The sequence below is a fragment of the Arachis stenosperma genome, chromosome 5, assembly GCF_014773155.1.
Source record: "Arachis stenosperma cultivar V10309 chromosome 5, arast.V10309.gnm1.PFL2, whole genome shotgun sequence".
In the NCBI taxonomy this organism is placed as follows: Eukaryota; Viridiplantae; Streptophyta; class Magnoliopsida; order Fabales; family Fabaceae; genus Arachis; species Arachis stenosperma.
This window is the reverse complement of record NC_080381.1, coordinates 116488329-116632507: the sequence shown is the minus strand read 5'-3', so window position 1 is coordinate 116632507 and position 144179 is coordinate 116488329. Positions and strand designations below refer to the sequence as shown.

Genomic DNA, 144179 nt, shown 5'->3' with positions numbered 1-144179 from the left:
GCCGCTGCATCGGTGCCCGGATGTAGTGTTAAATGAGCAAGGGTTCTCACGTTTTCGTGAACGGACGAGGGTCAATAAGCTAGTTCACAAAGTAAAAGATAAAGGTCAGAGCGACAGAAGATTGAGATTTGGGACATGGAACATAGGCACTCTAACAGGAAAATCCATAGAGGTGGTGGATACCATGACAAGGAGGAAGATTAACATTATGTGTCTACAAGAAGCAAAATGGGTTGGTGCGAAAGCTAGGGAGTTGGACACTTCTGGTTTCAAACTTTGGTATGCAGGAAAGGTGAAGAATAGGAAGGAGGTTAGGATAATTGTGGATAAGCAGTGGAAGAAGGATGTAGTGGATGTCAAGAGGGTGGGAGATCAGATCATCTTTATCAAACTTGTGATGGAGGGAGGTGCTTTCCATGTGTTTAGCTCCTATGCACCGCAAGTGGGTTCAGACAAACAACACAAGATAAGGTTTTGGGATGATCTAACGAGTTTGGTTCAAGACATACCTTTGGGAGATAAGATTTTCTTAGGAAGAGATTTAAATGGCCATGTTTTGGAGAGAAGTGACTGGATATGGGAGTATTCACGGAGACCATGGTTTCAGGGTGATCAATACCGAGGGTAAAACTATTTTGGACTTTTCCTCAACCTTTGATCTTCTCATTGCAAATACATGTTTTAAAAAGAGAGACAAACATCTTATAACCTATAAGAGTGGCATGACAAGCTCTCAAATTGACTTATTCTTGTTGAGGAGAGTCGACCGAAAATTTTGCATTAATTGTAAAATTATCCCGGGAGAGAGTTTGACAACACAACATAGAGTGAACGTCATGGATTTTTGCGTTGAGCGAAAGTTGAGGAAAAGACATCATATGAAGAACCCAAGGACGAGGTAGTGGCGGATGAAAGGTGAGAAATAAAGAAGCTTCCTAAGACGGGTAGGAAAAGAGGCAAAGTGGGATGGGAATAGAAGCGCAGAAGAGATGTGGAGGGAGATGGCAGAAGTTATTAAAAGAACAGCAAAAGAAAGCTTTGGTGAATCTAAAAGCATAGGACCAAGAGACAAGGAGTCCTGGTGGTGGAATGCGAGTGTACAAGATAAGATAAAGATAAAAAGGGAGTGCTTTAAAGAGTGGTTTTTATGCCGCAACGCAGATAACTAGAAAAAATATAAGGCGGCTTAGAAAGACACAAAAGTGGCTATAAGTAAAGCAAGAACAAGAGTATATGAGGGTCTCTATCAGTCTTTGTGCACGAAAGAAGGAGAAAAAAGGTATATATAGAATTGCAAAGAGCCGTGAAAGAAGAACGAGAGATTTGGATCAGGTTAAGTACATAAAGGATAAGGATGGAGAAGTGTTGGCTCAAGAGGAGAAGATTAATGAAAGGTGGAAGAGCTACTTTTACGAGTTATTTAATGAGAGACAGAAGACTCTTCCGAGCCTTGGTCAGTTATGCACAAGGGAAGAAGATTAAAACTTTGACTACTATCGAAGGATCCGAGACTTCGAGGTAAAAGAGGCTCTAAAGTAGATGAAAAATAGAAGGGTAGTAGGGCCTGATAATATCCCGATTGAGGTTTGGAAGGGTCTTGGAGAAAAAGGCATCAACTGGTTAACCAAGCTTTTTAATGAGATTTTAAGGTCAAAGAAGATGCCTAATGAGTGGAGAAAGAGCACCTTGGTACTTATCTACAAGAATAAGGGGGATATACCGAGTTGTTTCTGAAAACCGAACCGGATCGGCCAGTTCAACTGGATTAACCAGGAACCGGTCACCTAGCTGGTCTGGGTAAGGTTAAAAACTGCTTGACAAAAAACCGATAAAAAATGGGTCAAACCGGTGGTTAACCGGTGAACCGGTAGAAGCGTCCGATTTTTTTTGCGGATTTTTTAAAGATCCGGTTTTGTCATTTGTTTCAGAAATGGCGTCGTTTAACGCCTGAAACAAAAAAAAAGGAAAAAAAATGACATAAAGCCCACTATCCCCATTCCTAATTCCCAAATCCAACCTAAACGCATAACCCTCTCCCTTCTGAAATCATTTTTCTTTCTCTCCCAGCCGTCTCCCAGCCTTGCTCTCCTCCTACCGAGCCGCTGCATTCCCCCTTTCCACCGTCGTCCCCTTTCCTTCGCCTGCGCAAGCATGTCCATTTTGCTTTTCTCGCTCATCTCGTTGCCGTCACAATCGTCACCTTCCAGCCACTTTATAGACGTCGTCGTGGCTGCTACCCTCCCGTTGACTCCTCCCTGTCAGAAGCCTTGCAATTGCCGACGTCGTCGCTGTTACACACAGCATCCCTCCCTCTTTTTTTCTCTCTCAAATTCAAAATCCCCTTCCGAAGAACTCTAACCCTACCTAGCCCGTGATCGAGACATAAACTTCAACGCCTTTAATTTCAAAATTTTTGTTTTGCAAGCAAGCAAGAAGATGGCAGATGCCAAACCCGCAAAATATTTTAAGGTCGTGCTAAAAAAATGTCAGAAGGCACAACGTCTTGCAGCTGAGAGAGAAACAGCGTATACTTTTTTGTTCCACAAGCAGGTGACTTATCAACTTTGTAGAAGTGAAAATGGCAAAATCTGATCCTTATTTGCTTTATGTGTATGACTTATGTAGAATTTAAGTGATTATGTACAGTGACAGAAGAACAAGTTAATCTTGAAATAATACAACTTAATTTGTTTGCACTTGTTCTTTGGTTATCAATTGTGTCCTGAATGTATTGTTGTTAATTCTTATGACCTATGTGTATGTGATTTTGATGTGGGCTTCTCTCACTTTCTTGTTTGTCACTGATTAGTCACAATTAATTAGTTTATAATTTTTTTTCAAGTACTCTCAAGTACTCTTCTTTTCTTTATTTCCTGAAACTCTAGAAACTTGTTTTTGCATAATTAGTTTGCTGGGTTTGGATTTTGAGTATTTGTTTTGAGAATTGTTGCTCATTATCTCAGTAAGAACTTGTTAGAAGTTAATTAAAAAATTTTATTTTAAATTTTATTTAAAAATAATTAAATTTTTAGAGATTTTATTGAATATTTAATTAAATTGGTTCAACCTCATTAAACCGTTGAACCGATTCAATGACCGATTCGATTTTCAGAACCTTACCGAAAACTATAGAGGGATCAAGCTTATGAGTCATATCATGAAGTTATGGGAAAGGATGATAGAACGGAGGTTGAGAAAAAAGACACAAGTAACAGATAACCAATTTGGATTTATGCCAAGCAGATCTACCACTGAAGCTATATACCTATTAAGAAGGATGATGGAGAGGTATCATAGTAATAAAAGGGATCTACATATGTTGTTTATTGATTTGGAAAAAACGTATGATAGAGTACCAAGGGAGGTCTTATGGAAGGTTTTAGAAAAGAGGAGAGTAAGGATCGCATATATTCGTGCAATCAAAGACATGTATGATGGGGCCACAACTAGTGTGAAGACTCAAGGTGGTGTGACAGAAGAATTTTCTATTAGTATAGGATTACACCAGGGATCATCCTTAAGTCCATACCTTTTCACATTAGTCTTTGAAGTACTCATAGAGCACATCCAAGAGCCTGTGCCATGGTGCATGCTTTTTGCCGATAATATCGTCCTTATGCTCGTCAAGGGAAGACCTAAATAAGAAATTGGAGTTATGGAGAGAAGCTCTAGAAGTGTATGGTCTATGCATAAGTCGTAGCAAGACGGAATATATGGAATGTAAGTTCAGTCTGAGAAGGGAAAACCCTAATATAGAGGTGAAGATTGGAGAAAACATCCTGCGAAAAGTTAAAAGTTTTAAGTATCTTGGGTGCATCATACAGGATAATGGAGAGATTGAACATGATGTAAATAATAGGATCCAAGCAGGTTGGTCAAAATGGCGGAGTGCATCTGGTTTTATATGCAACAAAAAAGTGCCTTTAAAACTTAAAGGTAAATTCTATCGCACCGCTATAAGACCAGCTATGCTTTATGGTACGGAGTGTTGGGCGGCTAAATGGGAGCACGAACATAAGCTGAGTGTGGCAGAGATGAAGATGTTGAGATGGATGAGTGATCATACGTGATTAGATAAAATAAGGAACGAAGATATAAGGGAGAGAGTTGGAGTAGCACCCATTGTGGAAAAGATTGTTGAATTGCGTCTCAAGTGATTTAGACATGTGAGAAGAAGACCGATAGAACATCCAGTCAGGAGTATTAGAATTTGGTTGAATTAGTCCCACATTGCTTAGGATAGCAAATGGAGTGGGTGGCCTAGGCTATAAATATGAAGCTAAGTTCTCCATATTTTTGCACCAGTCGGAAACAGTTAAAGCTTGTATCTGACTTTTCTTTTCCTCTATACCTTTTGATAGAGAGTGTTGTGAGGTGTAGTTAAATATTTGCTTTGAGAGTGTGGGTGTACTGGGGTGCCGGTGTTAGAGAGAAAGAAGTCTATGTGTTGTAATAATTTTCACATAGTGATATTCTCTGGTTGTCATTTGGCAACGGCCATGGTTTTTTCTCCAGTAATTGGAGTTTCCACGTTAAATTCTTGTGTTGTGATTGTGTCTATTTTATTTCTCTGTGAAAGGTATTTTCTCAAGGGGGAATGGTGTATTATTCCCAACAAGTGGTATCAGAGCTTCGGTTCGGTGGGATTTATTCTTAGTATGCTCTGTGGTTGTAGCCTAGTCTGACCTTCCACATTAGAAAAGAATTATGTTCTATTGCTTGAGGTTGATCTTTGGTTGCTGTTGTTGTTGCTGGAAGGCAGTGTGACACTGTGAGAGTGCAGTTTGGAAAGGTTCTGGCTAAGGAAAGACCTAGTATTTAAGTGTGTCTATTGTGACCCACCTCTCTTTTCTGGGGACCCTTCCTAGTGCACGGTCTACAGTTGAGTTATACTATTCCAGTATACGGTTGCAACAATATCAGGATATTCAAGTGTTGTGAAGCTTGAAATAGAAAAATTTGATGGAAGAATCAATTTTGGCTTGTGGCAAATACAAGTCAAGGATGTGTTGATACAATCAGGTTTGCACAAGGCGTTGAAGGAGAAGATCTCTGGTATGAAGGATGAAGAATGGGAGGAACTAGATTTGAGAGCTGCAAGTGCTATTCGCCTGTGTTTGGCTAAGAATGTTCTTGCAAATGTGCAAGGAATGAAAACAGCCAAGGAACTTTGGGATAAACTCGAAGGGTTGTATCAGGCAAAGGGCATCTCAAATCGGTTGTTATTGAAGAAGCAGTTCCATAATCTACGCATGGATCACAATGTGAAAATCTCCGACCATCTTAGTGCTATCAATGGTATTGTCTCTGAATTAGAGGCAATTGGAGTGAAAATTAATGATGAAGATAAGGCACTGAGGCTCATATTGTCTCTCCCTTCTTCCTATGAGTATATCAAACCTGTTTTAATGTATGGGAAGGAAACTCTGAATTTTGAAGAAGTTGCCAATAAGCTCATTGCTGAAGAAAGAAGAATGAAAAATGAGGGTAGCACTTCATCAGATTTGGCGCTTATAGCTAGAGGTGACAATTATGGAAAAGAAAATCGTGGAAGGAGGGTAACATGCTGGAAATGTGGAAAGCCTGGGCATGTAAAGAGAAATTGTCCAGGTAATGCAGTTTCAGAAAAAGGCTCTCAATCTGATACTTGCAATATTGCTCTCTCTATGAGAGAAGATGATGTTCTCTAGAAGACAAGAAGTATCCTCATGGTATTACCGCACTGCCATGGATAAGGATAAGTTGTGGCAATCGGGTCCACAATTGCACACGGGCATTGGTTGGCGTTGAGATGCAAGGTGTGTGGCGGAGTTATGTCGATGGCTGAAGAACTTCCAGGAAAAGCCAATTTGGAAATTGCACCATGAACTTTCAGCAAGGTTTCGATCTGTACCAAGGCGAAATGTTTGGAGTGGTCTAATTCCAAGTGAGTATACTTTCATGGTGGAGTATGATAGTTCTCTGAACTATGATTGTCGGTATAGACAATGGCAGCAAAGAATTGTCGGTGTTGACTATGGAAGCTGAAGATATATGACTATTTCAATCAAGGTGGAGATTGTTAGAATTTGGTTGAATTAGTCCCACATTGCTTAGGATAGCAAATGGAGTGGGTGGCCTAGGCTATAAATACGAGGCTAAGTTCTCCATATTTTTTGCACCAGTCGGAAACACTTAAAGCTTGTATCTGACTTTTCTTTTCCTCTATACCTTTTGATTAGAGAGTGTTGTGAGGTGTAGTTAAATATTTCCTCTATACCAGTAATTGGAGTTTCCACGTTAAATTCTTGTGTTGTGATTGTGCTATTTTATTTCTCTGTGAAATGTATTTTCTCAAGGGAAATGGTGTATTATTCCCAACAAGGAGGATGGATGAGATGGAAGATGGATAAGGGGCGAAAGGATGAGGAAGACCTAAGAAGACCATCCATAAGGTGGTCAAACGAGATCTACATATAAACGGTCTCTACGTAGACATGATATATGATAGAACATAATGACATTGTTTGATTCATGTAGCCGACTCCACTTAGTGGGACAAGATTTTGTTGTTGTTGTAAATACTTTTGTATGATATCTCTTCTCATATGCAGTATTATAATTTTTATCCGAATCTAATATAGAATTTGTGAATATTATTTGATTTTGTAATTCTATCAATCTAATTCACATGTAACTAGGACTGGATATTAGATTTTAATTTTTTAGATATATTTGTGTATCTGATTTGCAAAATTCACATGTCCGAATAAATAATAAAAACATATATATATATATATATATATATTAAAAATTTGGTCAATATTTTAGGCTAAGAATTTCCATACTTTTACTTTAATGTGGGAATAATATTAACAAATATATAAATATTTATAAATAAAATTCTGTTTTTTATTTTAAAAAGTTAATAATTAAAAGTTTGTCTTTCTATTTTTATTTTTTTACATATTTTTTTCAATTACAATTTAAAAAAGATGAGACATTTGTTTTTGTTAAAATTTTTGCTATATATTTTCGTCCCATTCTCGCAGCTATTACTGTTGCCGTGCATTGTTACTACTCCTTCTATCCACAGCAGAGTTTGAAAAAAAAATTGAAAAGGCCACGTATTTAACATAAAAATTATATAATAATATTTATATTAAAATAAAATTTATAAATATAATTATTTTTAAATTAATTATTCATAAGATAATAAATAAATAATTTTATAAATAAAAATATAAAATAGTTTATATTAGTATTCTTTAAATTTTGAGTGACTTAAAATTTATAATACTTATTGAATATTATTTTTAGTCAAAAGACATTCAATTAAATAATCAACAAATATTAAAATAATACTAAATTAAACAAATAAAAAAGTTATCTATTTCATAAAGATGATATAAAAAAATATAATTGTTTAAATTTAGAAACTTAGATTAAAAGATTAAAATTTTTTAGGTTGCAATTTGTGAATTCTTTTATCAAGTTATAAAAATATAATAATATTAATATTTATTGAATATTTTAATATTTTTGTATAATATAAAAATTAAATTAAATAAATAGTAAAATATAAAATAACATTAAATTAAATAAATAAAAATATATAATTTTTTTAATAATATTTTTGTGTGTTTTAATTTTGGTTTGAACAAAGACATTTCAGTCCAAATTACTAAAGTTTAGAAGTAAAAATCACAACAAATATAAGAGATAAAGTTTAAATTGAAATACTTTAGACTAAGTTACAATTTTTCTTTTATAAAAATACTACTAATAGTTTTATAAAAAATTTGGAAGACTATGTGCTTTCATTGTCTCCTATAAACTCCGTCATTGCAACATTATACTTTGTGGGCTTTGTGGACTCTCTGTGTTGTTATATTTTATCATGTCCTTATGTACTTAAATTTTATTTTACTTTATTTTATTTCTTTTTATTTTATTTATGAAAAATTTTGTGAAAACAAAAAGAGTACTTTGGATGTTTGCCCATCCTAAAAATTTAAAATAAGCATGGTTGGATATAAAATGAACATAATAATAATGTATTTATTGAATGTGCTATGTTTATATAAATTATTAAATTTTATTAGATGAAAATCAAAAGATAATATAAAAGAAGAATATTGATAAACTTTAATAAATACAGAATATTCTAATACATAAATAAATGTTTTAAATGATAAATACTTTAATACACAAAACTTTCAATGGTAACAAAATTTTTTATTCTTAAATAATTAAATATAAAATATATAAATACAAAATATATGAGTATTTTTTATTTATTAAGATTAATTATTATACAAAAATTTTTTATAATATTAAAAAATTATATTAAAATAATATTTTTAACTGTAACATAAAAATATAAAATAATTAAAAATTTATTTTATATTATTTGATAAATAATTAGATTATTATATTCAAAATTTATTAACTAACTAATGTTGTTAAAGATATTATTATATAATATAATTTTTCATCAAAATAATTAAAAATATAATTTATTTAAAATATTATATATAATACATAAAAATATTAATTTTTATTTTTTTTCATTTTTTTTAAAAATAAAATAAATAATATAATTATAAATACATGTCTATCATATCATATATTTACTTGTATAAATAAGATTTAAATTAATCAAATTTAGATAATTAAAAATATAAAATATATAAATACAAAAAATATAAATATTTTTTATTCATTAAAATTAATTATTAACTTGAAGACAGTGCATTTTGCGCTGACCCTTTCCACAGTCCTCTTTGTTGGTAGATATAGTCTACATCAAATAATATATTACATTAAAATTTAAAAATATATATTTTACTGTTAGATTTAACAAAATATATTTTTAATAAATTTTATATAAATATGTTTTAAGAAAGATATTTATACACCAATTATATATATATATATATATATATATATATATATATATATGTATGTATGAAAAATATTATATATATAAAATTATAAATGTTAAATTTAAAAATAATTTTAAATTATTATCTACTTAATATTACCACTAAATAAATATAAATAAAAAAGATTAGAAAAGAGAATTATGAGATGGTATATATATTAGAAAGTTTAAAGAATAAAAGAATATATATCAATCCTATATCAGTCACTATTATATACACATATAATACATATACATAGTTGATATATATTATTCATTCAATTTTTTTAAAAAAATAAACAATTAATATTTTCACGTATTATATATAATATTTTAATTAAACTATATTTTGACAAATATTTGATAAAAAATTATGTTATATAATAATATTTTTAATAAAAGTAGTTAGTTAATAAGTATTGAATATAATAATCTAATTATTTATCAAGTAATATAAAATAAAATATAATAATTTTATATTTTTATATTGTAATTTAAAATATTATTTTAATATAATTTTTAATATTATAAAAAAATGGACAATTTACCTAAATGAAATGAACGAATAAAATGTTTACACAAATACAACAATTGAGAATCGTTTACCTTCATGTGCTGTTACTGTTTTATATAATTCGTGAAAATCTACCACATTTTAGTAAAATACATATAAACCGTGGTAATATATAACGTTTTATGAAGAGAGTTTTATGAATATAAACTTTGGTAACTTACCACGGAGGAAAAAAAACTCTATATATACACGTGAAAATTTATGCCATATTTTTACAATATTTTTTTTGTTTCAATCAATAAGCATTTAGAAAATCATCTTTAAATGCTAAGTTATGTAATTCAAAGATCATTGCATTTATATTTTTAAAAATTTAAAAAAAATAAGAAATTTTGTATTATTATAATTAGTTGAACGGAAAAATACTAATAATCACATCATAATTTTAATTAATAAAATAAAATAATTTATTGATTTATATTAAATTATTAATTTTAGTTACACTTAAAAGTGAATAATATTTTAAAAATAATTAAAAAATTTTAAAAATCTTATGTGAATCAACATGTACATAAAATATTATAAAAAGATAAGTATAAACATCAGGATAGTCAATAAGTAATTACCAAAAATAAAAAAGAGTAAAAAATAATGGTAAATTCTAAGAGTTGAAATATTAAAAAAATGAGGAAGAAAAAGTTAGATATATATCAATTAAATAATATTATAAATAAAAACTTTAATTTATTATTTTATAATATCATTTTTAAAAAAAAATGCATGTATGCATATAATGAATTCTCTATTTATGTTTGTTAAAAGTTGAGACCGAATGCAAGTCAGAGTACAGTATAATATATCACAGAGCACGTAGTGAATACTAATCCATATAAGTTAAGACAATTTTTTTTCCTTGTCTTCATCTCTTCTAAAGTATACTTTTTTCCTTAAAAATCGCTTTATTCTTATGTAAAGCATATGAATGCAAAAAAATATATACTCCATTTATTCTTAATCTTTCTTTGACTGTGACTTAATTCAGTATAAATAAACATCTTTCATACTACCACAAATTGTTAAAAAAGTTATAACCACTTTTCTTATAGTTATCATAAAAATGGAAGAATTTTTGGCATGATTAATTATGAGTCATTTTTTTGTTGCAATTTTTTAGAGAAAAAATAAAAATAATACATAATTAATTTAATAAATGAAAAAGATAGAAAGAGATAAAAAAATTAATAAAAGTAGACAAATAGCTAAGAGAAGAGAATGGAATAAGAAAGAAGACGAAGTGATTGGAAGTTATGCGTGAAATAAAAAAGTAACCGCAATATAAATGAAAAAAAGTTAATTGATAATTTACTTTTTTTTATTTTTTTTTCAAAATAAAAGGATATATCAGTTACTCTTTATTAATAGGGTTAAGATGGGAATGTAGAAATTGGACAACAAATTTCCCTATTTCCTTTATATTTTGTTATAGATATATAGGCTCTCATAAACCGTGATATGTTACCACGGTTTATGCACAAAATTCTCTCTTCCTAAACCGTGAAAACTTACAGTGAATTACGTTCACAATCTTCAATTCATAATCGGTGGTTTGTTCCCACGGTTTACGTTTACAAGGCATTAAGAACAAACCGTTATATTTTACCATGGTATATATATAAGTTATAAAACGTAGTATGTTACCACGATTATATAAAGATGTTTCAGGACATGTAAGTAACCAATTTTCAATTGTTGCAATTGAATTTTTCTTCCATTTATTTTATATAGGTAAATTGTCCTAAAAAAAATATTGCATGATAATTAATTTTAATAAATAAAAATATTTATATTTTTTGTATTTATAAGTTTTATATTTTTAATTATCTAAGTTTTATTAGTTTAGGTTTTACTAATATAAGTAAATATATAATGTGATAGGTATGTGATACGTCCCCACATACTTTGGCCACCCAATAAGCTCGGAACAAAATCAGATAAGATTGGGCCCACATATTCGAAAATAAGAAACGTGCTTAAACAAAGCTCATCACCAAAACAGAATACGATAACCAACCCACAAACTCAGACTTATCCACAGAAACGGGTAAAACAACGTCTATAAAGCCGAACTAGTATTCTCGGCTAAAGGATTAGATTCTATTCTCAGTCTTCATATTTACTTAATACACTTACTAGAGATTATTACTGACTTGAGTGTCGGAGTATCTTTTGCAGGTATTTTCGCTGCGGTGTTCGGTCCTGGCCGACTTATAGCTCTTCCTCTCTACTGGCAGCTTGCTCGGAATTGCTAAAGCTCGGTCGTCTCAGTACTCGGACGAATCACTTGGCGCCCATCATGGGGCCAGAATATTTCTAACCCCACTATCCTCTTTGTTTAGTTTTTTACTCTGTTTTGCAGGATTTTCGATCCTCGAACATGGCTGACAATGAGAACCCTCAACCCACACAAGCTGAGCTCTTAGCTCAAATCACGGAACTTCAGGCAGAAGTGCGGAGGATAGCCGAGTTATCTGCACACAACAACGGAAAACATGAGGGAGAAAGCTCCAAAAGCTCGGCCCAGGGTAACATAGATCCCATGAACATCACCCCGCCAAAGGAAAAGTTCACTCTCGACAATCCTTTCTCCGAGAAAATCACAAAATTCCAAATGCCAAAAAACTTTACGTTGCCCTCAGCACTTGAGCCATACAAGGGGTTCGGCGACCCCCAAGCTCATGTCAAGAAGTTTTAATCCATGATATTTTTTAACAGTGCTAACAATGAGCCCGTGCTCTGCCGGGCTTTTCCCACATACCTTGATGGTGCTGTATCACTCTGGTTTTCTAAGTTATCTGCAGGTTCAATTTCTTCCTTTGAGGACCTAACGAGGTCGTTCATCGATTATTTTGTTGCGTCAAGGATATATGTGCATGGATCAGATTATCTAGGCACCATCAAGCAGGGTCAACATGAAAGCCTAAAGGATTATATGACTTGGTTCGCTGAAGTAACCATGGAAATCCAAGACTTAGACCCGGCGGTCCACCTGCATGCCCTCAAAGCCAGCCTCAGACCCGACAAATTATGAGAAACAATTGCAATAATGAAACCAAAAACGCTGGAAGAATTCCGAGAAAGGGCTGCAGAATAGATGAAAATCGAAGAGCTCCGCGAAGCCCAGAAAACAGACAAACAACCCCACAAAAGGGATGAGGACAAAATGTTCAGACCGTTGAACAATAAAGAACTGAAGAAGCCCTTCAAGCTCACACCAAAATTCAATACTTACACCAGGTTCAACACCAAAAGAGAGAACATCATCAAAGAGATTCTAAACGCCAAAATCGTGAAGCCACCAGCTCGGGCGGGGAGCTACCAAGATCAAAGGTTCGTAGATAGAAACAAGCATTGCGCTTTCCACCAGAAGTTTGGTCACACCACGGACGATTGCATCGTCGCAAAAGACCTGCTTGAAAGATTAGCACGCCAAGGGCTCCTAGACAAATACATCCAAGGTCGAAAATCCATATGAGTCAACTCAGACAGAGACGAACACAAACAAACAGCAACAGATAGGGACAAAAGAGAACAAACAACTCCCAATCTGCCAAGAGGAATCATGATGCGTGAGCATCTTTCCTATCTTTTCCTAGTGAATTTGCATTCAATTTGTTGAGTTTAATCAAGAATTAATTATCTTTTAGCCACCATAGATGTTACTTTGAGTTGTGCACAATTCTTTTTAATTTAGGTAGCATTTGGATGGATTTGATGGAGTCCCCGCAGAAAAAGAGAAGAAGGCGAATGATGCTGTCAACCCTGACATCTTTGCACTCAAACCTGAATAACTCGAGCTATAGAGGTCCAATGGACGTGATTCTAGTGGCGTTGAAAAGCTAACTTCCAAAGATTTCCAACGATATATAATAATCTATACTTCTTCTCCATCAACACTGCCAAGGCTGCGCCTAACTTGAGATTTCTCAAGTTAGGTGCCAAGCATAACAACAACACGCAACGTAGCACTCCATTCTTCAAGTTAGGCGCAGCTTTCTTCAAGTAAGGCGCAACACACACAAGACAAAGTGCCCACTCCATGCTAGCCACTCCAAGTTAGGCGCCAACACCTATGAATCACATGGTCCCCACGCTCTACTTGATGGCATGTGAAGATCTTTATTTATTCTGATTTAAACTTTAATTCAATTAAAAATAGGAAAAGATATTATTTAGTTTTAGAAAATAGATTTTAAAATAATTAGGATTAGATATAAAAGGAAAAAGAAACTTCTCTTCTATACGACCTCATTTTGTAAATTACAGTTTACCTGAATCCTTATTTTCTCTCTGAACCATGAGCAACTAAACCTCCACTGTTAAGGTTAGGAGCTCTGTCTATTGTATGGATTGATTATGTTCCTTGTTTTTTTCTATTTAAATTCATGTATTGATTCATATAATTCAAGAATTGTTTTCGTTCTTTATTTTATGAAATTGGGTGGAACGGAAGTATGACCCTCTTTCTAATGGAGTTCTTGTATAACTTGGAAAAGCTCTTACTTGAACAACAGCTTGAAAACATATTCTCCTAAATTTCTAATTATCTGGATTTAATGGGATACATGACATATATTCCCCTTATATCTAGGTAATTAGAATTTTTGTGGCATAATAACTAGAATTAAACTTCACCCTCTAATTGGAATTAATTAACCAAGGAATTGGCGGTTGATGAATTTTAGAGGAGAGTAAAAAGGTCTAAGGAATTAGGGTTTAGTCACATATAATTTGCCATGAATTAAATCTTACATGATTAAAATAGTTAGTAAGAAAAATCAATCAGGAAAATAGATAACTCTGAAGCCTTAATTGTTTCTCCATATATTATTCCCAACTTATTTATTGCCTGCCTTCTGATATTCTGAGTTTACTGTTTAATGCTTTTTGAACTCTCAAACACCATTTTCTGTTTGTCTAACTAAGTAAATCACTTAACCATTGTTGCTTAGTCCATCAATTCTCGTGGGATCGACCCTCATTCACTTGAGGTACTACTTGGTACGACTCTATGCACTTGCCAGTTAGTTTGTGGTTGTAAATACCGCACCAAATCATCAGCCACATATCAAGAGGCTACACAGGTGGAGGAGAAACAAACTCACTCGGCCAGAAAACAAAGCTACAGGGCAATGCTGGCAATCGAGGGAACACTTCATCTGAAGAAAGAGGAGGACCCAAACGTCATGATATCCTTCAACCAATCAGCCTTCAAGTCGGCAAGCCCTAACCTCGACGACCCAGTAGTAATCTCCATCCAGGTTGGAGAGCTGTTGGTAAGAAAAACACTACTGGACCCAGGTAGTAGCACTGATGTTTTATTTTATTCTACCTTCAAAAAGATAAAGTTATCAGAAAAAATAATACAACCTTCCTCTGGAGAGCTGATTGGGTTCTCCGGAGAAAGGGTCCCCATCATGGGACACATATGGCTAAAGACAACGATGAGAGAGGTCCCTATGTTAAAATCCATTGATATCTAATATTTAACAGTAGACTGTTATAGTCCTTACAATATTATAATCGGAAGACCCGCCTTGAATACATTCAGGGCGGTAGTATCCACCTTGCACTTGTGTGTCAAGTTTCCGGTGCAGGGAAACAGGATAGCAACAGTATACGCTGATAATCAAGAAGCTCGGCAATGATACAACGCCAGTCTAAAGAAAAACCAGGCAAACCGAACAGCTCGGCCATAAATTCAAGCAATACACAGCAATGCCGAGGTTCTAACGTCAGCCGAGCTCGACCCAAGAGAGGATCTCAGCGAGCGACCTCAGCCAATGGATAACCTCCACCGAGTAACACTAACAGCAGACTAAAAGCAGTATACACACATCGGAGAAGCACTAGAGGGGGAAGAACGAACAAAACTCATAGAAATACTGCGTCAGAACGCCGACCTATTTGCATGGACACCAGACGACATGCCTGGAATAAGTCCATAAGTTATCTGTCACAAGTTAGCAATTGACAAGGCAATCCGACCTGTGGCGTAAAGGAAAAAAAACCTCGGAGAAGAGAAAAAACAAGCGGCACTAGAAGAAACCAAGCAACTCCTCAATGCAGGTTTCATTAAAGAGATCCGCTTCACCACATGGCTATCAAATGTGATAATGGTAAGGAAAAGCTCAGGTAAATGGTGCATGTGCGTCGACTTTACAAATCTAAACAAAGCATGTCCTAAAGATGCTTACCCATTACCTTGCATTGATAAATTAGTTGATAATGCTTCCAGTTTAAAAAGCTTAAGTTTCATGGATGCATACTCTGGTTACAACCAGATTCTAATGCACCCAGAAGACCAAAGCAAAATAGCTTTTATAACAAAGCATGAAAATTTTTGTTACAAAATAATGCCTTTTGGCTTGAAGAATGCAGGGGCGATGTATCAAAGACTAATGGACAAGGTATTCCGACAGCAAATAGGTCAGAATATAGAAATTTATGTAGATGATATGGTAGCAAAAACGCCTGCACAAGGATCACATTGCGACGACCTGGCAGAAGTTTTCAGCCAAATCCGGGCATACAACATGAGGCTCAACCCGGACAAATGTGCCTTTAAAGTTCAAGGGGGAAAGTTCCTTGGCTTCATGCTAACCTCACGAGGGATAGAGGCCAACCTAGAAAAATGTAATACAATACTAAACATGAAAAGCCCAAAGACATTAAAAGAGGTCCAACAACTAGCAGGGAGAGTAGCTGCCCTGTCACGCTTCCTACCTGCAGTGGCAAACCGATCTTATCACTTCTTCCAAACATTCTCTAAAGGTAAAAAATTCACATGGACAGAGGCCAGGAATGCAAAAGTTCTTTTATGGAGCTCAAAGAGCTCTTAACATCACCACCAATACTCCAGAGACCAGAAATAGGTAAACCATTGTATTTATATTTATCAGTATCTAACCATGCTGTAAGCTCGGTCCTAGTGATTGAAACAGGAAAAAAGCAAAACCCATTGTACTTCATTAGTAGGGTATTACAACCAATAGAAACAAGGTACCCAAAAATAGAACAGCTGGCGTTGGCATTAATTACCACAGCAAGGAGATTACGACACTACTTCTAGAGTCACACAATAATAGTACGAACAGACCAACCCCTAAGGTAGATATTAACCAAACCCGAGCTGGCCTGACGATTAATCAAATGGTCCATCAAACTCTCCGAGTTTGACATTCAGTACGAATCAAGGAAAACTCCAAAATCACAAGTACTTGCCGACTTTGTATCAGAGATGACCAATGAAACACAACATACAGAAGCCAATTGGAGTATGCAAGTGGATGAAGCATCAAACAGAAAAGGCAGCGGAGCAAGGATACTACTAAAGGAAGGAGAGAAGGTGATAGCCGAGCAATCACTACAGTTCCGCTTCAACGCAAGTAACAACCAAGCGGAATATGAGGCTCTGCTAGTAGGATTGAAACTCGCCCAACAACTAAGGATACCCCGAATAACAGTTTACTGTGACTCTTCACTAGTAGTGATCAAATCAAGGGCAAGTACCAGGTAAAAGATCCTTTGTTAGAGAAATATTGGCTCATAACAAAGGATCTTATCTCAAAATTCTGCAAATTTGATATTATCCATGTAAATCGAGAACAAAACACCAGAGCCGATGTGTTATCCGAATTAGCCACAACAAGGCAAGCGAAAAACACACCGGTGCTGTCTCAACTAACACTCCATAAGCCAAGCTTTGAGCGGGACACAATCTTAAGCATCATGCAGGTACAAGATTGGAGAACACCTTTTCTCGATTACATCAACACAGGTGCCGTATCAAACGAGGAGCCAAACTTGCCTCTCTTCCGAAGAAGAGCAAGCTTCTACACAGTAGTAGGAAATACCCTGTACAGATGAGGACACTCCCAACCAATCCCAAATGCATCAGCAAGGATGAAGCCGAAGAAGTTATGGTAGAAACAAACGAAGGGGTTTGTGAAAACCACATCGGCGGACGAGCGCTGGCCGCCAAAATATTACGAATAGGGTACTACTGGCCGACGATAAAAAGGGATTGTATTTCAAAAGTCAAGGCATATGACAATTGTCAAAAGCACGCCACCGTTTCAGAGATCCTAGCCGAAAAGCTCCACACCATAAAGGTAAGCTGGCCTTTCGATAGGTGGGGTGGGGATTGGACATCCTCAGACCTTTTTCGAAAGCGCCAAGGCAGGTAAAGTTCCTTCTAGTATCAATAGACTATTTCTCCAAGTGGATAAAAGCACAACCACTAGCACACATAACGACATATAAGGTGAGATCTTTCCTATGAAAAAATATTATATGTAGATATGGCATACCAAGAGAGATAATCTCGGATAACGGGAGACAATTTACAGATCATAAACTCGCTTCTTTCCTAACAAATTTCAAAATTGTGCATCATTTTAGCTCGGTTGAACACCCACAGACCAACAAACAAGTTAAATAAGCTAATAGAGTTATCTTGCAGGAATTAAAGAAAAAGCTCGGCGAGGCAAAAGGCGAGTGGGCCGAGCTCATTCCAGAAATCTTGTGGAGTTACAATATTACGATACAATCCGCCACAGGAGAAACTCCCTTCAAACTAGTGTATGGAGCAGAAGCACTAATCCCAATAGAGATCGGCATACCAACGTTAAGATCTGAGCTATACAATCCACAAAGCAATGTGCAAGCTAGGACGGCCGAACTAGACCTCGTAGAGGAAGAAAGAGATATCTCAGCCATAAGGCAACGAGAAACGAAGAGAATACACAGAAGTACAATCAGTCCGTCTTTCAGGCTCTATAGGAACGAACTGCTCTGATACCATAATGTAACACCCTACCACATTAAGCTTTACGCTTAAGTCGTAAAACAGAGGTGGTGTGGTATTACGACCTCTAAAATAAAATGAGTACACATAATAGCAGAAGAATTATAATATGCTAGGAGCCTTAAAGAATAGAGGAAATAAAAATCGCGAATATAAAAGCGCAACGCTCAAGGAACGAGTTAAACTGCGTGCTAAGAAAATCATAACTATTAAACACAAGATAACAGAAGTGGGAATAGAGTGCCAAAAATACATAATATCAAGCTCCTAACTCAGCCTGCGAAGTCAAGACTGGCCGGAGAATATTTACACATATATACATACATATCCAAAACCCAAAAGTACATATACACAATCCTGCCTCTCCATAAACCTCTAAGAGGATCAAAAAGAATAAGTCATGCGGAGAGAAAGCTAAGTACATATATATACATCATAGCATAACAAAATATTCCAGTAACCACTCCGCCTCAAGAGTCCAGACGCCTAACGAGATGCCTCTCGACCTGCATCTGAAAAATAACAACATAGTATGGAATGAGAACCGGAGGTTCTCAGTATGGTAAAGGTGCCACACACATAATATATAAGGTCCTGGGAATGCCAGAGGCAATCCTAGAACACCGACACTCAGATTATAGAGCTTAAAGTATTAAACAGAAGCCATAAAAGGTGGTTTACTAAGGATATTTAAACCTAACTTAACTTAACCTTAAATCTAAATCCCATTATGCCATTCCTCCTTACCTCCAACTCCATCATGCATTTTCACAGACAAGTAAACAAACAAAGGCAAGCACAAGAAGGTTACAAGTACTGCAGATAACAAATATACATTTAACATGACAAGTACATTTAGGCACACCCAGTTAATACACAAGCAAGTAATTCAAGTAATATGCATATGATGCATGCCTGTCCTATGGCTGATGAGGCTCATCTGTCGGTTATCCAGCCAACTCGACAAGTCTGAATTGTACTTAGACTATCCCCCGACGTGCATCCCCAAGAGTCTATGCATAGTTTTTTCTCAAATAATCAATAATACTCAATGGGGGTAACATTCTCGGGAATTTATATAGTGCCCGGTCACACACTTACGTCGTAGGGTCAACAGAGTATCGAGTTTTCAACCTGGTACACGCGGTGGCAAGCGACGGCACTTAATCCAGGGAATCTCGTATCTCAGATTATTCAAATTCATAAGCCATATAAATAATTCAATTATAATTCATCAACTTTAACATCATTCTCAATCGCATTTCATTCATCATCATACATCAATCATATTCAATCCTTATCCTTCATTATCACACCTCCCATTCCGTCCATCAATAGTTCCAATTCAAAACATAACTCATTCTTTTCTAAATAAATCAAACTTAAAACATGCTCATTTTCTTAATAACTCTAAATCAAACCATATAACCTTTGAATCTAAATCTTTTTAAATAATCATATAAACAAAATCTCTAATTTTTATAAAATTTCGGCAGCATCTCCTCTAAAACTCGGACTTTGCCACCCTTTTCGGGTCCAAACCTGTTTTCTTTTCAACTCAACATACCCTTCCTCATTATCATAACAATCTCCACAAAAAATCTACCTCAGATCAACAATTAAACTCATACAATATTCAAATCCAACAACCAAAATTCAACTAAGAGTCATAGTTCACAAATCCTAGGCTTTTAACACACAATACCTCAAATCAATAATTTGCCGAATCATTAATTAATCAACAAGCACCAAACCAACCATGTTCATCAACAATAACGTTCAACTATAATTCTCTCCAAATTAACATAACAACATTCACCATCCAAAATTAATAACTAATTATCCAATAAACTTCAACCAATTATATTCATCGACAAATTACTAAACATTAAACATACACCTGCATTCCAACTTATCCTATGGTCATCTAGCCTAAGTTTTCACAGAACATTATATATTAAATGCAAGAAACCTAAACCATACCTTGGCCGATTTCCACGTAACGACCAAAGCAAATTATTTAAAATCAAGGCAGCCCCTCAAAACTCAACTAATCCGCTTCCTCCAAGTTCCAGTATTCACAATTTCAAGCTCCAATTATTTATTCACAACCTAATACACATTTATAACACACATATATCCAATTTAATACTCAAAGCTCAAATTAAATAAAATTAAAATAGAATTATCATATCCTCACCTTACCCAAGCTTCACATAAGCAAGAGTGAACGTTTTCCTCAAGCTAATTGGATCCTAAAACATCAAAAATTAAAGAAATTCAATACCTCCACTCAAATTCCAAAAAATTGGGGAAGAAGAGGCTGAGAATTAAAAAACAAGTTATCTATGAAATTTTTCCGGTAGAAACGTAGAGCTCGATGCGGTGGTCGCGTGGCCACAAACGGTGCGGCGATCGGAGCTCGGACGGAGGAGATACGGCGTTCGGAGTTCACCGTAAGGGTTACGGGATTCCTTTCTCTCCTTTCCCCTGCAACTTCAACGTTGCTGAAATGGGGAAGATGAGGACGTGGGTCCTTTTTAAAAGCTGGTCCGGTTGGGCCCACGGTCCGGTTTGGGCCCAGTTTAACTGGTTCGGCCCGTTCGGCCTAATTTTGGACCGTTTTCTTTAAAATTGGTGTCAAAATTCTCATTTCGATGAGCTCTATTCTAATTTGATATAACATTCGCATTTCTAATCCTCCTTATTAAAAATTAATTTATTGACTAATTATCTACTAATTAATCGGGGTTTACACAAGACAGCAACAAAACAATAACAACTAATTTACCTAGGTAATTCAGAACAGCTTGCCTATCAGTATCCCATTTTAACAACTCAGATACAGACAATAATCCTTTCGGACCCAACATTTCAAACAAAAACTCCATCACAATCTGATCATCGATAGACCTATCATCGACATCCAAGACTTGCATCGGATTGGGACACCATGACAACGGAAATTTTTCCACAAGATACTCGTTTAAGTAAAAAGAAAACTCTTCAGGCACACTTCTAACCTTAACAAACATGGTATTGAAATCCTTAAAAGAAGACTTGTAAAGACCAAAGATGGCATGACGAGGATAACTACTCAGGTTAACCCAAAGACCTTGACAAACTCCTTTAGCTTGAAAACGTGAAAAGAACAACTGAAGAGATGGAGGCTGTTCAAGGAATTCCATCAGCATCTCAAAAGCTTCACAAACCCCCACGAATTTGGGTGAAGCTGACTAGGAGCACAATTCAACCAGTAAAGAACACCACACTCAAAATCAGTGAAGGGGAGCCTAACACCTAACTCAGTGAACAAGCAACTGTACATGTAAAAAAAGGACCAATCATCACAACGATGGAAAACACGGTCACCATCCTCGCAAGGGAGTATTTCTATCCTAATACCACTACCACTTCTAACCCAAACATTGGAACCCAGTAACTTAATAGCTTCTCTATCACTAAACTGCGAAACAAAACCCCTAACCCTATCATCAACTGTAATGTCCTGAATTTTTTTAAAACCTTTTATATTTGATTTTTTTATTACCATCCAACTCTCAAATTTTATCAAAATTCCTATACTACCCTTATTTCTTTGACCAAACCCAAACCCTAATTAACACCCAATTATCCCTTTGAATTTATGACTATACTTACAAGTTATTAACAAAGGATTTGAATTGATTTTAATAATGGATTTATTAGAATTAAATATTATTTTTGTGAAATTTGAATTTTTAATCTGCACATAAGACTATATACATGTTTGATGAAGTTTTGTATTATTTTAGAATATTCGATTTTATTGAATATGTGTTTTTGAAACATTAAAGTATTGTGAATACTCACTCATATACTATGAATCTGTAAAGTATATTTGACATTTCATATGATTGAAAAGGTGACATCTTATAAGGAGTAATTGAAATCGGACCGGCTCCAGGTACCAACTCAATTGCAAATTCAACCTCTCGGTTAGGTGAGAATTCATTAATATCATCCGGAAACACATCTGGAAATTCACATACAACCGGAATCTGCTCTAAACTCTGATCATCACCTGATACTCCCGCAGTTAATAACATAATACCCTGACATTCAGTTCCAGAATAGTTTACTTTCATAGAATTCAAATAGTAACTATTCACCACAACCGGTGCTTCTGACCCTTCCGGCATAAACTGTACTGACTTTTCAGAACAATCAAGCAAAACATGGTTCTTAAATAACCAATCTCCCGACTATCACAGCGTCACCTGCCTGCAGGATACATCGTGTCCCCTGTCACCCATACTAAACTTCACCTTGCAACTGATAAGTTCCAAATTCAACCCATTACTCCTCAGGAACCTGCTGTGCCTGTAACGCCCTTTCCAGAGCCTGAGTCCAATTATATGCATCAGTGGGATTGAGGTTCTCCTAAAGGTCGGAGGGTGAACTTTTAGAAATGTAGCAAGTGTCATAGGACCGTCCTCATCATTATTGTTCCCGTGATTACCCTGGTTTATCTTATTACCCAGTGCCTCGGCTGTCACCTGCATAGCTGCAGCCATATTTTCCAGGGCAGCCATAAAGTCTACTGGATCATTCCCTACTAGGCTAGGAGTAACGATGCCTATCCTACCTCTATCTCACCCGCGACCGCGTCTGCGAGTCGACATCTCGTCCTTATACACACCAAACAAGTGATATTAAGTTGATCAGTCTCAATATCGCAGGTCTAATGGTTTAAGTTCCAAATGCATGCTCACAGACGTTTATGCCATATATATCAGTCAGATATCCTAATAGCACATAAACACATATACAGAGAATACACAGAAGTACAATCAGTCCGTCTTTCAGGCTCTATAGGAACGAACTGCTCTGATACCATAATGTAACACCCTACCACATTAAGCTTTACGCTTAAGTCGTAAAACAGAGGTGGTGTGGTATTACGACCTCTAAAATAAAATGAGTACACATAATAGTAGAAGAATTATAATATGCTAGGAGCCTTGAAGAATAGAGGAAATAAAAATCGCGAATATAAAAGCGCAACGCTCAAGGAACGAGTTAACCTGCGTGCTAAGAAAATCATAACTATTAAACACAAGATAACAGAAGTGGGAATAGAGTGCCAAAGATACATAATATCAAGCTCCTAACTCAGCCTGCGAAGTCAAGACTGGCCGGAGAATATTTACACATATATACATACATATCCAAAACCCAAAAGTACATATACACAATCCTGCCTCTCCATAAACCTCTAAGAGGATCAAAAAGAATAAGTCATGCGGAGAGAAAGCTAAGTACATATATATACATCATAGCATAACAAAATATCCCAGTAACCACTCCGCCTCAAGAGTCCAGACGCCTAACGAGATGCCTCTCGACCTGCATCTGAAAAATAACAACATAGTATGGAATGAGAACCGGAGGTTCTCAGTATGGTAAAGGTGCCACACACATAATATATAAGGTCCTGGGAATGCTAGAGGCAATCCTAGAACACCGACACTCAGATTATAGAGCTTAAAGTATTAAACAGAAGCCGTAAAAGGTGGTTTACTAAGGATATTTAAACCTAACTTAACTTAACCTTAAATCTAAATCCCATTATGCCATTCCTCCTTACCTCCAACTCCATCATGCATTTTCACAGACAAGTAAACAAACAAAGGCAAGCACAAGAAGGTTACAAGTACTGCAGATAACAAATATACATTTAACATGACAAGTACATTTAGGCACACCCAGTTAATACACAAGCAAGTAATTCAAGTAATATGCATATGATGCATGCCTGTCCTATGGCTGATGAGGCTCATCTGTCGGTTATCCAGCCAACTCGACAAGTCTGAATTGTACTTAGACTATCCCCCGACGTGCATCCCCAAGAGTCTATGCATAGTTTTTTCTCAAATAATCAATAATACTCAATGGGGGTAACATTCTCGGGAATTTATATAGTGCCCGGTCACACACTTACGTCGTAGGGTCAACAGAGTATCGAGTTTTCAACCTGGTACACATGGTGGCAAGCCACGGCACTTAATCCAGGGAATCTCGTATCTCAGATTATTCAAATTCATAAGCCATATAAATAATTCAATTATAATTCATCAACTTTAACATCATTCTCAATCGCATTTCATTCATCATCATACATCAATCATATTCAATCCTTATCCTTCATTATCACACCTCCCATTCCGTCCATCAATAGTTCCAATTCAAAACATAACTCATTCTTTTCTAAATAAATCAAACTTAAAACATGCTCATTTTCTTAATAACTCTAAATCAAACCATATAACCTTTGAATCTAAATCTTTTTAAATAATCATATAAACAAAATCTCTAATTTTTATAAAATTTCGGCAGCATCTCCTCTAAAACTCGGACTTTGCCACCCTTTTCGGGTCCAAACCTGTTTTCTTTTCAATTCAACATACCCTTCCTCATTATCATAACAATCTCCACAAAAAATCTACCTCAGATCAACAATTAAACTCATACAATATTCAAATCCAACAACCAAAATTCAACTAAGAGTCATAGTTCACAAATCCTAGGCTTTTAACACACAATACCTCAAATCAATAATTCGCCGAATCATTAATTAATCAACAAGCACCAAACCAACCATGTTTATCAACAATAACGTTCAACTATAATTCTCTCCAAATTAACATAACAACATTCACCATCCAAAATTAATAACTAATTATCCAATAAACTTCAACCAATTATATTCATTGACAAATTACTAAACATTAAACATACACCTGCATTCCAACTTATCCTATGGTCATCTAGCCTAAGTTTTCACAGAACATTATATATTAAATGCAAGAAACCTAAACCATACCTTGGCCGATTTCCACGTAACGACCAAAGCAAATTATTTAAAATCAAGGCAGCCCCTCAAAACTCAACTAATCTGCTTCCTCCAAGTTCCAGTATTCACAATTTCAAGCTCCAATTATTTATTCACAACCTAATACACATTTATAACTCACATATATCCAATTTAATACTCAAAGCTCAAATTCAATGAAATTAAAATAGAATTATCATATCCTCACCTTACCCAAGTTTCACATAAGCAAGAGTGAACGTTTTTCTCAAGCTAATTGGATCCTAAAACATCAAAAATTAAAGAAATTCAATACCTCCACTCAAATTCCCAAAAATTGGGGAAGAAGAGGCTGAGAATTAAAAAACAAGTTACCTATGAAATTTTTCTGGTAGAAACGTAGAGCTCGATGCGGTGGTCGCGTGGCCACAAACGGTGCGGCGATCGGAGCTCGGACGGAGGAGATACGGCGTTCGGAGTTCACCATAAGGGTTACGGGATTCCTTTCTCTCCTTTCCCCTGCAACTTCAACGTTGCTGAAATGGGGAAGATGAGGACGTGGGTCCTTTTTAAAAGCTGGTCCGGTTGGGCCCACGGTCCGGTTTGGGCCCGGTTTAACCGATTCGGTCCGTTCGGTCCAATTTTGGACCGTTTTCTTTAAAATTGGTGTCAAAATTCTCGTTTCGATGAGCTTTATCCTAATTTGATATAATATTCGCATTTCTAATCCTCCTTATTAAAAATTAATTTATTGACTAATTATCTACTAATTAATCGGGGTTTACATTCTACCCACCTAATAAAGAATTTTGCCCTCAAAATTCAAATCTAGTTACCTGAAAAGAGATGTGGATAGTCCTTTCGCATATCTGATTCGAGTTCCCAGGTATGTTCCTCGATACCAGCTCGACTCCAAGCTACTTTTACCAATGATACTTCCCTTCCTCGTAATCGTTTAACACTGGTGTAATCAATCCTCACCGGAATTACTGGGAGTGTTAGATCTTCTCTCACTTGGATTGGTTCTGGTTCTAGAACATGACTTGCATCAGGGGTATACTTCCTAAGCTGTGACACATGAAATACGTCGTGCAAATTCTAAAGATACGGTGGTAAGGCAATTTTATAAGCCACTGGCTCAATTCTCTTCAGGATCTCAAATGGTCCAATATAATGGGAATTCAGTTTCTTGGTCTTAATGGTTCTTCCCACTCCAGTGGTTAGTGTAACTTTCAAAAAGACAAGTTCTCCTTCTTCGAATTCCAAAAGCTTTCGCCTCTGATCAGCATAGCTCTTTTGACGGCTTTGGGCTATAAGCATTCGATTATGAATCTTCTTTATTTGCTCAGTCGTTTCAGCTATCATCTCAGGCCCTAATAAACTCCTTTCTCCAGTTTCATACCAACACAACGAAGATTGACATTTTCTGCCATACAGAGCCTCATATGGAGCCATTCCGATGCTCGCATGATAGCTATTATTATAAGTAAATTCAATTAATGGCATATACCGATCCCAGCTCGCAGGTTGGTCCAAAACACAAGCCCTTAGCATATCCTCCAAGGTCTGAATAGTTCTTTCTGACTGACCATCTGTCTGAGGGTGATACGCAGTACTCAAGCTTAGTTAAGTCTCAAATGCACGCTAAAAAGCTCCCCAGAACCTTGATGTGAAACGAAGATGTCTGCCAGATATAATGGTAGAAGGCACACCATGTAACCTGACAATCTCTTTAATGTACATTCGAACCAATTCTTCCATTGTGCAACTTATTCGAATGGGAAGGAAGTGAGTTGTTTTTGTCAGTCGATCCACAACTACCCAAATAGCATCACAACCAGATCGGGTTCTAGGCAACCCTATCACAAAATCCATTGCAACACTCTCCCATTTCCATTGTGAAATCTTTAAAGGCTGAAGGGTCCCTGATGGTCTCTGATGCTCAATCTTAACCTTCTGACACGTTAAACATTTAGATACATGTAATGCCACATCATTCTTCATCCCTGGCCACCAGAACATCGCTTTCAGATCCTGATACATTTTGGTACTCCCTGGATGAATTGAGAACCCACTCTTATAAGCTTCCTTCAAGATACTTTGTCGTAGGTCTCCAACATTAGGCACAATAATCCGGTTCTTGAACCTTCATAAACCATCCTGACCTTCTGACACTCTCTACTGTTTTCCCTATTCAACTGCTGGTTATACCTTACGTAACGCTTCACTATCTCGATGAGCCTTCAAAAGTTCTAATTTAAAATCACTTGAAATCTGCAACTGACTCAAACACAGGATTCTAGATTCTTCTCTAATTCCCAAATTCAAACCTTGAAATGCCTTTAGTAATTCTTCTTCCCATAGCATCATCCAAGTTGCATATAAAGACTTTCGACTCAAAGCGTCTGCCACAACGTTCGCTTTTCCTGGATGATAATTCAATTCAAAATCATAATCTTTCAAAAGCTCCATCCATCTCCTCTGACGCATATCAACTCCTTCTGCTCAAAAAGATACTTCAAACTCTTATGGTCTGAGAAAACATGAAACTTAACACCATAGAGATAGTGCCTCCAAATCTTTAAAGCAAACAAAACAGCAGCAAGTTCCAAATCGTGTGTCGGATAGTTCACTTCATGCGGCCTTAACTGCCGTGAGGCGTATGCCACAACATTCTGGTGCTGCATCAGAACGCACCCTAAACCCTTCAGTGATGCATCACAGTACACTTCAAACGGTTCACTTGATTCAGGCAATACCAATACGGGTGCAGTAGTCAATCTGTGCTTCAATTCTTGAAAACTCTCTTCACATTCTGGAGACCAAACAAAAGGCGTATCTTTCCAAATCAACTTAGTTAAAGGTAAGGCGAGCTGTGAAAATCCCTTAATGAATCTACGATAATACCCTGCCAAACCTAAGAAACTTTTGATCTCTGTCACTGAAGTTGGTCGCTCCCAATTCATCACTGCTTCCACCTTAGCAGGATCCATAGCTATTTCCTGCTTACTCACCACGTGACAGGGAGACTTTACCTCACTCTTCCAAAATTCACATTTAGATAACTTAGCGTATAACTTTCTGTTTCTCAAAATTTGTAGCACAGTTCGCAAGTGATCAGCATGCTCCTCTTCAGTCTTAGAATAAACAAAAATGTCATCAATGAAGACAATAACAAACTTGTCCAGATACGGTCGGAAAATTCTGTTCATATAATCCATAAATACTGTGGGGGCATTAGTTAACCCGAAAGACATTACTGTATACTCATAATGACCATAACGGGTTCTGAAAGCAGTTTTCGGAATATCCTCATCTCGAACCCTTATCTGATGATATCCGGATCGCAGATCAATCTTAGAAAACACACCAGCACCCTGTAACTGATCCATTAGATCATCAATTCTAGGCAACGGATATTTATTCTTCACAGTGATTTTATTCAACTTCCGATAGTCGACACACAACCGCATACTCACATCTTTCTTCTTTACTAGTAACACTGGTGCTCCCCACGGAGAAACACTTGGTCGGATGAAATGCTTACCTAACAGATCTTCCAGCTGAGCCTTTAGTTCAGCCATTTCTAAAGGTGACATCCTATAAGGAGTAATTGAAATCGGACCGGCTCCAGGTACCAACTCAATTGCAAATTCAACCTCTCAGTTAGGTGAGAATTCATTAATATCATCCGAAAACACATCTGGAAATTCACATACAACCGGAATCTGCTCTAAACTCTGATCATCACCTGATACTCCCGCAGTTAATAACATAATACCCTGACATTCAGTTCCAGAATAGTTTACTTTCATAGAATTCAAATAGTAACTATTCACCACAACCGGTGCTTCTGACCCTTCCGGCATAAACTGTACTGACTTTTCAGAACAATCAAGCAAAACATGGTTCTTAAATAACCAATCTCCCGACTATCACAGCGTCACCTGCCTGCAGGATACATCGTGTCCCCTGTCACCCATACTAAACTTCACCTTGCAACTGATAAGTTCCAAATTCAACCCATTACTCCTCAGGAACCTGCTGTGCCTGTAACGCCCTTTCCAGAGCCTGAGTCCAATTATATGCATCAGTGGGATTGAGGTTCTCCTGAAGGTCGGAGGGTGAACTTTTAGAAATGTAGCAAGTGTCATAGGACCGTCCTCATCATTATTGTTCCCGTGATTACCCTGGTTTATCTTATTACCCAGTGCCTCGGCTGTCACCTGCATAGCTGCAGCCATATTTTCCAGGGCAGCCATAAAGTCTACTGGATCATTCCCTACTAGGCTAGGAGTAACAATGCCTATCCTACCTCTATCTCGCCCACGACCGCGTCTGCGAGTCGACATCTCGTCCTTATACACACCAAACAAGTGATATTAAGTTGATCAGTCTCAATATCGTAGGTCTAATGGTTTAAGTTCCAAATGCATGCTCACAGACGTTTATGCCATATATATCAGTCAGATATCCTAATAGCACATAAACACATATACAGAGAATACACAGAAGTACAATCAGTCCGTCTTTCAGGCTCTATAGGAACGAACTGCTCTGATACCATAATGTAACACCCTACCACATTAAGCTTTACGCTTAAGTCGTAAAACAGAGGTGGTGTGGTATTACGACCTCTAAAATAAAATGAGTACACATAATAGCAGAAGAATTATAATATGCTAGGAGCCTTGAAGAATAGAGGAAATAAAAATCGCGAATATAAAAGCGCAACGCTCAAGGAACGAGTTAACCTGCGTGCTAAGAAAATCATAACTATTAAACACAAGATAACAGAAGTGGGAATAGAGTGCCAAAGATACATAATATCAAGCTCCTAACTCAGCCTGCGAAGTCAAGACTGGCCGGAGAATATTTACACATATATACATACATATCCAAAACCCAAAAGTACATATACACAATCCTGCCTCTCCATAAACCTCTAAGAGGATCAAAAAGAATAAGTCATGCGGAGAGAAAGCTAAGTACATATATACATCATAGCATAACAAAATATCCCAGTAACCACTCCGCCTCAAGAGTCCAGACGCCTAACGAGATGCCTCTCGACCTGCATCTGAAAAATAACAACATAGTATGGAATGAGAACCGGAGGTTCTCAGTATGGTAAAGGTGCCACACACATAATATATAAGGTCCTGGGAATGCTAGAGGCAATCCTAGAACACCGACACTCAGATTATAGAGCTTAAAGTATTAAACAGAAGCCGTAAAAGGTGGTTTACTAAGGATATTTAAACCTAACTTAACTTAACCTTAAATCTAAATCCCATTATGCCATTCCTCCTTACCTCCAACTCCATCATGCATTTTCACAGACAAGTAAACAAACAAAGGCAAGCACAAGAAGGTTACAAGTACTGCAGATAACAAATATACATTTAACATGACAAGTACATTTAGGCACACCCAGTTAATACACAAGCAAGTAATTCAAGTAATATGCATATGATGCATGCCTGTCCTATGGCTGATGAGGCTCATCTGTCGGTTATCCAGCCAACTCGACAAGTCTGAATTGTACTTAGACTATCCCCCGACGTGCATCCCCAAGAGTCTATGCATAGTTTTTTCTCAAATAATCAATAATACTCAATGGGGGTAACATTCTCGGGAATTTATATAGTGCCCGGTCACACACTTACGTCGTAGGGTCAACAGAGTATCGAGTTTTCAACCTGGTACACATGGTGGCAAGCCACGGCACTTAATCCAGGGAATCTCGTATCTCAGATTATTCAAATTCATAAGCCATATAAATAATTCAATTATAATTCATCAACTTTAACATCATTCTCAATCGCATTTCATTCATCATCATACATCAATCATATTCAATCCTTATCCTTCATTATCACACCTCCCATTCCGTCCATCAATAGTTCCAATTCAAAACATAACTCATTCTTTTCTAAATAAATCAAACTTAAAACATGCTCATTTTCTTAATAACTCTAAATCAAACCATATAACCTTTGAATCTAAATCTTTTTAAATAATCATATAAACAAAATCTCTAATTTTTATAAAATTTCGGCAGCATCTCCTCTAAAACTCGGACTTTGCCACCCTTTTCGGGTCCAAACCTGTTTTCTTTTCAATTCAACATACCCTTCCTCATTATCATAACAATCTCCACAAAAAATCTACCTCAGATCAACAATTAAACTCATACAATATTCAAATCCAACAACCAAAATTCAACTAAGAGTCATAGTTCACAAATCCTAGGCTTTTAACACACAATACCTCAAATCAATAATTCGCCGAATCATTAATTAATCAACAAGCACCAAACCAACCATGTTCATCAACAATAACGTTCAACTATAATTCTCTCCAAATTAACATAACAACATTCACCATCCAAAATTAATAACTAATTATCCAATAAACTTCAACCAATTATATTCATCGACAAATTACTAAACATTAAACATACACCTGCATTCCAACTTATCCTATGGTCATCTAGCCTAAGTTTTCACAGAACATTATATATTAAATGCAAGAAACCTAAACCATACCTTGGCCGATTTCCACGTAACGACCAAAGCAAATTATTTAAAATCAAGGCAGCCCCTCAAAACTCAACTAATCCGCTTCCTCCAAGTTCCAGTATTCACAATTTCAAGCTCCAATTATTTATTCACAACCTAATACACATTTATAACACACATATATCCAATTTAATACTCAAAGCTCAAATTCAATGAAATTAAAATAGAATTATCATATCCTCACCTTACCCAAGCTTCACATAAGCAAGAGTGAACGTTTTCCTCAAGCTAATTGGATCCTAAAACATCAAAAATTAAAGAAATTCAATACCTCCACTCAAATTCCCAAAAATTGGGGAAAAAGAGGCTGAGAATTAAAAAACAAGTTATCTATGAAATTTTTCCGGTAGAAACGTAGAGCTCGATGCGGTGGTCGCGTGGCCACAAACGGTGCGGCGATCGGAGCTCGGACGGAGGAGATACGGCGTTCGGAGTTCACCGTAAGGGTTACGGGATTCCTTTCTCTCCTTTCCCCTGCAACTTCAACGTTGCTGAAATGGGGAAGATGAGGACGTGGGTCCTTTTTAAAAGCTGGTCCGGTTGGGCCCACGGTCCGGTTTGGGCCCGGTTTAACTGGTTCGACCCGTTCGGCCCAATTTTGGACCGTTTTCTTTAAAATTGGTGTCAAAATTCTCATTTCGATGAGCTCTATCCTAATTTGATATAATATTCGCATTTCTAATCCTCCTTATTAAAAATTAATTTATTGACTAATTATCTACTAATTAATCGGGGTTTACACAAGACAGCAACAAAACAATAACAACTAATTTACCTAGGTAATTCAGAACAGCTTGCCTATCAGTATCCCATTTTAACAACTCAGATACAGACAATAATCCTTTCGGACCCAACATTTCAAACAAAAACTCCATCACAATCTGATCATCGATAGACCTATCATCGACATCCAAGACTTGCATCGGATGGGGACACCATGACAAAGGAAATTTTTCCACAAGATACTCGTTTAAGTAAAAAGAAAACTCTTCAGGCACACTTCTAACCTTAACAAACATGGTATTGAAATCCTTAAAAGAAGACTTGTAAAGACCAAAGATGGCATGACGAGGATAACTACTCAGGTTAACCCAAAGACCTCGACTAACTCCTTTAGCTTGAAAACGTGAAAAGAACAACTGAAGAGATGGAGGCTGTTCAAGGAATTCCATCAGCATCTCAAAAGCTTCACAAACCCCCACGAATTTGGGTGAAGCTGACTAGGAGCACAATTCAACCAGTAAAGAACACCACACTCAAAATCAGTGAAGGGGAGCCTAACACCTAACTCAGTGAACAAGCAACTGTACATGTAAAAAAAGGACCAATCATCACAACGATGGAAAACACGGTCACCATCCTCGCAAGGGAGTATTTCTATCCTAATACCACTACCACTTCTAACCCAAACATTGGAACCCAGTAACTTAATAGCTTCTCTATCACTAAACTGCGAAACAAAACCCCTAACCCTATCATCAACTGTAATGTCCTGAATTTTTTTAAAACCTTTTATATTTGATTTTTTTATTACCATCCAACTCTCAAATTTTATCAAAATTCCTATACTACCCTTATTTCTTTGACCAAACCCAAACCCTAATTAACACCCAATTATCCCTTTGAATTTATGACTATACTTACAAGTTATTAACAAAGGATTTGAATTGATTTTAATAATGGATTTATTAGAATTAAATATTATTTTTGTGAAATTTGAATTTTTAATCTGCACATAAGACTATATACATGTTTGATGAAGTTTTGTATTATTTTAGAATATTCGATTTTATTGAATATGTGTTTTTGAAACATTAAAGTATTGTGAATACTCACTCATATACTATGAATCTGTAAAGTATATTTGACATTTCATATGATTGAAAAGGATTTTTGATAAGAGAGTATTATTTGATTTGATTTGATACTGTATATATTTGAAAGATCAAAGACTGATTATATTTGAAATTATATGTTTTGAATTAGTTTGGGAGACTCGTATTAGAAAATCGTAGTTAACGGCAGTTATAACGTTAACCTAGATGCATCTGGCTCAAACCTTAGCTAGCAGGGGCGTTGCTAGTCTAACGTGTAGGCCACACGTTGGATCTGTTATTCCATACGGACACACTAGAGAAAAGGGCTACCCTTGGAGGTGGAACTGCCCAAGTGTGGACTTTTGATTTGATATTTGTATGAGAACTCCCTTATTGATTCAATTATTCATATAAATTATTATTTTCTAACTAAAATTATTTTCATAATAATGTTTAGATTGTCTCATGTAAATTATAGATGTACTGTCTAGTCACTGAGTTACAAAACTCACCCTTTTTTTAAAAAATATTTTTTTAGGAATAAGTATTTAATTATGTGAGCCTTTCTATGCAAGAGTAATGATCTGCAATGGGTTCTATTTCTTGTTGAGATCTTAGACGTCATCTGCTCCATATGTCACAGGCAGGATCCATCTATATTTATTTATTTTATTTTTGTTAAATTATGTAATTATTCATTCTAGAAAAGTGTAAATTTATCAAAAATTATTTGTAACCTTTTTATTTATCTTATATTCGAATCTGTTAGGCTTGCTAGGAAACTCTTTTTCCTGAGCGCCAATCATGGCTCATTTTGGGCTGTGACAGAGTGGTATCAGAGCTTAGGTTTAATCTGTGTAATATGGAGTAAGTGTCTTATAGTAGGATCACAACTATATAAATAGAAGCGCGCCTATTTGTACAAATTGTGACACTATCAGAGGCCTATAGGAATGTCATCCTTCTATTTTTGTCATTCTTGTCTTCTGGTTATTGTCATCATGAATCATCTATCAATTCTTGCCACCTCTTTTCTCTTCTTTGTATCCTTCCTTGAGTTATTATTTGGTAACTTTTCTTGAACTTGCTTTTGCAATGACTTCAGTTTCGATTCTGGTTCGCGATTCCTGCCTTGTAGATAGTTCTAATCTTCCTCGCTTTTGTGAATATTTGCTTTAATCTTCTTTATCTTCATGTTGTTTTCTATGGGTTCTGATTTCAAGATTTCATCTATTATCTAAAAGATTCGATATGTTTTTGCTGTGAATTATTATCTTATTCCTCTTATAGAACAGTATTTGGATTTGTGGATTGTGGATTCACTTAGCTGCTGATTGAGATGCTTTGTTCTGGATTTCGATAAAACAAGTTTGTTCCTCTTATGTTGATGATATTTGAAGTTAACATAATTTTGAACCACTCGTGATTCTTTCTTTCGAATCAATAAAAAAAACTGTTATTCGGTTGCTCAGGTAGAAGAACTATATGACGAATTGAAGATCTTTTCTGATCTGAATGTTTGGTTGAACTTTTTCTTGTTTGATAATCTGTTCTGCTATGGCTTTGTTTGTTGAACGTGGCTTTTCTTTCAAGGGCACTATTTCTTCTGGGAACCTTCAAGTTCTTCCCTTTTCAATCTTAGGGTTCCTTTGATTCTGAAATTTTTGGATTTCAATTTTTGACTCATTTTTCTTCTGCTCAGTTACTGACAACACTTAATATTTTCATGGTAAAATGACTTAAAATAGCATGCAAATTATGGGAAATGAATTTTTGTGCATAGAAACTTCTGTGTAGTAATCACTTTTTCAAAACCCATCCTTTTTTTCTTTTCCTTTTTCGTTTTTCTACTGGTTGATGCTGCTTTGGATTAATACCCTTACCTTGCTGTGAAAAACAATTCAAACCAATTTAGTTTAGCATTGATTTTTCGTTTTTCAATTTTTGTGTACTGAATATTGCATTGAATTCTGAAGAAGGTTCTTTCTTTCCTCCTTCATTTGTTTTTCAATCATGTTCTGAAATCTAAGATTCTTTGTTGTTTTTCAACACCCAAGTTGAGCATTGTTTTCAATACCTTTCAAAAGTTTTGAACTTATACTTGTTGGTCAGTTCTCTCTTTTGTGCCTTTTATTTGTTTGATTTTTTAATGCTATAACATTATTTATTTTATGGAAAAGTGCTTTGAATGTTCAAGCTTCCTTCCTTTATAGACCTTTATTTTAAACTTTTAATCAATGCAAGTTTTACCCTCGCACTTCTGCAATACTTTGCTTGTTTGAATTTTCATTGAAGACCCTTAAATCACAAGTTTCTAATCCGTTTACTGATTTTTAACTGTTTCCTAGTTCCAAATTTATGATCCGAAAAAGTATTTTGCTTGAAGTTACTTTACCTTGTGCAAGTTAACCATGTTCTGGTTTAAACCTTGAATTGTTGCATATGTAGGGGTTTAATTTTAAATGATTTTAATTTTAGAATGCCCATAAAGTTTATTGAATAACTGCAAATAGATTTAATTGTTGTGAGTAATTGATTGATTAAATGAAGGCTGAATTGTGACTGTGAAAATGTGATTGGAATTGTTGATTTAGTGATATTGATTGATTATGTGAATTATGAATTGTTTGACCAATAATTACTAGGAATTCTAAAATTTTGGTGGATTACATTGGATTGATTGCCGTTAAGCTGGTTGATTGATATATTGTAATGATGGTGAACTTGATTGATGGTTGATTTGGAATTGATTTTGAGAGGTATTAAAAGGGTTGAATTTTGAAATACTAAACTACTTGCTGAAAATCTGAGTTTTGAAATAAAACGACGACTTTGAAAGTGAACTAGTAACTTAATAGTGATTGGAATGATATGAGACTAAAAGCTAAGCGAACTACAACAAGTATAGTTATTAATATTCAATTTTGGAGGTTTCGTATTAACTGGAGAATTAGTTATGATTTTTCAAAGTTGAAATATAAAGTCTGATTTTTGCATTATTTTAAAAGAAGTTAGAAACTTTGAAAATCTATAACTAATTCTGTGATGATCGGAATTACATGAGACCAAGTCTGGATTAAGCTTGAGAATATAAGGAGCTGGACTGGTGAATTTGAGACATTTCCGTTAAGTTTATGATTTATGGTGAGTTTTTGGATTGTGGATGTCAAATATGATTTTTCTACAAAATGCTTAGCACAACAGCAACTTGTTTCCTCTACTGGAAATTCTCCAGTTTGAATTTCGAAATGAAACTAGTTTTAAATAAAACTTTAGTCTTATTACTTTAAGTTCATAAAATTCTTTTGCTATGTGCTTTATTTGTAAATTAAGTCATAACTGTGTGATCATATGAAAATATTTGAGTGTATTTTACAATGATAATAAGTTAGAGGTACATGTAAATGTTGGCTTAGAGGATAATGAGATGATTGCTTATATTCTTCCGTCATGTTTTACATAATCTATCTATTAATGACATAGTTACTTAATATCCAAAATCATGATAATAATCTAAAGGCACTTCGTTTTAAGGTTTCTATAGAACGGGAAAGGAAACATACTGATTTTTGTGACACTGTTTTCAAATTTTTATGACTGTCAAGTTGGCTATTCTAAATTGTGTTGTCGTATTTTTAATTTATGTTTTACTTTGTTTTCTCTATTGTTGATTTTGTCATTTTGCTTATGTATATCCCTGCTTGATTGTGTTCCTAATCATTCTCTTAAACCTTCGTGAACATTGCCATCAACTTTAGTAGTCATCTCGTCTGAGCTAGTTGCTCTTTTTATTCAGCTTGAATTTGTTTCGATTAAATACTCCATCCTTTTTTTATTGCTTCTATCAAAGTCCCTTGATTTAGATTTCTTTATTAGGATGTGATTGACTCTTTTTGGCACACTTCATTGTTTTTGTACAGCTTAATTACAATCTTATATATCCTTCCAAGTTCTTGCAAATGCCATCTATGATGTTTGCTTTTCACTTCGTAAGTTTTGTATCATTTTGAGTAAACTTGACCTTGTTTCAGTGTCATGTGTAATTCCTAGATATAGCAAGCAATACGTTAATTTTTAGGACACGACTCGTAGGCTCGAAAGGTGAAACTTGTAAGTGTACGACGTCATAAGAAGATTATGAAGCAGGAGTGTTACGAGGAGGAAATTAAGGATATCTTGGTATAATTTGAAAGGTTAGTCCTGATGATTAACGTTCGAATGTACTTTGGAAATGATGAACAAAGTGAAAGGTGCTATGTATGTTTGAGTCATCAAGGGAATGTGAGTAGATGAAGGTCCGCCGCGTCGTTTTAATACAAACCTACTTTGTAACTTTTGCACCCCACTAAAAATTCTTTCTCATGTTTGGTAAAGTGTTAAAACCACATCACATTTTGCATACTATATTAATTTTTTAGGGCAAAAATTTTTATAAGGGGGGTAGAATGTAATGTCCTGAATTTTTTTTAAAACCTTTTATATTTGATTTCTTTTATTACCATCCAACCCTCCAATTTTATCAAAATTCCTATACTACCCTTATTTCTTTTACCAAACCCAACCCTAATTAACACCCAATTATCCCTTTATCCCAAAGAAACCCTAGCCCCTTTCTTTTTCAATAACACACACACACACACACACACCCACCCACCTAACAGCAGCAGCTGGGAATGAAAGAAAAAAAAGAACCGATTGGAGAAGAGGGAAGGGAGAGCACGGAGAAGGAATCCGAGAGAGGAAGGGTACCGCGCTGTCACCAGCCACTGTCGTGCACCACCACTGCCGTCAAGACGCCGAGCCACCACGCAAGAAGAGGGAGACATCGTCGCTGCTGCCATCGTCGAAGGAGAGAGTGCGCGTTGTGAGCCAGAGGCACCGCAAGGGAGAAGAGGAGCCGTTGTGCTCCGCCGCTGTCCAGCCACCGTCGAGCCAGGGTCTCCGTCGCACCTCACTACCCGTCACCGTCGAAGACGCACCGTCGCCATCGTGCCAGTGTCACCGAAGGAGCCGTCGCAGGGAAGGAGGCTTGACTGTCGCTGAAACCCACCACTTTAGTCACTGCTTCGGTCCCATTCACCCACCACAACCTCCTGTATTCTTGTCTGTGAAACAACACTGCCCTTGTTCTAGTTTTAATTCCAATTCTAACATTTTTGAATATGTAATTCCTCCACCCTTGCTTTGCTGCCATTTTTCTAATTTTTTTTGCTGTGATCTTCTAATTATTATAGCATATATCTCTGTCTTAGTTCTGTCTTAGTTTTGCCAAGGTATGTTTGAAAATTAAAGTTGGAGCTGCTGCTGCCTCCGTCCAAATTTTTACGCTCTTTCGTACCCTTTAGTTCGGTACTCCGGATTTGGTATCTTCAGTCCCTTGAGACTAAGTTGTGAGTAGACTTTACATTTATAATTATTTGGCTTTACATCTATAATTATTTTGATATATGCTGCTTGAATTTATGACTATACTTACAAGTTATTAACAAAGGATTTGAATTGATTTTAATAATGGATTTATTAGAATTAATAAATATTATTTTTGTGAAATTCGAATTTTTAATTTGCACATGAGACTATATACATGTTTGATGAAGTTTTGTATTATTTTAGAATATTCGATTTTATTGAATATGTGTTTTTGAAACATTAAAGTATTGTGAATACTCACTCATATACTATGAATCTGTAAAGTATATTTGACATTTCATATGATTGAAAAGGATTTTTGATAAGAGAGTATTATTTGATTCGATTTGATACTGTATATATTTGAAAGATTAAAGATTGGTTGTATTTGAAATTATATGTTTTGAATTGGTTTGGGAGACTCGTATTAGAAAACCGTAGTTAACAGCGGTTATGACGTTAACCTAGATGCATCTGGCTCAGACATCAGCTAGTAGGGGCGTTACTAGCCTAACGTGTAGGCCACACGTTGGATCTGTTATTCCGTACGAACACACTAGAGGAAAGGGCTACCCTTGGAGGTGGAACTGCCCAAGTGTGGACTTTTGATTTGATTTTTGTATGAGAACTCCCTTATTGATTCACTTATTCATATAAATTATTATTTTCTAACTAAAATTATTTTCATAATAATGTTTAGATTGTCTCATGTGAATTATAGATGTAATGTCTAGTCACTGAGTTGTAAAACTCACCCCTTTTTTAAAAAATATTTTTTTCAGGAATAAGTATTTGATTATGTGAGCCTTTCTATGTAAGAGTAATGATCTGCAATAGGTTCTATTTCTTGTTGAGATCTTAGACGTCATCTGCTCCATATGTCACAGGCAGGATCCATCTATATTTATTTATTTTATTTTTGTTAAATTATGTAATTATTCATTCTAGAAAGTGTAAATTTATCAAAAATTATTTGTAACCTTTTTATTTATTTTATATTTGAATCTGTTAGGCTTGCTAGGGAACTCTTTTTCTTGAGCGCCAGTCATGGCTCATTTTGAGCTGTGACATCAACCCAGCCGTATAAATCACCTTCATTAGTGCAAACCTTTTCGCCTTCCATGAAGCAAAAACAAGAAAAACAAACAGAGGAAGAAGAGACAGAAAACACAGATTAACGCTCACCTTTTTTGCTCATTTTTTTTTTCAGAAAAACAAACAATGTCAAAAACAACAAAGAGCAAATGTAGGAGGCATGCTCATTACAAGCACATAAGGCACATAAGGCAGTTACATCCGAAATGTCAACTCCCCATCCCAACCATTCAAAAACCCACAATCAAAACCCCTCAATCACACGGTCAGGGGCTCCTTGGAAGACGCAGCGCATGTCAAATCAATCACTCATTAAAGTACGAAGAACGAAGCAAGCATTTAAAGCTGCAAACGTTTCAAATCCAGCCATAGAACTAAGCCGAGCTTGGGGGCTGAAGGGCACAGACGCAAAAACAAAATCCTTGGCCGAGGTATATGACAATACCGAGAAAAAAGTTTGCCTTTGTTCTGTCCAAACCAAGGCAAGCTTGGGGGCTATGATACGTCCCGACATACCTCGGCCACCTAATAAGCTAGGAACGAAATCAGATAAGATCGGACCCACTTATCCGAAAATAAGAAACGTGCTTAAACAAATCTGATCACCAAAACAGAATATGATAACCAACCCACTAACTCGGACTTATCCACGGAAACGGTAAAACAATGTCTATAAAGCCGAACTAGTATTCTCGGCTAAATGATCAGATTCTATTCTCAGTCTTTATATTTACTTAATACACTTACTAGAGATTATTACTGACTTGAGTATCGGAGTATCTTTTGAAGGTATTCCCACCGCGGTGTTCGGTCCTGGACGACTTATAGCTCTTTCTCTCTGCTGACAGCTTGCTCGAAATTGCTAAAGCTCGGCCGTCTCAGTACACGGACGAATCAGTATGTATTTAGAATTATATTATTTATTCTGTTTTAAAAAAATTAAAAAAATAAAAAGGTTAATATTTGCATGTGTTATATATAATATTTTAAATAAATTATATTTTTAAAATATTTTGATAAAAAATTATATTATATAATAATATCTTTAACAAAATTAGTTAATTAATAAATTTTAAATATAATAATCTAATTTTTTGTCAAGTAATATAAAATAAAATTTTAATTATTTTATATTTTTATGTTACAGTTTAAAATATTATTTTAATATAATTTGTTAATATTATAAACAATTTTTGCATAATAATTATTCTTAATGAATAAAAAACATTCATATATTTTGTATTAATATATTTTATATTTAATTATTTAAAAATAAAATATTTTGTTATCATTTAAAGTCTTATATATTAAAATATTGTCATTTAAAGTATTTATTTATGTATTAGAATATTCTGTATTATTTATATTAGTCTTTGATTTTCATCTAATAAAATCTAATAGTCTATATAAACACAGCACATCCAATAAACACATAATTATTGTGTTCATTTTAGACATATCCAATAGCAAAGTTCAAAGATACATTGAGTTTATGATTTGGCGTAAAGTTCAAACATATCCTGAGTTTATAATTTGACACTTTTTTAAATGAGTTATGCTACACATACAAGTCTTTTTGGCTTCTAAGTTAGGCCAAATCTAACAAAAATTACATTCACTCACTGGAACGTGATAACACGCGCGTCACTCAACCGTTTCCAAAGCGCGTTCTCACTCACCATTATGAAGACACTTTTTCTTCTTCACGTTTCTCCTTCTACTCCTCATCTTCCTTTTTCTTCTTCTCCTTCTCTGCGTTTCTCCTCCTTTTTCTTCGCGTGTTTCATCTTCATCGTTATTTTTTTTATTACTATTGTTGTTGCTGCATTTTTTTCTATTGATTTTGCAATATTATGTATTTTTTTTCTTTGTTTGATTTTTTCTCCCAAAAAAAATTATAAGAAAATGAAATAAGAATATGAGGAAGAAGAAGCAGTAGAAGATGAAGAGGAAGAAGAGGAAGAGTTATGAATTATACAAAACTTATTAGAATAAAAATACACCCAAATATTTTTGTGTTACACCCAAATTTGCTGCAAATACAAAAAAATATTTTCTCTAATGCTTTGTTTTTTTCTTCTTCTTTTTTTTCCTTATTTCTTTCTTTCTTTTAGTTAAATGAATGTAAGTTTATCCTCTTCCGAGTAATTTTGCAGCATTATGTGTTTCTTCTTCTTCTTTGTTTGATTTTTTTGTTTTTATTCTTGTTAAAAGAGTAAAACAAGAAAAAACTTGAGAAGGTAAAATAAAAAGAAAAAAATAAATAAAAAAAAGAAGAAGAAGAAGATGGTGATAATGATAAAAAAAGAAGAAACAGTAGAAGATGAGAAGGAGGAAGAAGAAGAGTTTTGAATTATACGGAACTTATCAGAATAAAAATACACAAAAAAATTCTTAAAATATACCCAAATATCTTCGTGTTATACCCAAATATCTTCGTACTACACCCAAATTTGCTGTAAAAAAATATTTCCTCTAATGTTATATTTTTTTTTCTAAATTGAACCACACCTTAGCCTTGGATTCAAAACAATAATCAATTTCGTTCTGATTCAATTGACAATCTGAACCTGAATTATTTATTATCTTCAATAATAAGATAACTGATGATGAAAGAGAAAAAGAAAAAGAAAAGAGGAGAAGAAATTTCAATGAAAAAGAAAGAGAAATAGGAGGAGGAGGAAGAGATGGTGTTGATGACGACGATAACGAGAGAAAAAATTACACAAAAAAAAAGAAGTACGGAGAAAAAATGTAAAAGGCGCGTGAATATAAATAATTTGTATAAAAATATTTGTACGTGGACAATAATTTTTTTGAAATAATCTAAAAAATACACTTCATTTGAGGATCAATAGGTTATGTATTTTGGTTCAATCCGACAATATCGTTCGTTATGATCTCCCTGAAACAATAGTCAACATGTACAATAATAATACAAGTCTGCCTTCTACATAATAAATACCAACAAAATAACATTTAGTTAAAAGACATATGCCAAAAAAAAAAAAAGAGAAGTATGAGGAATCACATCTTGAATGTCAAGTAGTTCATAGTTCTTTATGGATGTTCTCTATGGATGTCTTTGGCATAACAAGAAGTGTATTAGTAAAAGTGGATCTGTCTCCTTTAAAGTTGTATTATTATTTTAGAGAAAAAAATATACCATTAATTACTATTAAATTAAAATAGTAGGACTCACAAATAATAAATATTATAAATTCAAAGGTGATTAAAATATTATTTTATTAATTTACTAACATTGACACTTTAAGAATTTTTTTTCAGCAAAATCTCACCACCAAAAAAAATTAGTGCCAACATACAATAAATTTCTCACAATTAACTTGTTGGCTATCCACCAAATCTAAAACATAGTCAGCAAAAATAGACTACATTCTAATATCATTTTTCACTTAGATGTCAAAATAAAAAAGTTTTTTAAGATGAATACATAATGTGACAATTTTTTTCTAATTTCTAATTTACCGTAGATTATGATTATGATTATAATTACGATTATGATAAAATTCATGTTCTAGAAATAAAAGGTGAAAGTTTCACGGAACAAGTGAAAGCCATAAAATACATTTTTCATTAATGCTTATCATCTTATGCAATTGTCACCTAAAAAGAACACTTTTGAACTATTCATCAATCTTTATTGATAAAAAAATATTGCTTCATAGATACTTAACTTGACAAGTATTATCTATTTGATATTTACATAATTATTTTATTGTAGAATCCTACCAAAACAAAAGTATCTAAATTCACATAATTTTCATGAAAAAAATAATAAAATAAATAAAAATAAAACCTTAAAAGAACAGTTAATAAGGATAAAAACGAAGTAAAAAGACCGAATTCAGAATTAGTGATAATGCAGAAAAACATAACGATAATGTCGAAACTTAATGCAGAAGTAGACTGGATATGTATGTGATAGAATCGTGGTGCGACAACTCTGGCTATAAAAATGATCTTCTGAAATACTAAATGAGTAAGAACAACAACAATACATAAAAAAAATAAAGTACAACAATACAAAAAAATCTAAAAGTGTGGTGCGATGGTGGTATAAAAAGACAATTGTCCTATTTAAAATTGTAATTAAAAAAAGAAAAAATATATTAAAATATAAAAAATAACTTTTTAATTATTAAATTTTTGATAATTTAATTATTAAATTAAAAAAAGGGCCAAATTATAAATATTTCTATGAAGATTAAACAGGTTCAAATTATAAAAATTTCTATGATAATTAATGTTACTCCCACATAAAAAAAGTAATGAATCCGTTGCCTAATTTTTTATTTGTGCCACATTCTTAGAATATTGATATGTCACAGCTTGTATTATTAGTTATTACTTGTTGCTTCCTGTCATTGGAATGTTGGACAATTTTAAATGTTGTTGCTGTTATTAAAACCATTGAAAAAAAAAAAATATTCATATATCTTTAGTTATTTCTATTATTTAAAAATTTATTATTTTTGTACTCATCATATCGGACATAATCCCCAAAAAACATAAATATCCTATTCAAATCGAATCAGGTTGAGATTTAATCCAAATCTAATCCGGTCGGATCCACACACACTCCATAATATATTTTCCTTCCTCAAAATAAAAATAAAAAAGGAGACTATTTTTAAAAAATATTAATAATAAAAAATAAAGAAATAAAATTAAAAAAATCCGAGGTGAAGCGGCCGGACAGAGCGACGTCGTTTGAGGGTTGTCGTACGGAACACGCCCCCAAAGTTGACTCTTCAAACATCGAAATTCAGAGTCAAACCCATAAAAAAGAAGAAGAAAAAAAGAGGGGGAAAGAAAGGAAGAAGAAAATAGTAGCACACAGTGAATGATTCTTTGTGTAAGTGTGTTCAGAACACAACTCGAACACGAATAAGAATAAGAAGAAAGAAGAGAGAAGAAAGAATTGAAGAGTGTGAAAAACAATTCTAATTGTAATGGCGGAGAGTGGGGGTCGTAGTGTTAGTGCCAGTGTGTGGGAGGGTGTATTGGAGCTTACCAAGTGGGCGCAGCATCACAACACGGACCCACTATTATGGTCCATCCAGCTCACCTCCGCCCTCAACGCCGCCTCCGTCCGCCTCCCCTCGCCGGAGCTAGCCTACCGTCTCGTCTCCCACATCTGCTGGGAAAATCACGTGCCTATCACGTGGAAGCTTCTAGAAAAATCTATTTCCGTTAACATCGCTCCTCCGCTACTCGTCCTCTCTCTCCTCTCCTCCGCCGTCATCCCCTGTCGCCGCCTCCACCCCTCCGCCTTCCGCCTCTACCTCGACCTCCTCAACCGCCACGCCTTCTCTTCTCTCTCCTCCACAATAACTTCCCCTAACTACCGTACCGTTATGGATTCCGTTGACGCTGCACTTCAGTTGTCGAAGGTGTACGGTACTTGCAGCGAATCTGAGGATGGCGGCGCTGGCGGTGTTGTTATTGTTAGGTTCGTTTTTACGGTTGTGTGGCAGTTGGTGGAGGCGTCGTTGGAAGATGAAGGGTTGCTTGAGCACAAGCCTAGGTGGTGGATGAATAATAATGGAGGTTTGGGTGGTGACGGTGGTGGTGATGGCGGGAGCTACTTTTCTGAGCAGAAAGAGGGTTTGCAGCGGGCGAATACGGCAATGGCTATTGAGACAATTGCGAGGTTCATGAGTGACAAAGTAACTTCGAGAATACTTTCGCTGGTTCATCGAAACATGTAAGAAGCTTTTAGTTTTAGTTAAATTTGGGGTAAATGGCCAAATTAGTCGCTGAAAGATCATTGTTTCTCAAATTGGTCTTTTAAAGATTTTTTTTATTAAATTTGTTCTTTAAAGATTTTAAATTAGTCACTTTGTTGGTTGATGGTGTCAAAATTTGCTAATTGACACATTAAGTGACATTCCAGTACACATATAGAGTCTTAATTGACTATTAACGACTATTAACATAATAAGTTTATGAAATTAGATCAAAATAAAACCTAATTGTAGAGAAAACTTGAGACATTGAAATCTTTCAATTTGGAGTTGATTTTGTCTAATTTTATATACTAATAATGTTAATAGTCAATTAAGACTTCTAGGTGTGATGGGGTGTCACTTAACGTATAACATTAGTAAATTTTGACATTATCAACAAACAAAGTGACGGAAGGACTAACATGACTAATTTAAAATCTTTAAAGAACAAATTTGAATAAAAAAAATCTTTCAGGACCAATTTGGAGAACGAGTGATTTTTTAGGGACTAATTTGATTATTTACTCGTTAAATTTGCTTCTTGTTTTTTGAATTTATTTCATGATTTTGGGGTTTAGTCAGTAGTAGTAGTTTTAGCACTCCCTTAAACATGACTCGCAACTATAAAACTCCCATAATCCAAGCCAAGTGATAAGAAAGTATGAACAAACCACAAACAACTAAAGTCAACAGAGTTAACTTTAGTTGTTTGTGGTTTGTTCATACTTTCTTATCACTTGGCTTGGATTATGGGAGTTTTATAGTTGCGAGTCATGTTTAAGGGAGTGCTTTCGTATAGATTGAAGCCTTCTTTCACTGTAACTAAAATATGAAGAGTTGGTTGATCATGCCTTTCTCCTTAGGTAAGGTCAAAACTAGTGAAGGGATGGCTTTGCCCCATAGTTAGTCTGCTCAATTAAGCTTGAGCTAGATGATACAAGGTTTAAATGGTTAATAGATTTCAAATATGGGTTTACACAGAGGAAGCTGGAGAAAAATATTTTGTTATATTCATTCAGAGAGAGGCTCTAGTGTTAATCATGACTCAAATTTTGGTGGTGTTAGTGCTTTGTTATCTCTTGGTTTGCATTCTAGAGTTTTTCATTAATGTGTCTTATTTAATCGAAATGCTAAATGGCTCGACAATATTGGTGGTACAAAATGATGTGTGAATAAAAAGATAAGTAATCGAGTTGTGTTGTTTGGCCACGGAGAATTTCTCTGTCATCAGCTAATGACTGCACTTAATCCTGATTGGTCGTCATACCTCTGTACCATATGCATGAATTTATTTTCGTGCCACTGATCAATGGTCCATCGTTAATTACTATGTGAGTAATTGATGAGCTCAGCCTTGTCTTGGTGTAGATTGAAGCAAGCCTGTATTCCAACCTAATCTTTTATGTTGATTCAGATTGTTCATCTCTGCTTCCTGTTTGTTAAGTAAGGTGAAATTAGGACCGGAAAAGATTTATCTCCAGTAGTGAATTAGGTCGAACTAGATTACCGAGGCTTAGTAGATTTCTTTTATTCTAGTGGTTTAGGCAGCAAAAAGAGAGAGGGCACGCTGATCTTTAATGTTTGTATTGTAGGCCAAATCATTGGGTGGCTTTTGTTCAACAACTACAGAGGCTTGCGGCAAATTCATTAGTTTTGAGGAACATGAAGCATGTTACTCCTGACTCCCTTTTACCTTTTGATTTGAAATCTAATAAAGGGTTTAAACTATTGTCTCCTGAATGCAAAACAACACGTAAATTGGAACTTAATGCAGTCATGGCAGCTGCTGCTGGATCTGTTCAATCCTGTAATGACACTTGGTCTTTGCTTTGGCTTCCTATTGATCTTGTTCTTGAAGATGCAATGGATGGAGATAATGTGGCAGAGACTAGTGTTGTTCAAGTTCTTTCTGGTATGAGTAAATCATGAATATTGAACTCTTCTAGGCTTTAAGATAGTTTCCATCCATATGACTCCCTCTCTTTCAGTATAATTATTTCTTAGTAAGTGGTATTTGCTTATTGCAGGTCTGGTGAAGGCTTTAAAAGCAGTTAATGGCTCTTCATGGCACAAGGCTTTTTTAGGATTATGGATTGCAGCACTACGACTTGTTCAAAGAGTAAGTACTGATCCTATGGATGTTGATAATCTAAAATTAGCTGGTTGGCAGGGATTTCTTTATATGATGAAAGGGATTTGTAGAAGGAAATGCACAAACATGATTTTATGATTTTGTGGATGGTGGGTGTGGATGGGGAGTTTGTGTATGAAATGCTAGACTAAGTCATGTCTAAGATGGGGTCATATGATATATCTGGTCTTCCGGAAAAAAAAAGGAAAGGAAGACAAGACAGTATGTCATTTGGATACTACGTTTTTGTTTGTTTGGTTGGCAGGTTTAAATTTAATTGATTTACTGGCTCTGGACTGAATGCCAGTCACTGACCATGCGAATCTGCATGCAATTGGAATCTATCCATTCATATAATTCTGTTATCGTTTTGGTGTTCATTTAGGAGCGGGATCCAAGTGAGGGTCCAGTACCCCGCCTTGATACTTGCTTGTGTATGCTATTATGCATTACAACCCTTGTGGTTGCTAATATCATCGAAGAAGAGGAAGGTGAACTGATGGAAGAAGCTGTACGTAGCCCTACTAATCAAAGTAAGGACAACCAGGCTTTGGGAGAGCGTCGTGAGGAACTGGTAACCTGTTTACAGCTATTGGGTAATTATGAGGGTTTACTGAATCCTCCTCAATCTGTTACCTCGGTAGCCAATCAGGCTGCTGCCAAAGCTGCTATGTTTGTATCAGGGCATGCTGTTGGTAATGGATACTTGGAATCCATGAACGTGAATGAGTTGCCTACAAACTACTGTAAGTAATTACTTCCAGAATTTGAATCTGTAAAAAGTGTTTGTTACCTAAGGAACTCATGACAATAGTTGCAATTTGCTCTGTATCCTTTTGCTTGAGATATGTCCAGACCCTTCTCAGTTTCATTAATTTAATGGTTGGAATTTTATCTTGGTTCTGTGGGATTCTTTTATAATTTTGCTGTCAGTGTTTGTACTTTTTCGTTTCCTTCTTTTCATTTTCCCTTAGATGTGGTAGTTTGACAGTTCCAAAAAAATTAACTTGTAGGGGAAAAAACGAAGTTGAAGAAAATAGATACAATGTAAGATGAGAAAACAAATGAACAATAATCTTTTGATAAAAAATATTTTATTATTAACAAGTCTCATGTACTCACTAATGAATGTAAATTAAATATGTTATCCTTTTCCTAAAAAAATTATTTATGAATTGTTGAAAAAAACTTTTGGATACTCATTAATAAATTTCTTACATTGATCTCCTTATGATGAATTCAACTAAATTATGTATCTTTTTCTTAATAATAACTCAATCTTAGTAAATAATGTTCTCTTAATGTAAAATAAAATTAATATGTGGACAAACAAAATGAAACAAACTATAGGGTCAAACATATAACTTCCTATATATTTTGTAATAAATCCTAAAATATCAATGGGGGCATATGCCTACCGATACATCTAAATCCGTCCCTGGTAGTTACACAAGTCCTTTCATGTTTGTATCCTCCAATTTTCACCACCTGTGTGAAACTTACTTTTTGCTTTTTCTTGTAGCTGGTAACTTGTGGCATCTGATTGTCGAGGCCTGTATTGCAAGAAAACTGATTGATACTACAGCTTATTTTTGGCCTGGTTATGTGAGTGCGGCTTACAATCAACTACCTCACAGCATTCCTAACCATTTACCTAGCTGGTCATCATTGGTGAAGGGATCACCACTAACTCCTCAGTTGGTTAATGTCCTAGTGGCAACTCCTGCTTCCAGGTATTCTGCTACCTCATGTCAGTTTTATTTGTCCCTTTCTAAGGGATTCTTTGTATCCCATTCAGAGGAACTAGAGAGGTCTTTTGATACATGTCTATATATAGACATATAGCTATTAGGAAGGTGACTGATCCTGTGGTTCTGTATTTCTTTTGTCTCATCAGTAAATTACTTTATAAAAAATATTTAGTTCCAAAATAATAATATTAGAAAGATGATAATGTGATAAGTCAAATACATAATATTGAACTAATACAGAAGTATCATAATTATATTGCATCTAATATAAAAGAAAAAAGAAATACCAAATTTGTTAAATTGTACCTTTTATTGATGCAGCCTGTGCAGGGTAGTTACTAGTCTATTTGCCTAATTAGACCTAGAAATCCTGGATATAAGGGTGTATTTCGTGTGGAAAATACTTGTTTTGTGGTTAAGAAAGATGGATATATAGATATTAGTTAAGACACATACACCTAAAGTATGCACTTACTCGTGGGGACACATGCTTGAAAGTGGTAGTGGGTCTGATCAGCTGTAGTATTGCCTAATAAAACTGGCCTTCAGTTGTACCTTTCCATTTCCTGAAATCATATGTTCAAGCACGCACACACCCACATACTCACATACACATACACGATGCTTTTTCTTGTATATTTACTAGTGGTAATACAACTGAATTTAAGCTCGTGGATTTAATGGAAGCTTAGCGGAGATTGAGAAAATATTTGAGCTTGCAAGAAATGGCTCGGATGAAGAGAAGTTATCTGCTGTTACTGTTCTTTGTGGGGCATCGCTAGTACGTGGTTGGAATGTGCAGGTAATCCTGAAGCCAATTTTTTTTTTTCTGGATTTAGACAGCCTTGCAAGCCATAGACTAATTTTCCATCCCCCCCTTCCCCTTCTCTCTCTTTGTGATATAATTGTTCACTTTGTTCCCTTCCCTTTATTTTTATGTTATTACAATGATTGTGTTGTCTGCAGGAGCACATCATATTTTTCATCATAAACTTGCTGTCACTTGCAGTTCCTCCCAACTACTCTGGAAGTGAAAGCCATTTGATCAGCCATGCACCATTTTTGAATGTCCTCCTGGTAGGAACTTCATCCGTAGACAGTGTTCAGATGTTCTCCCTCCATGGTGCGGTATGTCCAAATTTAATTGCTTCTGTTTTCTGACTTGTGCATGACAAATAGGCTACAATAACCTTTTTACTTAAGAAAAGTAGGGGAATATCAAAAGTCTTGGGAAACCATTATTGTTGCTGCATAAAGCACTCAGCTTGTTTCTTGACTGTGTATTAGTTTTGCCATCTTCTTTTAGGTTCCTCTACTTGCAGCTGCACTAATGCCAATATGTGAGGTTTTTGGCTCATGTGTTCCTAATGTGTCATGGAGTTCTGCAAGTGGAGAAAAGAACTCTTGTCATGCAGTGTTCTCTAATGCATTTATTCTACTACTAAGGTTGTGGAGGTTCAATCATCCACCTATTGAACATGTAATGGCGGGTGCAGCATCTCCAGCATTTGGATCGAAGTTAGGTCCTGAGTACCTTCTATTGGTTCGGAATTGTGGCTTAGCAGAGTTTGGGAAATCACCAAAAGATCAGATAAGCAGCAGGAGATTTTCAAAAATGATTAGTCTTCCTCTAGAGCCCATAGTTATGGATTCGTTTCCAAAATTAAAAACTTGGTATCGACAACATCAAGAATGTATCGCATCAACCCGATCTGCTCTTGCTCCTGGAGGGCCTGTTTATCAGATTGCTGATTCACTACTAAGCATAATGTTCAGGAAAATAAATAGAAGTGGTCAGTCGTTGACTCCTTCAACTTCAGGAAGCAGTAATTCATCTAGTTCTTCACTGGATGATGCTTTGATGAAACTCAAGGTGCCGGCATGGGATATTCTTGAAGCAGTTCCGTTCGTTCTTGATGCTGCTCTTACAGCTTGTGCTCATGGAAGAGTTTCTCCCCGTGAATTGGCTACAGGTATTCATGTCTTTTAAATTGTGTATAATTGTCAGCTATTTCAGGATTATAGTGATTCAGGCCTTAACAAGTGAGAATGCAGAATTGAGGGGTAAGGGTGTTTGTTGAAAGGATCAAAGATGGTTGAATCTGTCACATTGATGATACATGGAGAATTGAATATAATCCAAAGATGGTTATATTAATAATATGAATTATTATTGTTATGATGATGATTTTTTATTTGCATCATAGGCACATTTGATGTGAGGTCAAAAGTGACTGAAAGTGTAGAAGTGGTGGCTGTAAAAGGTCTTGTACTATAAATTTAATAATTGATTATTGCTCCTTTAAGGAACCATGCTTTTTTGTGTTAGACATGCAATGCTTCTTTGAGAGCCTATCTTGTCATTCATTCCACACTCAGTCACAAGAAGTAGGTAAAGAGATGTGAAGCTGGCCATATATTATGTCGTATGTTACTGAATTCTTATCTCCTAAAGTTGCTTTGGCTTTTGGATTTTGCTCAACTGAATTCTTATCTCTAAAGCTGCTTTGGCTTGTGAACTTGTTCATCTGGGTTTTTTTTTCCGGCTCCTATCATATTCAGCCATATTGATATTCTTCAATGTAGGTGTAGATACAAAACTGATAGGGAAACCTTCAGAAATCAGGTCCTCACATCATATGGTTAATATATTTAAGCCTAAAATTTCTAGGATTCTAGGTTGGTGTTGTAACAATTGTGACCATAAGCTTCTCTCTTGTTTGGTTGACTGGGCACTGTTTTTCATGTTTTAATATACTATCTTTTTGGCCATATCTAGGACACTTGAGCCAAAACCTTTTTCTTCAAGCATTCACATAATTTATTTGAAAGGGAGCCTTAAAGCAATGCTTAAGTTGTTTCTGTGCGACTTTAGGGTCGCAAGTTCAAGCTCTAGAATCAACCACTGACAATAGGTAGTCTACAAATCTACATTACACCATTTAGATGTAGTAATTCCCCTGCCTTACATAATGCAGGATGCTTGTGCATCAAATTGATCCTGTATTCACGTAATTATTTTCTCTAATAAGCCTGCTTCTTTCTGAGTTGGCATGGAGTAACTTGTTTGATTACTTTCTTTTAATATTTAATATAAGAACTTACTATTCGGCATGTGATTAAATTTAGTTGAAGTAGACAAGTAGTTATAGTCAGGTGAAGTATATATATTAAACCAATCTACTGTAATATCATTCAGTTATTGAAATCCATTTCTCTGTTCGCTACTCTCATTTCCTAACAGTTTGCAAATGCAATATACATGGTTGGCAATGCTTATTTGTTGGTTAAGTTTGTTAATATAAGCTCTATAATTGTTATGAGCTTGCTTTTTGTCCCAGGTCTCAAAGATCTTGCTGATTTTCTTCCGGCAACTTTGGCTACAACTGTAAGCTACTTATCAGCTGAAGTTACACGTGGCCTATGGAAGCCGGCTTTTATGAATGGAACTGATTGGCCTAGCCCTGCAGCAAATTTATCAACCGTGGACCAACAGATCAAGAAAATTTTAGCGGCCACAGGTGTTGATGTCCCAAGCCTTGCTATAGGTTAGTGTGATCTTTACATACTCCCCTTGAATTCAATTAATTTGACACGTAATTCTCTTCAGTAGTAGTTCATGGATGATGAATGAATTATCAATTAGCAAAGAGATGTATGATTATCCTAGAAATATCCACTTTTCTTGAGTTTGTGCACAGCTAAAATTTGTTTTTATTCTCTACTAAAATCAATCTGTTGACTTTATATTTTGATCTGTTGCATGTAGATGGCAGTGTTCCAGCTACACTTCCTTTGCCCTTGGCAGCTTTTCTAAGCCTTACCATAACATATAAACTGGACAAAAATACTGAGCGCATCCTTGTGTTGATTGGCCCGTCGTTGATTGCCCTTTCTGCTGGTTGCCCCTGGCCATGCATGCCCATTGTAGGTTCTTTGTGGGCTCAGAAGGTAAAGCGATGGAGTGACTTTTTTGTTTTCTCTGCTTCTAGAACCGTCTTCCACCACAGTAGGGATGCTGTAGTTCAGCTCCTAAAGAGTTGCTTTGCATCCACCCTAGGGCTTGATTCTGCCTGTCTTTATAAGAATGGTGGTGTTGGTGCCCTCCTTGGTCATGGCTTTGGTTCTCACATTTATGGCGGGATGTCCCCAGTTGCCCCTGGGATTCTCTACTTAAGAGTTCACAGGTCTATTAGAGACGTCATATTCTTGACAGAAGAGATTTTATCTCTTCTAATGCTTTCGGTGAGAGAGATAGTAACCGGCGAGTTGCTGAAGGGTAAACAGGAGAAGATAAAGAAGACTAAGCATGGAATGAGATATGGACATGTTTCTCTTGCTGCATCAATGACACGTGTCAAGCACGCCGCACTTCTGGGGGCTTCCTTTCTTTGGATATCTGGTGGTTCAGGTTTGGTTCAATCTTTGTTAACCGAAACTTTCCCTTCCTGGTTTTTATCAACTCTAGATTTTGAGCAGGAAGTTGGAGAGTCTGGAGTAAAGGTTGCCATGCTGAGAGGCTATGCACTGGCATGTTTTGCTGTGCTAAGTGGGATGTTTGCTTGGGGTATAGACTCTTCGTCGCCCACATCGAGACGGCGACCAAAGATTCTTGGGATCCATTTAGATTTTCTTGCCAATGCCATGAACAGTAAAGTATCACTGCGCTGTGATTATGCGACCTGGCGTGCTTATATGACTGGGTTCGTAAGCTTGATTGTAAATTGCGCGCCTCTGTGGATCGAGGAACTTGATGTGGGTGTGTTGAAGAGAGTGAGCAAGGGGTTAAGACAGTTCGACGAAGAAGATTTGGCACTGCGCCTTTTAGAAATCAAAGGCACAAGGGCCATGGGTGAGGTGGTTGAAATAATATGCCAAAGTAGGTTCTAACTGGTGCTCAGCGCTGCTGACCAAGACTTGATTATTTTTGCAGTTAGGTTATGTTGATATAATTCTTTCAGGATTATAGTATTTGATTTTCCACTTGCTGCTACTTTGTACATAGCCATGTAAATCTCATATATAGTGTCCCTTGAATTTGTACTGTTTTGTATTTGCATCTCTCAATTAAACACGAAGTCACGAATTATTATTACATTATATATTGTTAGCAGATTTTGTTGGTAGTCATAGTGTAACGGCATTTTGTAGGGAATATTTTGTCACATGAACGTTTAAATTAATTGATGTCCCAAAGAAAAAAGAGTAAAAGAAAAAGAAAGAACCTTTAAACATTAATGTTAGGCAACTTTTAACTGTAATCTATCGATTACTTCTTTAATTTGTTCTAACCATTAATTACCATTCTGCCTTATTTAAAGTTTATATCTAATTGAGACACTATTACTTTTCTCTGTTCTTCGGTCAGAAATGTAAAATAATCCTGAGTTGTTGCTGCTGCTTCTGCCCTTGTTTATTTATTCAGCTGCCCTTGTTTATTTATTTTTATTTTAAAGAAAAAAAAACTTTGTTGTTCATATTCTGACCTAATACTATGGTCCTGATCAAAATACACCAAAAGCTCCGGGTCAAAACACACCAAAAGCTCCAATCCAAAGATTGGCCTTCGCTTCTCATCGACCTCCTCAGAAGAGGTCGGATTCAACGAAGACTCCTACTCAAAGAAGTCGGGCTTGAAGGATAGTTGGCAAATAACACTTATTCAAATAAGTAACTGTCCCTAAAATCTCTCAACCCACCTCCAGGAGTCATATCTCAACTTTCCTAAAATAAAGGGATGGTTATCCACCTTAAAAGGTGGAACTACTCCGACGGTAGTTATTGGATCACCATTATAAATACACTGACAACCCTCAGGTATCTCTAAGTTCCAATATTCTCTAAACCTGCATAAGCCCTTTGCTGATTACGGCATCGGAGTGTCTTTGCAGGTACCACTCCTCATTCTTTCACACATACAAGTCAGACGGCGGCTTCCAAACACAAATCAAGTCGGAAACCACCTTCTCTTGACGCTTGGGCCATCCTTACAAACCCAATTCACTAACCTTAGATTACCCACGTAACACTTGTATTAACAGAGCTGGTTGCAATTTCTCAAATCAGATGTGGTAATAAAATTTGAATACCACATTAGAAAAGAAAAATGAAAAAGAAGATACAGGTTGAACACTAGTGCCTTACAACTTACAATTCTGCTTAGAATTAAAAGCAAAAGCCTAGAAGGAATTGAAAGTTTTAGAGTGAAATCTAACAATTGAATAAAAGAATGGACTAATACTATCTGGTTTAAATATTAGTATTAGCAATACATACAATTCCAATCATAATTAACCTCTTTCCCACATATGATAATTTCCTTCACCACCACCACCACTTTCTTTCATAAACTCCATCTGGCATCTGCTACCCTATTCATCTTGAACACACAGGTTCTTCTGCTATGGTTTCAAGTAATGGCTTCTTTGACCTGCACAAGGACAATCTGTGCATAACCTCAGGGCTAGAATACTCTTCAATATCATCCAAATTCAACTTTGGTTGTGATGGTGATTCCATTATTCTCATATCATTCTCCCTCGAATCAGCATCATACTCTGGCATGATCATCCTAACCTTTCTACCACCAGATGCCCTTTTGGCCGCGGCATTTGCCGTGATCAACAAGGCACCCATATCAGCTGCTGAGACTGCTGAGTTTAGTTTCTTCATTGGAATCATTACATAGACATTGCTGAACTCAAGTTCTTCATCAGCATTCAGTGCTGAGAACCTTCTTCCAATCTGAAGAGATCTTGTGTTCACAACAAAGAAGCTTGGCATCTCAAGCATAAGCTCTGCTGCTTTGATTGGTTCTTGGAACTGCTGGATTTCCCCACTTGGGAAAATTACCTTTATGCCCCTCGAGTTCTTGCTTCCTGGTCCTGCTAAGGTGCATGATATGTAGTTCCCCATGTTTGTGATTCTGCAATTTCACACACACCAAGAAGAAAATAGTTTAAAATTTGAGATGGGTTTTTTGTTTTTTGAGGTTTTTGAGGATCAAGTTATAAACTTTGGAACAAACAAGGTGTGTTTTTGAGACTTCCAAGTTTCAAAAAGGTGTTATTTATATAAGAGCCTAAGAATGTGTGTATAGGGTGTGAACAAGTCTATTTAGAAGTTTCATATATATTATTAGAACCTTTCAACCGTAGCCAGTGCCCAGTTGTTATTACAAGGTTGACATAGTGAGAGTCCGCGTTGGGATTAAAAATCCAACCCACAAGAACAATTAGTGATTAAAATAATAGAATGGGTTAGATCAATGGAAGCTTCATTGCCATTTTGTGGTTTGTGATAGCCTATAGGGAGAGATATTTTATTGGTAATATTGTCACGCTTCTTGTTTAATCAAATACACTCATTAAAAAAATATGTATTTATGTTTCTATACTCTAGAGTGAATTTTAAGTAAAACTAATTGTTAAAAATGACACAACCATAATTGATTTTGAAATGAAATAATTTGTTTAATAATTTATCTAATGCAACTTTAACATAATATTATATATATACTTCACCTCAATCACATTAGCAACAAATGATTTTGACTTCTATAATCAAATAACATGGGAAATTCAAAAAAAAAAAGAAAAAATCAATTTTGAGGTGTTCAAGTTAGTAGCAGTAGGTATTAGGTAATAGCGTTTTTGTTATCTCAAATAATTCTTTGGAGTGTGGAGGTAACCAACCATCAGGGGAAAAAAAAAGGAAAAATCAAATACATCGTCACCTTTATTCAATAGATACTTATTTGGCGGAGTTTATGATGAACATTACTTCACTTTAGTAACATTTAAAAATATTAAAATTAAGATTATATTTTTATAATTTTATAATATTTTTATTTTTTAAATTTAAAAGTATTTCAGATATTAAAAAATACTTTAATTTTAGTAATATTTTTAAATACTACTAACATTGTTTACAATGATACTATCTGATCAAGTCATTTTGGTAATCAAGTTGAATATTGATTCAATAATTTATTGATACAGTGAAAATTAATTGAAGAATAAGACGGAGATGAATAAAAACAAATAAAAATTTTGATTAAATTTAATCATAAAAATAATTTATTTATCTAGTATTTTACAATTGCCTAACTTCCATAATCACCATAATAATAACTAACATACTATGCATCTACTTATTTATGCCAATTTTTTCCTTTCAATAAATATAAATTTAAGTGGTTAACATTGTGTTTATTGAAACAATTAAAAAAAATTAAAAATTTAAGTATAATTAGCTTTAAATAAAATTAATAATTAAAAATTATTAAATAATTTATAAATTTAATAAAATTATTATCTAATAATTTTTAATTATTAATTTTATATAAAATTAATTGTACCTAAATTTTTATCAAAAAAAAAAAATAAATAGCATTTGTTTAGTTTGTTTTAGCAAGCCAGACAATATGATGGGTGGCTATGTAAGACTTATGTGTGAATCAACGAACGCGTAAGACACAAACAAGTTGTGGAACTCGTAGTCCTATCTATCTCATCATTATTCATTATGATTATTGTGCTCATAGTCATAGGTGGTTTAAAGTTACCTTGACAACACAGGTCCCATTAACTCAGTTTAGTCATAGGTGGCTTGAGCACAAAACAAGGAAGAATATTCTATGTTCTGTTCCTAACCATAAAGTTGCATGTGAACTCACGGAATTGACCAATGACCATTTTACAATAAAAAAGAGTTCCAATTCTAAGTTTTGCGTGGCATCTATTATTTTGCGGTGTGAGTGTGAGAGACGGTGTCGGTTTGCTTGTGTGTTTGTAAGAGCTAAGAGGTAGCAACTCATCAGCTTCACGAAAGGGTTGCCTCCATATTCCAACTTTCCTAACAGTAATTCCAGACTATCAAATTTTTATGTAATTAAATCCAATGAAATCATGATATATATATATATATATATATATATATATATATATATATGCAAAATTTTTTTTGGGTTTTTTTTTCTCTTTTTTTTCATTTTTTATTTGATTTTTTATTTTTTTCTCTTTTTCCTCTTTTTTTTTCATCATTATTATTATCGATATTGTTTTTTTTCTCATTCTTATATATTTTATTTTATTTTATTTATTTGTATATTTTTAAAAAAATTATGATGAAAAAGAATAAAAAAACAACACAAAAAATGATGATGGTGATGAAGACAAAAAAATATTCTGAAAATTTTTATATAAAATACATAAATAAATAAAAATAGTTGAAATTTATTATATAAAGCACCGTAATTATACCACGATAAACACATAATTTAAATTGATTTCCATATTACATTGCAAGACAATTATTATTTAGGACTTAAGAGTATACAATTTAACTTTAAAATAAAGAGTAAAGTATCATTTTTGTCCTCAACGTTTGGGGTAAGTCTTATTTATGTCCATAACGTTTAAATCGTCCTCTTTGTATCCTTAACGTTTGTAAAAGTGATTCAATGCTATCCTGCCATCAATTATACTAATAAATCAGATTATATTTTTCAATTATTCTCACTTGGATGTATTCATTCTCAATTAGGTCTTACTTGGATGTGTTCGATTTTAATAGTATACCCACTATTTGTGTTTAAATTCAATTATGTCCTTAAAAAAATGAATTATGTAAATGTTGTAGGAATTAGTTTCAACTTTTGATGAGCTATTTTTTGGAGTGGATCAACAATTCTATCCCAGACATTTGTATTCTAACTTCAAAAAGATATTTTTAAAACTCAAATTAAAGCGTTCATGATGTGTAATTGATGGCAGGATAACATTGAATCACTTTTACAAACGTTAGGGATATAAATAGGACGATTTAAACGTTAGGGACACAAATAGGATTTACCCCAAACGTTGGGGACAAAAATGATACTTTACTCTAAAATAAATTTATTTATATAAAATTCTCTATTTTTAAAATAAGAATATAGTAGTCAGATACAGAGAAATTTTGTATTAATAACAAGTAAAAAGAAGAATATATTGAGAGAAAGAAGAAAAGATAAATTATGAAAAAAAAAAGTAGAAGAAGATATGTTGAAAAAATTTGTTGTTACAACTGAAAAATTTCGGTGTTATTTTTAGAAAATTTCAATGCTATTTTTGTTTGTGATAACTTTTAATTAGATAAAACAATTTTTGTGTCACTACTAAAAAATTGTCAAAATTAAAAAATTTTAGTGTTATTTTTCTGATAAATTTATACAATTAAAAACTCTCAACTTTCTCTTTTTTATTATCGTCATCGTCACTTTTTTTTTCTGATATTATCTTTCTTGTTTTCCCGTCTTATAATTTTTTTTTTAATTTTTACCTACTTAAGAAGAATAAAAACATGAAAAACAAAAAGATTAAATAAGAAGAGAAAGAAATAATAAATACTATAATAACATATGAAGGAAAAAAGAAAAAATAAAAAAAATTAAAGTAAAAACAACAGTAATAAAAGAATTATAAAAAAAAATATTATTTACACATTTTGTATAAATAATTTTACTGAATTTAAATTAATTTAATTAAATTTAATTGACAAAATACTGCAGAACTTCTTTTCTAATACATTCTTTTCTTCTATATAATATACATGGAATTAGAGCATGATTGAAAAGAATATTAATATGGTTTCTTTATTGTGATGATTATATGTTGAATATCTATATATGGTTTATTATTGGATGCCAACTCCAATTCATTCTCGTGAGTGGAAGGCCTCCCTGGCAATGTCACGGAGGAGGACCCATTATTTCAAGTCATGATTGATTAGCTTCTAAATGTTCCGTACACTCTTGCGGTGATAAGGTTTTTTTTTTTTTTTTTTTTTTCTTTTTACAGGTACATAGCAGTAGCACAACCGCTTTTCTTTTTAATTTTTTAATATTTTTAAAAAAATTGAGTGAGTTGCGGGGTATGATGGAAAGGAAATCTCAGGTTGCCTTCTTAAGGGATCAATTATATTGCTTATAATGTCGTCACGTGATACAGTGATGAGCCCATGCCACCTGTCCATCACCAAAGTTTCGGAATTAGTTTCCCTGGCTTTTATAAATCAGAATAAATCTCATCAATTTATATATATGTACACCAATATATATATGAAACACTCTACTATACATATTGAAGTTGTATAGAGAGAATATCTTTTTATAGTTATTTTTTATTATTTTATTAATGTTCAAAATGTGAATCCTAACTCCTAACTTTTTCAATTTCTTTTTTATCTCAAAAAAAAATCTATAAACTTACATTTTACCATATAATTCACCTATATATATATATATATATATATATACACCACAATACATCCAAGCGAGGAATAATAATAATTGGTACAGTACTGGCAAAAACACTGTGCCTGCCTTTACACGAGAATATAGGGTTAGATTGCAAGTCCTTTTCGTTATGAAAACCTTATATGCCTTGTAAATAACTCAAATACTTGTATAAGAAACATCTCTTTCTGGTTTCTTTTTCTTCGTCACTCAGCTCAGATTTTTTTTAACATCTTCATGAGAATTATTAGAACTCTAAAAGCATGAAATTCAAATGCTGCTTATAAATGTTTGTAAATAACTGTTTTTTGTAGTAGTTAAAAGGCCTACGAAAAAAAAAAAGGGGGGGGGGGGGGGGAGAAGAAAATATATTCTTAAAATAATAAGTATAGGCCCACCCTGACAGAAAATAAAACATGACAACCGCACATGGCACATCTTAACAGAACTAGATAATGGTGTAATGTGCTGCATGTTAATATGAAAGGCATGCTTCGAAGATCTAATCTTAATAATGAATGAACCATGAAATGCTTAATAAAAAGAATAATGTGATTAAGAAGTTGAAACCTTGTATAGTTATATTACTTCATATAAAGATATAAACTAAACTAAGTCTGCTTCTAAAGAAGCTTTTGCCTTTTGGTTCAATCTAGAGAGTAGCTCAACATATCAATTTATTAGTAAGCTTTGTATCTTAAATTAAGAAGCTCAACTAAGGATACACAAACAAAACTTCGTAATTTGAAAATGGTACCAATGTGGTTTAACTACGCTTTCTTACTTGGCCTTTACGGATTATAGATCAGCAGAGTGCACTAGAATTTCAGAATATACTTATACAATCTTAAGTTCTTATGAAACCCACTGAAGTTTTCCACTGTGGAGCAAAATTTTCAACAGATGGAACATTCTTGGAACTTCCCTGGATTAACACATGGAAGACAAATGGTTGGATGAGCATGCACAAAACATGATCAGCTAGAGGGTAAACACCGTAACAACAAACCAGATGCATCATCTTGAATTAGGCAGCTTGAGCAACAGGCTCAGATGAATCTGTTTCTTGCCTGCAAATCGTGGATAGCCATTAAGATTAGTTAAAATCCATTAACAGGGAAAACAGCCATCCCATTGCTAGAGACAAGTCCAACAACGGCCACTCAAAGTATACCCTGTTACTATATCATCCATGGATACCCCCAAAGCAAAAGTTGTACAGCAATTTTATTTATTTATTTGCATTAAGTAGTAGATAGTATACACTAAAATAAGAAGAAAAGAAAATTCGTGTGCAGGTTTCACCTTGCAATTCCTTCCCCAACTTCCATTCTGAGAAAGCTCACAACCCTCACAGGTGAACCCACCTCCTTGGATAGATTATCCAACACCGTCTGCAGAGTGCAAAAATTATTAGCTAATGAATGATCAAATAAACATACACTCCATAGATGGATCCTTCTCCATTCTTAAAAGACACAAAATATGTAAAATATTGAAAATAGAAAATACATAGCTAAAAAATAGTTTTTGCTCCTTTTATTAGATGGCTGAAATTATGGTCATGTTGGATCAGTTGGGTATAATTGGATCCAGATTAAAAATACTAGATTTTATTTCATCCATCCTCCATGAAAGGATTTAGGACTTGAATGATGTTGACAGGAACAAGTAACCTATGAAAATTCAGAGGAAGAGAACGAAACTTTTATGCACAAAGTCCACCATCATTTTTTTCCTTATTATTTTACACTGTAGTTGACCAAGTCATAGTTTTCTTTTATAACGGCAAGAGTGAAATAATGAAATAAGTAACCAAAGTTCTCCTATTTTGCTAACAAAGTCATAGACACAATTATAGTTGCAATGTAAATGGTAATTGCCAACATATAATGGCATTTATCCCACTTTAATGTTAAACTGTAAAAGAAGATGGTGAAATTTTCTTTTGGTTTTAGTTTTTCAAAAAAGAGGATACTAGATTCTGACCAAACGGATGCATGGGTAGATTTTGTTTCTTTCACCAATCAAAATCATAAAGTGACCATAGCCTCAACTTTCTTAACAATCCTTATTAAACATAGAGAAACCTCACATACCTTAACATTCATTGTATCATTCACAATAAACTTTTGCTCCATCAGCACAACTTCCTCAAAGTACTTGCGTAACCGTCCTTCTACCATTTTTTCTATGGCCATTTGGGACTTACCAGAGGCTTCAGCCTGAAATATTGAAAACCAGACCACAATCTTAACTTCAAGCTTTTATTCAGATTTTATAATGCCGCAAAGGAAAGCAACAGTCAGCAGGCCAACTAGAAAATTGAGATATCAGATATCCAACATGAGACAAGTATTGAGCAGATGGCATCTGCTGAACAGAATTTCTTGAATTCTGAATTCTAAAGGGATGTTAAAAAATTGGTTCATTCAAGAAGTTGAATTGGTCCAATCCACAACACTTGCTGAATCCACTAATAAAATGCTCTAACTCTTCAAGGCATCAATGTGAAACAACAACAACAACAACAACAATAAAGCCTTGTCCCACTAAGTGGGGTCGGCTACATGAATCAAACGACACCATTGTGCTCTGTCATGTATCATGTCTACAGAGAGACCGTTTACATGTAGATCTCATTTGACCGTTTACATGTAGATCTCAATGTGAAAGAGAAGAAGAAAAAATCAGAGTGACAAAAAGGATCTTTAGTCATCTATACTATTGTGCTCTGTCATGTATCATGTCTACAGAGAGACCGTTTACATGTAGATCTCATTTGACCGTTTACATGTAGATCTCAATGTGAAAGAGAAGAAGAAAAAATCAGAGTGACAAAAAGGATCTTTAGTCATCTATACTATAAAGGGGTTCTCATTCTTTTGTGGGTGTAGCTGACCATAGTCTGTAGAGAGACTGGTTAAGATGTCAGTTTGGCCAACTGAATCCAAACTATGCCAGTTAGATCTATTTACACCATACTAAACTACAAGCCAGCTTAAAGCACCAAGACCCGACCATACAGACTTAAATTAACCATCTGAATGAAACCTAGGGCAGTTGCAAAAGGCAAGCTGCATCTATGCGATCACTGAGGTTTTCATACCAATTGATACAATAATTGAAGGGCTCGTTGACCTAAACTCAATTCATTACACCAAAATAATAATGAATTTCCATGTAATTCTTTAAAGATTAAAACTTACAACAGACCAATCTTATGGCTAGCAATTATGAACCATTTTATTGAGCATGGACCTATACTTGACTCCAAAAGAAATCAGAAAATACCTGAGATTTAAGAACTTCTCGTTCATTTTCTAATGCATCCAAGGACACAAGTTCTTTTGTTAAGAATAATGGTTTCGCTGCCACTACATGCATGGCCAATTCTGATCCAACACGTTGAATAGCATCCATTTGTGTTTTACCCTCATCTACTTCAAGAGACAAAACACCAGCAATGCGACCCAAACCTAATTAAACCCAACTAAGTTAGGATCCTTTTAGAGTCAAGTTTCTTAGCGCAAGATATAAAATAAAATTGTAATAGTTTTATTTCACAACTTTTATGTCAGCTGTTTTGCATCCATACAGTTGTCCATTACCTGGTTGGGGACTGGTATGGAGATATGTAGATATAATACCCTGAGATGGTGCAGGCATCACATAACCTCTTCGAAGTTTAACATTTTCCCCCATCATTGCAGCTACTTCCGTAATTGCATTGTGAACACTTGTTTCTCCATTGATTTTGGGATGCTCAAGATTCAATGTCATCTCCTGGTGAAAGTAAGTGATTTAAATGATATGATAATGGCTTTCATTTCAACAGCAGATTAAGAATGACTAAAAGAAATCACATCAGATAACTAAACTATATACACAATAGGTAAGTTCACTGGGTCAAAAACTCAAAATATCGAATTGATTCGAATATTGGCCTATTGTTGTATGGTTGTTATGGTCTTGAATTGAACTAATAAAGATATGTTCGGTATTTTTTGAAATTAATCCATCCCAGAAATGCATCATGGTACACACATTCTCAAAAGTAAGAAAGCATTGCAAGACCCCTACAGCACAATAGACAAAACATAGGAAAAGTCTTTTACAGAATAATATCAATAAACAGAATTACTGATAATTAGGGTTTAGCGAGAGCAAATTTTGGTTACTTACCTCCAAAGACCCGGGTCCAACCTGAAAGGCACCAGAAACCAGTGGGGAAGTGTTTTCGACCAGCAAAGCTTTCTTTGCCAAAGACAATGCCTACAAGAAAGTAAGAACCCAGGAATCAACTATACAGTAAATTCATATAATTCATATAACAACACCTATAACTCACAAAGAAGTGGTCAATGTTAGAAAAAACCACAGCGAGTTCGAAGCAATTCACATTCCAAAGAAACTAACCAAATGCTGAAAAATCTCATTCCTCGCAACAAAGTCAGTCTCGCAGTTGAGTTCAATCAGTGCGGCCTTGGAGTCGTTTTGAGCAAGGGCAAGCAACCCTTCAGCTGCGGTCCGAGACGATTTCTTCGAGGCCAAAACCTTTCCCTTCTTCCTCAGTTCCTTCTGAGCCTCCTCTACACCATCACGTTCATTTCATGAGATCACTCATAACCAGTTCGTTATGGTCGTTACAGTTTCAGTTATTCCGTTATAACTAACTACACGGGGCCAGAACACAACGCAAACAAGCAGATAGAAGTAACCATACGCATTCAATTCGTTAATTAATCTTAATGTTTTATCACAGTAATCATATCTATTAACATTCGAATTCAATTATCAAAAGAATAATGATAAAAAAATGAGATAATTACCAATGTTCCAATCAGAATCGACGAGTGCGGCTTTGACGTCTTTGATGGGAGCGCTGGTTCGTTCTCTGAGTTGCTTGATGAGGTTCATTTGGTCGGAGGCGGAGACGCTGAAGCCTCTGAGAAAGGTGAAATGCGAGAGAAGCGAGTTCGATTCTGAGCGCTGAGATTGTGCGAAAGAAGGAGATTTGAAGGGGGAGAGAGAGTGGTAACGGCGCGGAGCAATAGTGGAAAGGTGCTTCGTGGTGATAGAGAGGCGTTTGGCGGCTGCGGAAAACGCCATAGCTGGAAAATGCGATTGTTGAGAGCTGAGACTTGAGAGTGAGTTGCCAAAGTGTCGAGTTACCTAGCTACTAGCTAGGGCGGGCGCAGAGGGAGGCAGAGACAGGGTGGTGCAATGTCTGAATTGCCCACGATGGATGTTCAGTCATCAGTTTTCAGCGCATAGTTGTCAAAATCGAACCGGTAATCGAATCGATCATGTTACTGAGTTATTGGGTCATTAATTCAACTGGTGAGTTGCTAGTTGAACCGGTTGACTCAATACTATGTAAATAAAAAATAAAAATAATCAAAAATTTAAAATTATAATTTAAAATATATTTTTTTACTAATATTTTAAGAATATCAAGCTATTTTAAAATAATATAGATCATAATATGGACCAGAAATAATAAGTATTTTATTATTTTTATTCTATCATAAATATTTTTATTTTGTTTTTATATTAAAATAACTATTATTTTAAATTTTAATAACTTATTAATTAGTTTATATCTATTATATTATTATATACTACAAAAATTTATTAAAAAATAATAGTAATAGATATTATATAATTATGAAAAAAAATAAATTTATAACTAAATTTAAAATAAATTATATAGAAGTAAATTATTTGATAAAAGATATGTATATATATTATAATTTGTATGAATTAGAATTACTAATGAAAGTCATTACAGCCTGATGGCTATGCATAGCGTGGGTTCTCAGGAGGGGAGGGGTTCGAACCCATATCTATCTAATATTTTATTTAAATTTAGTTCCTAACCGGTTCGGTTGGATCGAACATTACCGAGTTCGACCGGTTTTTATCGGTTCGCAACGGGTTTAATCGGTTCATAGCGGGTTTATTCGGTCCAAATATTAGACCGGATCGGTTGAGGATCCGATTTTTCGGTTAAATTGACTGGTTCGGTCCAATTTTGATAACACTGGTTCAGCGTACATTTCATAATTTTTCAATTTTTTCAATGTTGAGGGCTTAAATTTTATTTTGTGTATATAATTAATTTTATTTCGTGTATATAATTATTTGTTGGTCAGTAGACAGTGAGCACACATTTTTAAATAAAATTTAAATTCATAATAAATTAGTTATTACATATATTATGGTAGGATATTTTGTTGTGTTTTTACTTTTTATACATAAATTGTGTCAAGTTAGTAAGTTTTATGTGAAATTTTCTTTTAAACTCGTAAGTAAATTATGACAAGATCTCATAACGAGTTGCTTTTGTAATATACACTACTTTATAATGTTATTATTTATGAGTTAGAATAAATATTACAATTATTTTGATATAGATTCATGCATTAATAGTGCGAAATTTTCTTTAGGCGATCTAAATGGTAATCACATACAAAAACAGGAAGATTTTATACAAAAATGTCAAACGATAGACGACAACTTCTTTCGAATTGACACGGTGGGGGATGTGACGGTGAGGTCGAGTACAGAACAATGGACGAGGGGGTGATTGCAGAGAGGTTAGATGGAGTATGGATGACGCTATGGATCTTTGAATTGAAGAAAGGTTATGCAAATGAAGATTAGCAATGTAAGATTTCTCTCTGTATATGGCATATGAAATGACTAAAAAATATAGATGAGAAATAGACTATTAAAGACAATTAAATAAATTTATAAATTTCAAGAATTAGCGAAAACGGAGTAAAAATTTCTGCTCGAGTTCCCACACTTGTCTCGAAGAAATTTTATCCCCTGCCTTCATTCTCCAAGAAAAAATTCTCCATAATTGGATACTTACCCGAGCCATTTTTTGCGGGAAATCTTGTCTCAAGAAGTTTTCACATTTTTGAATCCAACCTTCTACTAAGAGCAACCATCCTTATAACAAGGGAGAGAGTCGTTACAAAACTATAAGAAGAGCTTCCTGTTAAAAGTGATTATGTATTTAGCTCATCTATAAATATCTTCTCATTTTAAATCATTTTTATTCTAAGTTAGTTCTACAAAAATACAAGCTGATTTTAATATCGAAATTTTTTACAGATAGATTTAACTACATTTTTAGGAGTGTCACCAAAATAATTCAGAGTCACCAACCATCTTCATTTCCTGTTCAATTTCCATTACTAATTCGTGTAAATATCTTAGAATAATAATATTTTTAGTAAATCATGAAAGAATAAAATAATTTTAATAAATAGTAACATCATCATCTTATAATAATTTCAGTCCAATTATACAGTATTTTTGGTAATTAAATCCAATTAAGTTAGTCAAAATTTAACAAAAACTATTTTCATCACACCAGTGTGTATTACACACGCGTTTCAATAACGCAATTTCTTCGTCTTCGTCTTCTCCTTCTATTTCTCCATTTCCTCCTCCTCCTCATCCTCTTTCTTCTTTTTTGCCCACGCATATTCTTTTTCTTCTTTCATTATCGTAATCACCAATAACACCAATATTTTGCTAACAAAAACCAATATTTTGAATTGAATTTGAATTTATATAATGGACAATATTTGGTTTATTTAGTATTATACAATAGTTTCGATTTGATAATATTTTTCATTCCTTCTAGATGCAGGTGTTTCTGAATTTGAATTTTTATAACGAACAAATGTTCGGTTCATTTGGTATTATACAATGATGTCGCTTTAATAACATTTTCGGTTCATTTGTAGTCTAAGTGTGTTGTCGATGAATAATTTGTCTCAATAGTTGGAATGACTTTCAAGACAAATTGAATGGAATGGAATGAAATCTAATACAATTAAATAAAGTGATAATAAATAATTTCATTCTTTTTTGCTAAAAAAAGATTCAATCATTAACAAAAACACATTAAATTCATTTCTGAATCCAAATGAATCTCAATTAAACTAAGAAATAAATCGAAATTACTTAAGGAATAAAAATTTTGGTCAATACTTATCAGCAGCATCAATTAAACCTTAATTAACACACAAATAAACCGAAATAAATTAAGAAATGAAGCGAAATTATTTAACGATGGCAGTAGAAAAAATCAGAACTAATAAAGATGTTCACAAAATGTTGGTATTATTGGTGATGACGATAACGAAAAAGAAAAAAAAAAGAAGATGCAACATCTATCTATTAATATATAATAGGAGTGTAGTAGTGGTCTTTGGTTGACATGTGGAACATCATTTGCTTGACAAGTGTATCTCCTAATTCAATGACATCTGGCAACCTAATACAACACAACAAAATGAGTCAATATGTAGAGTAGTATACCAACCCAGCCAAACCTCAATGGATATAAATCAAAGATTTCAAATTATAGTATAAAAGGTATTGAAATAGTTTCTCACCAATAAACACATAGCAGTTTAATTTTTATCAAAGCTGCGTAAAAATGTCTGAAGGGTATGATATGCTAATGAATGTCAATGCCAAGAAGCTTGAATGGAAATTTCAGGTGTATGTTGTTCGTATATGGGAAAATCCAAACAGGTACAACCAAAAGGAAGTTAATAGCATAGAGATGGTACTTCAAGATATTAAGGTAAGCTGTTAATTTTATTTACTTCATTTCAGTTCGTTGTTGATCAATGAGATTCTTATGGCAAATGAATTTTTTTTCCCAGGGAGAAAGGATCCAAGCGTCAATCAATAAAGGTTTATTTAAGAAGTGGAGGGGTTTTTTTGAGGAGTTTAAAATGTACACTATGAGTAACTTCATAGTTGTGGACAAGATGGAGAAGATTAAAACAACAAGAAATTGGTGGACTTCGAACTTTTCCCACAGAACAGTTGTGGTTCGTGTGGAAAATCCAAGTTTTTCTCTCGAACCCTTCTGCTTGAAGCCTATCCCAAAGCTCCTTGTTGCCGAAAAGCTTGATGATTCTCAACTATTGGGTAAGTAACTACTTTGTCTGTTTCTTTAGATAGTAACCATCCTTTCCAGTATCTTTCATATTGTGACTTATTTGGTATCATTCATTGTTCGTTAGACATAATCGGGGAGGTTGTTGGGAAGGAGGACCCAAGGGATATAATCACAAGCAAAAGAAAGGAAACAAAACGTATGGTGGTTGTGATAGCAGACCTAGAGTAAGTTTCTTGAATAAAATAGACAAGTTTTGTGTTGTTTGAAACAGTATACATCAGTTTAATGTGGATTTGTATGGTTTTTGTGTTACACAGTAACAACAATCTTGATTGTGTGTTATTTGGTGACATGGTCGATCAAATAGTTCCCCATCTTGAAGATGGCAGGGTTGAACCACTGATAGTGGTGTTGCAGTTCTTTAAACCCAGCCGATGGAATGGTATGCATAACCATGTTAAAATTCCTAACCCACTCCATTAGTACAAGTGGTTTGTTTACGAAAGTTGGTATGTGATAAACCCATGTTTACTAAAGGCAAAACTGATTCTTATTGTTCATGTTTTCAGATAAGGTATCGGTTCAGAGCCACTTTGATGTCTCTAAAATACATGTTAATCCTGACATGAAGGAAGTACATGATTTTCGGAAAAGGTTTGTCTAACAATCAATGAGAAGCACTTTTTTCTGTTGTGTTCCCATTAATGACGTTGTTTAATGGAATGAATGTGCAGCTTGCTTGGCAGTGTAACCTCTAATTCGGTCAGGATTAGTCAGGTATCCGGTCATGGTGTGCAATCTGGTGCTGCAAAACTAAAAAGAGGAGGTGTCGTAGTGAAATCAATAGAGGACGCACTCAACTCAACAGAGGTCAAATTAGCTAACACTTTTACTAATAACTAAGTGTATTATGCATTCATTAAACACAACAATGATGGTTTGATATTTACACCTGGGCTTGGTGCAGGAAGGTCCTATATGGATTGGCGGAACCATTGTCTCTATCAATGCTGGCAACAACGATTGGTTTTACAAATCGTGTAGGAAGTGTCCAAAGAAAGTAGAAACCCCAATTGGAAATCGATATGAATGTTCCAAGTGTGGTCACACACATGGCAGTGCATCCCTTAGGTGTGAGAGAAGACTTAATTTGGATGCCTTTAATAGATTTCAAAGAATAATGTTTTCAAGTTTCAGATGCAGTTTAATTAATATTAACTTTTTAACATGAATTGTAAAGAATTGTTCCCATTTTATTGGTCTACTGAACTATTTGGCAAGGGAATTTATTAAGAGGAAATCCTTTTTGACAATTGGTATTGCATATTTTATAATAGGTACAAGGTTGAAGTTATGGCCTATGATGGAACAGGAAGTATAACTATGCTAATGTGGGATAGAGAAACAACACAGCTTATAGGGAGGCAAGCTGAACAAATCAAGGATGAAGATGTTTGTTCAGCATATATCCCTTTCAGATATCAAATTTTTTTATTTTTTCTACATATACACTAATTGTGATTTGTTCATTCATTTAAATTTTCAGTGTTTGGAAGGGGAAGGTTACCCCCCAACTCTTGATAACATGATAGATAAAAAGTTACTCTTTAAAATTAATGTCAAAACAGCCAACATCAACAAGCATGACCAGGTTTACACTATCATGAAGATATGTGACGATGAAGACATTGTAGAAAAAAATTGCCCTATGGAATTCATCAGCAATTCTTCTGACGTCTTAACTGTATGTATCTTCTATATCTATTACTGTATAAACTAATAAACATTCAAGTCAGAAACTGGCTACAATATCTAAGAAGGATTATTGTGTGCCTTTGTGTAGGAGAATGGGATCAGCAATTCAATGGATGTTTCAGCAACTCTGGCTAATCTCAAGTCTGATAATAATTCTCAGTGCTCTGTGGTGTGTATTTAAAGTTTTACATTAAACATATAAAGGACATCTATGGATAATTAGTTTATTGTCAACTAACCCAATATACACGTATGTATTCCACAGGATGTTGTGGAGGATTCTGTCACAAGCCTCAAGTGCAAGATCCCAACTAGGAGAGCTCTCAATGGGGTAAAACATTCAGTGTCATTGAACATTGACAATGAAGAAGATTTCCAACTCTCCACTAACAAGTTAGGCCAAAAGGGTGGCAAGAAGAGGCAAAAGATGCAGACCATTGAATGTGATAATTAACCATAATCAATATTTCAGTATAGTTGGGAAATTACACATGATGAGTTGCCTTTTGGTTATATAATATATCAAGCAGTATTAATTTAAGTCTGCTAGCGTTTTGAGTACTAATGTATGCCTTAATGAACAAGTTATTTGGGTCTTTTAGAAATATTGTAATATGTGATAACTAGTATTGATTTATATATGCTAGCATTTTGAGTACTAATGTATGTCTTCATGGACAAGTTATTTGTGTTTTTTGGTCGTATTGCAGTATGTATTGTGATAGATTAAACATATGAATTAAGACTTTGGCAGGTACTAATAGCAAGTATAAATTATCAACAATGTCTATAGATTTATAAAATTCAGACGTCATACTACCATAAGCAAGGCTTCTATTTCATACTTGAAATCACAGATATAGCGCCTTATGCATGTCTGATATAAATTGATTTGCATGACTATATAAATGCCAAATGAATTTTAATTGCTAGACCTAATGGATGTCTGATATAAAATGATCTGCATGACTATATAAATGCTGAATGAATTTTAACTAACACACAAAAATGAAACACCTAATCCATTTAGGAGTAAATTTTAACAGGTTAAAACTTCATTAGATTTATATAAACCCAAATTGTAGTGAATAATAGTAGACTCCATCTTCCCAGAAATATTATTTTTTTCCAAAATCATGTCGTGTTTTGTTTTCTAACATCGAGAATAAGAAAGTTCACAATGGTGTGATCTGTTGACTTTATAAATCTTTGCAGGATACTCGCTGCACATTGCCTAAGAACTAGACCTATGAAAGTTTTGAAGTTTCATCTATATTTCAACCTATCGGTATAAAAGTATTGACATTATTCATAGGTGGAGTGCATTTGATGTGTAAATGAATAGGAGAAAACACAAATAGATAGTCACCACATGTAACATTAGTGCAATAAGTATAGTATTAGTTTAAATATGCAACTAATTTGGTAGAACTTACTTAATGCATGGCTTTCGTTTAGGTGAATTGAAAGAAAAACTCCAGTGCCTTCGTTATGCCTGATAAAAAGGGAAGGCTAATTGGTGTCATGAAAATTAATACAGTTATGGGGTGGACCAAATTTAAATTCAATTAATCAATCCTGGTGATTAGCCAACAAATTTGGGCTCATCAATTATAATTAACGTAATTCAGTTACTTAATTAATATAATTAGCTTATACCATTTGATATCTATCTTAATAAAACCTTAAATAATTTCTGATATATTTGTCGTGTAGTAGATAAAACCTTATATCGTTATCTACATGTCCTAATGATTCAAACAAAGTAACATTGGATGTAGATGTTCCATTACAATAATGATAGCTATTCATCTAACTTTATTACTTTATGATATATTTGTCAGCATATACACTAGTCACTTAGCTTTTTTTGTATACTAATAAAATAATCATAACTATTTAACTTCAAATTTGCATATCCATACAATTAACTTTTGTTTTAGTCAGGTAATAATTTATAGAAAGCAATCAAGTATTTTAGGAATCCACATATGACAAGGCATCGATAAGATTGATAATCATCAATCTTCAAACTCTGGGGAAGAGATTTGTTCAACATTGACTAAGTCCAATAGTCAGGAATTCCTAAACATATGAAAGTATAGCTGCACACAGAACGTTTCCTAAATAGTGAATGGGATGCATGCATAGAACTTTGGATAGGGAGATCAATTTAGTTCGTTATGAGATATTAGAAATTTTTCCTAAATCTATGAAGCTAACTTTGAACTTCATCAGGTTCATATCTCGATGTTAGTCCTGCTACATGTGTCATGCCAATTATATTTTCTTTTTCAATACCGAAATCAAAACATGGCTAATGACAATGAAGAATATAGCGACACCCCATGTACAACAAAATATCTTCTCCATGGAAAAAATAGTTCCACATACCATAAATTTTTAATAAAAATAATAGTTTTTTATTTAAAGGATTGATTAGCCATATTAAATTAGTTATACATGTGAAGATTAAATACATCATGTATATAATGGCAGTTTAAGTATTACCATTTTTTTTATGGAACTGATTTTATTATTGACTTTAGTTAGCGTGTTCTCAATACATATGACAAGCCATCGATAGGATTGATAATCACCAAATTTCAAAAGCTAGGGAACAAATTTGTTAAAGTTTGACTAAGTCCAATAGTAACAAATGCCTAAACATATCAAAGATCCCGCTGCACACAGACCTTTTCCTAAATAGTGAATGATCTGAATCTATATTCCATTGGATAGGGAGATCAACTGTGTACGTTATGAGGAATTAGAAATTTTCCTCAAATCTATGAAGCTAAAAGTTTTCTCCAAATCTATGAAGCTAACTTTGTACTACATCAGGTTCATAGCTCCATGTTAGTCCTCTGACATTTGAATATTCAAATAAAATTGCACATTTCAATGCGAAAATCGAAACCTTGCTAATCTGAATGAAGAAGGCAGTGAAACCCAATGTACAACACAATTAGGATTGAATTGTAAATAAAGTTGTGATTATTCCAAATTAAATTACGTATAAATATAGTAATAATTAAAAATAAAGTAGTTATCAGTTTACGATTATATATCTATTAATATATAATAGTTTCTTTTTATATATAAGGTTGTGATTATTCCAAATTAAATTAATTATATTTTTTTAGATTGAAATTCGTAAAAACCCACTTAAAGAAAGTTACTAAATCCATCAAGTATGTAATGGCAGTTTATATATTACCGTTTACCTTAGGAATTGATTTTATTATTGACATTTTATAAAAAAAATAAATCTTATAATATTGGATAAAAAACAACCCATAAGTAATAAATTTTATGTATTAAGAAAAGTGTTTAGGGTTTAAGTCTTAGTACTTAGGGTTATGTCTAAAATGCTTTATGGTTTATTTTTATTATTGACTTATGTTAAAAAATAGTCGAGCTGCATCATAGGTTTAGGAAGTACAATTTTTTTAGAAAAGTACAAGTTAAAAATTTTTCCTTAAAGAAAACCAGTTGTGGTTGCTGCAATTCATATGCTTTATAGGCAGCAGAACTTAAATATACAACAAAGGAAAATCTACTAAACAAGATAAACAATACCATGCTACACCTTATTCAGCTAAGGCACTTTAAAATGAAACCATTTGCTAGGTCAGGGCTAGATAAAAAAATTGTGATTTAGCTTTTGAATTCCCAGTTAGGTACGTGTCCAAAAATGCAGGTATCTATGCTAATGACCAACAGATAAACTGCTCACATGATGGGTTCACACAGCTATGTGTCATTGGAGATGATGACACATACCTTATTAGTAAAAACGTGTGCTGAGAATAGAGTCAAAGGATAAAGCAATTTTGAATAAAGCAGTTATTCCTAAATAATAATCAATTGTGAGTGACCATTGGTCAATACAAGGTATGTGTGGATAAAAACTCGCATCAATGAAAATATACAACCGTTTAAAGAGGTTTATCCTAAGCAAATCATATCAAGTAACTGCTGGACAAAAAATGTTTGAACCTTATTTCGAGAATTACTTTCATAAAAAATTTTCTTAACAAAAACGAAACTTAGGCTATACTTATATGATATTTCAACTAATAATTTATTAGGGTGGATTACAACAGCATGTATGACATAAATTGATCTGCATGACTGTATAAATGCCAAATGAATTTTATTTGATGGCTTCTATTTCATACTTGAAATCACATATATAGGGCCTGGTGCATGTCTGGTATAAATTGATTTGCATGACTATATAAATGCCAAATGAATTTTAATTGCTGGACCTAATGCATATCTGATATAAAATGATCTGCATGACTATATTGCTGAATAAATTTTAACTAATAGTAGACTCCATTTTCCCAGAAATATTATTTTTTTCCAAAATCATGTCGTGTTCTGTTTTCTAACATCGAGAATAAGAAAGTTCACAATGGTGTGATCTGTTGACTTTATAAATCTTTGCAGGATATTCGCAGCACATTGCCAGGGAACTAGACCCATGAAAGTTTTGAAGTTTCATCTATATTTCAACCTATCGATATAAAATCATTGACGTTATTCATAGGTAGAGCGCATTTGATGTGTAAATGAATAGGAGGAAACACAAATAGATAGTCACCACAGTTAATGTTAGTGCAATAAGTATAGTATTAGTTTAAATATGCAACTAATTTGGTAGAACTTACTTCATGCATGGCTTCCGTTTAGGTGAATTGAAAGAAAAACTCCAGTGCCTTCGGCATGCCTGATAAAAAAAGGAAGGCTGATTGGTATCATGAAAATTAATACTATCATGGGGTGGACCAAATTTAAATTCAATTAATCAATCCTGGTGATTAGCCAACAAAATTGGGCTCATCAATTATAATTAACGTAATTCAGTTACATAATTAATATAATTAACTTTACCATTTGATATCTATCTTAATAAAACCTTAAATAATTTCGGATAGAAAAAGTATAGGGTACCAACATATTATCTGCCAACTTATTATCAACAATAATTAATTATTATATTTTAAACACATATATAAAGAGACACATATAAAAAATATATCTATAAAGATACTTCTATTAAACACAGGCATAAAAAAGACATTTTATTAGACACATCCACAGAGACACTTCTATTAAACTCAATTATAAATAAGAGTTGACAGAAGTTGGCAGATATGTTGTTGGTAACGTAGCGGGGTTGTTTCGGATATATTTGTCGTGTAGTAGATAAAACCTTATATCGTTATCTACATGTCCTAATGATTCAAACAAAGTAACATTGGATGTAGTAGATGTTCCATTACAATAATGATAGCTATTCATCTAACTTTATTACTTTCTGATATATTTGTCAGCATATACACTAGCCACTTAGCTTTTTTTGTATACTAATAAAATAAACATAACTATTTAACTTCAAATTTGCATATCCATACAATTGACTTTTGTTTTAGTCAGGTAATAATTTATAGAAAGCAATCAAGTATTCTAGGAATCCACATATCACAATGCATCGATAATATTGATAATCATCAATCTTCAAACTCTGGGGAAGACATTTGTTTAACATTGACTAAGTCCAATAGTCAGAAATTCCTAAACATATGAAAGTATAGCTGCACACAGAACCTTACACTAATTAGTAAAAACATGTGCTGGAAAAGGAGTCATAGGATAAAGCAGTTTAGCATAAAGGAGTTATGCCTAAATAATAATCAATTGTGAGTGACCATTGGTCAATATAAGTTTTTTATGGATAAAAACTCTAAACCCTTGCAAATACACAACCGTTTAATACGTTTAGTTTATCCCTAGGCAAATCATATCAAGTATGATCTTATCACAAAAGGTTGGAACATTATTTTTAGAATTGCTTTCATCAAACAATTTCTTAAAAATTAAAGAGATATCAGGCTATACTTATATCATATTTCAACTAATAATTTATTAAGGTGGATTACAGTAGCAGTTTATTCACGGTATCCATGTACAATCTACTTATACTCACAATTTAATGTTGAGCATCATACTATCATAAAGATATTTTTTTTTCCTCCATAAATATTTAAAGGGAATCCGTTTTATAGTTGCATGCATAGATCAAATAATGGTATCCATTTCAAATTAAATTTACCGTAAATTAAACCAAAATACAAAGTTATCATCAGTTCTAAAAAAAATAGATATATATAACAAATAAAGTACGATCAACAGATAATCAACTAAAATAGAAAAAAAATCAAGCACAAATTAAATAAATTTATAAATTAAAAAAAAACTAATTAATCCAAGCTTGAGCTACTTCTGAAAAGCTAACCCATATTAAAATAGAAGCTCTGATGCATCTACTTTTTCAACCCATTTTAAAATAGAAGCTCCGATGCATCTACTTTTTCAGGAAATTAAAAGAAAGGGGATTAATGCTTTAAATAAACTATACAAATGCATAGAGAATAATAATATCATCTTTACGCAAAACTTCATTTACGCAACTTTATTAGTTTACCTTTTGCCCAAATTCGAACTTTTTAAACATCTTCTGAGCCAACAAAGCTTCTACTCGAAGGAAACAGTCAGTAGCTGAAAAGACCAAACAGGCGGAGGCTTAATTTGAAGGAATATTTTAGCCAGCATCTTTCTATGCCTTTTTGTTTCTCTTGATGGATGTAGCAGGTAGGATAATTAATTATGAAGGAATGCTTCTTATAAAGAGTTAGTGGATTTCAATAAAAATGTGGGTGAACCTTCTTTAACTAACACCTGTAAACATTTAAGACACATCATAAGAACAAGTGTTTGCTTCAAATAAATACAAAATTATTTAATTCTAACTTCACCCCTTTTTTGGATTTTGATTATAAATTTTTTTATTCCTAATAAAAAGGTGATTAATCAAAATTCAATTAATCATATCCTTATACATTCAAATACCAGAAACTTTTACTTAACTAATATTTTTAAATCTACCAAATTCGTAATTATAGTTTTTATATTACAATTTTCCTTAGTCATTGATGTGTATTGATGACTTTTGTTACAGTTTTGCACATGCTCTATTAACTACTTATTAATACTGATACTAATATAAAACCTTTAAGTTTTACACTAATGACGTCTCTACAAATCTCTATTATGAAAATATGTGTGTTCTAAGTACCAAAAGAATAACTAAATAAAATAAACTAAATCTTATAATATTAAATAGATAAAACAACCAACACTAATAATTATTTATGTTCAACCTAACACCGTAAAATATTTAATATATGGATTCTTACGTTAAATTTATTGATTATAATTAAAATCTTGAAAATTTATCATAATTGTAATTTATGATATTAGATAAAATTTTTAGAAATATAATATATTTCGAAATGTAAAAAATAAATTTGATTTAACAGGATAAGATTAGGTAATTTTAAAAACTTAAACTTTTAAAATGAATGATTTTATGTTAAAGATAAAAATTTTAGTTCATAGATAAATATTAATCAATCTATTTCTCATATACAATTTTTTGTATATAATGATTTTACATAAATATAAAAAAATAACAATTAATAACTTAATAAAACCTAATAAAAATAATATATAAAATATACGTTATTTAAAATAACTCCTAAAAAAACAAATAAAATTTATTAGTTATATATAAACTTTTATATGTATATTACATTGAATAACAAACTAAAAAAAAAAATATTATGGTTGAGGTTTATGATATGTCAATGGATATTAATCCAAGAAAACTTGGATGGACATTTGAGGTTTATGTTGTCCATTTATGGGAACTCCCAAGCAAGTTTAAAGATAAGGAGATCAATGGCATAGAGATGATTCTACAAGATATTAAGGCAAGTTGTTGTATTTAATTTTTTTATTTAGTTTAAGGTTGTTTTAGACTTAGCTTTCTAAGCATGATGTTTTCTCACTATTTAGGGTGGGAGGATCCAAGCTTCAATCCCCAAATATTTGGTCAAAAACTGGAGAGGAAAAATTGTACAGTTCAACATGTATGTCATGAGCAAATTTATTGTGGTGGATAAAATGGAGAAAGTCAAGACAATAACTAATAAATGGACTATAAACTTTTCAAATAGAACCTGAGTTGTTCCAGTAGTTCATCCAAGCTATCCACTTGAAGCATTTTGTTTTCAGCCTATTTCGGAGTTGCTGGCTGCTAACAAGCTTGATGACTCAATCTTAATAGGTTAGGCTTTAATTTCTGAGAATTTCTCAATAAAAAATAGTCCAAAAAGGGTTCAGTTTAACGTTTATACTTCTTTTAATCTCTTGATGTGGTGTAGATGTCATAGGTGAAGTAGTTGGAAAGGAAGATCCAAGGAAAATGATAACTAGCAAAGGAAAGGAGACTAAACGTTTGGCTATTTTAATAGAAGACCTTGAGTAAGTTCATAAAAATGTGTAATCAAATGTTAGTCTTGCTTAGTTATTATCTCATTACCATACAAACTGATCTTGCTAACTGGTTTGCAGAAACAACAGTATTGGGTGTGTATTGTTTGGACAAATGGTAGACCAGATTCTCCCACATCTCGAAGAAGAAAGGGTCGAACTACTGATAATAATTGCGCAGTTCTTTAGACCCAGAAGGTGGAATGGTAAGGTTTTAAAATATGAGCAGTTTTATGTTTCTAACTTGGTCCGATTTGAACTTTTTATGTACATATGACTCACAATATTTTTATGCCTATTCTAGAAAAAACATCAGTGCAGAGTCACTTTGATGTATCAAGGCTACTTATTAATCCTGACATTAAAGAGGTTAAAGACTTCCGTAATAGGTTGGTGTGACTTTTCACCATGTATGATTTTGCAATTACAAAAATATTTTGATGACACTGTTTAACTTAAAAACCATGCTAATGTGCAAGCGGCTTTCTGAAAAACCATCTGGCTCAGCTAGAATTAGTCAGCTTTTCTCACATGGTCCGAGTTCCGGTATCAACGAGCTTAAAAGGGGTGATGTGGTGGTCAAAACAATAGAAGAAGCATTGAAGTCAACTCAGGCAAGTATAACATATTCAAGAAACAATTTAAACAATTACCTAAATCATGTATTTATATTTTGATACAATTGTCTCAAAAACAATGACTCAATGCTACTCAACTCATATGATCAGGAAGGACCTATATGGATTGCTGGTACTATTGTCTCAATTAACTCTGGCGAGGATGATTGGTTTTATAAATTGTGTCGAAAATGTTCGAAAAAAAGTAAAAACTCCAATTGGTAACAGATATGAGTGCAGTAAATGTGGCCACACTCATGAAATCACTTAGGTGTGTTCTTAAGTACTAAATATTTCAGAGCAGATTTATTTAAATTGTATTGATTTCCTACCAAGTATTTTAGGCATAAAGTTGAGGTAATGGCATACGATGGAATAGGAAGTATAACTTTGCTAATGTGGGATAGGGAAATCGTTCAACTATGTGGGAAGCAAGCTGACCAAATCAAAGATGAAGTAGTAAGTTTAATGTGTTTTAATTTTCAGTTTGACAACTGTTTATCCATATACATAAAAAAAAGATATTGAGTTTTAATTGGGATCTGCTAAGGCTAATGAATCGGAAGGTTGCCCCCCAACCTTAGATGGTATGATGGATAGGATGCTACTTTTCAAGGTTAATGTCAAAGCTGCCAACATCAAGTAATATGACCAGGTTTATACAGTCATGAAAATCTGCGATGATAAGGAGATTGTAGAGATGAATCACTCTAAGAAAATGCATAATGTCACATCTGTTACTATAACTATGTGTTTAGGTTATATTTAATGCAAAGCAACTATGCAATTGTTATGTTATTGGGTGGCCTATAAATTCTAGGTAGGATTTACATGTGCCTCTTTGTAGGAGACTGGGTATAGTGATTCAATCGACATGTCGGCAGTTGCGGCCATTCGCAAGAATGATGCTGATTCTATGCTTTCTTTGGTGAGTTTAGACTTAAGTAACTATCATTAAAAATTTGTGTTGACTGGCTACATTGTTTAATTGAAAAAAATTTTCATATATATGAATAGGATGGTGTTGAAGATAGTGTCACAAGCTTAAAGTACAAAACCCCGGCAAAAAGACCTTTTATTGGGATAAAGCAAGCTCTGCCTATAAACCTTGATAACGAAGATGAAATGGGGTTTTCAACAAATAAGTTTACTCGAAAGAATGGAAAGAGGCAGAAGAATCAAATTAGTGAGACTAAAAATTGACCTTGATGCAATTGTGCTTATATATTTTGGAATTGAGTAGTTGTTTAATTTTTATCAAAGGAACTGTGAATCATGTCCGGAGATAACATGATAATGTATTGAGGATTATATATTTTGGATTTGAGTAGTTGTTTGGTTTGTCTTAATTAGTTTCATTAATGATTTAGTTATAGATTTAATGGGCTAATATTAGGAGGATAGCAGCATATACCTAACTATTAGATGTTTTGTAAAAAATATCTTTATTGATGGATTAATGCAGTACTTTTTAATAATAGCCTACTTCTATCTCGTGGTAGTGAAATCTAAATTAAGTTGAAAGTACTTTACATTACACATCCAAACTATCCACATGCTTTAGCACACACCAATATTGGACTTTTCAAAATAAGCAGAGTGATTGATGTTTGCCACATGCAGCTGAATTGTGTATAATCATAATAATATATAAAGCACAACTACTGAACTTATATTTATATAAATACCATGGACTCACACCTCTTAAATTTGTTTTCACTATACCTTTAAAGGTTTGTATTTAACAAATAATGGGATTCACAAATAACCTAAAGTCATACATGGACCTGATAAATATCAGAGTATCAAGAACATTGTGAAATTACCTGTGCAATTAAATGACTATATCTTACATCTAGGTGTATAATGCAGTGGATGCAGTACCTGAATAAATTACATAAACATAATACACATCATATATCATATATTTAATAAAATGCTAACTGTTAAGGGAATATGAAAATTTAATAATCACAAATAAGAGGATCATTATAGGAGAAATCCATTCTTTAATATAGATTATATATGTATAAAAATAGCTTAGCCAATCACAAATAAGAGGCTCATCATAAAAGGAATTCATTCATAATTATATAATAAGTTTGTTGAAAATATTGTCTATCTGTAAGGTTTAGTTGACTGATATCCAAAAGTAAAATTTTATATATTTATTGATTTGACTAATAGAGTGAGTGTTATTATTTGGTGGTATAGTTATTCAAGGAGGAGTATAATGAGTATTGATTTTATATCGATGACACTCATGTCTTACTATAATTGATGACTAATTTACATCAACAACAACAAGATTCCTTAATTGTGGTTTTCAAAGATTTTTTCTAAGAAACATGGAGGGTAGAAATCTTATGAAAGAAGAGTTTAAACAGCCATGCATGGACAGTGGTTGTAATTTTACATTGATACACTATTTGTCACCAAGCAGCTATTTATAACTTAAAAAAAATACACAATAACAACATATACAACAGTAGGTGCTTACACTAATTTGTATAACTTACAAGGACTGGTGTGAAGTCTCGATATTGTTCACAATCAACAATCAATTTATGCCGTCTATTTTGACTTATAGCACAAAATAATAAAAACCAATTCATATGAGTGCAAATTCAAAAGTTTCTTTATACTAAATGGTTAGTTGTCAATATCATTTATTGATATTCGTGTGACCAGTATATGATAAAAAGATACGATACAGGTTGACCTATTGACATAAAAATAAATTGGAGATCTCCTTCAAAGGCATGTCCGTCAGAAAATTTCCATGAAATAATTAATTGTGAATCTCATGAGGCTTCCTAGAGATGTGTTGTGGCAAAAAAGACAAGTAATATCAGTCAAATTGACTCACTACTCAACAAAATTCAAGATTTTCCAACTCTTAGAATATGTTCATCACATAGATATTAAGTTATGGCAAGATAGGTTACTATTTGAAAGAATAACAACTAAAACCAATGCCATGTCAAAAAATATAATTTGTTATTCCCTATTTTGAAATTAACATATCATAAAAAAAGGGCATCATGGGAGGATTCCATACTTTATCTGTTACGTATAGTGAAGTTTGTGGCTATATAAAAAATTTATTTGGCTAATACCAAAAATAATAGTTTCTATTAGGGAGCGATTCAAGTAGTTATTTTACTAATATCACATAAGTTTGTATGTAGCTTGGAAACAAGTATACAAAATAGGCACTTGTGCAACAATCAATTATATCTTATTTAATATATAAGTAGGCTGAATGATAAATAAGAAAGTGCAAAATGAAGCCACAACTCTCTTTCACTTAAGGCTATTAGCATGAACAGACTTAATGGACAAATATAAAAAAGCTGAAGAAATAGTCAATGATATGCGTAGTTCAGATGGTGAAAAAGTAATTTTCATGGATTGTAACTACTATATAGTATTATATAGAAGGTTTTTCGTTGAGGTATATCAAATTAAAGTAGTGGGTCAAAGTATAAACTGTGGTTTCAAGATATTACATATAATTATGGGGTTAATTTTTTTAGTTGTATCCAATTTCAATCCAATGTAGTGCTCTGAGTAGGTGGCATCAATTTGTATTTATACTTGAGATAAGTATACAGAATAGACACATGTCTAAGAGTCATTTCTACCTTATATAATAGATAAGGAAGATGAAAGATAAACAAAGAAGTGCAAAACGAAGCCTCTTTTACCATTACAAGAGAAGCGCTCCTTAGCAGCGCCCAATTTCCAGCGTCTCCCCAAACCGCTGCAGGTTGATAGAAGAGCTGCGATTTTTGTAGCGGATCCTGTGTCCGTCAAAGACCGGACTCCATAGCTGCGGTTTTGTGCCTCAAACGCAGCAAATCACATAAAACTCTTTTGTGACAAAACAACCAAGGATTGGAGGAAACCAGATCCAATTTCCCTCGTTTACGCGCGAACCTAAAAGGGGGCAAAGGCGCCAATCACCAGGATCCAAGACTCACTCCCGCGGTATACATTCCTTCCATCAGCTACAGCCGCCAATCGTTTTGGGTCACAGATTTGTTGAAGCTGCCGCATATCTCCTGCGTGCGAAAGGAGGGTGGATACGCACGTCTGTTGTTTGTTCCTCCGCTGTGCACGTCCCGGTGTCCTCGCGAGGCTTCTCGTCTGCCCCGGTGTCGTCATCCTCAACCTTCTCCCCATACCCTGTTCTGCGCCGCTCGACCGCACCCTCTCCTCGCTGTCAGGTTAGCTCTCTTTACCTTTTATTGCTCTTCCAATTTCATGTGTTGGTCTGGTACCTTTGTTTGAATTGAATAATTTTGATTGTAGATCGGATCTGTCTGTACCAAATTTGTTTACCCATCAGTTCCCAATTTGGTCCCTAAACTGGTTCGAACCTCAATCCCAATTCGGTCCCTAATCTATTCCCAATTTAATTATTCCCAATTCTTTGCTGAAAATATATGGATGATCATGGCTGCAATGTGAGGATGGATGTTAGGCTAGCTATATAGTTTGATTTGCTACTCAAAACCACCTAAAGCCATGTGATTAGTACCAATTATCCAAGAACACTCACAGGTTTTCCTTTTGTGGTATCTCAATGGAGCATGAAACCAAGTAAAAAAATTTTTCTAGGAAAGAATCAAGCAAAAATAAAACAGAACAGAATAGTTATAAAACATAGTTCGGTGTTCTCTTTTTTTCCCCTGCTGATTGTATTTTCCGTCACATGAAACTGTTAGATACAACCATGATTGGGTTGAAAGAATTCTTAAAATGCATCAGATTTACAATGAGTTATATCTAAGCGTTATCTAATATCTAAGATCATGTGTGCTCTTTGTTAACATTTGTAGCAAAACTTCATGGCTAAGTTCATGTATGTAAGTGTGTTTTTATTTTAAAAAGTCTGACTCTGAATTGTATCCACATAAATATAATTCTGGCTGTGAATTGAGTATTTTTGCTGCTATTTTATCTTGACATATAACATTATTTAAATCACTATAATCTTTTTGGTTCTGGATACAAATCATCGGCTATGTCCATAATTGATGATTATGTTGCACTTTTATGATAGCTTAGAATTGCTTGCATAATTGTCAAGGATGATTTGTGAATATAAGATCCTTTTTTCTTGTCCATTTCACTACTTACATTTTCCTTCCTCAGGTCTCAGTATATAAGAATGATGAATGCTGTTTCATATAACTGAAAACAGGGTATTGAAATAAAACTTATGTATGTTTAGACGTTCTTGATAATAATAGGAAAGTTACATTTAAAGATCAAAATTAAGTAAAAACCAGCAATGAGTCTTTATGACAATTTTGTCCATTCCAAAATACAAAATGAATGAAAATAATAACCAATGAACACTGAAAACTCATAAGGTACTGATTAGCCTTTTATACTCTTCCAACCCTTTCCACATTTTAAAGTAACTGCATCATTCAGGGTGATTCCTTCCACTATCAGAATAGCCTCTTCAGAATCTTTGTTAGCTACAAAATTCACCAAAATAATAATTATTTTTACCTTAAATAATCATAAAGAATAAATATCCTTAAAAATATAAAAGAAAAATGATAAACTTGCATGACTTATAATACCTGGATTATAAGATTTTTAGCCAACTATCTAAATCCTCATCACAGGCATCCTCATTTTTCATAGATACTAAGACCAAAATTAAATTTTATAGAGAATATAAAGGTTAAGGTGCTTTATTTCTCATAGACCCATCGAATTAAACTTTTACAAAAACCTGTAACAAGAATAGTTATTTAATAAAAGGAACACCTTCAAATAAAAATGCTTATAGTCATTAACCATAACAGTGCAGGAATACTATTCAACTGAAAGAATATAATTTAACTTATACACATGCTGTTTTCAAAAAGTATGATATTTTAACTAGTGTTTTCTATATATTAAAAAAGAAGCACTACCGAATCAGTTAGCTAAACGATGATTTTTTTTTCTCGACCTTTTAAGAGGATTTTGGCCTGGGTTATTCAGTTCAAACTATTGGCTTACTTGTGTATGCATGTTGGTCATTTTTTTCATTTAAAAGGGGAATAGGGAATACATGTCAATAAACCTCATTAATTAAAGATGCATGTTTTCCTGAGCAAAATATACCCAAAAAGAAAAAAGTCCTCAGATTTGGTAATGCTTAATTTCTATAAAACTTGGTAGATATTCCCGGTTTAGTGTGTCTTACTTCTAGCTTATTGTTGCTAGCGCGAGTGCATGTATTTAAGTAGCATTATGTTTAGTCTTCAGATTTTCTCGACTCTCATTTTTTTATTTATTTAACTGTAAAATTATTAAAATTCCCTTTTCTTATATGCTTATGTTTAGTTCTTCGATGCTTTTGTCTCAAGTATGATTTTTAACTCTAACTATAATGCCTCTCTTCTTTTTCTTTTTTTTATAAGGTTTCATTTTCCATTTCTGTTTTTTGGCTTTGGGACCAGCATTTCTTTATTCCAGTAATTTTTTTCTAAAGTGCAGAATTCCCCAATGAGTAAACAACTTTCAATAAATATTCTTGTGTGATGAGTATTGTTCTGAAGGATATTATCTGTGTTTTGTGTTTTTTATTTTAAGAGTTATTGTCAGCATTTATTTTATAAGCTGAAATTTTTTTTTGAATTTTCGGTGTTCTATTATATCATTGAAGTATACATTGATAAGAGTTGGATTTCAAAGCCACGAATTGGTCCAGAGTATAGGGACGGTTTGAACAGATTCTTAGATTTCACATTTGCCAATGCATCATCCGATGGGATAATACATTGTCCATGTTCGAAATGTGGGTTCCGCCTTCTCCAAACTAGGGAGGATGCGTATGATCATTTGATAATAAAATCTTTCCCCTCTACTTATACATTTTGGGTACATCACGGGGAGAGACGCGTGGCAGAGAGCACTATTGAAAACCGAGAAGTAGAACCGGATAGAAACCTCAAAGACCCAATGATTGACATGGTTCAGGAGGCGTTCAACTTCCCAGGACTTCATGGCGACGAACACGATTCAGCGAATGAACACGCTGGCGGGGATAGGGAGGAATTGCCATACTTATCAAATGAAAGTAGTCGCGAGGTCCGCAACTTGCATGACCTGCTCGAAGATGGAGCGCAGAAGCTATACCTGGGATGTTCAAGGTTCTCTAAGCTGTCTTTCTTGGTAAGGCTATATCTTATAAAATCCTTGTGCGGAGTGAGCGACAAGGCCTTCGGAATGATACTGGAGTTGATGGCGGATGCCTTTGAGCATGCAAAGATTCTGAGCACTATACACGATGCCAAGAGGATCATAAGAAAGCTCGGTATCGCATACAAAAAGATAGATGCATGTCCAAATGATTGCATGCTATACCAGGGCAGCGACGAAGACTTGTCTAAATGCAAGCGATGTGGGACATCAAGGTGGAAGCAAAAGTCTAATAAAAACTCCAGAATGAGAATCAACAGGTTTGTTAAGAAGAACGAAAAACCGCAAGCGGCGAAGACTCTTCGCTACTTCCCCCTTATTCCATGATTGCAGCGGCTCTACATGTCTGGTAAGACAGCCGCTGACATGTTGTGGCATAAGAGTGGGCATAGCTCTGACGGTATTTACCAGCATCCACGGGATGGCGACACATGGAAGGCATTTGACAGAACTTATTCCGACTTCTCCAGCGATCCGTGCAGTGTTCGCCTAGCATTGGCTAGCGATGGCTTTAACCCTTACGGAAACATGAGCTCGACGAACTCAATTTGGCCAGTGGTTCTTATTCTGTACAATCTGCCCCCTTGGATTTGCATGAAACCCTCCTCTTTTATCCTCTCCATGATTATTTCTGGGCCTAAAATGCCTGGAAATGATATAGATGTCTACTTACAGCCCTTGATCGATGAGTTGAAGCTGTTGTGGGTTGGTGTTGAAACGTACGATGCTTACACGAAAAAAACTTTCATGATGTATGCTGCGTTAATGTGGACAATCAGTGACTTTCCTGGTTTAGGCAACTTGTCCGGGTGGAACACGTACGGTGGGAGAGCTTGTCCTGTATGCAATTTGGATGCTGAGACTCACCGGCTCACACACAGTCAGAAATGGTGTTTCATGGGCCATCGTCGCTTTCTGAATCCTACCCACAGATATAGAAAGGACCGGGATAGATTTGATGGAAAGATAGAGGATAGAGGTCCACCTGTCAAACTGTCTGGTGGAGACATTGCAAGACAAATACAGGATGTGCATGTCCACCTTGGCAAAGTGCAATCGGTTACCGGAAAAAAGACACATGGACAGCAAACCGCCGTACATCACGAGTCCCCTTGGAAGAAGAGGAGTATATTCTTTGAGCTACCATATTGGGAAAATAATGGATTGCGTCACAACTTTGATGTGATGCACATAGAAAAGAATGTGTGCGACAACATAATTTTCACCATAATGAACGAGAAAGGTAAATCTAAAGACCACCTTAAGGCAAGAAAGGACCTCCAATTGATGGGAATCAAGCATGATCTGTGGCCACAGGAAGATGAAAAGTACCCATCCGACATCTTCACTATGACCAATCCACAGAAGGATGTCTTTTTAAGGACTATCAAGAATGTGGTCTTTTCAGATGGGTACTCTAGCAACATTTTTCGCTGTGTTGACCTACGACAGCGCAAGATGTCGGGCTTGAAAAGCCACGACTGTCACATTATGATGGAGCATCTCATGCCAATTGCATTAAGGAATGCTTTGCCTGCCCCAGTATCCTCTGTCTTGGCGGATTTATCGTCCTTTTTTCGCAGAATATCCAGTAAATCTATTGACCCTGAACAACTTCCTCTCCTTTAGAATCATGTGGTCCATACTCTGTGCCGCATGGAGATGATTTTCCCCTATCTTTCTTCACTGTCATGGTGCACTTGACGGTACATCTGGTCGAGGAAGTGCGACTCGGTGGCCCAGTTCAATATCGGTGGATGTACCCAATTGAAAGGTACCTATGTCGTCTCAAGCAGTTCGTGCGTAATAGATCACAACCGGAGGGCTCTATCGCAGAGGGATACTTATCAGAGGAGATTCTCGTGTTCTGCTCAAGATACCTTGATCAGTGGAACGTTAATCAATTGAGAAAAATGTGATGAAAGATGTCAAAAATATGCAATGGCAGCAGGAAGCCAACAACCACTAATCCCACAAGCAAAAGGTAATTCAAGAGTATTTTCAACTAATAATCAATATATATATATATATATATAGCAAGTCATGTAGTTTGTGTAATCAAATTAATGTCTTCCACCAAAGACAGCAAGGCATGCAAGGATGGAAAGAGCACTCAAATTAGCTAACAGGAAGCTAAACAAAGTATCTCAGACTCAAATAGGTAAAGCCGACTTATTGATAGTAATCCCCATTATTACTTGATTCAATATTTGATTCACAAAATTAATATGATGTGTAGTTATTATTACATCTAAGTGTATGCCAATTTCTAATGATAACTTAACCTATTTAGTAAAAGGAACAAATTATGCAATTACATCCAGTAAATCTACCATGGATTGGACTCCAATGAAAGGTAAAACAATCTATCCGAATATGAATGATAAATTATTAGGACAAAAGTTGTTACGGTAGATATGGATAAATGCAGATTCAAGGGATGGTACAAAACATGTCTTTATATGTGAACCAATCACAGATACCAAAAATAATGTTCCAGCCACAGTCGAAGGGAGAACTATTTTATATAATTCCATGGACCAATATGCCAATACAAGGTGAGCAACGGAAAACACTACACATTATGTTTTAGTGCTTGATTAAACAAGTTAAGTGAAGCATTCCTGACAGCAGGTGTTTATTTATTAATATTATCACAGGGGCTGGTGATCACATTATATTTAGCAATGGTAGAGCATCGCAGAGAACAAAATCAGGTACCATTTAAAGCTTAAGTTATGAAATTTTAATTACCAATTATTAGTTTAAAACCTTTTGCATCGATTTAATTACCAGGAACAATTTTGTTAGCACATTATTAATAAGATTGCTATAAATAACAAAATATGAACAAACTATTTATTCATATAGGTAGAAAGGCAAACCAAAGGCGTAACAAAGACTTTAATTACAATGAATCTACAAACAAGATTATGAAGCAATTTAAAGTCATTATTTTGATTTTTAAATTCAAATCATTATAGCACAAGGTCCAATGCACATGCAGGCATATGAAATAGACTTTGGTTGTTCAGTACTTTAAGGTTCATGGAGTTTAGGGTTATCATAAGGTTTACTTAAAATATTTTATTTAATCTAATTACTTAATTTAGTCATTGAGTTTGTTATCATGGTTTAAATCGGACTGAATTATATAATTGATCCCTAAAAACCCTCAAATCATGCAGGTAAAAAGACATCCCAAAAGGTTAATAGACACGTAAATTCTGGTGAACAAACAAATATGAGTATATACACATGGCAATGTATTTTCTTAAAAGGATGTTTGATCGAGGATTAAAAAGCAGATGACATAATGATTTCTAACCTGTGATTTACTAGATTTTGCAGAGTATTTGCATATGGGATATGCAACGTATGAATGTGAACATTGTGCTACTCTCTTTTGGTACGATCAGAGATCAAATAAGAATAACAACACAGTAGATCTTAAGTTCAATTTATATTGTAAAGGAGGACAGGTGCAACTTCCACACCTACCAGAAGCCCCTAACGTGTTGTATGAGTTGTTGTTCAATAATACTCCCAAGAGCAAGCATTTTCGAGATAACATCAGATCATACAATAGCATGTTTCAGTTTACATCGATGGGTGCAAAGATAGATCGTGGTTTAAATACTTCCAGAGGTCTACCTACATTTACACTTTTTAGGGAGAACTATCATTTAATGGAAAGTCTCATACCGCCAGAAGGAAACGTCACAAAGTTTGCCCAATTGGATGTTTTTGATACACTGAATGAGATAAAAAACCGCTTGGCTGCTATCCGGTAAGTAGTAGGTGTATGATTTTATGTTGTATCATAAAACCCTTTCAAAATGTAGAACAAGTTTTGTTAGAGTATATTGCTATATTTAAATTATTATATATGCTGCTTTCATTGCTTTATAGGGGTGAAGATAAAAAAGAAATACATGAAGACATTGTCAGAGACTTAAAGAAGATGCTAGATGAGAGCAATGTATTGGTGAAGGCGTTTCGCATGGTTAAGGATTCGGTCGCTAAAGATTCAAATACAACAGTCAAGCTCAGATTAATGGGCAAAATAGGAAAAGATGGTAGAAGATACAACTTGCCTTCAACAGATGAAGTTGCCACATTACTTATGGGTGACTTTGATATAGATAAGACTGATAGGGATATTGTCGTCGAGACTCAAAGTGGAAGATTACAAAGGATCAACCAACTCAACCTAGCTTACCTGGGATTACAATATCCTTTGTTATTTTCTTTTGGAGAGGATGGATACAGAGAAGATATACCTCTCAATAAATGTTATCAAAATGGTGGGAAAGGGCGCCAAGAGGTGTCAATGAGAGAATTCTTTACATTTAGAATATAAGAAAGGTTATTTGATGGTTCCCCGTTGTTATATTCAAGGCGACTCTTCCAGCAATTTTTGGTTGATGGGCATTCCATGATCGAATCCTCTAGGTTAAACTATATAAGACTTGAACAGGAGAAATTCATATGTGAGATGTACAAAGGAATAAAGGAAGCAGTTTTGAGTGGGGAAACAACATCGTCATCGCGCGGCAAACGTATTGTATTGCCTTCATCATTTACAGGAGGGCCAAGGTACATGATTCAAAACTATCAGGATGCAATGGCAATTTGTAACGCGGTGGGTTATCCAGACCTCTTTATTACATTCACATGCAATTCTAAGTAGCCTGAGGTGGAAGACTTCCTTAAGAATAAATAATTAAATACAGAAGATAGACCTGACATAGTTTGCAGAGCATTCAAGGCTAAACTGGATATATTGATTAAAGACATCCAAGCAAACAAAATTTTTGGCAAAGTTTGTGCAGGTAATGTTGATATTCGAAAAATTACAAGGTATTTAATTATACAAGTTGTGAAACAAATAATTACATTTTTCTTTGTTCGAGCCCCGAGATGTAATTGTGTGTATCTGATGGATAAATTATTATTCACGCAGTTGTATACACCATCAAATTTAAAAAAAGAGGACTACCACGTGCACATATACTATTGTTCTTACACAAGGATGACAAGTATCCAACTGCTGAGGACATTGATAAAATCATCTCAGCTGAGATACCGGATAAGGAGCTAGATCCTGAATACTATGAAATTGTGGAGAAGCACATGACGCACGGTCCATGTGGGATGGCTAGGAAAGATTCACCATGTATGGAGAATGATAAGTGCATACGTCGCTTCCCCAAGAGATTCGTTGAGTGCTCAACTATTGATGATGATGGGTATCCAGTCTACAGACGCAGGAAAGATGGGAGGACTATAAACAAGTCTGGAGTTGATCTTGATAATCGATATGTGGTTCCATATAACAGGCTACTATTGATGAGATATAGGGCTCACATAAATGTTGAGTGGTGTAACCAATCAAGATCAATTAAGTATTTGTTCAAGTATGTTAATAAAGGCCATGATCGTGTAACAGCTTTGTTCTACAAGAGTGCCACAGAGAATGCTGACCTGGACGAACACGACGAAGTTAGCATGTACTATGATTGCGGGTACATATCTCCCTGTGAGGCCGCTTGGAGGATCTTTGGTTATAACATACATTATAGAGATCCATCAGTGGTAAGACTAGGATTTCACTTACCCAACGAACAAAACGTGATATTTAAAGACCATGAAAACTTTGATGATGTGCTGAGAGAAACATCTGTGAAGGAATCCATGTTCCTAGGATGGTTTCAAGCAAACAAGGATTATACAGAAGCAAGAACACTAACGTATGCAGAGCTCCCCACTAAGTTTGTATGGAAGACAAAAGAAAGAGTGTGGTTGCCCCGAAAAACATATTTTGTGATTGGAAGAATTTTCTATGTGCTTCCAGGATCAGGTGAAAGATATTACTTAAGGCTTCTACTCAATTTCGTCAAGGGACCAACTTCTTTTGAGGATATCAGGACTATAAATGATGTGGTCTATGCTACTTTCAAAGGCGCTTGTTATACACGTGGCCTTTTAGAAGATGACAAGGAATATATTGAGGTAATCGAGGAAGCCAACCATTGGGGTTCAGGAAACATATTTGAGAAAACTCTTTGCGACACTTTTATTTTCAAATTCGATGGATACACCAGAACATATTTGGCAAAAGACATGGACTCTATTATGTGATGACATACTTCATAGGCAGCGAACACTTCTAGACAATTCAGGTAGCATGAAATTTATTTTACTCCAATTATGCATATTATACTCACTGTGGGACAGTTTTTTTAATACGTGAATATTTTTGTTACCCTGGCTATGTCACATTGGCACAATAAGTTATGACAAGTAGACCATTGATGTTAATACATTTACACGGAGAAAAAAAATAAACAATTTGTATAATAGGCTAGAACGAAGCATCACATGACGTCCATATTTTAGGATAATTAGATGACGAAGATGTTAACTAAAGCCATATATCTAGTATTTTTTGCATGAGAAAAGTTATTTTGTTATATTATCATTAGAAAGACTTTTATGGTTTAAATTCACCAATGAAGTTTTTCTTATAATATTACAATTGTCAGTATTGCCACTATATTAGTTAATTCAAATATCTCAATTGAAATGGTGCTTCATATTATTAAATATGTCAGCTAGGCATGATCTATGATTTAGCTTTTTCAAGTAACTCGCATTTTTGACAAGTATATGTTGATTTTATGTCTTCTCTTAAGTGGTTAAAATATATGCCATAATACATCATAATAAACTAAAACACATGAATTTGTGTCAATATTTTATATAGGCAGTGGCGGAACTAGAATTTTATAATTAGGGATGGCAAGTTCTTAAAATTCATGCTAAATCTACAATTTTTTTAGTTTTAGTTTTTTTTTATAATTAACTTATTCTAAAAGCACTTTCTAAAATTATAATAATAAAAATTGTAGATATTGTATTATATTTTTAAAGCATTGAACAGACAAAAAATATGTATCTCCGCTAATTTATAATAAAATAAATTATTTAATCAAATTCTAACTTAAAAAAATATTATTGCGGACATAAAATTGAGAGAAGTACTTAATCTTATTATAATAGTTAACAAAATTAACATAATATATTTTTAGTAATAAATATTCAATCATTAATAAAAAAAATTAGTATACTCTATATAATTATTATACAAATTTATAACAAAAATATGTTTAACAAACTCAAAAACCTAAAAATAAATAATTAATAACTGAATATTTTTATGTAATTAAAAAATCTAAAGGGGGACTGTGGCCTATGCGGGCCTTTTTTGGTTCCGCCACTGTATGTAGGGAAAGAATGCATGTTTGATTTTAGTATAACAATAAAACAAATTGTCGGTATGTTGTTGAGTTATGGCAAATTAAGATATTTCTAATATGATCAATCACTTATCCGATCATGTTAATTTTTTCAGGCTTACCACAGATTTAGTCTTTATTGAAGATGAGTTGAAGGAGTTGACACTAATAGAAATTGAAAAAATTTTGAACAGCTACAACAAGAGTCTTAAGAACTAAAAATATATTATGTTAATTTTGTTATGAGTCAACTTAATAATCAAGTGTATGTTGATGGGACGAACAAGCTAATTTGTGATGAGCTCCGATATGATAGAAGACAGCTAGCTTTAGATCATGCTTCTTACATGCAACAACTAACTGACGAGCAAAGAGTTGTGTATGAGTAAGTCATACAAGCAGTTCAAAGCAGCAAAAGGGGCGTATTCTTTTTGTATGGTTACGGTGGAACCGGAAAAACTTTTGTTTGGAAGACATTAGCATCTACATTGAGATCAAGATCACAAGTTGTACTAACTATTGCATCAAGTGGGATTGCATCTCTTTTACTACCTGGTGGATGGACAGCACACTCACGATTTGCAATCCCACTCAATTTAGATGAATGCTCAACATGCAATATAAAACAGGGCAACGCATTAGCTGATTTGTTAATAAAGACTAAGCTAATTATTTGGAATGAGGCTCCTATGGTGAATAGATTTTGTATTGAGGCACTTGACAGGACAATGCGTGATATATTAAGATTCAGCAATCCAAACAGCCTTGATAAGCTTTTTGGAGGGAAGACATTGGTCTTCGGTGGTGACTTTTGACAGATTCTCCCAGTAATTCCTAAAGGGACTAGACAAGAAATTGTTAACGCCACTATAAACTCATCGTACATATGGGATAGTTGCAAGCTGTTGTCATTGACCAAAAACATGCGATTGAAAGCAGGTGACTCCCACACAAACTCATCCGAGTTAAAAGAGTTTACTGACTGGATATTAGGTATTAGTGATGGTAGCCACGGAACACCAAGGGATTGTGGTGAGAGGATTGAAATCCCAGAAGACATCCTGGTTAAGGATTGGGATGACCCAATAGAGGCGATCTGTAAGGTAACATATCCAGAACTATTTTGCGGGAAAAATATTGATGAACGTATTGAAGATAGAGCGATACTAGCGCCAACATTGCAAATAGTTGATGAGAACTACATGATGAGCTTAAACCCTACTGAAGCACAAACATATTACAGTTCAGACAAGGCATGCCCAACAGAATCCAACAATGACTTGTTGGCATCCATACATACACCAAAATTCCTAAACACAATCAGATGTTCAGGAGTTTCAAATCATGAGTTGACATTAAAGGTTAGAACCCCTATAATGTTACTGATTAATATAGACCATTCTACAGGATTGTGCAATGGTACCCGCTTGGTTGTCACTAGGCTTGGGAAACACATCATTGAAGCATGTAGCAAGGTTGGGAAGAACAAAAGTCAGAAGGTGTTTATTCTTAGGATGACTCTAAGCCCATTGGATCATCGAATTCCATTCAAGTTCCATTGGAGACAGTTTCCTATAATGGTATCTTATGCAATGACTATAAATAAGAGCTAAGGACAATCATTGTCAAAGGTTGGTTTATTACTCAGAAAGCCTGTTTTTACTCATGGCCAGCTTTATGTCGCAGCATCTAGAGTAACAAATAGGCAAGGACTGAAGATACTATTGTGCCATGATGCTAATAACCGAACAGAGATAGACAATGTCGTATTCAAAGAAGTTTTTAGGAATGTTTGTTGAAGAGGGCATCTTACAACAAGAAAGTTACTTAACTCTGTGTTAATTTTGCATTAAACTGAGGCGAAATCATCGCATCAAATAGGTACTCCTTTTGCTCCAGTGTAGACTATTTAATTATGCAACCTTTAGACACATTTATGATATTTAAGTAACTAACTCAGGCATGTATCACTTAAATCTTAATTTGATATGACAGAATTTACCTAGTAGAATAATTTTCCTTAAAATTTGGAATCTCTTAACATCCTATCCCAACTGACCTGAAAAAACCAATAATCATTAGCCAAAACCTAGCCATGAATTGTCTTAAAAAAATTTATTAGTTTACAACCATAGTCTTATTAATTAATAATCAATCTGAAGCAACAACATATCCTTTTATTAATCTTCTATCAGCAGGCGTGAAATTCAATAGTAGAACTTGTGCATGCTTGAAATCTGCATTTCATCACAAAAAATGGCAAAGGAAAATGGAATAACATTATTAATAATATAAACAAAGTTTGGACTATATTCAAAAATATATAAATAAATAAATTGATACTCACCTTCAAGGGCCTCCGTATAGCGTAGTAGTGATTCTCTAGCAGCTCCACATCTTAGATACGCCTTCACATTCTGCAAAAAACATAAAATGAGCTACACTTGACAAAATGGATACTTTTTATAGATGTATAAATATTAAGATTGTTAACACACAGCTAACAGACGTGCATTAACAAGAAAAAGAATACAAGCAATTTCGTAATCTCAAAGATCCCAGGAAACTATCGGAATATGGAAATGAACATTATGATCATTATGAAGAAAAAGAATATAAGCAATGAAATCAAGTCCATTTGAACTTTTCTGTCAATTGCAAAAGACAGATGTGCATTAGGTAACAGGATGTTACCGGCAGTTCTCAACATGTTAGAGGGTACTGTAACACTTTAAATAGGTTATCAAAGTTTAGAAAACAAGATTTGTAAAAAATGCTACTGTAACATGCTTATCTTCTCACATTCTTATCAATCAAAATTGTATTATTGCAGTCTTTTTCTGCTTGCTGAAAACTGCATATTTCATGTGAAACCGTTTAAATAAAGAAATACACAAAATACCAATTGGCAAATAGGAGAAACCTCATACCAGGCTAACTTTAAGTAAGCAGCCGCTCGGTTACAGTAGTAAGTCACATTCATGCCATTCAGTTTGATAGCCTCAGTGTAGTAATTGAGTGCCTTATTCCACTAGCTTCCTTTAAAGGCTGCATTTCCCTGAAGAATACGCCTTTTATCAGCTTATATCATATTATCCACCTTGCACATATAACGCAAGCTGCTGCTCTTAAAGTAGCAAGATAGAGTAAACCTTCTCCTTTAGAAGCTCAGAAGTTTTAATGTTGTCATTGGTATCTGGTAATGGCAAAGAATAGGAGGCAACACTAACTTGCTCTTGAAGAGTTCAATACATATCCAACACTATATCAAGCAGAAATTTATCAGCCCCATGCAATGAGATGAATGAAACATAAACACAACCACCATTATGAGAACTTAATGGAACTGTAACCTGCAACAAACAGTATAAAAGTTAGCAAGCAGCTCAAGCAACATTTCAAAACAAATGAAACTGAGAAAAGGAACAAGATCACCACTAGCACCTAAAGATAGTAAATTACTTGACAACATCTAGACATGCTAGCAATGCTTGACAATGCAAAAGTTCTGACGTAAAACTCAGAAGACAACCCTTACTTTGTATTAAGCTTTAATGGACAGTTTGCTACAGAAGGAATAACGAGTATTCCATCATCCTGAGGGATAACTAACCAAAATCAGGATGTGTTTAATTGGATGGGATGGAAAGTAGACTTGCCAAAATTTTTTGGTCATTTCGTTGTAAAAATCAGAGTTCTAAGTAATTTTAGCATAAATCGTGAAATTTCATGACAAGTCATGCCACTTATTCAAAAAATTAAATAACAAGAACAACTTACTACATTATTTTATTTTCTGTCTCCTATGATAGAATTAAGATTAACATCACTAAAACCTTCAATATTGATAACACTAACTACAGAGCACAATGGATATAAATAAAGAATAAATACACATTTTATAGTACCTTTAGTAGACTTTGAAATGCAGCTTGCATCTCAGTCTGGACTTTATACAAGGTTTTTATATTATCATGAGTAGCATTAACTATTAATAGCAGCAAAAACACGCTCAAAAACATCACGGCCTAATTTGGGTTTGATGGATTTGACCCAATCTTCATGATTGGTTTTAAATTTATATCTAAAATCAGATGAAGAAACACATTTCTAGAATAAATACATGCCATAATATTCTTTGTTTCTTATAGACAGAATATAAAACAATATAAGCATATGAATAAATCACACATCATTTACAGATCATAAAGCATTCTGCAATTACCAAAAGAAGTAACCATTCATTGCAAAGTATGGTTCTTTTGAAACTAAAGTTCAAAATTGTTTGAGAGAAATATCCCAGGCAAAGGCGTCAATTAACAAACAAAAAAGTTTTTCTAATATCAAAATGAAGAATAGATAACCATATGGTACAACATTTTCTACTACAATAAACTAAATCACAAAGCATATAATAGAATACCTTGGGTTGAAAGCATAACTGCAGAAAGAGCTTTCAATATAGATGCTCCATTTTCTTGGTCTGTTCATGCTGGATGAAGCTTTAGGCTGGGCACTTTAGAAGTAATGTCCAAAGGATGAAAATTTTTCAACGCCAACAAGGAGTTAATCAGCACTTTAATACTCACCTTATCACACAACAAATACATTGTCATTTAAACAAGCGTTAGTTAAGATAATAAGGAGAGCACATTGCAAATTACAATTAAACTTAGCCAAGATCTGAGATTTTTGATATGTGAAATACTTACTATGATAATTGATTAATACTTTAGCCCCCCTCTTTTCATTGTTGAACTGGATACCAAACAGTAGCTGCAGCACACCAAGTTCAGATAAATCGGGTTTAGCTTATTTTGGGGCAAAAATGATTGTTGGTGCCGAGAATTTAAATTACTGATACTCTTTTTTGGGAAAGAAACATACCGTTTTTTTTTTGGTGACTTAAAAGAAAATAAACAAAAACTAAGAACGAGAAAAAAAAAACAAGAAACTGCTTAAGAAAGGCAGTCCCGCTAAATACTTCTCTCAAATTCTTTCCAAGGCAACAGAAGCTCCACTTGGGGAGAAAGGGTCCTCATTGCGGTCTTTGCCATGATGTCTGCTACTGTATTTGCATCTCTCAAGATCAACCGAAGATCAGCACGCCATTTCCAAGACATGATATCTCGAATTTTTAACACCAAAGGATCAATAAACCCAGAGCAATCTTGTAAATTATTGACAATAGTAAAAGCCTCTACACAATCTGTCTCACATATAATGTCTCTTTGTCCCGAGTCCCATGCTAAAAGAAAGCCTCTCCAAATAGCAAACAACTCTCCTTGCAAAATGCTACGACTCTCAATTGTTCCCAGACAGCCTCGTTGCCACCTTCCCTTCCAATCTCTACTAACACAAGCAAAACCAACTCGAGCACCACTGCCAGGATAGCTAGCATCACAATTAATCTTAAAGGTACCCACTGAGGGGGGAATCCAAGAGCCACTAATGGTTGAGGGGATAGACAGTCGTTGCAACTCAAAAATATTTCGGAGCTCCTTTTCCAAGGACAAAGCCATACCAATCACCTTGTCTGTGGTCCAATGGTCGTGAGGATGAAAGATCTCGTTATTCCTCGAACGCCAAATTCACCAGAGACCAGAAAAGAATCTAAAGGGGCGCTGTTTGCTATTATGTAAGAACCAACTCATCAAATCCACTGGTTGATCGGAGATCCCTAAAGCTTGCCAAACAAATTGGGCTTTTGGACAATCCCGAATACAATGTAATACCGATTCCTGACCTGAGAAACATCGTGGACAGCTATCCGTGTGCGAAATGCCCCCTCCTAAAACGAAATGCAGCAGTAGGAAGAGCCTCCCGAAGACATAGCCAGGCCAAAAATTTGTGCTTTTCCGGAACATGTTGACGCCAAAGCCAAAGCCAATTACCCCTATCCTCCCAACTAAACATCTTCTTACTGAACCACAAATAACCACTATGAGCATCATAAACCTTTGAAACCGCACCAGTCCAACACCAACCGACCTCTGAACCAGCTTGAACATCTGGGTTATAAGAGTTAATGTTGCTCTGCAGAGACTGATTCAGAGGAGAATAGATATTCTCAAGGTTCCACTGTCCAGATGACCAAAGATCCTTCTGATTGATTGATATGCTTTAAATGACTATTTCTCTCTCATTGGTTGGTGCACCTTAAAAGTCTTTCTTTTAAATTTAATGTTAATTACTAATGGAGAGAATATTTTTTTTAATTTAATTTGGTCTCTAATTATATAATTTGTTATATCGTAATGTTTTAGTATTTTTTTTTGTGCTCACGTAATCCAATCAATTTTATTTTGTAAGATTTAAAAATAAAGAACAAAATAAAATATTAAATTATTCTATGTTAATTAATTAATTGTTAGATATCACGTAACAGCCATATGATTTTTGTTAACAAAACAATCAACGTGTGCATTTTGTGGCTTTAAAATAAAAAACACAAAATTTAAACAAAACAAATATTAGAATTTAATTATTGACTTAAATTAGTTTAAAATTTTATTATGTAATCTTTACTTTATATTTTTTTTGTGATGACTTCATCCAATAATTATATGTCTCCTAATAGAATAAAGAAATTTTTGGTATATCCGTTGCTTACATTAAATTATTTTATCAGTTTGAAATAAGACAAATGATTATTATGAGAAGAGTAATTATCAGATTTCATGTTTGAATCATCAAATGGCCCGCGCGTAGCGTGAGTTATACACTAGTTGAAGAAAAAGAAGAAGCATGTGCGAATTTGAAAGAAGAAAAAGAAAAAAGAGGAGGAGAAAAAGAAGGAGGAAAAGAAGAAGGGAAGAAGAAGAACCTGCGCGAATTTGGAAGAAGAAAAAGAAGAAGAAGAAAGATAAGAAAGAGGAGAAGGAGTGCGTGATTTGAAAAGTTATTATAACAACTTGGTTAAATTAGTTAAGTATTTTGCTTAGATGTAGAGTGTAAAACCCGGTTAATTAACGGCTAATTAACCCATAAATGAGAATTTATTCTAGAAAGCCTAAAATGTGACTTTTATGGCTAAATGTGATAGAGGAGACTGAGACGAGAATTTCGGTACCAATTTTATAGAATTCGGACCAAGATTGGATCGAACGGGCCAAACCGGGCCAACCGGACCCAAAGTGGGCCCTTGGCCCAACATAACTAGACCAAAACCCTAGTTTTTAGCATTCTCTCTCCTCACTAAACACACTCACATGCTGAAAATGGAGGCCATGGAGGGAAGAACTCTCTCTCAAGTTCTTTCTCTCACTTGATCTTCAAACCACCATAACTTTTGATCTAGAGCTCCGATTGCCGCTCCGTTTGCGGCCACGCGTTCACCGCGGAGAGCTCTACAAAACCCATACAATTAATCTTGAGGTAAGCCACAAGTTTCTGTTCGAAATTCCAGCCCTTATTTTCGAGTTTCATGGGTAAAATGTTGAGATTTTGGGTTCTTTGATGTTATAGGACCCAACTCTCTTGAAGGAGAAGGTTAATCTTGTCTCCTTGGATCTTGGGTGTGGTAAGATTCTCAACCCTAGTGTAATTTTATTGTTCTATGATGTTTGGGTTTTGAGATGTTGTGTATGGGTATGATGGTTGTGGCTTATGTTGTGTATATGTGAATTTTGGAGCTTGATTGGTGATTTTGAGAAGCTTGAAAAGGGTTTGGTGGTGAAAAATCTGTTCTTGGAGGTTTTGAGGCCTTGAGAGCTTGTGGATAAGTGGTTTGGAAGTGCTCCGGGGGAGCTTGGGAAAGTCGGCTAAGGTATGGTTTCGGTTTCCCGTATCTAATATGTAATGTGGTAGGAAATACTTAGGCTAGAGGCCCTAAGATAGGCATTGAATGGTTGATGTTGTTAAATGATTGAGATATATGATGTGGTCATATATGTGATGATGATTATTGATGCCTTAATGGTATGATGTATGAGGAGTATGCATGTTGTGATATATGCTTGATGATTGGTTATGGTTGAATTGTGGGTTGAACCATGTTGATGGTGAGTATGATGTTGATTGTGTACAATAACGATTTATTGGAATTGGTGTTGTTAGAAATTGGCATGAGAAATAGTATATGATATGTCAATATGTTTGTGTTTAAGCCACTTGGGTGAAGTGGGGTAAAATGATGAGATAGTGATTTTGGTAAATTGTGGTTGTATGAAAATATGGTTTTTGGGCATACTTTGACGGGATATAACTTGGACTACGGATCTCCGTTTTGTACCAAATCTGTTTAGAAATGAAATTGGATCCGGGATGTCCATGCCGTTCGAAGAACGGGTGAAAAACGATTTAAAATGAGGAAGTTATGTCCGTTGGAAGATTGGGGTGTAAATCTGTGAATTCTGCAGCTTTTAACTTAGAAAATTTTTAGCAGAATAACCCCTTGCGCGTGGGCGCACCTGGCGCGTGCGCGCCGATCTTCCGAGAAGTGCCATCCACGCGTACGCGTGATGTGCGCGGGCGCGCCGATTGTGCTGCACCCAATGCCAAGCCATTTTCCAGAGAGTTATGCCAGAACCGTGCCAATGTTGTGCCTGGGGCACGAGAACACCCGCGCGTACGCGTGGTTAACGCGTGCGCGTCGATTGGCAAATTTGTAATCCACGCGTTAGCGTGCATGACGCTTGCGCGTCGATGAGTTTTTGAGGCCATCCACGCGTGCGCGTGGAGTGCGCGTACGCGTGGCCCTGTTTTCATCCCAAAGTTGACTTTTGAGTTTTAAAAGCCAAATCTCATACTTCTAAGCCTCCAATCTCACCATTTATGTCTTAAATCATTATGACATGCCTAGCTATTAGAAAGGGGCTAGTGAATGAGATAACTTGCGAGTGAAGCAAGGGAAAAATGAATGATCAAGGAGGATCAAGATGATTATGTGAGATGCGGAGGATGGTGGTGGAAGTGCTTGTTATGCCATGGGCCGAAAGGCTGTAATTGTTAATGAAATGGCTGGTTATGGATTTAACCGTGAGCCGGAATAGTTGTGTATGCTATAAATATTGGCTGGTTATGGATTTAACCGTGAGCCGGAATAGCTGTGTATGCTATGAATATTGGCTGGTTATGGATTTAACCGTGAGCCGGAATAGCTGTGTATGCTATGAATATTGGCTGGTTCTGGACTGAACCGTGAGCCGGATAGCTGATATGGATGTTGATCCATGGATGAGGATTCATGCATGTTTATGCTGAATTATTGATAATTGTGATTTGCACTTCCACTATCGGAGATACGAGTTTCCTTGGGTAGTAGCAGTGGCTAGCCACCACGTGCTCCAGGTTGAGACTTGATACTCTGGTGACCCTATGTCGTAAGTGTGGCCGGGCACTGTGAAAGACCCGGATGAGCTCGCCCCCGAAATATTCACCAGTGAGGGTGATGGATATGGATCATGTTTATGATCAAGTTTATAACGAGTATAACTCGAGTTGGGGATGCGCGACAGAGGGACAGTCCAATGGTTAGCGACCAGAACTTGTCGGGTTGGCTCTATAACCGACAAGATGATATCATCGGCCACTAGGGACAGGCATTCATCATATGCATACTATGTGAATTGTTTGAGATTGCCTATTTGACTGCATATTACTTGCTAATTGTCTAAATGTCTTAACTGCTCCTATTTGTATATTCTTTGTCTGATATAATTGTGTTTGCTATAATATACTCCTGCTGGTGGTTGGGAGGTTTGAAGGAATTGGAAAGGGAAGTATTAGTTAGACTGAAGAATCTTTAGTCAGATGCCCTTATATGGTTTAGCTTGTTTATAAGCTTTGATATTATCTGGAGGAAGTTCTAGGATTGCCTTTGGCTTTCCTCCATTATTATGTATTATATATGTGGAAGCTGTTACCATGCTGGGGACCTCTGGTTCTCACCCATGCGGATTTTGTGGTTTTCAGATGCAGGACGTGAGGTTTCCCGCTGAGGCATGCTGGAGACTTCTAGATTTGCGAATATCCTTTGTTCTCGGGGCTATGTTTTGGTTTATATGTTTTGTTTAGATACTTTTATCTCCATTAAATAATACAAACTGTGATGACTCCTCTTATGGGAGATTTTGGAGAATAGGTTTTATGTATTTGTGTCCTTTTGGGTTTCCTTTGGGGTTTTCATTATTCTATCATATGTATATATTGCTATGCTCGGACCGGTTATCTTCGCAGCCGGATCTTGAGTCTTGATATTCCTGTTTTTGACACTCTTTTGTATATATATAATCTCGTGTTGGTTTATCCTTGTTCGTTACGTTATCGATCGGAGTGATGCGCTTTTGAGTTGCGGTTTTTGTTTACCCCTTTTTCTACAAAGGCTCCTAGTTATAATCAATCATTCATACTACTATACGTACTAAATTTTTATTTTAGAGGTCGTAATACCTTGCCATCTCTGAATTATGACTTAAGCATAAGACTCTGTATGGTAGGGTGTTACATTATGGTATCAGAGCAGTTCGTTCCTATAGAGCCTGAGGAATGGACTGACTATGCTTCTGTGCATTCTCTGTGTGTGTGTTATGTGCTATTAGTATATCTGCTTGATATAATTGGCATAAACGTTCATGAGCATGCATTTGGGACTTTGAAGCACTAGACTTCCGATATTGAGACTGATCAACTTGATATCGATTGTTGGGTGTGCATAGGAACCAGATGGCGCCTCGTGGACGCGGTAGAGGTAGTGCGAGAGGTCGTACGAATGCTCGTGCACCGGAGAATAACCCTAATAACCCGGTGAACTTTATGGCTGCGTTGGAGAACATGGCTGCTGCTATGCAAGCCACTGCTGAGGCTCTTGGTCAACAGATGAACAACCATGGTAATGATGGAGGTGGAGTCCAAGGCCCGATGACACTGGCAAACTTTTTGAAGGTTAATCCGCCTAAGTTCAAGGGAACTACTAGCCCGATTGAGGCTGATACATGGTTTCAGGCTATAGAGCGAGCACTGCAAGCACAAGTGGTACCTGAAGGGCAACGTGTCGAGTTTGCCACCTATATGCTCACCGGTGAAGCGTCGCATTGGTGGCAAGGCATCCGACGTCTTCTGCAGCAGGGTGATGACTATATCACCTGGAATGTCTTTCAAGAAGAGTTCTATAAGAAGTACTTTCCAACTTCTGCTAGGACGGCTAAGGAACTTGAATTGTTACAACTGAAGCAGGGTACTATGTCCATATCAGAGTATACTGACAAGTTTGAGGAGCTGTTCAGGTTCTCTCGTATGTGCCAAGGGACTCCGGTGGAATATGAGGAATGGAAGTGTGTTAAGTATGAAGGAGGACTCCGGAGTGATATCTTCAGTTCAGTAGGGCCAATGGAGATTAGGACTTTCTCCGAATTGGTGAACAAGTGTAGGGTTGCTGAAGAGTGTGTGAAAAGGGCAACCGCTGAGAAAGGAAGTCACAAAGGTTCATTCCCACAGAACCGAGGGAAGAGCTTTGCACCTAGAGGTCCATCTTTCAAGCGGGGAGGCTCTTTCAGGAGGCCCAACAACAACAACTCCCAAGGAAAAAAGTTTGGGAAGCAGCCTCAGAATGATCAAGCTTGTTCTAGGTGTGGGAGTCACCATCCGGGAGCACCATGCAAGGCCGGATGGGGCTTGTGCTACAATTGTGGAAAAGCAGGGCATAAGATCGCAAGCTGCCCGGAAAGGCAGAAACAAGGTGCTGGGAAGGCACAACAGACTGGTCGGGTGTTCACCACTTCAGCTATAGGTGCTGAGGGATCTGAGACACTCATTCGAGGTAACTGTGAAATAGCTGGTCAAACTTTAAATGCTTTATTTGATTCGGGAGCATCACATTCATTCATTGCATTTGAGAAAGCCCATGAGTTAGGGTTGAAGATTGTAACTTTAGGTTATGATCTAAGAGTGTACAATGCTACTCATGAAGCCACGGTAACTAGGCTAGGATGCCCGAAAGTTTCGTTTAGGATCAAGCAGCATGATTTTGTCCATAATTTAGTCTGCTTGCCAATGATCGGTCTTGATCTTATCTTGGGATTGGACTGGTTATCTAAGAACCATGTTCTGCTTGATTGTTCTACAAAGTCGGTGTACTTTATGCCGGAAGATACAGAAGGGCCGGTCGTGGTGAATAATTATTACTTGAATTCAATGATGGTGAACTGTTCTGGAATCGAATGTCAGGGTATCATGTTGTTAACCGCGGGCGTTTCAGGTGATGATCAAAGGTTGGAGCAGATCCCGATTGTGTGTGAGTTTTCGGAAGTGTTTCCCGATGATATTGATGAGTTTCCACCTAACCGAGAGGTTGAGTTTGCTATTGAGTTGGTGCCCGGGGCGGGACCAATCTCAAGTGCTCCTTATAGGATGTCACCGTTAGAGATGAACGAGCTAAAGTCTCAGTTAGAGGATTTGTTGGGAAAGAATTTTATACGACCAAGTGTTTCTCCGTGGGGTGCTCCAGTGTTACTGGTGAAGAAGAAGGATGGGAGTATGCGGCTCTGTGTGGATTACAGGCAGTTGAACAAGGTTACAATAAAGAATAAGTACCCATTGCCGAGAATCGATGATCTCATGGATCAGTTACAAGGAGCTGGAGTTTTCTCTAAGATTGATTTGCGATCCGGTTATCACCAGATAAGGGTGAGGGGGTGAGGATATCCCTAAGACCGCTTTCAGAACTCGTTATGGTCATTACGAGTACACTGTGATGTTTTTTGGGTTGACGAACGCTCCTGCGGTATTCATGGATTACATGAATAGAGTCTTCCGTCCGTTTCTGGATAAATTCGTTGTTGTCTTTATTGATGACATACTGATTTATTCCAAGACTGAAGAAGAGCATGCGGAACACTTGAGGACCGTGTTGCAGATTCTAAAGGAGAAGAAACTTTATGCAAAACTGTCTAAGTGTGAGCTTTGGAAGAGTGAGGTGAAGTTTTTGGGCCATGTGGTGAGTAAGAAGGGAATAGCCGTAGATCCAACTAAGGTGGAGGCTGTGATGGATTGGAAACAACCAACCACCGTAACAGAGATAAGGAGTTTTCTGGGTTTAGCTGGCTATTACAGAAGGTTTATCAAGGGCTTTTCACAGATAGCGTTACCAATGACCAAATTAACCCGAAAAGACACTCCGTTTGTTTGGACTCCTGAATGCGAGGAGAGCTTTCAGACATTGAAGAAAAAGTTGACTACTGCACCTGTGTTAGTGTTACCCGAGCCGAATGAGCCTTTTGAGGTGTATTGTGACGCCTCATTGAAGGGTCTAGGGTGCGTGCTGATGCAGCACCATAATGTGGTGGCGTATGCCTCACGACAGTTGAGACCTCATGAAGTTAGTTACCCTACGCACGATTTGGAACTCGCTGCGGTTGTGTTTGCCTTGAAGGTATGGAGGCATTATCTCTATGGGGTTAAGTTCCAAGTTTTCTCTGATCATAAGAGCTTGAAGTACCTCTTTGATCAGAAAGAGCTTAATATGAGGCAGAGAAGGTGGATGGAATTGTTGAAGGATTACGACTTCGAGTTGCATTACCATCCGGGAAAGGCGAATGTAGTGGCGGATGCATTGAGTCGGAAGTCATTATATGCGGCTTGGATGATGCTTCAAGAGGAGAAGTTGCTCAAGGGATTCGAGAGTCTGAAAATTAGTGCTCGAGAAATATCCGGAACTTTATGTTTGAGCCGATTAGAAATCTCAAGTGACTTTAAGTCCGAACTCCTAAAGGCTCATCAAAATGATGAAGCATTATGGAAAGTGTTACCGGCCATTGAGCAAGGAAAACAGTGGAGAGTGTCAGAAGAAAAAGATGGGTTATGGAGATTCAAGGGTAGAATCATTGTGCCGGATGTTGGCACTTTGAGGCAAGATATTTTAAAGGAGGCACACAAAAGTGGATTCTCCATTCACCCGGGAAGTACTAAGATGTACCATGATTTAAAGGCAATGTTTTGGTGGCCGGGTATGAAGAATGATGTGGCGGAATATGTATCAAGGTGCTTAACTTGTCAAAAGGTAAAGATTGAACATCAAAAGCCTGCCGGTATGTTGCAACCTTTAGAGATTCCACAATGGAAGTGGAAAAGTATTGCAATGGACTTTGTGTCAGGATTGCCAAGGACTAGGGCTGGTTTTGATGCTATTTGGGTGATTGTGGACCGACTGACGAAGTCAGCTCACTTTTTGCCCATTCGTATGACTTACACCCTTGAGGAGCTAGCACGGTTATACATAAAGGAGATTGTGAGACTTCATGGTGTACCTGCTACTATAATCTCTGATAGAGATCCTCGTTTTACTTCAAGGTTTTGGGGTGCATTTCAGAAAGCTTTTGGAACCCGATTAAGCTTGAGCACGACTTACCATCCTCAAACAGATGGTCAATCTGAGAGGACAATCCAAACACTAGAGGATATGTTAAGAGCTTGTGTTTTGGACCAACCGGCGAGTTGGGATCGGTATATGCCATTGGTGGAGTTTGCATACAATAATAGTTATCATGCGAGCATCGGAATGGCTCCGTATGAGGCCTTGTATGGGAGAAAATGTCAATCTCCGCTATGTTGGTATGAAGCTGGAGAGAAAAGCTTGTTGGGGCCGGAAATGATAGCTGAGACTACTGAACAAGTCAAGAAAATCCGTGATAGGATGCTTACGGCACAGAGTCGTCAAAAGAGTTACGCCGATCAAAGGCGAAAGCCCTTAGAATTTGAGGAAGGAGACCATGTTTTCCTTAAGGTTACTCCGACTACAGGAGTAGGTAGGGCGATTAAAGCAAAGAAGTTGAATCCTCGATACATTGGTCCATTTCAAATCCTGGAGAGGATTGGACCGGTGGCGTATCGGATGGCTCTACCACCTCATCTTTCGAACCTGCACGACGTGTTTCACGTGTCGCAGCTTCGGAAGTACACCCCTGATGCTAGCCATGTGTTGGAACCCGAATCGGTTCAATTAAGGGAAGATTTGACGCTTCCAGTGGCTCCAGTCAGAATTGATGATACTAGTATTAAACGGTTGCGTGAAAAAGATGTTTCATTAGTCAAAGTGGCATGGAGTCGAGGCGGTGTTGAGGAACACACTTGGGAACTTGAGTCGGAGATGCGAACGGATTATCCGCATTTATTCTCAGGTAATTGCATTTGAATTTTGTGGGCAAAATTCCCAATTAGGTGGGTAGAATGTAAAACCCGGTTAATTAACGGCTAATTAACCCATAAATGAGAATTTATTCTAGAAAGCCTAAAATGTGACTTTTATGGCTAAATGTGATAGAGGAGACTGAGACGAGAATTTCAGTACCAATTTTATAGAATTCGGACCAAGATTGGATCGAACGGGCCAAACCGGGCCAACCGGACCCAAAGTGGGCCCTTGGCCCAACATAACTAGACCAAAACCCTAGTTTTCAGCATTCTCTCTCCTCACTAAACACACTCACATGCTGAAAATGGAGGCCATGGAAGGAAGAACTCTCTCTCAAGTTCTTTCTCTCACTTGATCTTCAAACCACCATAACTTTTGATCTAGAGCTCCGATTGCCGCTCCGTTTGCGGCCACGCGTTCACCGCGGAGAGCTCTACAAAACCCATACAATTAATCTTGAGGTAAGCCACAAGTTTCTGTTCGAAATTCCAGCCCTTATTTTCGAGTTTCATGGGTAAAATGTTGAGATTTTGGGTTCTTTGATGTTATAGGACCCAACTCTCTTGAAGGAGAAGGTTAATCTTGTCTCCTTGGATCTTGGGTGTGGTAAGATTCTCAACCCTAGTGTAATTTTGTTGTTCTATGATGTTTGGGTTTTGAGATGTTGTGTATGGGTATGATGGTTGTGGCTTAGGTTGTGTATATGTGAATTTTGGAGCTTGATTGGTGATTTTGAGAAGCTTGAAAAGGGTTTGGTGGTGAAAAATCTGTTCTTGGAGGTTTTGAGGCCTTGAGAGCTTGTGGATAAGTGGTTTGGAAGTGCTCCGGGGGAGCTTGGGAAAGTCGGCTAAGGTATGGTTTCGGTTTCCCGTATCTAATATGTAATGTGGTAGGAAATACTTAGGCTAGAGGCCCTAAGATAGGCATTGAATGGTTGATGTTGTTAAATGATTGAGATATATGATGTGGTCATATATGTGATGATGATTATTGATGCCTTAATGGTATGATGTATGAGGAGTATGCATGTTGTGATATATGCTTGATGATTGGTTATGGTTGAATTGTGGGTTGAACCATGTTGATGGTGAGTATGATGTTGATTGTGTACAATAACGATTTATTGGAATTGGTGTTGTTGGAAATTGGCATGAGGAATAGTATATGATATGTCAATATGTTTGTGTTTAAGCCACTTGGGTGAAGTGGGGTAAAATGATGAGATAGTGATTTTGGTAAATTGTGGTTGTATGAAAATATGGTTTTTAGGCATACTTTGACAGGACATAACTTGGACTACGGATCTCCGTTTTGCACCAAATCTGTTTAGAAATGAAATTGGATCCGGGATGTCCATGCCGTTCGAAGAACGGGTGAAAAACGATTTAAAATGAGGAAGTTATGTCCGTTGGAAGATTGGGGTGTAAATCTGTGAATTCTGCAGCTTTTAACTTAGAAAATTTTTAGCAGAATAACCCCTTGCGCGTGGGCGCACCTGGCGCGTGCGCGCCGATCTTCCGAGAAGTGCCATCCACGCGTACGCGTGATGTGCGCGGGCGCGCCGATTCTGCTGCACCCAATGCCAAGCCATTTTCCAGAGAGTTATGCCAGAACCGTGCCAGTGTTGTGCCTGGGGCACGAGAACACCCGCGCGTACGCGTGGTTGATGCGTGCGCGTCGATTGGCAAATTTGTAATCCACGCGTTAGCGTGCATGACGCTTGCGCGTCGATGAGTTTTTGAGGCCATCCACGCGTGCGCGTGGAGTGCGCGTACGCGTGGCCCTGTTTTCATCCCAAAGTTGACTTTTGAGTTTTAAAAGCCAAATCTCATACTTCTAAGCCTCCAATCTCACCATTTATGTCTTAAATCATTATGACATGCCTAGCTATTAGAAAGGGGCTAGTGAATGAGGTAACTTGCGAGTGAAGCAAGGGAAAAATGAATGATCAAGGAGGATCAAGATGATTATGTGAGATGCGGAGGATGGTGGTGGAAGTGCTTGTTATGTCATGGGCCGAAAGGCTGTAATTGTTAATGAAATGGCTGGTTATGGATTTAACCGTGAGCCGGAATAGCTGTGTATGCTATGAATATTGGCTGGTTATGGATTTAACCGTGAGCCGGAATAGCTGTGTATGCTATGAATATTGGCTGGTTCTGGACTGAACCGTGAGCCGGATGGCTGATATGGATGTTGATCCATGGATGAGGATTCATGCATGTTTATGCTGAATTATTGATAATTGTGATTTGCACTTCCACTATCGGAGATACGAGTTTCCTTGGGTAGTAGCAGTGGCTAGCCACCACGTGCTCCAGGTTGAGACTTGATACTCTAGTGACCCTATGTCGTAAGTGTGGCCGGGCACTGTGAAAGACCCGGATGAGCTCGCCCCCGAAATATTCACCAGTGAGGGTGATGGATATGGATCATGTTTATGATCAAGTTTATAACGAGTATAACTCGAGTTGGGGATGCGCGACAGAGGGACAGTCCAATGGTTAGCGACCAGGACTTGTCGGGTTGGCTCTATAACCGACAAGATGATATCATCGGCCACTAGGGACAGGCATTCATCATATGCATACTATGTGAATTGTTTGAGATTGCCTATTTGACTGCATATTACTTGCTAATTGTCTAAATGTCTTAACTGCTCCTATTTGTATATTCTTTGTCTGATATAATTGTGTTTGCTATAATATACTCCTGCTGGTGGTTGGGAGGTTTGAAGGAATTGGAAAGGGAAGTATTAGTTAGACTGAAGAATCTTTAGTCAGATGCCCTTATATGGTTTAGCTTGTTTATAAGCTTTGATATTATCTGGAGGAAGTTCTAGGATTGCCTTTGGCTTTCCTCCATTATTATGTATTATATATGTGGAAGCTGTTACCATGCTGGGGACCTCTGGTTCTCACCCATGCGGATTTTGTGGTTTTCAGATGCAGGACGTGAGGTTTCCCGCTGAGGCATGCTGGAGACTTCTAGATTTGCGAAGATCCTTTGTTCTCGGGGCTATGTTTTGGTTTATATGTTTTGTTTAGATACTTTTATCTCCATTAAATAATACAAACTGTGATGACTCCTCTTATGGGAGATTTTGGAGAATAGGTTTTATGTATTTGTGTCCCTTTGGGTTTCCTTTGGGGTTTTCATTATTCTATCATATGTATATATTGCTATGCTCGGACCGGTTATCTTCGCAGCCGGATCTTGAGTCTTGATATTCCTGTTTTTGACACTCTTTTGTATATATATAATCTCGTGTTGGTTTATCCTTGTTCGTTACGTTATCGATCGGAGTGATGCGCTTTTGAGTTGCGGTTTTTGTTTACCCCTTTTTCTACAAAGGCTCCTAGTTATAATCAATCATTCATACTACTATACGTACTAAATTTTTATTTTAGAGGTCGTAATACCTTGCCATCTCTGAATTATGACTTAAGCATAAGACTCTGTATGGTAGGGTGTTACATAGAGTTTTATTCTAATAATTTATATAAATTTATAGTAAAAGATATATGCATAATAAATTTTAGATTCTCACAATCTAATAAATATATATTTTATTTTATTTAACTGAAAAAGCCTAAAATATAGGTAAATTATATCTTGGAGTTTATTAAACTTACTCATATCAATACATTATTCTTTTATTTAATCAATATATTTCTATTATGTCATTAAATTAAAATATATTAATAAAAAATTATTTTTCTGATCAAGTTTGTAAGACCCTACCACACAGAGCTTTACACTTAAGATGTAAAACAGAAGTGGCGAGGCGCTACGACCTCTAAAAATAAAATGTATACATATAATAGTAGAAAAAATATGATAAACTAGGAGCCTTGAAAAATGAGTAAAACAAAATTCGTAAAATAAAAAGCGCAACGCTCAAGAAACGGAATTACTTGCGTGCTAAGAAACCTAAAGGTTAGAGATATAAATAAGCGAAAGAGCGAAAAGAGAGTCAAGAATATAGTGAAACTAGCTCCTGACTCATCCTGTGAAGCCAAGGCTGGCCAGAGAATATTTACATACATACATAAGTATCCCAAAAACCCAAAATACAGAAATAAGTTCCCTAACTCTCCTGTAACCTCTATGAGGAACAAAATAATCAAGTTTCTTGGAGAGCAAGCTAAATACATATATACATATATACAAACAGAAACCCAAAATGCACCCAGGTACTACTCCGCTTCAGGATCCAGACGCCTAGTAAGGAGCCTCTCGACATGCATTTGAAAACAACAACACAGTATGGGATGAGAACCGGAGGTTCTCAGCATGGTAAAGGTTCCACGCGTATAATAAATAAGGTCCTGAGAATGCCAGATGCAATCCTAGAACTCCGTCATAAAATTACATAACTTAGTTTCTAAGCAAAATCCATAATTAGGGGTAGGTAATCTAAGCATTCCTAAACTTACTCAAATTCAAACCTAACATAACCACCAACCCTTTTCACCCTTCCTCCGTTCCTCCGCCATCCATAAATCATACAGAGACAAGTAACCAAATAAGTTCACGCACAAGTAAGAAGCAGATAGTGCAAATAGCAAGAATAGCAGGTAGCAGGATATATATATTCAATTAAGCATTCTCAGATAATGCATAGCAATCAAAACAAACAATGCACATGATGCATGCCTGTCCTATGGCTGATGAGGCTCATCTGTTGGTTATCTAGCCAACTCGACAAGTCCGAAAACCTTAAACTGTCCCCCGTCGCGCATCCCCATGAGTTTATGCATAGATTTCACATTCATTTATCATTCAAATCACTCACTGGGGGCTATCCATACCCGGGAATTTATACGTGCCCGGTCACCCTTACGACGTAGGAACAACAGAGTATCAAGATTCAACCTGGAACACGTGGTGGCAAGCCACAGTTCTTACCCAGGGAAACTCGTGTCTCAGATATCATTATTCATAAGTCATTTCATAGTCATAATCATTATTTAATCATTCATCAAAGCCATGGCAGTATAACTTCATTTACTTTCACACTTCTTCCTTATAACTCATCACATTTTACCTCTTTCTTCATTCCTAAGTTACTCCAAATTCCTATCTTCTGCTAATTACTAAACTCACTAGTAAAATCTAGGGTTAACAGGGTAAAAATAGAGGTTTAGGAGTTAGAAATCGTGTTTAGAATAGAAAAATACAGGTGCTGGAAATAGGGCGTGTGCGTACACGCACATGTGTGCGTGTGCACAACCCAGAAAGAAAGCAGAATGTGTGCGTGCGCACACATCACTAAGTGTGCATGCGCCTCACTTATGCTAGCACCACCAACAGAAGGCCTATCCTGGTGTGTGCGCACGCACAAGGGCGTGCGTACGCACACTTTATGAAAAATACTAGGTGTGCGTGCACACAGAGGCGTGCGTGCGCACAGAGGCGTGCGTACGTACAAGTAAAAATTTGCTTCTGTTGGGTGCGTGTGTACAGACCTGTGCGTGGGCACACACCAGAAAATCTGATTCTGCTACAATATTCAAAAATCCAGTTTTTCGCACCAAATTCTCGGCATCCATAACTTCCTCTACAGAATTCGGTTTTTCGCAAACTTTATATCAATCTTAAGATTATTAGACACTCTTTAATTTAAAACAAACCTCATCTTTATTCAGAATTTGTAGAGCAAGATATAGACTACCAAAGTTCATTAAAATTCATATTTTACCAAAATATACCAAACCCCACTTTTACCAAATTCACATTCCTTACCCACAAAATCTGCACATATACCATATATCAAGCCCTATTCCATTATCACCAATTACTAGCACATCAATGCTCATACCATTCCACAAAATCCATACAATAATCCCAATATTCAACATTTCAACCACATTCTACAATCTTTAAACATTCTTTAGCTTACTCCTTTAATTCATTAATGACAACTCATAATTATCATTGACTAATCAACAAGCTATAATTACCAAAATCTCATCGACACATACCACAACATCATCAACTTATTATTAATAACTCCAAAAACTCATTCAACGACACCAACAATTCATGCTATTTAATTCCAACACAAGCCCACTCATCAATTCATACAACATCATCACAAAGCTAAACATTCAATGCATTTGACCATTTCAAGTTATCCTATAATGCTCTAGCCTAAGTTTTCACAAAACCTTATATATTAAACACGCGAAACCTAAATCATACCTTAGCCGATTTTCGCATATTTATCCAAGGTAACCCACAAGGCAAGGTTGTAAGCCTCTCCCACAAAAAATTCAGCGACTAGAACTCTCACCAAGCTTCCAATTAAGCTTCCAACATCTCCAATCGTCTCATATTACATATTTACATGTACCTAACATAATTATTACAAGCATATTCCCAAAATTCAGTACCCAAAATACCAAATTAATGGATTAACTAGAGTTATATGATTCTCACCTCACCAACAGAAAATTAGGACAAGACCTGGCAAGTCTACCAAGTTAATTTGATCCTAAACACCAAAATTGAACAATTTATAACATAATTGCTCATGAATTTTTGAATTTGGGGGAAGCTGACTGAGAAGAAAATAGTGAGTTACCTACCAAATTGTTCCATGAATTTTGTAGAGCTCGTCGCGGTGAACACATGGTCGCAAATGGTTCGTCAATTGGAGTTCAGAGCGAGAAGTTATATGAGATTGAAGTAAATTTAAGGGTTTTAAAACCCTTCCTCACCTTCCCTGGTGTTCTTCATCGTGGAGCAGCTGAAATGATGAAGATTGTGTTTCAGCTTACTTATTTAATGAGCTAGTTGGGCCCACGGGTTCGGTTCGATCCGTTCGGCCCAATTTTGGACCAAATTTTTCGAAATTTGTGTTAAAATTATCGTTTTGAAGAGCTCTATCCTATTTTATTATTGGATTTATATTTTAAATTTTTCATATTTAAAATTTAATTTATTGACTAATTATTTACTAATTTCACAGGGTTTACAAAGTTCAATCACAAAATTAAATTACTAAGAAGGGTATTTTGTTTTGGAATAAAATAAAATAATACGATTTCTTTGTCCAAACAATATGATCTTTGACAAAAAAAATATTTCGGTCCTTAACTTTATATTTCGTCTGTTAACACAGTCTTTCTATCACTTTCGTCGTTAAAGAGTGATAAAACTTGCTAATGTATGCTGTTAAACTGCTAAAGTTGAGAATTTAGAATGATAAAATGAAAGTTAAATGTTATTCTAAATTGTTAAAAAGGACAGGAGCTTTTCTATCCTCTTCCAATCCTAAGACTTCTTCCTAACTTTCTTTAATTTGTTACATAAATAATTATTTTTAAACAAAGCAATACACCTTTATATTATTTAAATACAAAAAACTCCTAGAATATGACAATGAAAAAATATTTTAATATTTTTAAACTTTAGACCACAGCTGAATACAAACAACATTAGTTGCATGTCAGACTAAGGATTACCCACAAAAAAAGAAAAAGAGACATCAACACTTATCTCAACATTTTGTGGCATCCACAGTACCGTCGAAGCTAAGTCAGCAGTGTCGTCCAACCTCCGTGAACTTTAACGTGAAAGGCTCCGTCAGCAAGCTTGTCAGCAAACAGTCAACACTTCCTTCCAATGTCACACATTTACCAATATCTCGATGGAGAAAAAGGTTTCTCTGCTAGAGTTTTTTTGTAATTGTCAGAGAAAGTCAAGAGAGTTTTATGGAAAAAGCTATAAGACGCAAAACAAAACGTCTTTTAAGAATAGCAAAATGGTATCGTTTGTGCTCACATGAAAAAAAATAGATAAGTCTCTATTTTTTCTAACAAGCCAACTCACTATTTTAAACTTTCGAGACATTAGTAAATTTCGTCATTCTTTGATAATGAAAGTAACAGAAAAATCGCATTAGTAAACAAACATAAGTTAAAGTAAATTGTTTTTTCTATAAAAAATCACGTTATCAATTGTCATCCAAATATATGGACAAGAAGGGAGTTGATACTTTACTCCGTATGTGAATGTGTATTGGTCAAAGAAAAACCTACTGTGTAATTTTAATAAGGCTATAGGGTGTAAGTGTAATTTGCTTTAAAAGATATGATTGAAAAAAAATTGACGAGAGTGCAATATTATTTATGTTTTTTTCTAAAAAAAGAAATAAAAATAACTAACCTGGGAAGGGTCATATATAAGGGAGACGTTGCACCTTGTGTGATTAATTTGATTTGAGCCGCAGCAGCTTCTCGTCTTTTCGCTTCCTGAAACCTCTCTTTACTCTCTCCCATCAATTTTCGATATCCCCTTAACATTGCAGGTAACCCTAACCCCTCTTTTTCTTATTGCTTTCGTTCGTTCATAGTTCTACGTACCTTAAATTCTTGCGGTTTGCATCGTATGATTTGGACATAATCGCATACTTCTTGTTATAATGGATGATTTACCATTCTCCTTACATTATCTAGTTTGATGATTTTTCCACTGACCTCAATCGAAGTACCATTAAACAAGTACCATTCTTTGGGAATCAGTCCTTTTAATATGTTCTATATATTGTGATTATTATTGGAAGAAACAAATGTAATAGTTATTGCTTATTTATTTATTTGTTTGTTTGATTGATTTTTATGATGCTCCTTTTTGTTAGCTTTCTAACGTAACTGATTTGGTAGCGTGTATGTTTTCTTGGCTTCTGTTGAAAAACAAAAAGCATATATGGTTTTCCATTTACATAGCTCCAAACCGTTCAATTGTACAATAACAATTATTGCTAAAGATGGTTTGTGCAAAGTGGAATACAAACACGCAATGAAATACCTCTATGATAAAAGTATTAACATCTTTATATATCCTTGTTCCTGCCTCAGGATTCCTGCATTCTGCAATAGTAGATTCCAAGGTGGAAGGTGTCACGTTGAATTTTCTTTCATGTTTGAACGGGGCAATACCCATTTGGGAGCAATTGAGTTGCTTGGGGAGCGTTTTTCTTCGCCGAGGAAAAAGGATAAGCCTGTGTTGCCAGCAAGATCAAGCTGCATGCATTACAAGCTGTACCAGCAACAACACGCTACCTTCCGTTGTTACTGTTGGCAGCCTTCTCTGATTGCTCAAAGAGCGGACCTCTGATTACCAGCAACTTGTCATCATACTTGGAATTTCTGCATAGTCTACCTGCTGTGTTTGGTTGTCTTTGCAAATTTCGTTGTTGAAGCCATCATGGCCCTACAAAACATTGGTGCTGCAAACAGTGATGATGCCTTCTATAGGTATAAGATGCCCAAAATGATTACCAAAATCGAGGGTAGAGGGAATGGCATCAAGACAAATATTGTCAATATGGTTGATATTGCCAAGGCATTGGCAAGGCCAGCCTCTTACACAACCAAGTACTTTGGGTGTGAACTTGGAGCCCAGTCAAAGTTTGATGAGAAATCTGGTACTTCTCATGTTAATGGGGCACACGACACTGCAAAACTTGCTGGTCTTCTTGAGAACTTCATCAAGAAATTTGTTCAATGTTATGGTTGTGGAAACCCCGAAACGGAGATATTGATTACCAAGAACCAAATGATTCAACTGAACTGTGCTGCCTGTGGTTTTGTGTCAGATGTGGATATGAGAGACAAGCTGACTACGTTTATTCTGAAAAACCCTCCTGAAACAAAGAAAGGATCCAAAGACAAGAAGGCCATGAGAAGAGCTGAGAAGGAGAGATTGAAGGAAGGTGAGATGGCTGATGAGGAGCAGAAGAAAATCAAGAAGGAGGTTAAGAAGAAAGGCTCTTCCACTTCCAAGGATGGTACTACAAAGTCAACCCCTAAGAAGAAAGCAAGTGCCTCTGATGATGACCATGTATCTCCTACTCACAGTCAAGTGGATGAGAAAGAAGATGCTTCTCAGGAAGAAGATGGCGATGATGACATCCAATGGCAAACGGATACATCGCTAGAGGCTGCTCGCCAACGCATTCAAGAACAGCTAAGTGCTGTAACAGCTGATATGGTCATGCTCTCCACAAATGAGCCTGAGAAGAATGGAAAAACAGCAACCAAGGCAAGCAACGGTTCTGAAAATGGTGACTCACATAACTACAGTACACTTGTTGGAGAAGTGAAGGCAATTCTGAATAAAGGTATTGCAGCAAAGGATTTGCATTCCCATCTGGCAGCACTTCCTGCATCTGCACAGGACAAGACAAATGCTCTATTTGAGGCCTTATTTGAGGGCATTGAGAAAGGATTTGCAAAAGAAGTGATCAAGAAGAAGAGCTACCTTGCTGCCGGAGTTTCTAAGGAGGAGGGGTCACAGTTACTCCTGCTTAGTGCAATTGAGGCTTTCTGTCTCAACTCTACTTCCAGTGCTCTGAAGGAAGCTGCTCTTATTTTGAAGGCTCTGTATGATGCTGATCTGTTGGACGAAGAGAACATATTGCAATGGTACCAAGACGGATTGAAGGGCAAAAACAAGGACTCTAAGATTTGGAAGAATGTTAAACCTTTCATTGATTGGCTTCAGAGTGCGGAATCAGAATCAGAGGAAGAATGATGTCCTCAAACTGTGTTGTGCTTCTATTTCATTGCTGTGTTCTTTGATTTCAAATAAAAGGGCCATGTTGTATTGTGGCCTAGTGTGCTGTGTTGCTGAACCTTGCCAGTTGTCATGTGTGTGCGTGTCTGGATTTGGTATCAGTCAGATTAGATATTCTCCTCTTTAGTATTATTGTTGCCTCTTTATGTTTTGGTTATCAACTTATCATTATTATGACTTAAACTGGATATTCTTCTGCAGTGTTGTCGTCTTTCTTTATTTTTTATTTTTTTTGGTTGCTTATGCATGCATGAACTTTACCATTCCAAATGATTATTTACTTTCCTCCTTCGTTGGTTCCTACTTCCCAAGCAAGAAATTGATTGTGCGTGCTTCTCCCAAACATGTAATAAAACCAATGTCAAATTGGGAAGAGAATATGTGCCACCGGCACTATATGATATAAGTATATACATTATCATCCTGTGCTTTGTGAATGGTGATCAAGGTTCGAGCCACCTGTATTTGTTTTAGTTTGACTGGATCTCGACATATTCTAGTGCCACGAGAAATAGATACCTGGCCCTTGTAAATAGCAATGGAATTCCAAGATTCATTTTTCGATAAAATAATTTACAAAATAAATAACTGTCATTTGGCTTTCTGAAAACGATTACTATTTTTATTATATGTTAGCAAAATGACTTGTGTATTTGATTCAATCTCTTTAGATATTTGTATAATTATTTAGGAGATACGTAAAAGATTTGAGGCGAACTTGAATTTCTAGATTTTAGTTTTTTTATCTTTAAAAAAAATTTCCACTTGCATAAAAGAATCACAAAGAAGATGAAAATATAACATTTTTTAAATTTAGATCTTCTAAAGTTTGAATTTTACTTTAGAGAATAAAGTGTGATCTCTCAATATTTATTTCATAGGTGGGACCAAGAATAAATATGAGAGAGAAACTATTTAAAGGTAGAAGATCACACTTTACTTTCTAAAGTAAAAATTTAAAAATTAGAGGATCCAAATTTTTTCTAAATAAACTTGAAAGAAATAGTGTTAAAATTCAACTTCTAAAGCCTTTAATAATACGTATCCTCGTATTTAGTGTATTTTGTTATATGAACATAATCTGAGAAAATTGTTATTTTATTTATCTTGGAGTCTATTTTGTCAAAAAAAAAAAAAATTGGATTCTAAAAACAAGACTAAATATACTTGCACAAAAAAAGAGTTTGACAAAAAGAAATAACTTTGGATCAAAGAACTTCTATGTCAATTTAAGTAAATATTATACCATTGAATAATTTTTTGTTGATTAATTTTTAAAAAAAACAAACGTTATATTAGAAGCTTATATTATAAATAATCTCTTAAAAAAATTTATGTCAATCTAAATTATTTGTTATACAATAATCAATTATTTAAATACATGTGAATTACATACATTTAGAGTCTACTTAAATTTCCCGTAATTTATCTCAAGTCATACGATCATCTTTATTCTAAGCACTAATGGATCAGATTTCATCAAAATTTTGAATTTAGTTATGCTCACACGAGTTTCTAAAATATCATATCATGAAATATCAACATATACCTTTTCCTTTTCTTTGGTCTTCATATAGTGTACTCTTAAAAATAAAATCGAATGAATTAGCTTAAGTATTAACTAAATTTTTACCGTAGTCTCTTTGATTTACATTTGTTATTATTTTAGTCTTTAAATTTAAAATTTATTATACTATAACTAAAATTACATTATTTTATTGTATATATATCAAATTTACGTATTAGTTATTTTATAAATATTTTATGATGAGTAAAAATCTTTACGAATACAATTATAAAAAAAATAAATTTATTTAGAATTAAAGTAATGTGCCTGTTTAGAAACCTTTAAAAGTAACTTTTTTAAGCTTTTGACTTATGAAAAATAGTAATATTAATATTTGATGTAATTTTCAAAATCAAATTGCAACTTTCTAAAAAACTATTTTGGAACTTATAGAGAAGTTAAAAAAAATGACTTCTCTCATAACACTACTACTTTTATCATATTTCTATAAAATAAGCACTTTTAGAACTAAAAACTCAAACACAAAATAACTTATTTATAAGCTACTTTTAATATAATCATTTATTATTTAAGCTATTTTTTCAAAAGAAACTTAATTAAGCTGTTTATCCAAACTGGGCGTTAAATGTAATTTACTTAAATATGATTAAAAAATAATTGAATAATTATGTACCATAAAAGATTGATATTGGTAAAAGATAAAATTAAATTTATTTCTATATATCATTTTTGTCTCAAACGTTTTTGTCCTATTTAAGTTCCTAATGTTTCAAAATGTCTAAATTTTGTCTTGCCGTCAATTCCGTTAACAGATTCCTAATGACAGGATAACATTAAGTCAATTTTGAAATGTTAAGGACTTATAGAACGATTCAAATGCTAGGAACAACTTTAAAATTTATTTCAAATATTGAGAACAAAAACAATACTTTACTCTTCTTCTAAAATATCACATCATGAAATATCAACATATACCTTTTCCTTTTCTTTGGTCTTCATATCATGCACTCTTAAAAATAAAATTGAATGAATTAGCTTAACTAAATTTTTATAGTGGTCTCTTTTATTTACATTTGTTATTATTTTAGTCTTTTAGATTCAAAATTTGTTATACTAATTTCTGAAATGGAATTTTAGACACCATATTAGTCTATTAATTCTTTTTGATATTGAATCAACGAATGAAATGCAAGCTAATTCTGACTTACCACATTAAACACAGAGCTAAATAATGTCGTTTCGTTATGGATAATAAAAAGAGATAAAACAGTTTGCACATCATATAAACTCTTTTTTGTCTTTTTATTTTTGTCTTGTTTAAGCGCCAAAATATAACAAAGTCATTTAATTCTGTGTCTAATGTGACAAGTTAGAGTCAATTCAGCACTTCGTTCACTAAATTCAATGCTAAAAAGAGTATAGTAAAAACTAACATAGGACTCAAAACTAAATCTCAAATACTAGTACTATAAATTTTGAATTTAAAAAATTAAAATAATAAAAATAAAAAAATTTTAAGAACTATTTTAAAAATGATGAATTCTATGATACTTTTGTTATAGTGACTAAATTGCCTAACTTCTCTTTTAAAATAAAAAATAAATTATATAAAAATTATTAAATATTATTTATTTATTTTTTTAGTAACTTAGACACACCCTAGCATTTACCTTTAAAATTTTAGTCGAATTAGGATGCACCACAACCTCAATAAAAGTAAGTAGCCCTAGCCCAACAAGGCCCAGCAGGCCAGCACAACATCTTTTTGTACTCACTTGAACACCCGAAAATGGATTAGCCTTGAGCCTTGTGGCTTTTGCATCCCCACCTCATTCTCACTCAGAAACACAATGTTTCGACGATTATGCTGCCTACACAGCACTCCTACACCCTCTCTCACATTTTCTTCCAACAAGAAGCCCCTTGTTCTCTTGGGAGCACCTCAGGTCTCAGCTATTGTCCTCGATGCCCTCCTCAATGCTTCTTCTTCCCCTGATTCTTCATTCCAGGTCCTCCTCCCCAAATCTTCTTCATTCTTCCATATTCTATTACTATTTCATCGATAGTAATAGTTATTGTTGTTTAGGTTGCAGCTATTGTTACTCAGCCAGCTGCTAGAAGGGATAGGGGTAAGAAACTGATGCCCTCTCCATTGGCCAGTTATGCTCTTGATAGAGGCTTCTCTTCCGATCTCATCTTCACTCCTGAACGAGCCGGAGAGGTAACTAACTAACTAACTCTCTAACTAACTGTGTATTGTATTGCTCCGTTTTTTTGCCAAAATTATAGGCATTGTTTATTACTTTAATACAGGATGCTTTCTTGTCGAATTTGAAAGCTTTACAGCCGGAGTTATGTGTTACCGCCGCGTATGGGAACATTTTGCCTACCAAGTTTCTAGATATTCCGGCATTGGGTTTGTTTTTTTCTTTTATTTTAATTTATTTGCTGCTGCCATGGTGCCATTGACTTTATTTTGTGTCTGATTATGAGTATGAGTTATTAGCTCCATGGGCCATTTCAATTTGCGTTTAATTGTTAAATTATTAGGATTCCTAGCACCTTTTTTTTTTTTTTTGGTGTATAAGACTTGATGCTACCCGGTCTATGTTTACATAGGCCGGTCTCAAGCCTGGATGAATGAGTAGGATTGTTAAGCTTGCGAGTTGCAACTGCTAACGTAAAACTATGTCGCATTCCAATGCATGGACATGATAGAATAACGTCTTTGGATCTATGTAGGGTACTAGGGTTGTTAGGCCTGTGATAGCCAACGTAAAATTTCGTTGTATCCCAATGCATGGACACGATGCAATGATGTCTTTGATCCATGTAGCTGACTCCAGAAAAGGCTTTGTTAAGTTATAAGACTTGATGTTTGTGATGCCAATTTACCAGTAATTTGTAGATCATGAACCTCTCTGTACATTTTAATTGGGAAACGTCCAAAATAAAGTTACTTGAACAATTTATAGCTGACATTGAATGGATTTGAGGTCTGATAAATATAAGTGTTTCTGAATTACACTTGCAAATATCTCAGGAACTGTCAATATTCATCCTAGCCTGTTGCCACTGTATCGTGGTGCTGCACCTGTTCAAAGAGCATTACAGGTTTTTCTTTGTGTCAATTTTGTTCAATCCTCAAGTTCCGAATACAATTACTTCCTTTATTTCACAAAATCTGTTTTTGGTTCTATGTGTTGTCTTTGTACTAGGATGGTGTTAAAGAAACTGGAGTATCATTAGCATTCACTGTCCGTGAACTGGATGCTGGACCTATTATTGCTAGCGAAACCGTTGAAGTTGATGATCAAATAAAGGTATGGTTTTCTGGCTTCTCTTTGTGCTACAAAAGTTGTCAATGTGATCCCATGAGCTTATTACTTTATCTATGGAAAAGATTAATGCCCTTATATTTAATATCTTTAGGCCTAGTTGTTTTGAGAGCTTTAGCAGTTGGTTTCAGTGAGAAATACTGGATGCTGGTGCATATTATGTTCATGGTATTTGTTATTTGCTCTTTTACCATATTAAATCAGAACATATAGTAAGTTTTATTTAGGCCTTCACATTTTCTACTGATGAAACTTGCTAAGTTTATATTGACAGAAATACACAAACATATATACAAAAAGTACACTGTAATATTTTCATGTTGTTCCTATTTGTAGCTGTATTGTTTTTGTCCAGTCATTGTGGTACAAGGCAGCTACTGCTTTTTTTCTCCTTGCTTTTGACAAATCTTTAGATATCTATGTAGGCACCCAATCTGCTTGAGCTCCTCTTTTATAAAGGCAAGTTATGCTTTGCATTCCACTGATCATTTTTCCTATGCTGTAGTAATTATTCTTATTCAGACATTTGCAAGTTTTGGTTACCGAATGAATTCATATCTTCATTTGATGAAACAGGTTCCGAACTTCTGATTAGGGAACTTCCTTCTATATTTGATGGATCAGCAAGTGTTAATGCACAACCTCAAGATCATTCCAAGGCTACACTGGCTCCAAAGGTAGTGTTAGTCCTGCTTCTGTTACTTGGTCCAAAATAGATATGAGTTGTCCCATCGATATTATATCAGATAATATAGGATTCATCGTCTTTATTTTGATGTTGCATATAAGATATCCCTCTTATTCTGTTTTTGCTACTTTATGCAGATAAGCCAAGATGAGTCGTGGCTAGTCTTTGATCAAGAAGCATCGGTTCTACATAATAAGGTAAACTTCATGATCTTAATTGAACTGTTGCAGTTGTGACATAAAACAATTTTAGGTTCGTGCGTTTTCAGGATGGCCGGGAACAAGAGCGAAAGTTCAAGTAGTGGAGAAAAATGGTGAACAGAAAACTTTGGATATGAAAATTATAACCACCCGAGTTCGCAGTCACGAAAGCATACCGTCCAATGAAGCAGATGACATTGCATTTGTCGAGGGGGCATTGGTGTTTCCATGTGGAAAGGGCACCAACCTTGAGGTATGTCTCGCAATCATGATTGAAGTTTCTTAGCCGAAGCTGCTTTACTTTATATCTTTGATAGGAAAATCGCAATGCAATATTTAGTATAGTTCATTCATGTGCGCTGATAAAAAAGTTGCTATTTGATGAAATTTCAGTCATATTGCACTGTGTTGCATCTTAAGACTAATAAAAACAATATACACTTTACAATAACAATTAGTGTTGGATGTAATGGTAATGTCTCAACACAGAATCTCTCTAATTTAGTAATTCTGTATTTATATATTGAAACTTCTGAAGATACTGTAATGTTCTTTTCTTCATTTCATGATTAACAAGCATTGAGGAAATACTGCTGTTTTATAATATGAAAATGCACTTTTCGCACAAATTTAGCATATCTTTGTGTCTGCAATCAAATATACCCTCAAATTCAACATCTTCATTCTGAATTCAGTGATGTTGTACCTTTCAGGTGTTGGAACTTCAACTTCCAGGTAAAAAGGTTGTAACTGCAGCTGCTTTTTGGAATGGACTGAGGGGCCAGAAGCTAAAGAAATTATGAGACATGGTTTTGTCACACACAAAGTTGTTTAGGAAAATTGATTCATTTTCTTTTAGTCAAATTATTTTTTCTTCTTTGTCCATTTTTGTATGATTTATTATGTATAAGAAACTTTCAACATCTGTGATTCTCTTTAGGAAGTGAGCTTCTCAACTTAGCATAAATTTTTTGTCTGTAATTTAAAGTATACACCCTTTATACCATGATGATGGTCACTTTATGAGTTTTGTTTTTATTTTATTTTATATTAACTTAGATGCTAAGTTCCCTCAAGATTTAATAAATTTGAGTTAGTTAATGTAGTTATCCAACAAAGCAAGAAACTTCATTGCCATAAATATTTATAAGTACAATCAATTAGTCATAAACTTTTTTAACTTTCCGTTGATGTTTTATCTTGCTTTTTTGATTTGTTAAACACTTAAACTAAATGACATAATAAGGTATTAAATACGGAAGTATGGATTAATTGTCAGTAGTTGCTTAATCAATTCAACTACTTAGCTTCAACTTTTAAGCATTGTAACTAATTTTAGCTAATATAATGTGGGGGGTAACTATCATAGTTAGGTTGTTAGGGCTGTTATGACATTAAATTTCATGTAGATAAAATCTAAGCCTAATTGAGTTGTCAATTGTTATTTAAAGTGAAACACTGAAACCCCCTAACTAAATCGCGATAATTGTAATTTGTACGTATTTTTATGTAAAGAAATTATACAAATACTTGATTATATATGATCATATTAGAGATAATTTAAAATTACACAATATTAAAGATAAGATTTTTATAGATATGATAAAGATTTTATAAGATTTTAAAAAAAATAAAGATGAAAAATCTCAAGTTGTTAACTTGGAGAGACCTATAAAAAGGAGACGTAGGCGTGTGTTGCATTCATTCTTTGTTTATTGATTTGAGGCGCAGCAACTTCTCTCCGTTTTTCTCTTCACCCTTCTCTCTTCTCTCTCTCTCTTCGATCTCCTCTCAGCCTTGCAGGTAACCCTAGTTCCCTTTCTCTCTCTTTTTCATTCAATTCCATCGCTGTTTTTCTTCGTTCTATTTCCTATGCCTAGATCTAATTGAAGTCACATAGTTCGTCATTATTCATCAATAATCATCATTAATATTCATCTCTTTACGTTATTGACTTTGATGCGATCAGTTTCGGTTCAGAATAATAATCTTCTTAGCATGTCTTATGTTTCTCGATTTATCTATTTCAACGATCTGTATGTTATCTAGTTAGTTTAGTTTTTTTTTTTTTAATTCGATGAAAACATGTATAGATTATAATGATTGCTTGTTTCTTTTGTTAATTACTTTGCAGTTGTGTTAATAATTAATATTAATAATTATTATCTATTGTGGCTTATCTGTTTGATAGAACGTTTGGCTTTCGTTTTGCTTAGCACCAAACCGTTCTGTTGAGAAAAAGTTAACCATGGTTTGGAGCTATGCAAAGTGAAATCCGAATTGAATTGAGATAGCAACATACTTTAGGTATTAATTATTGACATTATGTATATTGGCCTTGTAATTTGGCATAGGACTCCTGCATTCTGCGATAGCAGATTCCAAGGTGGAAGGTGTCACGTTGAACTCTTTCATGTTTGAACGGGCCATTACCCATTTGGGAGCAATTGAATTGCTAGGAGAACGTTTTTCTTCTTCGAGAAAAAAGAATAAGCCCTCATTGTCAACAAGATCAAGCTGTATGCATTGCGAGCTGCACAGGGAACAACAGGAAGTACGTTGTTGGCAGCTTTCTCTGATTGCACAAAGAAGATCCCTCTGATAACAAGCCACTGGCCATCATACTTGGAATTCCAACTTTTGCAACCTAATTGTTTGTTTATTCATCTTTTCAACTTTTCATCATGGCCTTACAGAACATTGGTGCTGCAAACAGTGATGATGCCTTCTATAGGTATAAGATGCCCAAAATGATTACCAAAATCGAGGGTAGAGGGAATGGCATCAAGACAAATATTGTCAATATGGTTGATATTGCCAAGGCATTGGCAAGGCCAGCCTCTTACACAACCAAGTACTTTGGGTGTGAACTTGGAGCTCAGTCAAAGTTTGATGAGAAATCTGGTACTTCTCATGTTAATGGAGCGCACGACACTGCAAAACTTGCTGGCCTTCTTGAGAACTTCATCAAGAAATTTGTTCAATGTTATGGTTGTGGAAACCCCGAAACGGAGATATTGATTACCAAGAGCCAAATGATCCAGCTGAAATGTGCTGCCTGTGGTTTTGTGTCGGATGTGGATATGAGGGACAAGCTGACTACGTTTATTTTGAAGAACCCTCCGGAAACAAAGAAAGGATCCAAAGACAAGAAGGCCATGAGAAGAGCTGAGAAGGAGAGATTGAAGGAAGGTGAGATGGCTGATGAGGAGCAGAAGAAAATCAAAAAGGAGGTTAAGAAGAAAGGCTCATCTACCGTGAAGGATGGCTCTACAAAGCCATCCACTAAGAAGAAAGCAAGTGCCTCCGACGATGACCATGTATCTCCTACTCACAGTCAAGTGGATGAGAAAGAAGATGCTTCTCAGGAAGATGATGATGATGACATCCAATGGCAAACAGATACATCACTAGAGGCTGCTCGCCAACGCATTCAAGAACAGCTAAGTGCTGTAACAGCTGATATGGTCATGCTCTCCACAAATGAGCCGGAGAAGAATGGAAAAACAGCAACCAAGGCAAGCAATGGTTCTCAAAATGGTGACTCACCTAACTATAGTACACTTGTTGAAGTGAAGGCAATTCTGAATAAAGGTGTTGGGGCAAAGGATTTGCAGTCTCATCTGGCAGCACTTCCTGCATCTGCTCAAGACAAGACAAATGCTCTATTTGAGGCCTTATTTGAGGGCATCGAGAAAGGATTTGGAAAGGAAGTGATCAAGAAGAAGAGTTACCTTGCCGCTGCAGTCTCTATGGAGGAAGGATCACAGTTACTGTTGCTTGGTGCAATTGAGGCTTTCTGTATGAAGTCTACTTCCAGTGCTCTGAAGGAAGTTGCCCTTATTTTGAAGGCTCTGTATGATGCTGATGTACTGGAGGAAGAGAACGTATTGCAGTGGTATCAAGTTGGGACGAAGGGCGATAACAAGGACTCTAAGATATGGAAGAATGCCAAACCCTTCATTGATTGGCTTCAAAGTGCGGAATCAGAGTCAGAGGAAGAATGACCTGCTTTAATTGCGTTGTGTTCCCGTTTCATTGCTTATGTCATTGATTTCAAATAAAGGGTCTAGTTGCAGTGTGTTCTATTGTGTCGTGGTTTATGTGTGCTTGTCTTTGTGGATTTGATCATTTAAATAGTCATTGTGAGCCAATACTGGATATTCTTCTATCATAATGTTATTCTATATTTTGGTTGCTTATCACCTTATGTATGCGTTTGCTTAATTGTTTTTATCTCTACGTGTACATGCAAAAGATAATCCTATAACTCACTTTTAGCAAACCTTGGAAGAGTTGAAGACTTGAAAACTCTGATAAGAAAGAAACTAGTGTATAGTTTAGGTTAGAAATACGAAGAAACGGAGATGTGATTTTCCAGCAGACAACAAATCAGCATTGTTGACTCCAAAAAATATAAAAAAGAGAAAGTCTAGAAACTAATTAGGGGGACCAACTAATTCAGCCAACTACAATGTGGGTCACAACAAAAAGGCCTAATAACCCAAAAAAACACCTTATAACATTACCCAAACCTATTAAAAGTTATTAATAAAAAGTAAGAAAAATACAAAATTTATCTTTTAAATTATAAAAAAATATACGAAAGATATAAACCAAACAGAAAACAAAATCAACGTGAGACACTCAATGCCTACTCTCTCCCCTTCCTCAGGGTATTCCCTTTTTTTTTCCATGGTCTTGTTGTAGATATAGATAGAAAACAATATGAAAGACGAAAGTAGCCCAACTAGGCCCAGCATGGCAAAAACTTTTAATTGCCTCTAATGTTTCTGAAGTACAAGAAATGCAGGTTAATCAACATTTCTTGCAGCATCTTTTTGGAATGGGTTGGGGAGCCAGAAACTACTTCAAATTATGTTCTGCCGGTTTAGTTCATTTATCTTTTTTCCCCATTCTTCGTTCAATTTTGTATGATATTATGTATAACTAACCATCAATAAATAGCTTTTAATTTTCTTTATTAGAAAGGCATCTCTAAGTCCATTAGTATTATAGACAAGCAATATTAATCTGTGCAAAGATATTAATTCCATGAAAATCATCCACCTGCCCAAATGCCAAAGAAGAAAAATCAAACACCAAACAAGTCAACCAAGATATGTGTGATCATGGACTAGAGTTGCACAACTCTCATATTATTTAAGTGCTCAAAGGAAAGTAACAAAACATAATAAATAGGGTCACAATTATATATTCTACTATTTACGTTGAAGGTGGGACGGTGATGGATCAATAACAATAATCAATATCAATATTTATCCTTATTGTGGAAATTAAAGTAATTACATTATATTCATATCCATATCCACTCCATCAACAACTATTTGTGGTTTTTTGCCGTTACGCCGCTCTGGTTTTTAATTTCTTATTTCTTGATAGTATTTTAAATCATATCTCAAAATTTCATAATAGATAGCATTGATTATAGTTCTCAATTTCGGCCATGTAGAATAACTTACATTCATACTAGGTTGCTTTTTAAAAGAGGTTTTGCACACATATAATAATGAAGGAAAATAAAATGGAAATATCTGTAAAAGATTAAAGCAATTATTATTCGTATGAAAATATTTTCATATAAAAACAATAATTGAGATATGAATATATGCGAAATAATTTAGTTAATTTATCGAACCGTTTTTTGATTAATTATGTGAAATCTTGGTTAATTATTATCACTTCAATAATTCAACTTTAATTACATTTACCAATTAATCTACTTATCTTTATTTATGTTATAGCTTAAAAAATTAATATAATAAAAATATCAATAGAGAAAATAAAAGAATTCAATTTTAGCATACTATAAAAACTAAATTTGTAATTTGTAGTGGAATGGTACGGTTGATTATTAGCGGAGAGTATTACATAATGATCTTATGTAACATAAATGATGAGAAATGAGATAGAGTTGATATACAAGTACAAAAGATTTGGAACAATTACTAGTATTTTTAATTAAATTTTAAATACTTTTTTAAATGCTCATTGAATATATGCTCCAATTATTTGGACTAAAATTCACCTAAATATTCTAATATATATATATATATATATATATATATATATATATATATATATATATATATATATATATATATAAAAGAGAGTATATAGGTTTAATATGTATACCTGTTGAATTATTATAGAGAAGAAATTAAAGACACTCTCATTGAACAAAAATAATGAAAGACAACACAAAATCACTTTTAAAAAAATTTTGAAATACAGATTTAATTTCTACATATTAAAAATAAAATGAATGAATATGATATAAAGATAGGGCCAATTAAGAGTCTCATAATTCATTATATATTATATATTATATTATCTGGAAACACATACCTTAGAATATGCGCATAGGGACATATATGTCCCCATCAATAATTCAGGGTTTATTTACAATAATATAATTTTATTATATTCATGAAACCCCTTTTTGCCTCCTATAAATATAAACACACCACTCTCCCCCTTCCTTATTATTATTGCTTTGCTTTTTCATTTGTGGAAGGAATTGAAAAGAAAGAAAAATGGGTGCACTTGATTACCTCTCTAACTTTTGCACTGTAACCACCACTAGGTCCAAGCACAAAGCAATGCAGGTATGCTACCAAAACTCATCAAATAATACACCCCAATAAATAAAAATCTTTAATTTCCCTTTAGCTTTGCATTTTCTTCTTAATTTCCTTCACTTCATTTTTTCTTATAATATATAACTATTATATGTTTCAGACAGTTGAGATCAAAGTGAAAATGGACTGTGATGGTTGTGAAAGAAGAGTCAGAAATGCAGTTACTTCAATGAAAGGTTCCATTCTATGTTCTCTTCAAACTTGTTTGCATTGCATGACAAGAAGCCATGCAGATGAAGGAGCATTTATTGTATTATACTTCTGATATCATCAAATATTCAACTTTTTTATTTTTCTTTTTACTAATCTATATATAACAGGTTAAAGTTAAAAATAACATGATTGTTTTAGAGATGATTACTTTTTATATAGTTCTATAACTTGGTTATAAAACTACATGTTAATATATTTATTATAATGACATTAACCTAACATGTTATACGATGGATTTTTTTTTCTTTTTCATTTTCTACATCAAAATTTTAATCTTGTTTTTTAATTTTTTCGTGACACCAAAAATTAATGTTATATCCTAATATTTTTAAATTAATATTAATTTTATTTGAATTCTTAAACGACTTACTAAAATTATAAAAAAAATAAAAAATAAAAACTATATGAATACCATCAAAATTATAAATTTAACCGAAATACTTAACCATTTATTGATATATTTTTTTTATAAATTAAAATTTTTAGAATAAATAATTTTATGATAGATATTAAAAAAAAGGTGTAGCATGTTAAACTACCCATAATAGACTTGTATAGATTAGCAAATTTCTATATAATATATATAGGTAAATAATGATGTTTTAATGCATAATTAGTTATTATGATTAGCATATAATGAATATATGGCAGGAGTAAAATCAGTGGAAGTGAACAGAGAAGAAAGCCATGTGGTAGTGAGTGGATATGTAGATCCAAACAAGGTGTTAAAGAGAGTTCGGAGCACCGGAAAAGTAAGAGCAAAGTTCTGGCCATATGTGGAGCAGCACCTTGTCTCTTATCCTTATGCCACCGGTGCCTATTCCAAAAGGGCTCCCTCTGGCTATGTCCGCAATGTTGATCAAGCTTTTCCTTCTTCTCATGATCCTCAAGACAAAGTTGCTGACTTTTTCAGTGATGAAAATGTCCATGCATGCTCTATCATGTAATCCTCATATATCTAATTAATATTAATAATATTGTTATAAGACAAAATTATTACACTCATTTCATCTTCATTTGTATGATGTTACTGTGCAACAACGCTGCTTAAATTGGCTTCATAGCATATAATGTTTACAAAAAGAGATACATTAACTGTTATATATTTTTTTAGAAATTAAAAAAAAATTATTTTAATGTATTGACGTATAAAATCTTTCTCAATAATATTTATGCGATTTATTTTTGAAATAATAAATTTAAAAATTAGTTACTTCTCCTGATGTGATAATACATTAATGGTTATTAGTAAAAAATATTCTTACACGGAACAATATATAAAAATTAAAGGTTTAATTATTATTCTGTTGGTTTTTATAGTTTTACTAAATTTTTTATTAGGTCTTTATATATATTTTTTTAATTGAGTCTTTATACTGTTTTTAATTTTATAATTAAGTAATTTTCATGTCAAAAATATTAAAATTAATATAATATTTCTCTTAAAATATATATGGTTAAAAATTTAATAGATTTTTAGTTATAAATACCTTCAATTTACGAATAAATATTCATTTAGCTCTAACATATTTTATACTAAAAAATATCTAATTATAAAATTAAAAATAATATAAAAACTCAATTGAAAATATATATATATATATATAAAAATTTAATTAAAAATTTGTTAAAACTATAAGGATAACCATTGATATAAATCCGTAACGTAACCATAGTAAAGGAGGGTAAAAACAAATCATTATTAAGGGCTCAACATGCCATATAAATAACTATAAGAATGCCTAAACTTATTGTTGCATCTCCAATTAGAATACCAACAGTATGCATGATGAGGAACCCTAAATAATGTTGTTGTATATGTGAACTCTTCAGACCACAACATTCAAAGTTTGAAATCATATTGATTTTTAGTTTATGCTACTTTGTTGTGTCAATTTCAAATGGTGTATGATGCATGTATGGAGAAGAGTCCATGCATGAATGTGTTCATGTCATTGAATGTGACTAGTTAGTGTCAAGTTTCAACCATGGTTTCACTTTTAAGAGAGAAACAAAAACTTTGATGTTCCATGCTAGCTAGCTGTATATACATGCTCAATAATTGTGCTTGTGTAGTTAATACATAAAACGCTGATGAGATAGCATTGTTATATATTTATGATCATCATATAGAAATAAAGTATAGGTACTAGTACTTTAGTTTAGATTAAGTTTTAATTTTTTTTCTCAAACATTTAGAATATTTTATCTTTTATTTTGTTTTTCAAATATTTTATTTTTATCTTTTTATCACAATTAACTTCTTCCTTTGTTATTATTGTTTTTTATTCTTCTGCCACTCTCCTTTGGAAGAAATTGTAGTTTTAAAAGAAAAAAAAATTATTTTTACCAATAAACTAAAATAGTATAAAATAAAACGTTTAAAATAAAAATAAAAAAATTTAAAAATTGAAAATAAAACTAAAACCTAACTTAAATATTAGAGACTGAAATAATAATTTATCATAAAATATAATACATAATTTACATTCACCATGAGAAACCCTAGTCACATGTATGGGTAGCTAGATATTAATTGGGTAAACTAATATAGTAAGAACTCAACACACAAAGTGAGCAGTACTAGTAACAAGACATAATTGACAAATAAGAATAAAAACAGCAACTTGTCCTATATTCATAGCTTAATTTATTGGAGCCAATAAGAAGAACCAACAATAAAAGTAACAAAGTAGTAAAATAATATTCTTCATAAATCATAATTGCTCTATTTGTCTGTGTCTTTCAGAATATCAATCTCTCTTATAAGTAACCCTATGAAGAGGCTTTTCAGAGATCTATGTAGGAGATCCGTATAATTTTGTTTGTAATTTCATAAATCATATCACAATAACCTATATATAGAAGTCTATTATGCATGTAAAGACCAGTACAAATAAATCGCTTCATGTGACATGCAATGGACAATTATTGTACATAATTAAGTTGCTAACTTAGCTTTTCTATTTAATTTACATATAATATCATAAGGAAAAGCTAAATTACAAATAGAACATTAAGAAAGAAAGATATGTATATAATGACCTAAAAGTGTTTAAGCTAATTACAAAGACTTTATTGACACAATAAATTGGTTTAAAAATGAATTTTAATTTTTGGCAAAATGTAAAAAAAAAAAAAAAAAAATTGAATATCTAAGAACCATTTCCCAAATTAAATAGCTCCACCAATAAAACTAATTATTCAGAGGCCCCGCCAATTAGTTCTCCAAACAATGCAAGTTGAAGATAATTTTAGAACAAGCTTCCATAAATTTAGGCTTTATTTGATATTGGAATGACGTAGCTATCATCAGCCAACATCACACACATCCCTAGCTACAAATCTTGATTTCACTTTTATTAATAATTTATTTATTTTGTTAACAAGAGGCAGGCTTAGTGTATTTTGAATCTGGTGTATAAATAATCATTTCATATCTTTTTGAAATAAACAACTATATTATCCTCTACCTTTTTATATACTCTTTGCACAATCAATAATCAACTAATCCGCCGCTATACATACATATAATAATTTCCAGTTAATTGGTTACTATACACTTTTAGTAAATATATTGGATAAAACTTAATTAGTCATTATTTACTCAAGAGTAAGAAAAATCCTAATTAATTTTGATATATTATGTATAAAATATTTTATATAATCATCTAATTAAAATTACTTTTTAATGATTATTCATATGATGAATATTATTAAAATTGAAATAATTATATTTTTAATGACAAAACACAATAAATATTTTGTACATTAATGGTGTATAAAACTTTGAAGATAATAGATAATTAAATTAAATACATTTATTATATAACAATATTTAACCAGATATTTATGTAACAACTTTTTATTAACAGTAAACATGAATTAAATATAATTTCATATACAGGTGTTGCATTATTGCATAATTATAAAGATGGGACGCATGCTTGCTTTATTGATATAACAAATGCCAAAAGGTTGGGATATATGAATCACTATGATAAGGATCAGCGCCCCTTAGGGTTTAAAATGGACCAAATCAAAGGCTTATCATTACTATTATTGTAAAAAAAGAAGCTTCTCCTATAAAGGAGTTAAAAGTGATTTTTTTTTTAAGACCCTTGATACAAAGGTAACAATTTAAAGTTTTAAACTATACAACTTAGATTTCATTATTCATCTTTTAAGATCCTTATTAAATTTTTAATGTTAACTACATTGTCAACTCTATCTTCTTTCGGAATTATTAACAAGATGTGTTTATTTATGAAATTCACCGCCCAAAAGAAAAAAGAAAAGATAAATCATATGTAATACTTTCAGCTATGTGTGTATGGGAAGTGTCTAAATTTAGAATATACTCCTTTTTTCAGTTTAGAAGATTTAATTTAACTACTAAAAGAAAATAAGTTTTAAACAATTTAAACCAACAAAAACTTGATGGTATATTTTATTTTCTTTTACAATACATGGTGAAAACTGAGAATATATCAAGGAAAAACTTCAAATTAAACACAATAATAAAATATACCATCAGAATTCGGCTGTGAATTATTGAACCATAAACATGTTGTGTATAAAGGTGGGGCATACAGTGTTCTTTTTAACCAAAGAATTTATTTCAATTTAGTCATCACTTTCGGTTTGTTTCCATTTGCAATCTGAATAATTGATTAAACATTAAAAGTTACTAGGTCCCCACGAACGATACCTAGTGCCAACTTTGGCCCGTAATAATTTGTTATAAAAAAAAAGAACTTACTGAAAAAACTGAGAATCCATGAAAATAAGGGGAAAAAACTAGATACACATGAAAAGTTAAATACTTAATTAACACGTATCAAAATTATTAAGTAGCTCCGTCCTTTATATTACACCACAAATAAGATATTAATAGATTACGTATTAATGTCATTATTTAGATCACTGAACAATTAACATGGCAAATACAGTAATGTGTTAGTACTTAGTAATCACCTAAACTTTTTCTAATATTGAAGCCTATAAATTAAGGTAGATGAAAATGTGACATTTTAATTTAAATTTGACCAATTCAAAAATGATGATTCACATATTATTTTTTTAATTAACTTAACAAAAGTATCCCATACTAAAATTCGTTAAACCATTTTATGCAAGTGTCTAAAAATTAAATGTTACATTGCAACCAATCTAGATTTTTCCCAAGCAGAAATTAATTGGGCCTGGCAATTATAGAGCTTCCCTGCTGGATCATAATAATAATAATTTAAAATACCAATAGCATTATGGTACTAAACGGGCTTCATAAGAAACAAAAAAAAGAACAGTTTTTTGCATTTTGAAAAACAAAACTTGTGGGCAAATAAGCAACCCAAACAGCCCAAATCCACTATTTTCCCAGAATGCTTCATCCATGTGAACAAGAATTTGATTTCCTAATTTCCCCAAAACAATTTGTCTTCTCTGAAGAACAGAATAAGTGAATATAATCCATTATAAGTAGTAGTCATTAGTATATAAGATTCTTCAATGTAGCAATCCTATGCAACTAATTAACGAATTTGAAAATAAATGGAAAATGGGTGTTATGAGATTGAGAGCATCACCATTATGCATGCGGTCCCCAACACTTGTTGTTTTAATGGGGGCATTTCCATGGTTGCACATGCTATTCCATGCTCACCTATCTTTATCTATTCATATTAACATTTTAGGAACTACTCATTTGATGTTACCTATTCTTTTTTCTAAAAATATTTACATTAATGGCAATAAAGTTTGAAACCTAAAAGAGCCCATGTGTATTGGAGTACTGATCAATCAATTTTAAAATATGTGATACATAGTATCCACCCAAAAAAAAAAATTGAAAAGCTTGGTAAGGAATAGATTTGAATCTCATAAGGAGATAAATTTGATTCTCACCTTGTCATACAAATCATTTTGATAGATGATTTGTAAGTACATAAAAGAAGTATATTTTAATTCTGGTAGAATGATCGGCGTTAAATTTATCTAAATCTTTTAATATAAAAAATAAAATCATACATAATTGTTTTATTTGGATATACGTAGCTTTATTCTATTTTTTTCCGAGACTGGTGTTGTTCTAATTTCTTTTTCTTTGAATTAATGAAGCTAGAGAATCTACTTAACAGAATTCTATCACGTAGGTTCTCTTGGCTTCATTATGAATGACACAGTAATGTGCTTTTTTAAGGCCCTTTAATGTGTTGTTGTATCCTTTCAGAAACTTGAGAGGTGCTTGAAAATTGGGGGGCATAGATCTTTGTCAATCTCCTTTTTCTTTCTCTTTGTATTATTTGGTATTCAACCTTACTCCACTAGTAAGTAGCAACTGAGTAGGAGTGTAGTCTCAGTTACTCATTTGCTTAGTGTTCATAATGTGCTACGTGAAGCAATCGTGTAATAAAGACTTGGCGTAGCAAATAAGGATAATGGTTAGTTGGTATGACTAGCCCAAAAAAATTGGATGATCCTTTCTTGCATTCAATGTGGAGCATAGGCTTCCCCCTCAAGCTCTTAAAGGAAACTATTGAGTATATTGTATATGGCAGTAAATGAGTAATCAACCACTCAAACTTTATTTCAACATCTATGTTTTCATAGTAACTTGTCATTTAAAAAATAAATGTGCATGGAGGCTGTTTTAAGCAAATCAAAATTGAAACAGTTTGCCACTTCTTCTGGTCATTAAATCAGCTCATATTTCTCTGTATGTTATCTGAGTTAATATCTATATACTTTAATCTATTCTTATTTTTGGGTAGGGATAGTTTAATTCAAATTATTTTGCCAGATTTACTTCCCTTGGAAACTAGGCATAAACATATCCGGTCGGCAAGCATTTCATTTCCATTTTGAACTTTCTTAATTTGTGCATTGATCACAGAAGAAATGATATCAAACTTAGCCCTAATATCCATTAGCCATTAGCCAATCGCCTTTGCTTGCCAAGAGAGAAAAATACGAAACTCAAAAAGGAAGAGGATATAATTTAAGCATAAAGAGGGCACGCAAGCTTTAGTTCATTGGATACTGGATAGTCTCAGCTAATCTCATACGCATAATGAATGTCAAAAAAGAACTTATCAAATATATAACAGTACTTAAAAAGAATTGGACCATTTTGAAAATCAACTCCTCGCCTTCTCCAAATCCACTCCAGAGAATAACATGAACGGATAACAAAAGCTAGAATATAAAAAAGGGTTACAAAGCGGCACTTCTTCCTGAGGAACAAGACAGCAGTCTCTCTCTTCCTTCAACATCTTAGAAGCACTTTCTATGAACAATTGATGGTCCAGATTCATCATACTCAGCCTTTGCAATCCACATCTGCAATCAAAAGAAAAATTTTCACTTTTCAGCAATCATACACATCAATGGCATTTATCTCAAAGGGAAAAATGAAGAACCAAAGAACAGGACAAACCTGCTGGAAGGTGCTGAGGGATGCCAAGATGGAACCACCGATCCAGACACTGTATTTCCTCTCGGGTGGTGCTACCACCTTAATCTTCATGCTGCTGGGAGCTAATGCGGAGATTTCCTTGCTCATCCTGTCAGCAATGCCAGGGAACATGGTTGTACCACCAGAAAGGACAATGTTACCATACAAGTCCTTCCTTATGTCAACATCACACTTCATGATGGAGTTGTATGTTGTCTCATGAATACCCGCTGCTTCCATACCCACCATGGATGGTTGGAACAAGACCTCCGGACACCTGAAACGCTCAGCGCCAATGGTGATGACCTGTCCATCAGGCAACTCGTAGCTCTTCTCCACTGCGGAGCTGGTCTTGGCTGTCTCCAGCTCTTGCTCATAGTCGAGGGCAATGTAAGCCAGCTTTTCCTTCATATCCCTCACAATTTCACGCTCTGCTGAGGTGGTGAATGAGTAACCACGCTCAGTCAGAATCTTCATCAAGAAATCAGTCAGGTCACGACCGGCCAAATCTAGACGAAGGATAGCATGTGGGAGGGCATAACCCTCATAGATGGGGACTGTGTGGCTAACACCATCACCAGAATCCAACACAATACCTGCAAAAAGAAGGAAAAAAATCATTTATGGAACAATGAATATATCCACAATAGAGGTGCCCCTCTTGGTTGAGGAAGAAATTTATAGTTTTGAACAATTTTCTATGACCAAGTTTATCCCATGGTAGGTGCATGTTGTCATATCATTTTGTCACAATCTCAGCTCTGCAAATATGCTCAAAAAGTCAAAATACAACAACCCAACCCAAATCATAACCGAACAATTTTCAAGAATTGCTTACCAGTTGTACGACCACTAGCATACAGTGAAAGAACAGCCTGAATGGCAACATACATAGCAGGGGCATTAAAAGTCTCAAACATGATCTGGGTCATCTTTTCACGATTTGCCTTGGGGTTAAGAGGAGCCTCAGTCAACAGAACTGGATGCTCTTCGGGGGCCACACGAAGCTCGTTGTAGAAGGTATGATGCCAAATCTTCTCCATATCATCCCAATTGCTAACAATACCGTGCTCAATTGGATACTTGAGAGTCAAAATACCTCTCTTGGATTGAGCTTCATCACCAACATAAGCATCTTTTTGGCCCATGCCAACCATCACACCAGTGTGACGGGGACGACCAACAATACTGGGAAACACAGCACGTGGGGCATCATCTCCAGCAAACCCTGCCTGAAAACAGATACATTTGCAAATCCAATCTCATTCTTATCTCGGATTAACCATAGCAATGTTAATGCCCCCAAAAAAGAGTAACTTGAAAAACATTATGAAAAATAGATCCATCTTGTTTGGATTTCAAAATAAGCTAATCCAAACACACAATTTTATCTATATCGTACCTTAACCATTCCAGTTCCATTGTCACAAACAAGAGGTTGAATGTCCTCGGCTTCTGCCATCTTTTAATGATATATGCTGCATAAATAACCAACATTCATCAACACAAATGCACCATTTCTACAAACAAAGTTAGCATCTGGGAAAAGCTAATGCATGAGTGATCTATCAACCAATAATGCATTTATCCTTCTTTTTCATTTGAATAAATTAAATTAAATTAAAATAATAAGAATGCATGAGTGATCGATCATCCAATTACACATTTCCCCTTTCGTATTTCACTGAATCATTTTTTTTTTCAAAAAAAGAAACAAAATCAACATAGAAGACATCAATTACTCACTCCCGAATTAAGACAAATCAGATACAGTTATCGAGATATTGATTTCAAAAAATATCCACAAAATAATTAATAATATGTAAATCAGGTCCAATTTCAATTTTCATTCAGTTCTTCTAATGCATAGTCACATTATTCCAAACGCAGAGAATGCGATCCTCGATTTCGAGCTACAAATCAACCTAGAAAGATGACGCAATGCAATCTAACATGACAGATCTAGTCACATCCAGAACAAATCTAAACAACTATGACCTAATTAACCAATCCAAATCCAAATCTGAAAACGTAGATTCACGCACATTGCACTAAAAATGCTAAACGAACAGATAAAAACACCGAATGCTGATTCACGAAAATGACAACGGTTTTTCCGATGGATTGAAATGAGAAAACGATGAGACATGAAATGAGATTCAGAGCAGAGAGATCGATGATTACCTTTTGGAAATGCGGAGGAGAAGAGAAGAGAGCGAGAGAGCGAACGTGAGAGAGAGAAAGAGAGAGTCTCTGAGTGAGCCTAAACACACAACACAGTTGAATATAACAAGCTTCACAGTGAATCTGGACCGTTGGATTTCATCTTGTCATTTTTTCCCTTTATTTAAATTTAGTGAGAAATTTTGAGAAATTAACGGAGGAACAACACAATACAACTCTTTTCTCCCTATTTTTTTATTCTTATTTTTAATATAATTTAGTTTTCATTTGCTCCCTAACTAATATGCTCCAATTCTAAAAGAGAAGAGAAATTAACGGTGCTTCCAATATTAAATAATGGATAACGTTAATTTCAGTTTTCAGATAGTAATTTTGTTATTTTCCTTTTTTACAAAATCCAAATGCAACTCGCTTTCACTAAAATGATACCCATCCCCAAGCTATTCTTACTCTCCAATGTCCAAAAAAGAAAGGACATAAAAAAGATATATGAAAGCATCTCAACTTGTAGGCTGTTTTTTTTATATGGAAATTAATATTTTATTATTTTCGGTTATAAAAAAATGGTGTGTTTTAATTTAATATGAAAGTAATTACAAATTAGGAGTCAGATTTGTATTTTAATAAAATTTACAAAATTAAAATTCACACATTTGATTTTATGCTACTTAACAAATCGAATGAATAAGTTTTGTATTTTAAAAATTAAAAAAAAATAATAAACTTTACAAATTAGAGGATTAGATTTGTGATCTCTGTATGAAAAAAAAACACATCAAATTTCATATATTATTAAAAAATATTACTATAAATTCAATATCAAAATTAAAAACTCCACATTCTATCTTCCTTTTTTTAGCAACAAAAATAATATATATTTAATTTTTTATGGTATTTTTTAATCTTCTAGGTTAAAAATTAATTTATTGCAAGTCTGAATTTTATTTAAGAGTTTGTCGATGACTAATAAATTGTTGTATATATGATGAGATTCGAATTTCGAAT

The 144179-nt window shown here is 34.6% G+C and overlaps 11 protein-coding genes and 1 pseudogene across 12 annotated transcripts; 9 read left to right on the top strand and 3 right to left on the bottom strand.

Annotated features, from left to right (window-relative positions):
* The window catches only part of LOC130981182 (uncharacterized), a 6592-nt pseudogene extending 95 nt beyond the window's left edge, over positions 1-6497 (top strand).
* A 38355-nt stretch (positions 6498-44852) lies between these two features.
* On the top strand, positions 44853-54773 carry LOC130981660 (mediator of RNA polymerase II transcription subunit 33B-like). The gene is made up of 10 exons (XM_057905283.1): positions 44853-45774; positions 47389-47708; positions 47824-47915; positions 48313-48673; positions 49450-49660; positions 50366-50480; positions 50645-50806; positions 50985-51651; positions 53020-53226; positions 53448-54773. Exons 1-10 carry the CDS (start codon positions 45020-45022, stop codon positions 54566-54568), a joined length of 4011 nt encoding a protein of 1336 aa, XP_057761266.1. The 5' UTR covers positions 44853-45019; the 3' UTR covers positions 54569-54773.
* A 1280-nt stretch (positions 54774-56053) lies between these two features.
* LOC130981181 (uncharacterized) lies at positions 56054-56593 on the bottom strand. Its single transcript, XM_057904799.1, has one exon. The coding sequence runs from the start codon at positions 56591-56593 to the stop codon at positions 56054-56056; it is 540 nt and encodes a 179-aa protein (XP_057760782.1).
* Positions 56594-61516: 4923 nt separating this feature from the next.
* LOC130979346 (elongation factor Ts, mitochondrial) lies at positions 61517-66160 on the bottom strand. Its single transcript, XM_057902767.1, has 8 exons — positions 65789-66160; positions 65376-65548; positions 65142-65231; positions 64568-64742; positions 64251-64435; positions 63056-63181; positions 62262-62350; positions 61517-62026 (listed from the first exon to the last, which is right to left on the bottom strand). Exons 1-8 carry the CDS (start codon positions 66066-66068, stop codon positions 61984-61986), a joined length of 1161 nt encoding a protein of 386 aa, XP_057758750.1. The 5' UTR covers positions 66069-66160; the 3' UTR covers positions 61517-61983.
* A 3263-nt stretch (positions 66161-69423) lies between these two features.
* Positions 69424-76140, top strand: LOC130981180 (replication protein A 70 kDa DNA-binding subunit B-like). The gene is made up of 13 exons (XM_057904797.1): positions 69424-69573; positions 69656-69926; positions 70022-70121; positions 70215-70339; positions 70467-70551; positions 70632-70767; positions 70865-71028; positions 71235-71349; positions 71444-71641; positions 71741-71821; positions 71918-72072; positions 72868-72940; positions 76111-76140. Exons 1-13 carry the CDS (start codon positions 69424-69426, stop codon positions 76138-76140), a joined length of 1683 nt encoding a protein of 560 aa, XP_057760780.1.
* A 13441-nt stretch (positions 76141-89581) lies between these two features.
* LOC130981179 (uncharacterized) lies at positions 89582-96006 on the top strand. The gene is made up of 8 exons (XM_057904796.1): positions 89582-89785; positions 90322-90448; positions 90551-90607; positions 91233-91680; positions 91803-92132; positions 92292-92527; positions 92857-93905; positions 95821-96006. The coding sequence occupies exons 1-8, from the start codon at positions 89582-89584 to the stop codon at positions 96004-96006; spliced, it is 2637 nt and encodes an 878-aa protein (XP_057760779.1).
* A 108-nt stretch (positions 96007-96114) lies between these two features.
* On the top strand, positions 96115-96804 carry LOC130981178 (uncharacterized). Its single transcript, XM_057904795.1, has one exon. It carries the CDS (start codon positions 96115-96117, stop codon positions 96802-96804), a length of 690 nt encoding a protein of 229 aa, XP_057760778.1.
* A 21740-nt stretch (positions 96805-118544) lies between these two features.
* LOC130982148 (eukaryotic translation initiation factor 5-like) lies at positions 118545-121148 on the top strand. The gene is made up of 2 exons (XM_057906023.1): positions 118545-118635; positions 119186-121148. Exon 2 carries the CDS (start codon positions 119535-119537, stop codon positions 120861-120863), a length of 1329 nt encoding a protein of 442 aa, XP_057762006.1. The 5' UTR covers positions 118545-118635; positions 119186-119534; the 3' UTR covers positions 120864-121148.
* A 3124-nt stretch (positions 121149-124272) lies between these two features.
* Positions 124273-127680, top strand: LOC130982288 (uncharacterized). The gene is made up of 10 exons (XM_057906240.1): positions 124273-124442; positions 124520-124654; positions 124747-124849; positions 125477-125547; positions 125652-125756; positions 126197-126230; positions 126348-126448; positions 126597-126656; positions 126712-126912; positions 127373-127680. The coding sequence occupies exons 1-10, from the start codon at positions 124284-124286 to the stop codon at positions 127460-127462; spliced, it is 1059 nt and encodes a 352-aa protein (XP_057762223.1). The 5' UTR covers positions 124273-124283; the 3' UTR covers positions 127463-127680.
* Positions 127681-128355: 675 nt separating this feature from the next.
* Positions 128356-130895, top strand: LOC130980047 (eukaryotic translation initiation factor 5-like). The gene is made up of 2 exons (XM_057903646.1): positions 128356-128462; positions 129014-130895. Exon 2 carries the CDS (start codon positions 129344-129346, stop codon positions 130664-130666), a length of 1323 nt encoding a protein of 440 aa, XP_057759629.1. The 5' UTR covers positions 128356-128462; positions 129014-129343; the 3' UTR covers positions 130667-130895.
* A 2274-nt stretch (positions 130896-133169) lies between these two features.
* On the top strand, positions 133170-134539 carry LOC130980049 (heavy metal-associated isoprenylated plant protein 21-like). 2 transcript variants are annotated; one of them, XM_057903648.1, is made up of 3 exons: positions 133170-133288; positions 133422-133497; positions 134186-134539. In XM_057903648.1, the coding sequence occupies exons 1-3, from the start codon at positions 133217-133219 to the stop codon at positions 134479-134481; spliced, it is 444 nt and encodes a 147-aa protein (XP_057759631.1). In that variant the 5' UTR covers positions 133170-133216; the 3' UTR covers positions 134482-134539. The 2 variants fall into 2 exon arrangements, with proteins under 2 accessions (XP_057759631.1, XP_057759632.1); XM_057903649.1 differs by having other exon boundaries at positions 133175-133288; positions 134198-134539.
* A 5994-nt stretch (positions 134540-140533) lies between these two features.
* On the bottom strand, positions 140534-143279 carry LOC130980048 (actin-1). The gene is made up of 5 exons (XM_057903647.1): positions 143175-143279; positions 142393-142468; positions 141829-142222; positions 140973-141586; positions 140534-140875 (listed from the first exon to the last, which is right to left on the bottom strand). The coding sequence occupies exons 2-5, from the start codon at positions 142450-142452 to the stop codon at positions 140810-140812; spliced, it is 1134 nt and encodes a 377-aa protein (XP_057759630.1). The 5' UTR covers positions 142453-142468; positions 143175-143279; the 3' UTR covers positions 140534-140809.
* Between the last annotated feature and the right edge of the window lie 900 nt (positions 143280-144179).

Bases quoted from the DNA above. Each gene is read 5' to 3' on its own strand.
- LOC130981660 (XM_057905283.1), top strand. From the start codon at position 45,020: ATGGCGGAGAGTGGGGGTCGTAGTGTTAGTGCCAGTGTGTGGGAGGGT. The intron at 47,709-47,823 runs GTATGAGTAAAT...TGCTTATTGCAG, and splicing joins TGTTGTTCAAGTTCTTTCTG to GTCTGGTGAAGGCTTTAAAA. The intron at 49,661-50,365 runs GTATTCTGCTAC...ATTTAATGGAAG, and splicing joins GTGGCAACTCCTGCTTCCAG to CTTAGCGGAGATTGAGAAAA.
- LOC130981181 (XM_057904799.1), bottom strand. From the start codon at position 56,593: ATGGGGAACTACATATCATGCACCTTAGCAGGACCAGGAAGCAAGAAC.
- LOC130979346 (XM_057902767.1), bottom strand. From the start codon at position 66,068: ATGGCGTTTTCCGCAGCCGCCAAACGCCTCTCTATCACCACGAAGCAC. The intron at 62,351-63,055 runs GTATGTGAGGTT...TGCACTCTGCAG, and splicing joins ATGATACAATGAATGTTAAG to ACGGTGTTGGATAATCTATC. The intron at 62,027-62,261 runs GTGAAACCTGCA...CACGATTTGCAG, and splicing joins GTTGGGGAAGGAATTGCAAG to GCAAGAAACAGATTCATCTG.
- LOC130981180 (XM_057904797.1), top strand. From the start codon at position 69,424: ATGTCTGAAGGGTATGATATGCTAATGAATGTCAATGCCAAGAAGCTT. The intron at 70,340-70,466 runs GTATGCATAACC...TCATGTTTTCAG, and splicing joins TAAACCCAGCCGATGGAATG to ATAAGGTATCGGTTCAGAGC. The intron at 70,768-70,864 runs GTCAAATTAGCT...GGCTTGGTGCAG, and splicing joins ACGCACTCAACTCAACAGAG to GAAGGTCCTATATGGATTGG.
- LOC130981179 (XM_057904796.1), top strand. From the start codon at position 89,582: ATGGTGCACTTGACGGTACATCTGGTCGAGGAAGTGCGACTCGGTGGC. The intron at 91,681-91,802 runs GTAAGTAGTAGG...ATTGCTTTATAG, and splicing joins AACCGCTTGGCTGCTATCCG to GGGTGAAGATAAAAAAGAAA. The intron at 92,133-92,291 runs GTTATTTTCTTT...GTTATATTCAAG, and splicing joins CTGGGATTACAATATCCTTT to GCGACTCTTCCAGCAATTTT.
- LOC130981178 (XM_057904795.1), top strand. From the start codon at position 96,115: ATGCGATTGAAAGCAGGTGACTCCCACACAAACTCATCCGAGTTAAAA.
- LOC130982148 (XM_057906023.1), top strand. From the start codon at position 119,535: ATGGCCCTACAAAACATTGGTGCTGCAAACAGTGATGATGCCTTCTAT.
- LOC130982288 (XM_057906240.1), top strand. From the start codon at position 124,284: ATGTTTCGACGATTATGCTGCCTACACAGCACTCCTACACCCTCTCTC. The intron at 124,443-124,519 runs GTCCTCCTCCCC...ATTGTTGTTTAG, and splicing joins CCCCTGATTCTTCATTCCAG to GTTGCAGCTATTGTTACTCA. The intron at 126,231-126,347 runs GCAAGTTATGCT...TTGATGAAACAG, and splicing joins TGAGCTCCTCTTTTATAAAG to GTTCCGAACTTCTGATTAGG.
- LOC130980047 (XM_057903646.1), top strand. From the start codon at position 129,344: ATGGCCTTACAGAACATTGGTGCTGCAAACAGTGATGATGCCTTCTAT.
- LOC130980049 (XM_057903648.1), top strand. From the start codon at position 133,217: ATGGGTGCACTTGATTACCTCTCTAACTTTTGCACTGTAACCACCACT. The intron at 133,289-133,421 runs GTATGCTACCAA...TATATGTTTCAG, and splicing joins CCAAGCACAAAGCAATGCAG to ACAGTTGAGATCAAAGTGAA. The intron at 133,498-134,185 runs GTTCCATTCTAT...AATATATGGCAG, and splicing joins TGCAGTTACTTCAATGAAAG to GAGTAAAATCAGTGGAAGTG.
- LOC130980048 (XM_057903647.1), bottom strand. From the start codon at position 142,452: ATGGCAGAAGCCGAGGACATTCAACCTCTTGTTTGTGACAATGGAACT. The intron at 142,223-142,392 runs GTACGATATAGA...ATCTGTTTTCAG, and splicing joins ATGGAACTGGAATGGTTAAG to GCAGGGTTTGCTGGAGATGA. The intron at 140,876-140,972 runs GTTTGTCCTGTT...TTTTGATTGCAG, and splicing joins CCCTCAGCACCTTCCAGCAG to ATGTGGATTGCAAAGGCTGA.